This window comes from Anabrus simplex, chromosome 13 (assembly GCF_040414725.1).
Source record: "Anabrus simplex isolate iqAnaSimp1 chromosome 13, ASM4041472v1, whole genome shotgun sequence".
In the NCBI taxonomy this organism is placed as follows: Eukaryota; Metazoa; Arthropoda; class Insecta; order Orthoptera; family Tettigoniidae; genus Anabrus; species Anabrus simplex.
This window is the reverse complement of record NC_090277.1, coordinates 100,479,004-100,588,250: the sequence shown is the minus strand read 5'-3', so window position 1 is coordinate 100,588,250 and position 109,247 is coordinate 100,479,004. Positions and strand designations below refer to the sequence as shown.

The 109,247-nt window shown below is 38.9% G+C and overlaps 2 protein-coding genes across 2 annotated transcripts; both read left to right on the top strand.

Moving 5' to 3' along the window:
* Positions 1-1,891: 1,891 nt before the first annotated feature.
* Positions 1,892-10,659, top strand: LOC137502887 (transcriptional regulator ATRX homolog). Its single transcript, XM_068230070.1, has 3 exons — positions 1,892-2,018; positions 5,493-5,959; positions 10,558-10,659. The coding sequence occupies exons 1-3, from the start codon at positions 1,892-1,894 to the stop codon at positions 10,657-10,659; spliced, it is 696 nt and encodes a 231-aa protein (XP_068086171.1).
* Positions 10,660-39,290: 28,631 nt separating this feature from the next.
* Positions 39,291-108,594, top strand: LOC137502886 (origin recognition complex subunit 1-like). The gene is made up of 12 exons (XM_068230069.1): positions 39,291-39,347; positions 40,356-40,472; positions 42,253-42,366; positions 53,334-55,871; positions 65,505-65,701; positions 71,740-71,848; positions 87,627-87,803; positions 89,735-89,884; positions 94,034-94,149; positions 97,639-97,800; positions 97,888-98,012; positions 107,930-108,594. The coding sequence occupies exons 1-12, from the start codon at positions 39,291-39,293 to the stop codon at positions 108,091-108,093; spliced, it is 4,026 nt and encodes a 1,341-aa protein (XP_068086170.1). The 3' UTR covers positions 108,094-108,594.
* The last annotated feature ends 653 nt before the right edge of the window (positions 108,595-109,247 follow it).

The following is a 109,247-nucleotide window of genomic DNA, read 5'->3' as shown; positions in this document are numbered from 1 at the left end:
ATAAATGATCACAAAGCTTTTTTGTTGTAGTTGAAAACATACAAAATAAAAATAAAGGCAATAGAAAGGAAGGAACCCCCCTGTGTGTGGGGACACAGACAAAGAATGCACCCACGGTATCCCCTGCCTGTCTTAAGAGGCAACTAAAAGGGGCAACCAGGATGATCGAATTAGAACCATGATACTACTTGTAATTAGTAGCACCACACGGGGAACACCATGGGTCGCTTTCGCTTGCTCGTAGTACCAATATGTTAGGTAGAAAATAGGTTTGTGATTAGTAGCAACAGAATGCGCTGTCGGCTTGTATAGTACCTGTGATTAGTACCACTATATGAGCAGCACCATGGGTGAGCGACACCATGGTTCAGCCTTTTCTATGATTAGTACCCACTATATGAGGAACACCACGGGATAGTACGAGTCCCTGTGGTTAGTACACTTATGTGATGTACACCATAGATTTGCGTTGCCTATGAATGGCGCCGCAATGTGTGAAACACCATGTGAGTAGTACCATAATGTGTGGAATACTGCCGAGTCTACGCTGCTTTTGATTAGTACCGCAACATGACAAATACCATGGTTCTACTTTCCTAGCGATAAGTGCTTTTATGAGGGGTCGATGACTTGGATTTTGGACCCCTTTAGACTAACAAGCATCATCAATTCAGTATTATGCTTTGGAAGCAGCCCCTTGGTCAGTAATACTAGTGTTTTAATATAGTTTCTGGGAAGGTCGGCATTGCAGGTCAGATCCACTGATTGTTTTAAGTTCGTAATCATTGTTCATCATCGTCTTTTTTAATTCTGGGCAGTGGATTGATTTTGGAATTATTTTTAACTTCTAATATTTTAAGTTGGATCTGTTGATTATTTTAAATTCATATTCATCCATTCATTCTTCATCATCACGTTTTGTATTCTGGTCAATGGCTGAATTTAGGACTTTAAATTATCATTACATTTCGTCTCATTTTGTATCATTAGGGGCCAATACCTAGATGTCAGGCCTTTTTAAGCAATAAGCATAATCATCATCATAAATTTAATTTTGGTTCGTGGTGTATGTACAGTATGTATAATCGCAGCTTAGTACATAAAAAGTCCACCTTTCCACCACAATAACAATATTTTGATTATTTATTCTACATTAAGTTATACATATGGGACATGTTTTGTCCTGTTTTACGGCATCCTCAGCCATGTTTTTTTGTTATAGATTACAGTTGACACAGAGAACAAGGATCTGTAAAACACTACATAATCAACAACATTTACAGTAAATTAAAATGTCTTGTCCATGGCAAGAAGAGTAGTAAAAATTTCAATAGGTCTTGTGAATCTTATCTTTTAATTATGTATGACACACACTGAGTGGCCAAAAGTCACAGGAACACGTGTCCCATTAGAAAATGTGGCGTGTACAACCCTGAGCATTGCGGCTAGCTGTGGTATAGCTGAGCAGTCTGTCATAGACACCAGTGTCATGAAGATGGCAACACGTCACGAGTTAACCGACTTTGAACGTGGGATGATCATCGGTGCTCGGCGCATGGGTCATAGCATTGTGTGATTACCTACAAATTTGGGTTTCCGAGTTCAACAGTGTCAACGGTGGATCTTCAATATCATAATATCAATACCACCTGTGTAAACGGCCACTAACGAATGGACATCACGCCACCTCTGGGCTCTTGATGGGCTACTGTGAGTCAGATCACCGCCCAGTTAAATGTTGGGAGTCAGGAACCCATTTCTACCAGGACTGTAAGAAGGCAACTGCACCGCATAGGCTTCACCAGCCGATGACCAACTCGGTGTTCCATTCCTGACACCTTGACACAGAGCTCAGCAATGTGCCTGGGCCTGCGAACATCGGCAGTGTACCATGGAATATTGGCGGCATGTAGTATGTGCAGATGAATCCCGTTTCCAGTTGTATCGAGCTGATGGGCGCGTGAGAGTGTGGCGTATGCCTCATGAAGCTGTGGATCCACCAGGCGAGTGGCCATGCGGTTAGGAGTGCGCAGCTGTGAGCTTGCATCCGGGAGACCTAGTGGATTCGAACCCGACTGTCGGCAGCCCTGAAGATGGTTTTCCATGATTTCCGATTTTGACACCAAGCAAATACTGGGACTGTACCTCAATTAAGGCCATGGCTGCGTCCTTCCCACTCCTAGGCTTCCCATCGACGTCATATGACCTATCTGTGTCGGTGCAACGTAAAGCCAATTGAAAAAAAAAAAGTAAATTTCCTGCGTGTCAACGAGGTTATGTTCAGCCGGGGGATGGCTCGGTTCTGGTCTGGGCGGCGTTCTCATGGTTGCAATTAGGCCCCACTGTCCGGCTGGGAGCACTGACAGGTGCACATTATGTGGACATTCTTTCAGACCATCTGCTTCCCTTTCTGGGCCTAGAGTACCCTGTTGGAGAAGCCATGTTTCAACAGGACAATGTGCCATGTCACCGCTCTGTGGTAGTACGGGGGGAGGGGGTTGGAGCAGCACTCCAGTGAAGTTACAGATCCCTCCAGAACAATTCCAACACCTTGTAGAGTTGATGCCCCGCCGTATTGCTGCTGTTTTGAGGGCTCGCGGAAGAGCAATTCGTTATAAACATCACATTCAGGGTCTTCCCATAACTTTTGGCCACTCAGTGTATATTGTTTGTTAAAACTCATTATTTATACAATGTCACACTTGTGCTCTTGCTTTAAAAGCCTTCCACAGTCTTAGTATATTAAAAATCTTCATTTGACCAGAATTGTTACATTCACAAGTCCTATTGGAATTTTTACTCCTGTACTCGCCGTGTCATGGGCAAGACATTTTGATTATGTAGTGTTTTATAGATCCTTGTTCTCTGTGTCAATTTTAATCTATAACAAGGAAGCGCAGCTGAGGATGTCCTAAAACAGGACGAAACATGTCCCATATTAATGTATAACTTAATGTTGAATAAATAATCAAAAGATTATTATTGTGGAAAGGTGGACTTTTTATTTACTAAGTTGCAATTATACATAAAGCAACTTGTAATAACAGAAAAAAAAAGTATGAGAGTCTTAATTAATATATACCATTAAAGTACAGTTTCTGATTTCGTCAGTTGATAATAATAGTTTCAGACCCATGGTCATTTACCAAAAGATTGTTTTCGTCTCTTGTATCATCCATAGAAGTTGAAGTATGACTTTATTTTGCTCTTGTTTGTTCCTTTCTGTTATCTGTGGAATATATATTCAGTGATGAATTTTGAAATTGAAGGGAATAAATAAATAAAGTTCCTTGAGTAACAGAATACTTGAAATCTATGCTTACTTAACCCGTTGTGAGGTACGCTTAACTCTGTAGCGCTAGTGGTCGCATGTTGGTCGTTTCGCCGCCCTCAGTCCTTGTGTTCAAATTGTAGGCTACATCTTATACCGTACATGTTTAATAGAGCCTTGTAAGTAATAAATAGGGTTGAAAAGTGAATTACAAACTGTTTTAAACAGTCACGACTCTTTCTTTCTCTTAGGATTGATATCGCCCCCTACTCCTTTACGTGTAGTCAATTAGAACATGTTGATGATGAAACAACTGTGTGGTAAATTTGCCCAGATTGTCGTATTATCCTTTCGTAAAATGAAAGTCCCATCGTTATCTGATAAATTACTGCTAACGTTGGCTTCCTCATCAGAAAATTCATTCTCGGTGTCCATGTTATGATCACATTCTTGCAAAATGTCTTCTTCCCCCACAACATATCCACTAATTTCGTCTTTATCGAGGATCACTCATTAAGGTTTCAAAAAATCAAAGTCTACCAATTAGAAAGAAAATGTACGATGTATAACTCGGAATTGCGGAATGAAAATTCCTACAAAAATCTCGCCTTCATTAAAAGGCACACCATGGTCTAAACAACCAATTGCGTTTATAACACTTAATTCAAGAACAAAGCAACAGATATAAATAAGATCAAGCATAACGTATACTTAGACAAAGGAGCAGAAGCTACAGTGGGAAACAACACTATAAGAGACTAACCAGTGTTATCATTGGGCGAAGGGAAAAATGCAACTGACTGAGGGTTAAATAGTCCGCTTTCACATAAAGGTGTTCTCCGTTGGCTAATATGAATTGGAGTGTTCCCTGCTGGTCAAGGTTATGCATAGATCTCCCATGACCTATCCTCAACCTGCACAAAACTACGGGAGTTGTGTCACAGTCTTACAGAACAAGTAGATAAGGAGGGCAATAGGTGATGAAGGCAATATACCTTTTTTTTTTTTTTTTTTTTTTTTTTTTTTTACAATTGACTTTACGTCATACCGACACAGATAGTTTTTTTTCTTTTAATGTTAATAAAAAAAAACACGGACCTGTTCTTTTGAAATACTGCACACAGGGAAGGAGGGCGGGTTGAGAAGAACTTGTGCGCTACGGACCTGGCTGGTTTGAATGTAAGGGGAAACTAACTGGGGGAGGTATGGACGCTCGTCGATACTGATGAAATGAAATGAAAATCCACAGCCTGTTTCCAGTCATTCGACCGGGTCAGCAATGGAATGAATGAAGCCCTATCTAGCGGCGAGGATAGGAATTGCGCCGGCTGCCGAAGCCTGTCGCACTCCTCTGGGGAAATGATAAATGAATGACAGATGAAATGAAATGATACTGAAGAGTGTTGCTGGAATGGAATATGACAGGGAAGACCGGAGTACCCGGAGAAAAACCTGTCCCGCCTCCACTTTGTCCAGCACAAATCTCACATGGACTGACTGGAATTTGAAGCACAAAACCCAGTGGTGAGAAGCCGGCGCGCTGCTATCTTAGCCACGCAGGCTCTCGTTGATACTGATATTGTACACTACTTATTAAGTTACTTCCTTCTCTTCTTCCATATGTACCTTTGTGTTAATTTAAATAGTGCATTCTCCTTGTTCAGTGTCTTGTTTAAATTTAATTTGTTTGTTTCCTTCTGTACTAAATAAATACATAATTTTTCCATAATATCCATAAGCTTACATTTCTGCACTGTATGTAATACCCTCATATTTTTCTCCACGTTTGTAAATTTATGATCATGCTCCTGCATGTCAATACGGACCGTTATAAGATCAACCCACAATGGTTAAGTTAATAAACACAGATAGATCTTACGGTGATGATGGGGCAGGAAAGGGTTAGGAGCGAGAAGAAAGCATCTGTGGCCTTAATGAAGATACAGCCCCAGCATTTGCCTGGTGTGAAAATGGTAAACCACGGAAAACCATCTTCAGGGCTGTCGACAGTGGGGTTCGAACCCACTATCTCCCAAATGTAAGCTCACTGCTGCAAGGCCAGCTCGCTCGGTAGACAATAACTCATTTTGTCACATTTTGTGCATAGATCCCTCTGCCACTGTGTGCCTGAATTACACCCATAATCTCTGCATTTATTATGATCAACATTCTAGCATTTGTTTATTTATTGGTATTTTTTGTTTGTTTTTTGTTTTTCTAGAGAAATGTGCTCGGTATAAAATGGAACTGATTGAGAGCAGCAACAATTCCCGTAAAATGGTGGTGAAGAAAATCCCTATCATTTTTCCGTCTTCGCCTCAAAGCAGTCCGAAACGAGATAGGTTGACAAGGAAGTCTCAAATTCAGAAGTTCATTGTCGATTTACCTGTTGAGAAGGAGCAATCAAACCTTAGTAAGGATACAGAAGTGGTAAAATCAGTAGAGAAACCAAAGAGGAAAAGTTTGGATTTGAAGTTAAAAACTAATGATATCTCAGACATGTTGAATGTTGATGATGGGGATGATGATATTGATACCATTGAATTGTCAGATGAGGAAGATGCTGGTGAACAAAGGGAAAGCAAATCTAAGAAGAAATCTGAGGAAAAAAGTAGAAAGACACCAATGAAGGATAAAGCTGCTGTGGAGGAAAAGGACAAAGGAAAATCACGAGAAGTTACAGCAAAGGTAATCATTTGTTTTAAATACTTTACACTGGTAAAACAGTAAATCAGTATGTTGATTATATTGGCAAAATTTTTCAGGTTGTACATTGTTTTGGGTGTAATCATTTGTTTAGATTTAGTGTATATCTGTGTTCTATTAAAGTAAACCTATATGTATGAAATTAAGATTTTAATGGATTTAGTGACAGAAATGTTTGTCAATTTCTTTCTGCATTTCGTTACTCTTGTTTTGAGTTTAAATGACGTCTGTCAAAATGTTTTAAGAAATTCACCTTCAATTGTGAATTGAAATGTGTAAAGAAAAATAAGTGAAGTATCACTCATCGGGGATAGCTGTGCAGGTTGGGAGGCAGGATATACAAAACTAGATTCTTCTTCTACTTTTTCTTTTTCATAGCGTTTTCGCGCTGAGGTAGGGTCCGCGGTTTTAATCTTGGCTCGCCAATTTTGCACAATCTTAGGCATCATCTGGTCTTAAGTTCAGAGTCTTCATACGAGCATTTACTGTGTCACGCCAGCGCTGCTTTGGACGTCCACTTGGTCGTTGCCCATTAATTTCAAAGCAGTGGGTGAAATCGGCAACTGTTCCAAGTGTAGCACACAGGACATGACAGTACCATTTGTGATGCTTTTTCCGTTCTTTCTCGGGGATTGCTGCAATGCCCATTTGCTAGCGGACGGTGTAGTTTTTGACACGATACAGGAGTGTGATGCCCATCGACCAACGGAGCAGACACATTTCCATGGTGTGTAATTGGCGCTCTGGAGCTTTGTCAGCTGGTTGACATTCAACATAATGCAACAGGACGTACTATCATGGAGTATATTTTGGACTTCAGATGTAGTGGCATCCTTCTGTTGCAGAGTACGTCTATGACTTCCGTCCATCTCATTTTTTGTTGAAAAATACATAAACATAGTATTTATATGAACAATAAAAATTGAATATATGCTGCATTGCCATTAATGATCTGTCAAAATAGGTACTGGCTTAACTGGAGCTGTTATGGTGTTAGTATGACCCTTCGCTGCCATAACTTTCCACTAAGTTTTGGTAGATATTTGCTGGTATTCTCTTCCAGTCTTCCTGTGATATAGCGAACAGTTCTGTAGCTGTTTTGGGGTGTTAGATCTGGCTGTCAACTGATGCTGTAACTCTTCCTAGACTTCCTCTGTTGGGTTTAGATCAAGCTTTGGGCAGAAACTGGTAGACCAAGACCAAACCACAAAAAGCAGGCCCATACCATAATGCCTGCTCTGCCAATCAATCAGTCATTACTGATCTTCATTTAGGGTAGTCGCCCAGGTGGCAGATTCCCTGTCTGGTATTTACCTTGTCTTTTCTTAAATAATTTCAAATAGTTTGGAAATTTGTCGATCATTTCTCTTCATAAATGATTGCAATCCCTAACTCCTCTTCCTGAAAATGAAAACCTACAACCTGTTTTCCAGTCATTGACCGGGTCAGGAATGGAATGAATGAAGCAGATATAGGCTATTAGTACGATGGGGTCGCCACTCCCAAAGTGATTTATTAATGACTGATACATGCTATGAAATGAGAATGGAGAGTGTTGCTGGAATGAAAGATGACAGGGAAAACCGGAGTACCCGGAGAAAAACCTGTCCCGCCTCTGCTTTGTCCAGCACAAATCTCACATGGAGTGACCGGGATTTGAACCACGGTATCCAGCGGTGAGAGGCCGACGCGCTGCCGTCTGAGCCATAACTCCTCTTCCTATAAATGAATATTTGCCCAATTTGTTCTCCTGAATTCCAACTTTGTATTGTGGTCTTTCCTATTTTTAAAAATGTGTCTCAAACTTATTCGCCTACTAACGTCATTCCATGCCATCTCTCCACCGACATACTGCTTATTTGAGCAGCTCCTTTCTCCCAAGTCTTCCCAATCTAAACTCTGCAACATTTTTGTAACACTGCTCTTTTGTCAGAAATCAACCAAAACAAATCAAGCTGCTTTTCTTTGCAGGTTTTCCAGTTATCAAATCAAGTAATCCTGATGTGTATTCCATACTCTAGAATCATACTCTAATTTTGGTCTACCAGAGACTTAATTGCCCTCTCCTTTACATCTGTACTACAACCCCTAAATACTCTCATAACCATGTGAAGAGATCTGTACCCTTTATTTAAAATTCCATTTATGTGATTACCCCAAAGAAATTTTCCCTTATATTAACTCCTAGGTTCTTATAGTGATCCCCATGAGGAATTTGCACCTCATCAACACAGTAATTAAAACTGGGAGGACTTTCCTCTTTTGCAAAACTCGCAACCTGAATTTTCACCCCGTTTTTCATCATACCATTGGCTGCTGTCCACCTCCCAACATTGTCAAGGTCTTTTTATAGTTTCTCACACAATCTTGTAACTTATTTATTACTCTATACCAGAGGTGCTCACTCTGGGCATTCCTGCCCGCAGGCACCCTGCACTGTAAGTGGACGGGCTGACAGGCTGTGAGCGTATCTTATTCAACCACAGTGACGTTGTGGCTACGTCACAGGCCGTGCAGGTGGAGCAAAGTTCTCCCGGTGACTCTCGACCACTGCAGTGTTACCCGAGTTTGAAACACAGGCAGAAAATAATGAAAGAAAGAGGGCAGAAATCCACGACACTTTCAATTTATGTTGTAAGAAATAAGTTATTTATGTCCATTGCAATTTATGCATTTTGACGGGAAACAATGAAGAGTTAGGCCTACAACTTCAAATATTTTTATAATTTATGTAATGAATTACAATTTTCTGCTTTAGAAACAGTTCTAATATAATACAGAGTTAAGGTAGATAAGTTATGGCTTGTGGTGGTTTGTGTTAATTATCTGATAATCTCACCAACAATCCAATCATGCTTACCTGAAATAAAATTAGTGAGGTTACTTATTTGAAGGCATACTGTACATATATCTGGTAGATATATTTACTTTGTTGTTGTACTTTTATTTTGGATAGTAAATATCAATGTCATCAGTCGTGGTGAAACTGCCTCTCGCCATTTAGAGGCTAGCTATTATCAGCAGGCACCTGTTAAATCTTAAATGCTATTTTCAGAAATTCAGTGACCAGAGAAAGTCACACAGCGCTACGACACTGCAAAATCATTGTTTCATTATGTAGTTATATTACTTTTTGCTTAATGAATAACAGGAATTTTATATTTAAAAACTGGAAATACTGTCATTCTCATCCAAGGAATTATAAATCGTAGCTTGTACTCTTAAACCCCGTACCTTTGTAGATTGTAACACAAACATTATAAAGTGTCAGTTTTCTTTGAATGAATAAATATAAGAAAATAAAACAGGCTGTTTATATCAAGTGTACTATGAATCAAACCAGAATATCTTGAGAAGGTCAGGGGTTTTTTTTTTTTTGGTTGCGATTATAGAGTTTTATTTTAAATAATGTACCCCAATCAACACTTCGCTGAGTAGTGTAGGAGAGATTTGTAATCACAATCTAATGTCAATGCTGCCCACATTTACGTCACGCCAGCACGCCCGCACTGGGCTAGCCCCAACGGGCGAGCAGCTGAGCACCTCTGGTCTATACAACATAACATTATCTGCAAAAGGCGTTATCTGTGATTCCAGTTCTTTACTCATATCATTTGTATACAGGGTATCCCAGCAGAAAGGTCCATATTCACGGATATGACAGCAACGATCATTTGAAGCAAGAAATTTTGTACGGACATATGTCCTGTTCCGAATGGTTTCTGAGATGGAACACATTTTTTGGGCTAGTGGCACGCATGAATGTGTCTTACACACTCAGTCTCTTTTGATGTATTCACAAAGATGCACACAAAATGCTGTCATTTGCGTACACTAATTTTATTTACAATATTTACACGTTACACACCAATAAACCACCATTTTTAACAACTGCCTATCATAAAGAATCAGAAGACTAAGACTGCCATAAGAAAGCAAAACCAAACCCCATGGCAGTACAGCCCTTGAAGGGCCTTAGCCTACCAAGCGACCGCTGCTCAGCCCGAAGGCTTGCAGATTACGAGGTGCCCTGTGGTCAGCACGACGAATCCTCTCAGCCGTTATTCTTGGCTTTCGAGACCGGGGCCGCTATCTCACCGTCAGATAGCTCCTAAATTCTAATCACATAGGCTGAGTGGACCTCGAACCAGCCCTCAGGTCCAGGTAAAAATCCCTGACCTGGCCGGGAATCAAACCCGGGTCCTCCGGGTAATAGGCAGGCACGCTAATGAAGGAAGCAACCACGATCCTAATTTAATTACAGCTCCAGGTGTTCGCTTGATGTGAAAATGTGAAACCATGGAACACTGCCTTCAGGACTACTGACAGTGGCGCTTGAACCCACCATACCCTGAATGCAGGCTCACTGCATGCCTCTCACTGCATAGTCAGTTCACTCGGTGGATTTCTCACGAATAAAATAGAAACAAGGGAAAAATTCGGAAAAGAAGTGGGAATAATAAGAGAAAGAAACATGTTTGACCATGAGATTTTTTTGTTTTATCAAGTTGGTGGGAAAAATCCTCCTTTGGATAATTGAATTTGAGATTCACTCTGTAATATTTATTTTCACTTTTTAGCTAGATGCTTGGCTTGCAAGAATTGCAACTATGCCTTTGGAAAAAGTGGATAACAAACCTTCAAGACGCTGGGAAAACTCTGCTAAGGTTTGTAATGAATGATTGTGTGTATTGAGTGCTAGATAAACATTTATATTATACCTTTTACAACTGCTCGTCAATCCGAATGAATAACTGCTTGCAAAGAGCATGAAACTGATATTTTCTTTTACTTTCTCAATTTATGTGAAATAATATAGTGCTTTTCAGTGGAACAGCTGAGTAAAATAAGCTAGTTTATTTCGCTTTTGTAAATTGCACTGTTCCTCTTCTTGTTTTTAGTGTAAGTTGAAGTTTTAAGTTTTTATGGATTTTCAAACTTGAATATGCGAGAATAAATATTTCTTAGTTGATTTGTTGTGATCTGTCAAGAAAGCATGCCATTGTATACTGATGTATTACAGTAGAGTTTCGATAATCCGAGGTAATTAGAGGTGGGAGGCACCTCGGATTTGGAATAACTCTAGACTACACGGAGCAACACAGGGAAAATCGTGTAACGTGAAAAAATTGGCAACAATTGAAGCTAAGATCTTGTACTGTCATTTCTTACAGTGTTACTGCATTATATAAGGTTACATTTCGAAAAAGTCCTTAATTGACTTATGTTTCTGAGTGTTGCATCGTTTCAGTGCAGCAATACCATGGCATTTGGCACATATCTACTAAAACTTCTTCCTTGCTATCTTCTGTTGGTTTGTTCACCATTTCAATAATTGATATGTCTGTAAATCATACTGTTCATCACCCTTCATCCATTCCGTAACTTTGATTTCACTGGCATCTTTATATTCGGGTATCTGTGAGATCGCCCTGTGGGTGGGGGTGGTAGGATAACACTCACGGTATACCCTGCCTGTCGTAAGAGATGACTAAAAGAGGCCCCAAGGGCTCTGAACTTGTGAGCGTGGGTTGTCGACTATGGGGCCCTTAGCTGAGTCCTGGCATTGCTTCCACTTACTTGTGCCAGGCTCCTCACTTTCATCTAACCTATCTGACCTCCCTTGGTCTTTTCTGGCCCGGATGGTATTAGAGCACATGGAGTCTTTCACTTTCATGCCCTTCGTGGCCCTGGTCCTTCTTTGGCTGATACCTTCATTTTTCAAAGTGTCGGATCCCTTCCATTTTTCTCTCTGATGAGTGTTATATAGATGGTTGCCTAGTTGTATTTCCTCTTAAAACAATAATCACCACTGCCTCTATCTGTGATATTAGATCTGAAAACTTTGGTATGTTATCATCATAGCTGTCATCAGAGTTACTGTCAGCAGACTCATGATTCTGCTAAACTAATACACTACATCTTTCATGGTTATCTGTTTAAGGAAGTTTGTGATGTTTTCCTTGAGTTCTGTAGCATCCAGGAGTGAACGTAGCACATTTTACGTCCCACTAATTAACTTTTGATCGTTTTCGGAGACACCAAGGTGCCAGAATTTTGTCCCACTGGAATTCTTCTCCGTGCCAGTGAATCTACCAACATGAGGCTGACGTATTTGAGCACCTTCAAATGTAACTGGACTGATCCAGGATCAAACTTGCCAACTCAGCCCGGCACAACTCAGAAAGGATTTATTTTAGACATTCCAAAATGCCCTGATCGATAGGTGTATCAAACTTGTTACCTTAGGGGTCAAAAATAAAGCAAATCCATCACATACCAGTTCCTGTTCATCTGGATGTGACCCTGCGTTGTCTAGCAATAAAACTGCTGTAATTGGTAGACCCTTCTTTCTCAAAAATGTTTTAGTATCAGGCACGACTACAAACACGCGCATGATCTCAGTAGAGTGGAGACACAATACAATGACATGGCAGGAACAAACAGGGAATAAAATGCTGTAAAAAAAAAAATTGCGAAAAGAAAAATTAAAATAACGCTCAGATTTAATGGAGCCTCTACTGTAACACTCCTCTTGCTGCTGCGTACTGTTTGTAACTCTCGGTCACACATTGAATGTAATTGCAGATCTTCTGCTCCTAGATTTCCAGTTTCCAGACTTCTGGATTGGGTTGTGAATCAAGGACCTCCACACTTTTCTCTCTCTCTCCACCACTCCCTTCCTTCCTCCAATATTTTTTCCACTTTTACTCTTCTCTTCTCTATACTCTCCTTCACCGTATCAGTCCACCTTCCCCGTTGTCTTCTTCTTATTAAAATGTGTCCAAACCAAGATGTTTTCATTAACTTTGTTAATAAACAATGTTCATGAACATTTTCAGATGTTAACAAACAAAATAGCTTGTTCATTAACTTTTCAAGTATGTCGATAAACAAAATATCTTTAACTTTTGTGAATGAAACTTTTCATTAACTTTTAATGTTTTTGTTAACATTTCGCTTCTCATATGCACAAGCACACAATTAGAGAATGCAAATTTGTAGCGTGGAATACGATGATTTCTTATTTCTTCTAAAAATTGACTATCAAATCACAAGCTAAAGTTCTAATGTATAGTACACAAGAACCTTGTTTATCCGGATTAAGTGGGACTGGAACTTATCCGGATTATCGATAATCCAGAAAACTTAAAAAACAAATACAGTACATGTTATATCATATATTAACATAAGTTGTACAGTAATGCCATTTTTCAATTGTACAAAAAATATAAGAACACTTTTCTTACATTTCTGACTCTGTTTTATGCTCTAAAATTTTGTGTGAGTTTTTCTGTTTTACATTTGTATAGTGTTCGGCGCAGCACGATTACAAAGACGTTTTTACTAACATCATTTCTACTGTTGTGGTTTCAGTCTGGGATTCTAAATAGACCATCAGTTTGTCCAGTTGCCCCTCCATGAGTCATGTTTCTTCTGATGGAACGCCGGTTTCATTTTCGAATTCACCATCACTCTCGTCATTACCTGCCGAGGAACAAGAAGCAATAATTTATTCATCTGTAATTATGCCGTAGCCTCAATCACAGTCATTTTTCAACCAGTCATTTACGTTGTTCACATCTACGTTCGAGCATCCGGGAATGCGTGCAAATGTTTAAAGGAAATCAGAAGAGTCCACGGTTTCCTATTCTCAATTCCAGGCGAATGCCGGGACGTTACCTTTGGTAGACTGTGGCCGAATTACTTCCAATTCTCGTCCTTAACTATCCTTGACGAAAAAGACATTCAAGAAGAGTCGACCCCGTAAAAGAAATAGTGTACAAGTAAAAAATAAATGTTTATTATTTTCGATTCAGATAAACCGGAGATCCGGATTAATGCGGGCCGGATAAACAAGGTTCTTGTATATCTTTAATACTATATGATATTCTTTTAGCTGTGTTCTAATATAGTTTGATTTCCAGCTTTGCTCCTCATTGAATAACCTAACCTTCCATAATCAGTTGTATATCATCAAAATAATACTATTCTCACTAGGTTAAATGAAGACTTTTTTTCTTTCGTACCTTTACCAATTCCTTGAGACTGTTATATAAAGCTTCAAACACCTGAGGCACAATAACTGAAATAGCTTGTTTTGATGCTCTAGACAAATAGGTATATAAGTAAAATGTCACCAGTTGCTAGGAATCTTAAAGTTACACCTATAAAAAAAAAAATAGCCTGTAATTAATGGAGCTGGCTTTCTGATATGTGTATAGTTTCTTGCAATTTCCGGCCCAATTACTGTCAACTAGAACTGAAAGTAATGTGGAGGCATTCTCAAGAAAATTTTGAAAGCCTGCTGCATCATAAATTCTGACTAAAGTGTTATCTCCAAACTTAATTGTAAACACCTTTCCAGTATTTTTTATTTGCTAGACTTTGCGTCTGTTCTTCTTCCTGACCCTACACATCGTAACATCAGAAACAGATTTTCTGGTGTGGACATAATGTTGAAGAAGTTTGTTAACAAAAGTTTACAACTATGTTGAGAAATGTTTTCCTGTAAATACTCGCTTAGGAACTCTGTCTTCCATTCTCATCATGTGTGTGTACCATTTCAGTTTATTGGTCTCTATCAAAGATGTGTCCGTGTTGGTGTCTGTGCCGAGTGCACATAAATTAGGAGGAACATGGGGACGTTCACTTCACACTGAATTAAACAATAGATCATTACATCTGATGGAAAGGCCACTTATTCAAGTTGTGAATGTCCCTTTCAAGCTGTATATAAACTGTTACTCATATACTGTATACTATTCAACAAGGCATAATTTGTAGATCAAATGAGTCCACTATTCAGACGATGAATATCAGCTCCAAGATCGATTCAAGAATACTTGTTATTATAAGGACATTGCCATAGTCCAACACCAGTCACAACAGTTTTAATGGGTCATTTTAGTTTCACTTTTAACTGTGTAGTCTGACATTTCATCATTGTTTTAGATTTTACTTAAGGCGTACCAGTTTGTAATTTTTTATTGGTGGTTATATATATATGCATGTGTTTCCATGGCTGAAGATGACCTAATGTATCACTTCTCGGTGGCCACTATACATTTCTGCGTCGTCCAATAACGCGATCCGGAAGCATTGTTGAGCCATTCTCATGAAAACAATGCAAAATGGGGAGGTGCCCCATCGTGCATAAAGTGCACATTGTCCACTCTGTCCCAGGTTGAAACAATGGGATAAACAAAAGTTTGTAGCATGTGCACATACCTTTCTGCATTCATTGTTTTGCGAAGAATGTAAGGACTGATAAGAGTATCATCATGAATACCACACCACACAGTTAATAAAGGACGTGACTGTAATTTTTAAGTTGTAGCTGCAGGATTGTTGTTACCAGGGGTCCTATAATGGCAGTTATGGCAATTTATAAGCCCACCCACATGAAAAATGGCTTTGTTGGACCACAGAACGTTACTGAGGATATCTGGTTCTTCTTCCATCCATTGTAATGTGGATTCAGCAAACTCCATCCTAACATCTCAGTCTTCCGGTGACAATGCTTGGACAGAATGTGGTTTCCATGGTCTCCAGTTAAGCTTCATTATCCGTTGGACTGAACCATACGATAAACCTGATTCCCCCTGATATTGTCTCAGTGACTTGTTGGGACTTTGGAGGCCCAGCACCATTTTGGTGAGTAACTGCACCCGTACGCAACAAATTTGCATGCAGTCTCTTTATTGTCTTCATGTCCAGAGTCGCGTGTCTCCTCCTCTCCCGTCTTCACCCTCTTTGCACCATTACAGGTGACTGCCATACTTCCATCCCAGCTGCAATCCGAGCACGGTCAGCAGTGTTCAGTTTGCGTGCCATCTTCACTTAATTCGCGGTTAGAACTGCAACAAATAACAGTTATGTAACAATTACATAATGACACATAATGGCAAACAATACAGCATAATATTACAGTAGAGTTAATGATATTACATCGTTTGTGATAAAATAGCTGTAAAATTAAAATAGGGACATAATAGTGGATCACTTGTTAAGATACTGTATTAATCTAATGGTATTGAATAGGTGGACCTTTCTCTACCCTTTGATAGTGATCAGGGCTCCATGGCTAAATGGTTAGCGTGCTGGCCTTTGGTTACAGGGGTCCCGGGTTCGATTCCCGGCAGGGTCGGGAATTTTAACCTTAATTGGTTAATTTCGCCGGGGGCTGGGTGTGTGTGTTGTCTCCATTATCATTTCATCCTCATCATGACGCGCAGGTCGCCTACGGGGCGTCAAATCAAAAGACCTGCATCTGGCGAGCCAAACTTGTCCTCGGACACTCCCGGCACTAAAGCCATACGCCATTTCATTTCAGTGGTCAATATAGACCATAATGAAATTCATAACTTATGGTCTCTTATCTTGTTCAGTTTTGGGAATGTGGTTCTCTCTGTCTCTGATTTCTACATTTCTGATCTTCTCTCTTTGTGTTTATCCAAGTATTCCTCTAATGAACTTCGCCTTGGCTGCTTGAATTGTGCTTTCATCACATGTTTTTTTTTTTTTTTTTTCATGTGACCGCTGCATATGTCAGAATTGGCGTGTAATATGCAGAGTAAAGAATTTTCTTGCATTTCTCTGGCTGGGACTTCCTGGTTCCACACTATGCCTCTCACACAATGGTAAAACCTGTTGGCTTGCTGGATTCTCTTTCCAATCTTTCTGTTTATTTTTCCATTTTCTGCGATTATACTCCCCAATAATATTTCAAGCTTTTCACAACCTGTAATGGTCTTCTATTCACTTCAGTATTACCTGTCAACACTACTGACATACTCTTCGCCACACCTGTTTTCATTCCATATTCCTCTATCTTCACCAGGCTGAGTAGCTCTGACGGTAGAGCGCTGGCCTTTTGAGCTCAACTTGGCTGGCTCAATTTGGTGGTATTTGAAGGTGCTGAAATACGTCAGCCTCGTTGACAGTAGATTTACTGGCACGTAAAAGAATTTCTGTGGGTCAGAATTACGGAACCGTGATGTCTTCAAAAACTGTAAAAGTAGTTAGTGGGATGTAAAAACTAGTATCATTATTATCCTCTATCTTCTGATTCCATACTGTAACTTGTTCTTGTACTTTCTTTTCATCTTTCCATCATATTATGATGTTATCTGCAAAGAGTATGAACCTTGTCTCTTTGTTTCTCATTGTTTGCTTTACATTTTTTTTATTACATCCACGACTATGATGAAGAGTAGAGGGATAAGACAGTTCCTTGTCGAAGTCGTGTTGCTACATTGAACCATTTTGTTTGTCCAATTTTGGTCTTCAAACTACTTACATGGCTTTACTATTGTCGTATGTTGAGAAATTGCATGGATACTGAGTAAGAGATTTGTGGGGGTGAGCATTGCTGCTACGCGTGCGTCTCTCTCAAGTCTCAAGGCCTGACAATAAACATCTCTTCCGTTCGCGGTGTCTCTTGCAAACTGAGGTGCTCTCGTGAACTTTCAAAGTGGTAGTGGAGTTGTGCTTTATTTAGGGTCAAAAATGTCATTTTTTAGGGTCCGTATTGAATCGAGATTTACATTAAAAAATAATAGGTATAGAGATCCACCTATTCAATACTAAAAATCTTGATAATTATTAAATCATCACATATCTTTATTTATTCACATATTTGGGACCGGTTCGGCAATAAGGTATGCCATCATCGGCTTAGGAAAGTATAACAAAGACATTAAATAAGCTACATTAACATAGGTTCTTACAAATGATACACACAAGTAATTTTAAAGTGTTTGTTTGCGAACTGAAACATTTGCGAATGTTACAAGATCTGACGTAAGACAATTTGCATAGAGAGGTGTACATCAAATATTTAAACAGTTAAAAAATACCAAAACTAGAATGATTTTTCACTATGTAGTAACAATATAGGTTGTTAATTGCTATACAGTCATTATAATATATACAGGATTTAGTTTGTCTTATTGACAGCTTCATTAATTTTAAAATATTTATAATTATTGTAAAAAGGATCGATGGGCTAATTACAACAACCAGTTTTTATGTAAAAGAAGTTCCTCGTAAAATATTCGCAATTAATTTTTCAGAGCATTCAACTTGGACTTGACAAGTTATAATGTTTAAATACAATATATCTTATATAGATAAAATATACTTGATTGGGTGTGTATCACAAGTTGTTATATGAATGAAAGTTCAATGAGTAAAATAAGTAAGTCCATTATATGCTTTGTTTTCGTGTCCATAAATATATATCACACTGATGAATGTAAATTAATATAAGGAACAGACGAGGTTCTTGAAAGAAGTGGTATTTCACGTGGATCTTCTAAAGTTCTGGAACGATCTCGAACCAGAAACGGAACCTGGCAGGTGCTGAATGAAATGCTTCCATACGTTCATTAAGCTACGAGAGGTACCTAATATTTTTGAATGTAAATTGTGCTTTTGTTATACATTTACTGTAAGTACTGCAGAATGATCAGTGCAATGATTCGTTGTCTGTCACGACTGATGTTTGTAGTTGAGAGAGTTGAATCTGTTACTTGTGCCATACCTACCAGCTGCCACGACTTCATGTCAGATGCAGATAGTAATCATTTGTACATCTATACTTCTGCTCTGCCTACCTCCTTTTTTTTTTTTTTTTTTTTTTTAACCAGTGGATCATAGACCAGTTGCATATGCCTTCTCATTATCTATAAATGTCACCACTAAATTTTCCCTGAACTCATTGGGCCCAGGCCACGAAACCGTTCCGTGCTTCCTCTCGGAGGCAAGTCTGTGCAGGTTAGTATCCCAGAAGTCTACGCGTGTATGGGGCCCTTATTGTCTTTGTTTTTCACTCTGTCTTTACTATCATACTTCTTAGGTATTTCATTTCACTGGCTTGAATTCTACTCTCCTCCATACTTGTGAATGTCCTGGCCTGAGCTGCATAAGTCGGTATGGGTCCCCATCTTTTCTCTGCATCATGACCCTTAATGCTAATACTAGGTCAAAAGTAATCTATGTTGTTCTTCGTCCATTATATTTTCTACTTTCATCCTCAGTCTTCCCTTTAATGTCCTCTTAAAAATCTTTGCTACATGTGAAATGAGGGTGGTACCCCCATAGTTGTTGTTATTGCTTAATACTGGATAACAGATACGTAATTAAATTAAAGTGCAAAAATCTTGAAGTATTTATTTCTATAGGTGTAACCAAAATACAAAAATTCTAATTAGGACATCATTTTCTACAGTCTAATCAAAGATGAGAACACACAATAGGATAAGCACAATGACCGATCAACATTGGAAGAGAGAATTGACAAGGACAGACACTAAAAGACCAAACCAAACCCCATGGCAGTTATGCCCTTGTAATGGCTTTGGCCTGCCCAGCGACCGCTGCTCAGCCCGAAGGCCTGCAGATTATGAGGAGCCGTGTGGTCAGCACGACACATTCTCTCAGTCATTATTCTGGGCTTTCGAGCCCCAATGCAGTTTTAATCCAACAAATATGCAATGGGTTAACTCCCATCTTTTCTCCATCATCATCATTCTTTCCCCTTATCCATCTCATGCCAGGTCAGGGCATTTATGGCACTTCTCCACCTTCCTCTCTCCTTCCACCATTCCTCTTCCATCATTTTGTCCCAGTCCAGGTTTCTTCTCCTCGTTGTTTCTTTCTTAATCTGTTTATCCTCCAGGGTTGGTTTTCCCCTCAGACTCAGCGAGAGATCCCACCTCTACCGCCTCAAGGGCAGTGTCCTGGAGCGTGAGACATTGGGTCGGGGGATGGTAATATTGGAAGGGATAGGGAAGGAAGGGGCCGTGGCCTTAAGTTAGGTACCATCCCAGCATTTTCCTGGAGGAGAAGTGGGGAAACCTAGGAAAACCACTTCCAGGATGGGTGAGGTGGGAATCGAACCCACCTCTACTGAGTTGACCTCCCGAGGCTGAGTGGACCTCGTTCCAGCCCTCGTACCACTTTTCAAATTTCTTGGCAGAGCCGGGAATCGAACCTGGGCCTCCGGGGGTGGCAGCTAATCACACTAACCACTACATCACAGAGGCGGATTTCTTCTTCTTGCACTGCTCCTTATTGAATCAATCTACCTTTCTTCTAGGTCTCCCTCTTGCTCTCTTTCTCTCGAATTTCATCTTCTTCATCTGTTTTGTTATTCTTTTCTCGTCCATTCTCTTTACATATCCAGACCATCTTCGTTTATTCCTATCAGTTCACTCATTTTTAAGTTTTCTGTTCTGACTTCCTTTCTAAAGGACCTGGCGAGTTGGCCATGCAGTTAGGGGTGCACAGCTGTGAGCTCGCATCCGGGAGATAGTGAGTTCGAACCCCACTGTCGGCAGCCCTGAATATGGTTTTCCGTGGTTTCCCATTTTCACACCAGGCAAATGCTGGGGCTGTACCTTAATTAAGGCCACGGCTGCTTCCTTCCAATTCCTAGGCTTTTCCTATCCCATCGTCGCCATAAGACCTATCTGTGATGGTGCGATGTAAAGCAACTTGTAAAAAAAAAAAAAAAAAAAAAAAAAACAATTAATAATGTATTAGATTAATGTTAACACTGATGCTTTCACGGCCCATACTTGTAGACATGCTATGGGCTTTTGGGTTTATACTATGTCAAGAAAACTCTTTATGTTTTGTAGAGAACTTTGATCTGTGTCTTTAGAAGAAAATCTTGATTGTTCCCGAGGAAGTCTTCTACAATAATGATGGTTTGAATTTAAGAATTTTTACCATTGGAGAATTGTAGTGGTAAGCTCGTTCGTCACCAGGTTGCTCGCTGTATGCTGGCAGAATTGATTATTTTCACCATTTTGGTCCGTATTGACTTATATACAAATTTCCATAAAACAATTTTCCGCCTTGTCAATACTTCTTTTCTTCTTCTTAAGACGCCATCTCCCTGTGAAGGTTGGTGATACAATTGATTATGATTACTCATGAAACAGCAACTCAGAAGATTTCAATAGAAGTTCGTCCATACTATCAGTGTAGGTTGTTAAGCGAGGAATTTCTTCATCTCCCCACAGATCGTTGTCCTTCGATTTTCCCCCTGATGATGAGCTGAAGTTCATATCATTCACCTCCCATGATGTTTGTGATATACCTCAGCTTCTGCTCCTTGATAGTTATTAGGCGCTCTTTTGTTTTTTCTTGTTTGACAAATTGATGATTTTTCATTCGTCTTCCTTTCTATCCAGGATATTCAAAGCATTCTTCTATAAAGAACATTTCAGAAGCTTCAGTCCGCCTTTCCAGCAAAGAGTTGAGTGTCCAGCTTTCAAAACATACAGAAGGACAGGGAAAACGTAGCATCCAACATCCAAATTTGGAGTTGAAAGGTGTGATCTCTACTGGTGAATAGGCCTCTCATACTGTTGAACAAATGTTTGGCTTGCCTGATCCTGGATAAGAATTGTTGTGATCACAATGCTCATTCATTGTAGTCCCAAGATTAGACGTTTTCGAAGATATAATCAGCTTTGTCTTGTCAATATTCATGAACAGACCAAATGCTGCACTAATCCTTACAATGTTATTATTAATAATAATTTGAAGATCTGAAGGTTACTGCCTAACACAACCGTATCATCAGCAAAGCAGATGTTATTAATAACATTGCCATTGATCCTGATGCCTAGGTTAACATCCTCGACAACTTCTCTAAACACGCCCTCAGAGTAGATATTGAAAAGGAAAGGGTACAGGACACAGTCTGTCGCATGTCTCTCTCTGTATAGGTACGTCTACTGTTGTGTGGTAATTATTTCTTAATTGTCTGTTATCATCATCATCATCATCAATGTCCCACTCCAGTCGTCCAGGTGTGGTTAACAAGCCTCGTCCACTCCTTTCTGTCCTTCCACTTTTCCTGCTCCATTACTTCCGCCACATCCAATCCAGCTTCTCTAATGTCCTTCCATATCTGATCCATCCACCTTCTTCTCGGTCTTCCAACTGGTCTCTTTCCCTTAACTTCTCTTTCCAATTTCCTTCTTGCCACCTGTTCCTACAGTTCTATATTTGGGTCTTCTCTGATTTTAATATTTTGAATTCTATCTCGTCTTTTTAACCAATGTTCTAAAGTATTTCATTTCTACTGCTTGTATCTTACTATCTTGTCTCTTATTAGTTACCGGCGTTTCTAGTTCGTATGTTACAGTTGGTGTGGAATACTGTTTATATAATGTTAATTTTGTTCTCTTGGGTACTTTGTCATTCCATAAAAGCTCTCTGATTTGGTGATAAAATGTTGTACCTTTACTTAGTCTTTAAAGATAAAAAATTCATAATGTTCCAATTTAATTTACTTAGTCTGTTATTAATTTCAGAATTGATTTCATTTCTTCCATTAACAGTGCTACCCACATATGTAAAATGTTCTACATTCTCTGTCTATGTTCACTTGACTCCTCTTTTTCTCTTTTTCACATTGCATGACAACAGTTTTCTTTTTACTAATTACCATTCCAAACTCCTTTAGACCGAGCTCGATAGCTGCAGTTGCTTAAGTGCGGCCAGTATCCAGTATTCGGAAGATAGTAGGTTCGAACCCCACTGTCGGCAGCCCTGAAAATGGTTTTCTGTGGTTTCCCATTTTCACACCAGGCAAATGCTGGGGCTGTACCTTAATTAAGGCCACAGCTGCTACCTTCCCAGTCCTAGCCCTTTCCTCTCCCATCATCGCCATAAGACCTATCTGTGTCGGTGCGACGTAAAGCAACTAGCAAAAAAAAAAAAAAAAAAAAAAAAAAAAAAAACTACTACAGATTTTCATTCCAAATGTCCAGTCTCCTTTGTACTTCCTTTTCTCCCTTTTCCCAGATCACCACACCATCTGCAAATAACAAAGCATTCACTTCATAACTACTGTACTCTGTTTTACACGTTTTATGATTTCATCCATCAATATAATAAACAATAATGGCGACAGTGCACTTCATTTCTTGAGACCTTTTTTTGTATAAAATGTTTCAGAGTCACCACTCCCCAGTTGTACACTGCTTTTACTCTCATGATAAAACATTTTTATCTTGTTAATTAATGATTTTGGTACATTCCCTTTCAGTAGGCATTTCCATACATGTTTTCTCTCAACTGTATCATAAGCTTTTTCCAAATCCAAAAGTATGAATATGATTGCCTTGTCCCTTTCCAGATGTTTTTCCATTATCATTCGTACTGTAAATATCAAGTCTATTGTTGATCTATTCGATCTAAAACCATATAGTTCTTCCTCTAACTGTGTTTCTATTATATCCCTCAGTCTTTTGTCTATGACTTTCTCCATTATTTTTAGCCCATGTGATAGTAGGGTTATACCTCTATACTTTTCACATTTCTTCCTATTTCCTTTTTTGAACAATGGTACAATGCTTCCTTGTTGCCAGTCTTCAGGTATCCTTTCATCCTTCCATATAGCATTGAGGGCTTGGTATAGCCACTGTAGTCCAATGCTTCCTGCTGCAGTAATCATACCAGCATTATATTATTGAAATATGGATATAATTCATGTACTGAGAAATGGGTTGTTTTTCCAGAAGGAAGCTTGGGTGGCTCACATAGAATCTAATAGCGACAGTGAGTTGTCTTCCACGTCCATAAAGATGAAAATAACCAGGAAAGCTGAGGTAACACTGTGTTGTTGTTGACTGGATTTGGGCTTGAGTGGTATAGAAGTCAGATATGTGATTTAGATCTGTTAAAATTAGTCATTGTTTTCCAACCTTGCTTTACCTGTTTCAATCTCCTGGGTTGCATGTCTGTACACGTCGATTATGTAGACAAGGCAGAAAGTTTCCTCATTATTCTACTACGAAATAAAAGTGTGCATAGCTTGGTGATTTCACAGTCCAAAATGATAAATCGTGATCAGGAACCGGATTTTGATGACCTGTTAAATGCCAGAAAATGACTTAAACGGTGTCAAGAATAATTGGTGAGAAGAGACCAAAAAATTAAGGAACACATATATTTATCCAAAATAGTCAATATGTGTATTGTATACATTACCTTTTACTTATAATGGAGTGGATACAATTAACAAGTGTCATTCCAAGCAAACCAACTGAGCTACCATACATTGTCATTAGTATGACAAGATGCAATCTCTGCAATCCGCTGATATTCTGGATACCACGTGTTCGGCATGATCCAAAGTGTTGCTGAATGGTAAATTTTTATTCACAGAAGGGTATCTGACCATCTATAGGTTGAAAAGCACTGTTAAAAGAAAATGCTTTTCTTCTACCTACCACTACAACACAGAAGATAAACAAATTCCTACTTATAGCAGGGAGATGGAAAGTGATATTGAACTCCATTGTGAACATGTTAATTTTGATGATGATGATGATGATGATGATGATGATGATGATGTTAGTTGTTTAAAGGGACCTAACAGCTAGGTCATCGGTCTCTGATGGTACGAGACGAACGAAACAAAAATTAAAACTCCAAAATGTATCCACTGATCAGAATCTAAAATGAATGATGATTTAAAAATGATCGTGAAACAAAAACAATCAGTGCATCCAATTAATTACTGGGATGATACTCATTATCTAAAGGGGTCACAAATCCAGGTCACCGGCCCCTCACAGGTAACGTAGACTCATGGTGTTTCTCGCATGGTGGTACTAATCATAGGCAATGTAGATCCATGGCATATCACACATTACGTCAGTGCCCACAGGCAACACAGACCCATTCTGAACAAAGTGGAATCGACTGGTGGAATGCACACGATGACCATTATCACAAACAATGCCCAGACCCGTAGCGTTTCTCATATAATGGTACTGCTCCTATGTAACGTAGAGCCTTGGTTTTCCTCACAAGGTGGTACTAATCACAAGTAGTCTCATGGTTCTAATGTCATCATCCCTTGGTTGCCCCTTACGACAGGCAGGGGATACCAGTGATGTATTCTACATCTGCATCCCCCACCCACTGAATATGCATTCATTTATAGTTAAATCAGTAGGGTTTTTAGTTTGAGAACTTGCTTGGAAAGTAATGTAGGTTGAATTTCTGTAGATTTTGAAGCAGTAAAAGTAACAATTTACCTTAATTCTCAATATATTCTTTCTTTAGTACAGTAGAGTCTCGCTCATCTGACCTTCGCTTATCCGACATTCCGTGTTATCCGACACTGGTAGACTTAATTTGAACTTTTGGTGGAGACTAAATTCAGGCACACCCGCTGTGGAGGGTGCGACCATGGGACAAGCACTGGCCTGACCGCTGGCGGTAGGACAGATTTTTTCTCAAGGATAGGTGCAGTGAGTCTTCAGTCATTGTTCATTGTAGTATTGATTGGGTGCGGATGTTATAATGTTCATATCCTCTGTGAGTATAGCGAGTAAATGGAAGAAAGTGATTGTTTCTATGGAAGACAAGTTGAGTGCATTAAAGAGACTGGACAAAGGGGAAATTCTTTAAAATGTGGCTTCAGATTATGGATGTTAGATGTGTTACAGTGGGAGACTGGAAAAAACAGAGGGAAGAAATTTAAAAGTGGTGCTCTACCAGAGCAGAGAAAAAATGAAAAATGTGAGTACGAAAAAGTAAGTGAAGCACTATTTCTTTGGTTATCTCAACACCGGGAAAAGGACCTGCCAACATCTGGCCCCATTCTACAGGCAAGGGCTGCGTATTTCCAGTAGGAGTTTAAAGAACGGGACCCTAATTTTCCTGCCAGTGCTGGGTGGCTTGATCGGTGGAAAAAGCGGTACGGCATTAGGCAACTTAATATCTGTGGAGAAAAGTTTCCTTTCGTAAGAAATCTGGAATGTTTTCGTTCAATACTGCATGTACTGTACAATTGAATTGCTAATTCAATACCGGAAAACATGTCATTGTTTTAGTACTAGAGTGTCCGACTCGTTGGCTGAATGGTCAGCGTACTGGCCTTCGGTTCAGAGGGTCCCGGGTTCGATTCCCGGCCGGGTCGGGGATTTTAACCTTCATTGGTTAATTCCAATGGCCCGGGGGCTGGGTGTTTGTGATGTCCCCAACATCCCTGCAACTCACACACCACACATAACACTATCCTCCACCACAATAACACGCAGTTACCTACACATGGCAGATGCCGCCCACCCTTATCGGAGGGTCTGCCTTACAAGGGCTGCACTCGGCTAGAAATAGCCACACGAAATTATTATTATAGTACTAGAGTACAGCCTTCCTGTTTGTTTCCATTCATTTTCAAAGTTATTCCGTATTATCCGACATTTTCGGTGATCCGACGTACTCCAGGTCCCGTTTAGGTCGGATAATCGAGACTCTACTGTAGTTTAGTGAACTGCCTTAATACAAAATAATATTTGTCTTTTTACTATGTTAGAATTTGTGAAATTTTTATCCACTTACTGATGTTTTTTCAAATCAGAATTTATCACACTTGTAAAAGCTCTTACATTTTTACTCTGATGTCCTGCTGTAGCAGTTACCTATACTGCTAGAGAAGTTGTCTTGCGAGTCTATAGTTATTAGTAGAGTCACCAGATGTCGGAGCCAGTAAGGGTTCAAGTGACCTTTTCCCCCTGCGGGTGGGGGCGGTAGAATAACATCCACAGTATCCCGTGCCTGTCGTAAGAGGCTATAAGAAGGGCTCTGAACTTTCGAGCGTGGGTTGGCGACACCGGGGCCCTTAGCTGAATCCTGGCATTGCTTCCACTTGTGCCAGGCTTCTCACTTTCATCTATCCTATCCAACCTCCCTTGGTCAACTCTTCTTCTTTTCTGACCCCAACGCTATTAGGTTTCCTAGGGCTAGGAAGTCTTTCATTTTCATGCCTTTCTTGGCCCTTTCTTTGGCCGATACCTTCATTTTTTTGAAGTGTTAGATCCTTCCATTTTTTCTCTCCGATTAGTGTTATATAGAGGATGGTTGCCTAATTGTACTTCCTCTTAAAACAGTACTCACCGGGCGAGTTGGCCGTGCGTGAAGAGGCGCGTTGCTGTGAGCTTGCATCCGGCAGAACGTGGGTTCGAGCCCCACTGCCGGCAGCCCTGAAGATGGTTTTCCGTGGTTTCCCATTTTCACACCAGGCAAATGCTGGGGCTGTACCTTAATTAAGGCCACGGCCGCTTCCTTCCAACTCCTAGGCCTATCCCATCGTCGCCATAAGACCTATCTGTGTCGGTGCGATGTAAACCAAAAAAAAAACCAGTAATCACCACCTTCTTCACTGCCAACGTATTAGCACTTCGGTACGTAACTTCAGCGCATTGTGGTACCATAGATATTTAATTATGCATGAGAAACTGTACACTGCGGATGAACTTCTTGTCATAATCTATTAACTTAATTTTCTGTATGGGTAAGATCAATGATCACAAGTATAAAGATTGGAACTGGACTGGACTGGACTGCACGCTCCCGACAATCACACTAACGACAGGCCAGGACAGGAAGTAAATAATCTGACACAGTCCAACAGATCGCAGTTATGAAGAAGGGAACATTCTCACTTTAGATAATGGTACATCAAACCCAGACAATTTGCCCCTGAGCAAACTACTACTACTACTACTACTACTACTACTACTACTACTACTACTACTACTACTACTACTACTTCTTCTTCTCCTTCTCCTTCTTCTTCTTCTTCTTCTTCTTTTATGACCACATAGGATCACTTTAGTCAGTCCATCATTCAGGTCTCTTTGAAGGGATTGTTCGTGCTTTGCGGTCCTCCCAGTCCGTCTTCAGATGCTCCGATCTTCGTGCCCTTTCCTCAGTTGAAAATGTGCGTCTTGTTGGTTTGTTTTGTGTAAGGGTAAAGCGGAGGTTTGTATTCTTGAGTTTTGTATTCAATTTTATCTTATTTGTGGTGTCTTCTGTTGTAAGGCCTATATCCTTCAGATCCTCTCTTACTTCTCTGATCCATTTACATCCTGTTGTGGTATTTTTTGAGACGAGATTGTGTTGTACTAGTTGTTTCAGAAGTCTCGAATCCTGCATCCTCATGATATGTCCAAAGAATCCCAGTCTCCTCTTACGCATAGTGTCTGTAATGGGTTCTAGCTCTTTGTACATGACTTTGTTAGGTATTAACTGCCACTGTCCATCTTTCTGGTATTTTTTGTTGATGCAGGTTCTTCCAATCCTCCTTTCAATTTTCTGAAGTCTGTCAGTCTTTGATTGTTTATTCAGGTAAAAGTGTGTTTCTGCTGCATATGTAGCTTCCGGTTTTATAACTGTATTGTAGTGTTTTATTTTTGTATTTATTGATAGACATTTCTTTTTGTAGATATCCCATGTTAATTTTTGTGCTTTAGCTAATCTATTTGTTCTTATTTGGATTGAGATTTTTTCATTTAGGTTATGTGTTATTACTTCTCCAAGATATTTAAATTGAGTTACTATTTTGATTTTATTACCATTTATGGTGATTTCTTTTAGCTGTGTTGGTTTTTGCGGCATAATTTCTGTTTTTTCAAATGATATTTTCAATTTATTTCCTCAAAACATGCGACTTGCACCTGTTTCATTGTACAAGTACATAGAGACATATAAATCAATACTGAATCTTCCTATTGATGCATTGTATTGTTTTAATATTATATGTTATTTTTAATAAGATCAAGGTTTTTCAGCAGCTGAAGATGACCCATACATAGGGTCAAAACCGGTACTGCAATGTAAGAATGTTTTAAGTACCTCATAATAAATAATAGTATTGATTAGGTGGAAAGTTCCAATCTTTATACTTGTGATCATTGAAGCTCTTGTCCTCATATCGGGTAATGATTTTGAAGAAAATGAACTGAAGATGGGAAAGATTTAACCCTGCCAATGCTCTGTCCTAAACCATGGATAACCGGGCGAGTTGTCTATGCAGTTAGGGGCACGCGGCTGTGAGTTTTCGTCCGGGGGATGGTGGGTTCAAATCCCACTGTCGGCAGCCTTGAAGATGGTTTTCCTTGGTTTTACATTTTCACACCAGGCAAATGCTGGGACTGTACCTTATTTAAGGGCAGGCCGCTTCCTTCCAACTCTTAGGCCTTTCCTATCCCATTGTCGCCAAGACCTATCTGTGTCGGTGCAACGTAAAGCCACTAGCAAAAAAATGTATATAAAAGAAGGCTGGGAAGCTCTGCATGGATGGATATGACTAACACATGTGGAAATATATTTGAGGCAACTATATACAGGGAGGTCGGAAACAATGTGAACCGGTTATGTGATTGTTAGAGGCTTGGTCTTACCAATACTTAACTGGAAAAAAAATTGATATCTTGTCCTTTCGTCATTTACTCAGCTGCTGAAGTTAGCCAATCAGATCGCTTCACGGGTGAATTCAAGTGGGCGTTGCAAGGCAGTGTTGCTAAATTTGCACATGGCTTAAGACCAGCTTGAGAGCTCCAATCGAAGGAAAAACTTCACCTAGGGAGGAATTTGAACCCGGAGCTCCGAGCTGTGCATCTTAGCTAGTACGCTACGGTGACAGCGGCTGAAACCCACACTGTGTTTGATGCTGATTTCTCAACATCAGTAGCTGCTGAAACCCACGCTGTGTTTGTGTTTGATGCTGATTTCTCAACATCAGTAGCTGTTGAAACCCACGCTGTGTTTGTGTTTGATGCTGATTTTGCGGCATCAGTAGCTGTTGAAACCCACACTGTGTTTGATGCTGATTTTGCAGCATCGGTAGCTGTTGAAACCAGTGCTGTGTTTGATGCTGATTTTGCAGCATCAGTAGCTGTTGAAACCCACACTGTGTTTGTGTTTGATGCTGATTTTGCAGCATCGGTAGCTGCTGGGCGGTTTGTCATTTACGGAAGTGTTCGTTAAGTAGCCATGTGGCATACTACAATGGACTTGGGATTCACAATGTAATGTAAGCCTTATTCTATCAGTGCTCTCAAGCTGTTCTTTAGCTATGAGCACATTTAGCAACACTGCCTCACAAAGTCCCGAAAAAATCTGATTGGGTAATGGTGCAAGATCTCAGTTTTTTCAAATTCATCATCATCATCATCATCATCATCATCATCATCATGAATTCCTTCCAGCAAGCCAGGTAGGATTATTAAGGTCCTAGTATGCTTCTTTTCTCTCTAGGGCATCCCTTGTTTCTCCTCTCTTCTGTATGTCTTCTCTTATCCGATTTAACCACCTTTTTCTAGGGCTTCCAATTGGTCTTCGTCCCAGATGATCTTTTCAAAATACTTCCTCTGTGTTCAAGTCACCTGCATCCTCTTGACATGTCCTAGCCACTTCAACCTTGCAGTATTCAGCTTTTCTTCCATGGTTAGGTTGACCTCAGAAGGAGAAAAGGAACCCAAAATTCAATGACAGTTGTGTGTTTCTCTTCATCTTCTCATCTTCCTATATATTTGTCAGTTATTTGTTTCATACCATTTGAACTATTCCTCATTGTGAAGAACATGGAACTTTTCAAGTCCTTTCAATTAAAATGTTTTATGTTTTAGGCTCGTGGATCAAGTTTTCAATCACCTGTTGCTGGTACTCCAAGAAAAACTGCCTCTTCTGCCACCAAATCAGTCAAAAGGAAGTTGTACAGGATTGACGAGGTAACTAGAAATTGTTCATGGTTAAATGATTTATGATTTTACTTTTAATATGTTTTGTCATTATTGGAACAGCCTTCTCTCACAATGCTGTTTTAGACTGAACAAAAAGAAGACCAAATACTTTGAAAACATCCCAAGCAACGTCTCCATCCAAGTTGATGGAGAGACCTTAACAAAGACCATAAGCTTCAGTTATTTAGAATTCGCATACAGACTGATAATGGGACAGGTGATGAAGTGCAAAGTAGGATAAAGGCAGCATGGATGAGATGGAGGGAAGTTACAAGCTTACTCTGTGACAGAAGGATGCCTCATCGAGTGGGGTTCGACATTAAAATATTAGACTTGAGCTCTGATGTCGAGTCCCACACGGCATGACAATAGCTAGTACTTTCAGCGCTCCTGTATCGACTGTCCTGTGTTCCAGTATTATAGATCTATCTAACGGTCTCCGAAAGAACACCTTTCTCTATTTATTATAGTTTGCATGAATGACTTTGTAACTTCTGTTATTCTTGAATGTTTGACAGTTTACTCATGATAAAATTGAATGTAATCATGCCTTCTGCTTCATCTTCACTCAAGAAAATGGATATTTTAGAACAGTTAGTGGACAGTATTGATCCTTTCAACATCTGGAAACAATTTAGCCTCAGTTATGACAGGGCGAAAATGTGTTGAACAATAAGAGAAACCTAATTTAATTATTGGCTACCCATCAAAGATGGAAGGTGTTGGTCGCTCGGACAACTACACATCAAACTATGCTTTTGTAGTAATAAACTTGAAATGGTGATGGAAATTGTACTTCTGGCTATTGGAAGTGGCAGTATTTTACAGCTTTTTGCTCTGTAACGATTACTGCACCGTGAAGTGCATGGACATTAAATCACACAAAACCTTGCAGAAACAAGTGATCAATGGGTTGGTTGGTAAAGTACACAACGAATTTCAAAGCGAGAAAGACCATCTACTTCTGACGTTGAAGAACATTTGAATGGTAAACTGCACATCATAATCATCCTACCTGGAAAACAACATAAAGACTGCTGCCGGTTCAAACAATAATGTGGTAGAAAGCAAACAGTTTACTACTGTAAACCCGGTCTCCACCCAGAAAACGGTTTTGAAAAGTAGCACACATTGAAAAACTACTGGGATTAATGTATTTTGTGTTGTAACTGCAAGTATATAACATGTCACATAATTATATTTTGCGTTAGATAGTTCTGCAGTGTTCACTTTCTCCAGCTGTTCATAGTGCAGACGTAACTTCGGAATTGAACCAGGATGCATATCCTAATGGTAATGGAGTTCAAAAGATTACTGTATTGACCAGGGTGGACTGATTACATTATTTTCTGTACTGTAAAGTCAATACAGGACAAATATGAGATACTTAAGTTGCAAAGCAAATGGGTATCGCACCCATCACTGAGAAGGCACGGTAAAAGCATCTCCAATGGTATGGTCACGTCCTGCGTGCTGCATCTGGAACAGTTGCCAATTTCACCTCACTCCTCTGAAATTAATGGCTAACGTCCATGAAGATGTCCAAAGCAGCGCTGGCATGACACTGTAAATGCTGATATGTAGATTCTGAACTTGAGACCACACAGTGCCACGATTGTGCAAAATGACGAGCCAAGAACAAAACTGCAGACTGTGCACCAGACAGAAAACTCTGTGAAGAAAAAAGAAGTTTTATCATTATTCCCTGTATGCAGTTCTGTGGAATAAATCTTTTTGCAAAAGACTGTAATATGATGAAGGTAAGTGGTTGATAGAGTTGTCCTTGTCGGTCACTATGAAAATCTTGAATATTTCTGGACCTACTCCATGAAATGAAATGGCGTACGGCTTTTAGTGCCGGGATGTGTAGGAGTTTGGCTCGCCAGGTGCAAGTCTTTTTATTTGACGCCTGTAAACGACCTGCACATCGTGATCAGGATGAAATGATGATGAAGACGTTGCATACACCCAGCCCCTGTGCCAGCAGAATTAATCAGTGATGGTTAAAATTCCAAAACCTGCCGGGAATCGAACCTGAGATACCTGTGATCAAAGGTCAGCACGCTAAGCATTTAGCCATGGAGCCAGACACCTACTCCATATGCTGATGGTAGCCTACGATTCTAAAAGTCCAAACTTACTGATATGCTCATGCCAAAAAGACTTAACAGGAACAGCTCAGACAGTATGAGTACCGGTATGTGGAAACAATGGCAGTCATGGCTGTGGACGTCCTATATTATTATGTCCATGTAGGGAGCGGATATTCAGATTGGTTTGTAACTTCTATGGGTGTGCAACAAGGCAGTGCATTGTTGCCACTGCTATTCATCTCTGTAATGAATAAAATCATGAAGAGGGTGAAACAACAGTATGTCAGTACTGCTTTCACAGACGAAGTGGTGATATAGGGTAGAACAGAGGATGAAGTACAGCAGAAACTAGATGCCTGGAACAATCAGTTTAAGGAGTTTGGCCTAAAATGTTGCCCTATGAAGATGGTAGCCATGAAGGTTTGCACGCAATGAAGTATTAATATTATGGTGGATGGAAAGGAGGTAGCGGAAGTTGACCGGTTCCAATACCTTGGCAGCATTGTAACTCGAGATGGCCATTGTTCAGATGAAACCACCAAAAGGATTCAGAAAGGAGCTCATTTTTACCATCAAGTCAGGAACTTCCTCTGCGACAGCCAAATTCCTTTCATATCTGAGAAAACAACATACAGTCTGGAAACTTGAGCCATCAGCTGCAGAAAACGAGATGAGATAAGATCCGGAAGAAAAGGTCCATGAAGATATCCAAGTCAAACTAGTGATGGGATAATCAAATACTTTTAATAATCGAGTAACCTCCATCCAATTATTTAGATAATCGAATAATATAATCAAATGAGTTTCAAGTATCATTCAGTTGTATCGCATACAATATTTGGATGCGTCTTGAATCAGTTAAGTGTGTCGGATGGATAATCGATTGAAACAAATCAATCAGTACTGATCTGCATTTAGCTCAGTCGCCCAGGTGGCAGATTCCCTATCTGTTGTTTTCCTAGCTTTTTCCTAAATGATTTCAAAGAAATTGGAAATTTATTGAACATCTCCCTTGGTAAGTTATTCCAATTCCTAACTCCCCTTCCCATAAATGAATATTTGCCCCAGTTTGTCCTCTTGAATTCCAACTTTATCTTCATATTGTGATCTTTCCTACTTTTATAAACGCCACTCAAAGTTATTCGTCTACTAATGTCATTCCACGCCATCTCTCCGCTGACAGCTCGGAACATACCACTTAGTAGAGCAGCTCTTCTTCTTTCTCTCAGTTCTTACCATTCCAAACTCTGCAACATTTTTGTAACTGTACTCTTTTGTCGGAAATCACCCAGAACAAATCGAGCTGCTTTTCTTTGGACTTTTTCTGGTTCTTGAATCAGGTAATCCTGGTGAGGGTCCCATACACTGGAACCATACTCTAGTTGGGGTCTTACCAGAGACTTATCTGCCCTCTCCTTTACATCCTTACTACAACCCCTAAACACCCTCATAACCATGTGCAGAGATCTGTACCCTTTATTTACAATCCCATTTATGTGATTACCCCAATGAAGATCTTTCCCTATATTAACACCTAGATACGTACAATGATCCCCAAAAGGAATTTTCACCCCATCAACGCAGTAATTAAAACTGAGAGGACTTTTCCTATTTGTGAAACTCACAACCTGACTTTTAACCCCGTTTATCAACATACCATTGCCTGCTGTCCATTTCACAATATTTTCGAGGTCACATAACATCATCTGCAAAAAGCCTTACCTCTGATTCCACTCCTTTACTCATATCATTTATATATATAAGAAAACATAAAGGTCCGATAATACTTTCTTGAGGAATTCCCCTATTAATTATTACAGGGTCAGATAAAGCTTCACCTACTCAAATTCTCTGAGATCTATTTTCTAGGAATATAGCAACCCATTCAGTCACTCTTTTGTCTAGTCCAATTGCACTCATTTTTGCCAGTAGTCTCCCATGATCCACCGTAATAGATGAACTCTTATAAAAAACAGAAATGCACCTTTTCTCAAACGTATGTCCAAATGTTGAAACTAAATGAGTGAATTAACTGTCTTAATAACATGACTTTTTACTTGATTATTTCAAAACCATTCATTATCCAATTGTCACATTCATTTGAATATTAGTTCCCAATAAATAATCAAAAAATAATCGAATGAAAAATTTCACTATTCGATTGCCTCATTGATTAGAATGGAGTTACGAATGAACAATCGAAAAAATAATCAGATGGAAAAAATATTCACTATTCGAGTGCCTCATCCATTTGAATGAATAATTGAAAAATAATCAAATGGAAATATAATTGAATAAAATGAAATAATCGAGTAAGCGATTATTTTGTATTTGATTATCCCATCACTAAGTAAAACCCCTCAACGAAATTCTAGCAACATCAAGATTGAGATGGTTCTTTAGTTTGTCGTGCTTTTTACAACATCTACTCGTCAAAAATGAACATTACCATTCTTGTTCTATCCTTGACAGATGGAGGCTAGAGTTGAAAGTTTTGGGCCAATGTGTTTCTTTTGTGTGTTCTCTATCCACATGTTCTTACATGGTTAGTCCTTGCTGTCCATCTGTTTCCTATATACAGGGTGGTTGGAAACAACAGGAACCGGATATGTAAGTGTTCGAGGGTTGGTCATACTGGTAAATAATTTTAAAAAAAAAGTAATTCGGTATCTCATGCTGTTGTCATTCTATTAGCTGCTGAAGTTAGCCAGTCAGGTGGGGAATTCAATGGCTGGCTTCAACAGCTGATAAAATTACAATGGCACAAGATGTCAAATTTTTAAAAAAATACATATTTATCAGCATGACCATCCTTCTGATAACACTCATATACCCAGTTCACTTTGTTTCCAACCACCCCGTACATATATTGCCCCTGTCAGCTTTCTTACCTGAGAATTTGTGTGCATTTTAGGTTACTGACGGAAAGGTATTAGACATTGAATCACCAGTTGCAGAGACTCCTCAGAAGGAAATTTCTACGGGTAATTCTGTCACCAAATCAGCCAGAAGAAAATTGTACACCATAGAACAGGTAAATAAAATTCTTACGTTAGGAATGTGTATGATGTTTCCTTGCTATTTGAATATATTTTTGCCCTCCATTCCATTAGACTAAGAGTTATATTGGGTATCATTCGAAGCTTGCTACTAGTCTGTTTGGCTGGTTCCTTTGATTACATTTCATAACTCTGTTGGGAAAGTTTGAGAACTATCATCCTCCTCCTCCAGTGGAAATAACTTGCTAGCTAATTTTTCTTATAACCATTTCTCACATTTTATTTCTCTCCTACATGACCATAAGACATGCAAGTAATTTTAATGTAAGAAAATCCATCTTTTCCATACATACAAAACTGTTGCTTTTTTATACAACATTTTTTTTATTATTATGAAGGTACCGGTTTTGACATGTTTTCAGTGTCATCATCAGCCTTTTGTAAAACCAAGCAACAGAATAAATTCACATATAGCAACAATATACACACACTAGGTAAACTCATAACGACACACATTTTAGTTTTGAGGAAATTATGTGTTAAGTTGTGTATTATACATTGCTTAAGAAAATCTATATCTGTGTCCAGTTTTCCGACCTTGATTCTAAGTCCCATGTAATAGTGGGCCTTTGATTTTGCCTGGTAAGCTGTGTCATCTAAGGTTAAAAATTTCATGCTAGTCGACTTGATACCTTCACGTCTCTACATGCATAGATTGTTTTCTTTTAGCAGCATGTAAGTTATTACAAACATTCTGTCATCTGTTGAGTATATTCAGAAGCTGGGGAAGGTCAGAGAATTAAAAAGTATCAAGCAGAGAATAGTATTCTTCCATCATCAAAGGAAGTCTATACTCTCTGGCTTGTAGTAATCAAATATGGCTGCATGCAATAACACTACGAAGGACGAAAATCACATACAGTCTTCCAGTACATTGATGAAAGTGTTAGTCGCTGAGCAACCTGCTAAGTACAGAAGGTATTGCAGGTTAGGGTAAACCTTCACTTGCAACTATTGGAGTGATCATTTGATGATTTGATTTTATGATTACTCAAAGTTGGCTGAACTTAGAAACCGAACAGTGTCTCATGTTTCACTGGCAGGTAATTCCACAGAGAATAAAACAAAAATGAAGCAAATCGGTCCAGTAGAACGGACAGACGGATTTGCCTGAGCTGTTTTTAGTAAACTCTTTTAATATGTTGATATGTTGCTTTAATAATGTAGACACGGGGGACATAATATGAACAACGTGAAATAATTCATACAAGAATTAAGTCATAAGAGGCAGTACTGCTGCCATCCTTGCATTCAGATTTATAACAATACCAGACGATTTGGCCGTGCGGGTAAAGGCGCGCGCGGCTATGAGCTTGCATCCGGGAGATAGTGGATGTGAATCCCATTGTCGGCAGCCCTGAAGATGGTTTTCCGTGGTTTCCCATTTTCCCGCCAGGCAAATCCTGGGGCTGTACCTTAAATAAGGCCACGGCCGCTTCCTTCCAACTCCTAGGCCTTTCCTATCGCTTCGTCGCCATAAGACCTATGTGTGTCGGTGCAGAGTAAAGCCCCTAGCAAAAAAAATTATTCATAACACTATATAATTGAAACATTTACCAATAAGGTATACGCTATGCGAGAAGGGATTATAGGATTACAACTAAAGAAAGAAAATGTGTATCAAACCAACAAAACAAGAAGAGTGCAGAAATTAATACACCTTCAGGTTTATAGTCTTCTTTCTAATATCGAAAACATTTCTTAGCAGGCAAAGTAGCGGTCCCCATACTACGAAAAATGTAAAATTAAACAGTTTCCTCAATTGTGCCGAAAGTAAAAGGGCTAAAGGGCCCAAAAAGGTTTCAAATTGTGAGTCTTGGATAGCTCTATCAAACTTTTAAAAAAAATTACACAATTTCATAAGTCACTTCCGGCCTAAATGCAGGTCTCGAAAAACAGCCTAAAATCACTTGTTTCTTTACTCGTTTTCTTATTTATTCAAATCCTTAGCCAAATTAACTTATTTATATCATTCTTTCTGTAATGTGTTCCTTGATTCAATACCTTCAGGCATTTTTGACTTTTTTTTTTAATGTCCACACTGAATGTAGTTAATAAGAGCTTAAGTAAAATTCTGCATTTACTCACATTAGCGTTTGTAGTGGTTGAAAAAGGCAAACTGCTAATCTAATCGACCAGATAATGATGATTAAGAAAAGGATTGTAATTTTTAGGAATAAATAATGTATTCTCATATGTTATTATATTTTAATTACCTAAAATTTGTAGCTTATATCCCTAGGATGTTTTCAACATTGAAGTGCTTGCCTGAAGGGCTGTAACTGTGGATTTTTATATTGTTATTTTGCCTTTTTATTTTATGTTTGTTTCCTTTCATAAATCATGTTACTGTGTTATGTTGTACTTCTGGATTACTTGATAAGAAAGCTAATACAAATGTTCTGGACGCGATAAATAAATAAATTAATGCCATTTATCTCCTAACCTTCTTATGAACTTCTAGACACCAGAGGAGAAAAGGATGCTTCTGTTTCACCATCTGCCAAGCAGAGAAGGCTGTCCAGTTCACGTTAAATCTCACCATAACCAGTTGGATACCTCGTCACCCAGGGGCAGTCCTAGAGTTAAACAGTGCAACCTGGCAAAAATTGCAAAAACATGCATTGAAGATAAACTCGTGAATGAGGTAAAAAAAAAAATGTAGTTGTCTTTCTTGGTGGAACCTCGGTGTTGAATAATCCAGAAAAATAGAAAAATGATAGGGTCTAAGGAAGAAGCCTGATGTGTTCACAGACACACACAAAATGCTGTCACTTGCATACACAGATTTTATTTACAATTATTTACAAATTACACATTAAGCATACACATAACCTAACCAACTGCCGTTGCAAACAAAACACTACTACAAAAACATCACAAGACTACGACTGCCATCTTGAACAGTTGACTGCTGACTGCTACTAGCATGTCGGCATAAACACAAATACCTTTTCTCCTAAATTCTAGAGTGCCTATACATAGTTACAATTGTAAGGAAGGTTCTAAATAGTTCTCATCGTACCTAGTGTTATTCTGGATATTACAGTGTGTTGCACAATGTTACTGTGGATTATGCATCATATATACAGGTAATAATAAATTATATACTATTAATTACAGGTTCTTACATTAACTAAACTTATATATATATATATATATATATATATATATATATATAGCACATGTTTCATGACATAACCTCACAAGTTATATGATCATCCATACTGAACTACGTAAATAATAATAATAATAATAATAATAATAATAATAATAATAATAAATGGATATAAATAGTTCATAGCCATACCTCACAAGTAATAATAATAATTCAAGCTCGATACTTATATTATTTACCCATGGGTTAAAGAATATTGTTTTCAAGTTATATCAGAGTATTACACTTGTGTCAAGCTATCCCTTTTGAGGTCGGGAAAGCACACTGTAGTTAACATGTACAGTATTGGGTTGTATGTGGTATGTACTCGCACACATTTGTTTACTTAAACAATTTTAAATATCTGGTTCTGCCTTGTCAATACTATGAACAGGTCTTTATTATGTTACTAATGGCTGATAGGGGCCGATGACCTAGATGTCAAGCATCATCATCACTAATGGTCATACATGGTTCAAGAACTTACGTGTTTTGGTTTGTAAGGCAGGTTAAAGGTGATGCTGTACTTGACAAGTATTGGCGCTTGGAATATGTTTTCATGATACATATAGTACGGTTAGGTTAGGTGATGCTGTTTTACACTTGCGAGCACTCGTCGACATTCTAAGGCAACGTTGGAGTCGATTAGTAATAACCATCGACTGCTGTTCTCTAAAAGAAAGTTCTAAATGAAAGACGATAGCAAGTTTTCATAATAAATGCGTAAATGACGTGGCTGATAGCAGTTGTTAACTCGTTGGAAATAAAGGGTGAAGTAAACGATCGTTTAATTTTAATGTTATATACTGGAATTAAGTAAGAATGTGATAAATCTCAACATAAAATAGGAGAGTACATCACTGATTTCAGAGGATAGTTTATATTTTCTCCCGTCTAGTTAAATTTTGGAAAGGCTATTCCCATGTAAATTTGTAGCGAGGAGGTTATAATTTCTCTATGTGCACTTGAAATATGTTTTCATGATTCATAGACAGTTAGGATAGGTGATGCTGTTTGAAGAAGAAAACTGAAACGTTTGCCACAGATACCCCTGGAGTGATACTATAATTTTTTCAGAATGAAATTAAATGTAAACCTTCATGTAGTAACAGATTTCGAAAAATGACAAATGAGTAAGCCGTAGTGTGAATATCGTCCGCGAAAATGCAAATTTTGAACAAACTGATTGCCGTTTCATACCAAGTTTAATGTATATGGAGTTTTTCCTAACTTTTAAGAAATATTGTATATAACGACAATCCGCTATAGCAAGCACATTTTTCACCGTTAAGAATTATCGTTATAACAGACTTGGACTGTATTTAAGAAAAGACTAGGTAAACACCAGATAGGGTATCTGCCACCTGGGCGACTGCCCTTAATGCAGGTCGGTGGTGATTGAAACATGGTTGCAAATAATTTGGATATTTTTACCATAACCCCTTACCCCATTCCTTTTTAAAAATTACTTTTTCATTTATTTTTTTAATATTTTCATTTTAGGTTCATGAAGAAGACAGTGAGGATGATTCATCAGTTGTTCTTTCCTCTAGAAAACAGACCACAAGCAATAACGATATCACGAAATCGGCTAAGAGGAAGTTGTACAATATAGATCAGGTAAGTACAATAACAAGATTTAAACAACTTTACATTACCGTGGAACCTTTATTAGTCAAAATTGGCTTGCTGCTGCACAATATAATTCTGTGAATGATTAATACATGTGTTGCATTATAAAGTTAGAAGCTGTTATTTTGCTATATATCATTTGTGCCTTTCACATACATTGATTGCGCAGTGAAGGACAGTGAACAAGAGCACCCTTTCGACTGCAAAGAGCATATTTCCATTGGTAGAAGTGTCAGTTGTTACAGATCAATTGAACAGAAATAAACATGATTGGAAAAACACTATAAATGATGAAAAGACTTGTCTTAAGCCTGCAGACAAGCATTGAAGCAAGAGAGAATATTGTGGTGCGCCATTCACAATGACTCCCATACTTTTTGTCATTATTAGAACGTTTGTGGTTGGTCGAGTTTCTCTTCTGAGTTAGCAGAGAAAATCTTTAAATTTTCTGTGTAGGTTGTCTCTCACAGTTATGAACTTGGATTTCCCACCTAATCAATACTTGATTTATTTCTGATGTATTTAATACACTAGCATGTAGCCGCGGCTTTGCCCGTGTTTATTAATTCAACTGTTTTTTTTATAATAAAAAGACTATTTTTTCCTTATAGAGCTTCCGGTTGAACTATACTAATGTCCTTCCAAATGGGGCTAAAATATATAGTGTGTTTGCCTTTCCAACTCTTGAACAAACTACATACAGTTTACAATGGGAGAAGCAGCTTTTTTGAAGATGGAGTCCTATAACTTTAAGAGATTGTTCTTGTGCCTTGTTGATGTTCATAGCGAAACTGAAACAAACGCTGCAGACATCTAAACTTGCCTTTGTAGTTTCGTCTTGTCTTCCGTGATTTCTGTAATCGATCTAAAGTTGCTCCTGCTGTTTCATCATTTTTCTATAGCTCCTCTGATAATTCTGTTTTCTGGTGTCCTGAGTAGATGTCCGTAGAATGAGATTCATGTTTTCCTAATTGTGCTCATTACTGGTTCCATTTCCTTGTAGACTGTTTCATTAGAATGTAGTCTCCACTGTCCATTTTCTTGGTAGTTTTTGATTTTGCATGTTCTGATTATTCTTCTTTTAGTCTTGAGTATTCTATAATTTCTGCAGTGTTAGTTGTTTTGAAAATGGTTCACTTGCACGTTATTTCTGGTTGTGTTATTATCTATTATTACCGAGCAAGTTAGCCTTATGGTTTGGGTCATGTAGCTATGAGCTTACAATCGGGAGAGGGCAGGTTCGAATCACACTGTCGGCAGCCCTCGAGATGGTTTTGTGTGGTTTCTTGTTTTCACACCAGGTAAATGCTTGGGCTGTACCTTAATTGAGGCTACGGGTGCTTCCTTCCCAGTCCTAGCCCTTTCTTTTCCCACTCCAACATCATAAGACCTATCTGTGACAGTAACATAAATAGCAAAGAAAAAAAGAATAATATTATCAATAATGTTGTTATTATTTAAACTTTCCGTGTGTTTGTCTTGTGTTTGTTTTAACTGTTCGTTTTTTGTTTGTTTTTGTTCTACATTATTCAGTTTCTGTTTGTTTGTTTGTTTGTTTGTTTGTTTGTTTGTTTGTTTGTTTGTTCGTTTGTTTGCTTGTAACCTTCTTACTTTCCGTTAACTACAACGTCCTTATTCCGTGGACTTCTTCCCTCTCCCTTTAGATATGTGACTAAGCTCTGCACCAAGTCACTTAACTCCCAGTGTTGTGTAAAGACGTATTTGTTTGGTTCTAGCATAAGGTTGTGTGGTTTGTGGTGTTTTCCAGGTCGAGGACGGTAAATATGGGCAGAAAAAGAAACCTGTGGTTGTAGTGGAAGATTGTATGTCTAAAGTAAGAACTAGACAGAGTTCTGTAGTGAAATCTTCTAATGTGAATAAGGTTTGTACCAGTGTCAGATGGCTTATGGTGTGTCTGGGTTTAGTCTAGTGTGGTGATGGCCTATAGTATCTCCCTGCTTAGCTTGCTACAGTAGAACACCTTTTTAACCTTAAATTCTTGTTTTTAACAAACATATAGCATAGTCGCCATAAGCTTAATGTGAAATATCCCATCTCAACCAGCCAGACAAGTTGGAAATAGCTGAGCACACCCTATCAGCGGGTCATGATGTTCAAGCTCTTACCCACACTAAACACTACAGGTCTAGGATTATACGGGAAGCTGTGGAACAAAATGAATAAATCAACAACAGTTGTTTCACCTAATCGATACAATATATTTTGCCTTAAGTAAATTTGTAAATCAGTAGTACATGTTTTGTTTCATCTTTAAACATTACACTACTCTCTCATGTCCTGAAAATATTGGAAAAAATAATAGAGACCAGAATCAGAGATATTGTTGAACCAATTTTGGAAGTAGAGCAGTATGGTTTCAGACCTGGAAGGTCAACTACAGACCTTATATTTGCAATTAGGATGCTAATGGAAAAATACTGGGAGAAGAACAAGACTATTTCTAATATTTTTGGACACTGAGAAAGCATACGACAGTGTACCAAGGGAAAGAATTTGGCAACGCATGAAAGAACTTCACATGCGAGACAGTCTCATAGACAAAGTGAAAATGTTGTATAGTGGGAACAGAAGCTGTATTCAAGTAGGATGTGGTTTGTTGGACTGGTTTGAAACAAAGAGAGGAGTGCAGCAGGGCAGCTCATTGTCACCACTTCTATTTATTATTGTAATGGATGTAGTAATGAAATCTATTAAAAGGAAAGAACATGGAGATATCAAAGCCTTCACATTTGCAGATGATGTTGCGATCTGGAGTGACCGAGAATTGGAATTGGGAGACAGAATGCAAAGCTGGAATGAGGAGTTTAAGAAATATGGTTTAAACATCAGCAAGACCAAGACGGTGGTGATGAAAGTGTATGGGGAAGGAGCAGAACCAATAGTCGTGTTAAATGAAGCCCAACTGGACAGCGTTCCAGTTTTCAAATACTTGGGTAGCGTTCTATCAAATGACAACCTAGCAAAACATGAGGTGAACAGTCGAATCAATAAGGCAACACAATTTTACTACCAGGTAAGACACCTGCTGTGGGATGAGCAAATACCCATGAAAACAAAAATGACATTGTACAAGTCCTATTCTACACCAATTCTTACATACAGTCTCGAAACCACAACACTGACCAGTAGTGATAATTCCAAACTTCAGGCAGCTGAAATGAAATTCCTACGCACTATGATCCAGAAAACCAGGAAAGACAAGTTTAGGAATGAGAAAATTAGAGAAGTAGGAATAGATGATTCTCTCCTCAATAAGATTCAGATATCAAGACTGAAGTGGTTTGATCACATGAAGAGGATGGCAGTAAACAGAACTGCAAGGAAGGAATTTGACAGAAAAGTAGAAGGAAGACGACCCATGGGAAGGCCACGAGTGAAATGGATAGATTTAGTTAAGAACGATGTACTGTTGAGAGGTCATGATTGGGACAAGTTGGTGGAGGAAGAATGGTACAAGGACAGGATGAGATGGAGGAGGCTCGTATACTACACCCGGGAAACTGGAGATGGTTTAGGATGATGATGATGATGATGATGATGATGATGATGATGATTTAAACATCATCAGCTACAAATATGTTTAAGTGACAGTCTTAAAAGGGTATAAATGTATGGTCTTCATATTGTCCCCACTATGGCAAACTTGCAAAAGTGACAATCTTGGGATCCTGTAGTTCTGAAATTTTGGTCCAGATTTTATTATTTGTGTCATGTCTACCCTCTGACAAAGTCTCACATCTGCGTATCATTTTGTATGGCTTATACATAAAACCAATCATTAAATATACAAATTGATTTGACATGAGTTATCACAACTTCTTTCAGCTCACCTTATTTTTTGACAATTTGTACATTCATTAGTTTGCTAGAGGAGGGGATGATATATGGTCTTAAAACATTCTGTAGTACTTAAACCATTAAATATATGATGACCAGGGGAGAGGGAAAGGGTGGGGGGTGTAAGGAGGGGGTGATTATATCTATCCACGGATTTAAAAAGTTTTGCTCCTTAAAAACTAAGGTAACAACATGTCCGAATGTCCATTAAAACAGTTTTAGAATGATCATGTAACCTCAGGTTGTTAAAAACTAAGACATATAAAGTGTTCTCTTGTGTCACGTCACCATATCTTTTTTATAAGTTGTTGATCTTCTCAAATGTGATGAGACTTGTATATATCATGTGGATTTAAAACTTCATTGAACAGTTATAGTGAGAGTTTACGTAATTGATTGTACTGGTACATTGTACATGATCTTCGTACACTGTTGTCATCAAACAGATGGACTCTCTCCTCGTCAATCCCAGTTGTTCTCAGCTCTTGAGATCTGGTTCTGCATTGTCATCGCCACCACCACCACCACCACCAATGATCTGTATTTAGGGGTCATCCAAGTGGCAGATTCCTTATCAATTGTTTACCTAGGCTTTTCTTAAATAATTTAAAAGAAGTTGGAAATTTGAACTTCCTTGGTAAATTTATTTCAATCCCTAACTCTTCCTATGAACAAATATTCGCCCTAGTCTGTTTCCTTGTCTTCACGATCACCAGGTTACTATCCTTCTATATTATATTGCTTGCTTTGTCACATATTTGTTGCTTCCCATTTTTTATAACTAACCAGCTAATTAGCTAACAAAGCAACCAACTAGCTACCTAACTAACCAACTTACTGACAACCAACTAGCTAGCTAACTAACCAACTTACTAACTAACAAACCAACTAGCTAACTTACTAACCAACCAGCTAGCTAACTAATTGACCAACTAGCTAGCTAATGAACCATCTAGTTAGCTACCTAGCCAGCTTACTAACCAACCAACTAGCTGGCTAACTAATGAACCAACTAGCTAATCAACCAACTAACTAATCATCTAACGGACAACTTGCTAACCAACTAACTAGCAAACAAGTGATTAACTAACTAGCCAACTAACTAACTATTTCTCTGTCAAATACATTAACTTTTCCTAGGGTCTCACAAGCATTCCATGCTGAATCATCATGGTTGTTAAAGTCACTGAGTGGCATTGTCAGTGGTTTCTCACCAATGGGAAAATCTGCAGGATGCACATTTTGAACACGTGCTGTACCGACGCAGTTGTGCAGTTAGATACGTGTTGCCATCATTCCCTTGCATGCTCTAATGACTTATCTTACTGTTCAGAGAATGTATGTAATTTAATTACTAATTGTTTTACCGCATACTGTACTACATTTAAATTAATAAATTTCATTGTTTGTCCGTATTGAACCAAGATTACAACTTTTATTATAATTTGGATCCACCTTATTGATAATAATAATAATAATGAATAAGGTGGATCCAAATTATAATAAAAGTTGTACTGTACTACATACCAAAGAGAAGTTAAGTACAGAATAAAAACAGCCTATCAGACACCAGTAGAATGTGAACCCCAAGCCTTTCAATTTTGTGCCCGATGCTCTACCATTTGAGCTACGATGGCCTTGGACGGATCTGCCACTGCTGCCAGCTTGTAGCCCACACTGAACCAGTTCAAATAAACGTTTACTTTTACGAGTGCATTGTTATTATAAGAAAATAGTGCTATTAAAACAATGTGTGCATTCTGACAGTTCGCAGCACGTGGCGCCAAACAAAGGAGTGGGAGCGCTGTGTTGCCACATGATCCGGCAGGAGTTACTACATCACAATTAATATCTCTCGTTCTGCGCTAGGCTCTGCGGAAAATAATATCCATTAACGGCAATCATGAAAGCGTTAGAAAAACATTAAATACCGTTGCTATTATTCCAAGGTGGCTCAGCAGTAATTTTATCAGCTCAAATATCGTAAGACAAACTCCTCATTCCCCTTCCTTTGATCAGTCTATCTCCGGAATATTGATTTTAATTTTAGGTAGATTTCAGTATCAGAATAGCAATTTGACAGGCCTGCTCAACATTCTGGGTTCAGATCTCCTTTTATTTCTTTTCTTTTTCTTTCCCTATTCTAATTACTGTAGCTTGAGAAATTTTAAAGCTGCTGCTGTTCTTTCTACAACTTTGTTAACTTCTATCAGAGGGCCTCCATTTTCCCTTTCAGCATCAAAATATTCCCGTAAGGCACATACCATATCGCGAGCTTGACCACGAGTAGCGAAGCCATGCCTCCCCATTACCCTTGCCTTTTTTCAAGGTGAATGAATTCTAGGTCGCCCTCGTTGTTGTTTAGCGGCGCTCTGAACGGGTTGCAACATTTTGAGTTCTGTAAATGAGATGGTGTTAAAATGACACTATACTACACAATACTATATAAAATTTACACTACACTAGAATTCCAGCCTCGATAACGATACACTTATTAACACGAACACAAAAGCACTATAATATTTAGCTGATTTCAAAAACACAATATAGCCTTCAGATAATGATATCACTCAAAGTAGACATTGTTATATAGCCCAGCCACATGTGCTAAGGTATACTATATTGGCAATGTGGAACTCGGACCGACCGCCTCTAGAAGCTATCTTACAGCGGGGTAGGAAAAGGGAGAGTGCATGTCGAGTTGGGATTGGCGGAAACGGGATGCGTGTACTGGTTGTCATAGTAACTGCCACCTCCTACTACCACGCTGAGAACTGTCAGAACACGCACATTGTTTTAATAGCACTATAGTCAGTACACAAATGTGTCTTAAAAAATAATGCCAAGAAATATCAAACAATAGGTACATGTTTTGCCCGTTTGGGCCTTCTTCAGCCTTTTTTTTAAAAAGGTATTTCTAGATTAATTTTTCATGAGGACTCAGTTTTAGTGTTGTGTACTTGATTGTTTTGTTAACTTTATATTTTATTTTTAAGGCAAACTTAGGACCATCCATGGCTTAGGAGGCAGCATGCCGGCTTCTCACCGCTGTGATTTATGCTGGACAAAGCAAAGGCGGGACAGGTTTTTCTCTGGGTACTCGGGCTTTCTCTGTCATCTTTCATTATGGGAGCACTCTCAAATATCATTTCATTTCATCTGTCAGTCATTAATCACTGCCCCAGAGAAGTGCGACAGGCTTCGGCAACTGGCACAATTCCTATCCTCGGCATTAGATGGAGGCCTCATTTATTCCATTCCTGACCCGGTCGAATGACTGGAAAGAGACTGTGGATATTATTATTTTATTTTAAGATACTCTAGCCACAAAGGAGGTGGCAAATAGAGTGCAGAAGAGCTCTCACTTTTACCGGCAAGTTCGAACACTCCTCTGGGATCCCGAAGTACCAACAAAATCAAAGCTGGTGATGTTCAATCAGTACTTCATACCAGTCTTAATCTATGGTATTGAAACCTCCACCTTCACTAAGAAAGACTCGTCACCAGGCGAGTTGGCCGTGCGCGTAGAGGCGCGCGGCTGTGAGCTTGCATCCGGGAGATAGTAGGTTCGAATCCCACTATCGGCAGCCCTGAAAATGGTTTTCCGTGGTTTCCCATTTTCACACCAGGCAAATGCTGGGGCTGTACCTTAATTAAGGCCACGGCCGCTTCCTTCCAACTCCTAGGCCTTTCCTATCCCATCGTCGCCGTAAGACCTATCTGTGTCGGCGCGACGTAAAGCCCCTAGCAAAAAAAAAAAAAAAAGACTCGTCAAGGTATGCAGGCATCCGAGATGAAGTTCCTTAGGTCCACAATTCAAAAAATCAAACTGGACAAGTGAAGGAATGATGTGGTTAGGAAGGAAGCTGGGATTGTTACATCATTGTTAGATTGGGTCAGCATGTCCAGACTGAGATTGTTTGGACATGTAATGAGGATGGAGCCTACAAGGACAGCATATGTTAACTTGGAGCGACTTGGGAAGACCAAGAACCTACTGCATATACATCATAAGATGGATATTGCAGATCGGGGAAGGACACTGGAGGACGTCATTAACAACAGAACTTATCTCAATAAGACAGAATGGAAGAGGCTCACCAACAGTACCCAGGAAACTGGAACTGTAAGATGACATTTTTATGGACAGCCAAGCGGCCATTAAGGCATTAGAGGCAATCCGGATAATATCCAGAATTGTCTGGTATTGCCACTCACTTCTCCCTTTCCTGAAGCTCTCAAAGTACAACATTGTCAAAATAATGTGGGTAACAGGGCATGCAGGTATAGAAGGAAATGAAAAGGCAGATAAACTGGCCAGGAAAGGAGCACAAACACTCGACCCAGAACCTGTATGCAGGATTTGCTATGGACAAGCCCGATACTACACAGGAAAATGAGTACAAAAGAAACAAATGGAGAACTCGAAAAATACTCCAGGATGCAGGCTTGCAAAGGAACTGATAAAAGGACCAAACAAGAAACATACTAAAGAACTGTTGAAACTCTAGTAGGATTGTCGACAGGACACTGCCATCTGAAAAAACACCTACATCGAATTGGAGTAATAAGAGACAACTTATGTAGGAAATGCAATGAAGCAGAGGAATCAGCTGAACACATACTTTTCGAATGTGAGGCGCTGGGTACAATCAGACTCTCCACTCTTGGACTACCAGGTGAAGAGAGAGAAAAAATCCAAGAAGACCCAATAAGAACAACCTGCAGCTTTTTGAAGGGAGCAGGTATGTCTAGGTAGGAATGAAGGAAAAACATGGTAGCAAAAGATCTTAGAGGTTGACGCTAATTAGGATCTAATATTTAGAGGCTCCATGAAGAAGAAGAAGAAGAAGATGATGATGATCTATGTAACAATTGTATCCTAAATGTAAGGATTGTAGAATATTGGATTTGTGGTTTTTAATAACTTGATAATTTTTATATACAGTACAGATGGTTGATGGGAGGTGTTGCCTCTGATTAGTACCACTATATGAGCGACACCATGGGTCTGTGTTGCTTGCGATTAGTACCGACTATATGAGCGACACCATGAGTCTGTGTTGCCTGTGATTAGTACACCTATGTGATGAACACCATGGCTGTGTGTTCCCTATGAGTGGTGCTGTAATGTGAGAAACGAGCATTACCTGTGCATAGTACCACAATGTGTGGAACACTGTGAGCCTACGTTACTTTTGATTAATACCCCTACATTAGAAATACTGTGGTTCTTACTTTCCTAGTGATAAGTACCATTATGAGGGGCCGTTGTTCTGAATTTTGGACTCCTTTAGGCAGCAAGTATAATCAATTCAGGATTGTGCTTTGAAAGCAGCCCCTTGGTCAGTACATACTATTGTTTTAAGATAGTTTCTGGGAAGGTGGGAGATTGTGGGTCGAATCCAATGTTTGTTTTAAGTTAATAATCATTGTTCATTGTCTCTTTTTTTTTTTTTAATTCTAGTCAGTGGATTAATTTTGGAATTATTTTTAACTTTCAGTATTGTGACCTGGATCTGCTGATTATTTTAAATACATATTCATCCATTCATTCTTCTTCATCACATTTTGAATTCTGGTCAGAGGATGAATTTTGGACTTTTAAATTGTCATTACATTTCATCTCATTAGCGGCCAATCACCTAGATGTTAGGCCCCTTTAAACAACAAGCATGATCAGCATCATGATCATCATAGATAGGTCTGTCGTGATCCTAAGGATTCGGCAGGCTGGGGACTTGGGTTCAGATTTTCGGGAGCTTAATCTTAAAAATAACAAGAACACCTTTACATGCACACACTCTTCCCTTCACCTATATTGATTAGATAAGCACACGCTATATATTTACAAATTGTACAATTGAGGAACTTAAAATTCTTTGTACAGATACACTTATACCTCTTGGTCAGACAGTCTCTCTCAATGTCCTTGACTGTCCAGTTCAATTGCACTCTATAATACAATAAGTTGTTCCATTCAAACTTGGTAGTTACTTAGCTTTTGACTGAAGATTTCTTCAATCGCCTGTGTCGTCTTCTCTCTTGACTTCTTCTCTGCGCCCACGATACCGTAGTCTGCGATGTTTAGTTCAAGTTGATGTGCTCGGGGATTCGAAGACAACACCCTCGAACTCTATCGTCGATCAGAAAATTCTATCTCCCTACAATTCTGATTACTAGGTTATGTTTACTGATAGGACAGGGTCGAATTGACAGACGGCCTTCCTGACAAACAGTTCGATGTTCATGTCGTTGCAGCTAGCAATCTGCTAACTATGCTGTTTACAGCGCTTCCCTCACAGTCTCGCGTAAACATTTACGATTTCTAGACCATTTTGCCTAGCCGCATTTAACTGGTTCTGCGGCTCACTGCTTCGTACATAACCTAAAAATTCTGTACTACTCTGGCTCACAGCCACACACACACATTACTTAAACTGAAGCTGGACAGTTTCCCTCCCTTGGTGGCGTACAGCCACACACATGTTGTTCACACGGAAGTCGGACAGATTCTCTCTGTACGCCATACACACACATGTTGCTTTCATAGCAGCTAGCCAGGTTCTCCCGATCTGTCGAAGTTTCCCTATATTTCCTGTTCGAAGCTTCTCGAAGCTTTTCCCCTCTACTTCTGTAAAAGCAAGACGTTTTTAAATCTAATTGGTTCACGAGTCCGTCTCCCTAACTGATAGGGGAGTGTCATAGAATTCACTCAACAATTTTTTTTTTTACAGCGTCAACAATCTACATGAAATTTGCTTCTATTCACTTCTAGAAACACTTACAGAACTTTCTGTTGCGTTTTCTGTTTTACTCTGACACCGTGTAGCTGACTATTGCACAACATTACACATACTGACTTGTGTTGCACTAGCTTGCTTCAAGTAAAACTTGTATGAAGTCTTATGCTTTTAACACCTATAACTCTCTCCCACTTAATAAAATTACCACTCAACATTTGAAAGACTAATTTTTTGCCACTGTTACATGATCATAAAAATTCTAGATCAATATTCAATATCATCTCGGAGATCGCGGATTCGAGACTCACTCGAGTCCATTCGCTCGGCACTGAGACATGAAAGGGGGTTTGTTGCGACGCGCGCCCGTGACATGTCTTACGGCAATGATGGGATAGGAAGGGACTAGGAGTGGAAGGAAGCGGCCTAGCCTCAAGGAGTTTTATACAGAAGAAAGATGTTAATGTGTGTTTACTATATTGAACAGACATTTTAACATATCAGGACATGTATTTTATCACACATTGAATTCAAGCGCATAATTATGTAACCTTTTACAATGTATCATTGATCCATAGCTGAAGATGGTACAGTGGACCAAAACATGTCCTCCATGAACAATTTTTATTGAGTGTTTCAATTTTTAATTGTAACATATTTTAGTATTGACTTGGTGAACTAATAAATAATAAGAATTATAACAGAAAGTAAGAAGGGAGTTCAGTATATAATGCAACACTTTTTTTCTAAAAGTAGGTTGGTTTTATTGAGGATTCTAATACGCCATGTTATTCTCCAATCCTTTTGCTACAGTACCCTATTTTTCAACATAATCTCTGTTCTATGCTACGGCCTTGCGCCACCATAATTCGAGGGCCTGTATCGCTGTATGGTACCACTCGACAGGTCGATGTCGGAGCCAACGCCGTGTTGCATCGATAACTTCCCCGTCATCTATGGAGTGCTTCCTGCGGAGTGCATCCTTCGTTGGACTAAACAGATGCAAGTCAGAAGGTGCGAGATCCGGGCTGTAGGGTAGATGAGGAAGAACAGTCCAAATTGGACGGGATTGTTCAACCTTGTTGTGATGATGAAACACGCCTCGCCCAACAACTCACTGTGCTTTTGTCCACTGCTAAGTCTCCGTAGACATTCTGCAAGCGCCTGTGAATATCTGTGATGCCCTGGTTTTCCGCCAAAAGGAACTCAATAACTGCTCTCTGTTTGGTATGCACCTCCATTACAGATGCCCTTTTGAAGGCTAGTTATAGCGGCGCCACCTATCGGAAATTGATGAAACTCTACGAGACAAAGCGGGAATGTTCAAAGATATCCCAAACAAAATTCCAATTTTTAAAAACCGAAATTGGGTGAGAAATGAAATGTGTTGCATTATATGTTGAACGGCCCTCACATATCAGCGTTAACCCTTTGCGGTCACAGGGTTTATTTATTTCTTGCTACAGGATTTTCATCCCTGTTATAGCAGCATTCTTTATGATATGAAGTGAAATTACAAATAATCATTACTTAATGTTACCAAGACTAATTTAATTAAATCTAATCCTATCTCTCCTGTTATAATGGGATTGTGCTTACAAGTCCTTGTTCAAATATAGTTCAATACATATTGAGCATACAGTGGTTTTGTTATCTGTCAGTGCTAGCCATGAATTCTTTTTAAAATACTGTCATGTTTGTACTGAAATCGAGAGCACTATTTTCCCTAGATGCACTGTTAATAGATACTGCATAGTCTGTAAAGTGATGAATTTTGATGGCTTTTTAATTTGAATATGTTAAATGAAATCTCAAATTTGGCCATGGCACATGGAAATTCAGGAGGGAAAGGAACTCTAGGATTATCAATTTGCAAATTTATTTTATAAATGAACTTGAGTGCATCTTTCTGCCTTCGATCCTCTAATTTCTCCATTTCTAAATTTAACAAAGCTCGTTGCATGAAACCATTCATGGATATTGAGATGTTCTTTCAAAATGTAAATATTTCAAGTATTTCTTCTGCACCCTGTCAAGTTGATATACATGCATTTTGCACCTAGGGCTTCACATCTCGCTCGCATATTCCAGTTTTGACCTGACCGAGGTGATGTACAACTTAATACACGTTTTTGTTCTTTAATGGCTTCTCATTTCTTATTACAACATATCTGAACATTGCGTTGTTTTCTACTGCTCTTATCTATTGGTGAATTGTAGAATTAAAAACTTGTGTCTTGTATTTCAGATTAAACCAAGTTCTACAAGAGGAGGATCCACTCCTTCTAAACGAAGCTCAAAGAAGACTGTAATGTCAGAGAGCGATTCTGATGACGAGAGCGAATCTGACGACGAGAGCGATAGCTATACGTTGTGGACCCCTGATGGTGACACTGCTGTCCGTCGCTCAGAACGTAAGAGAAAATTCGTGAAGGTCAGCACTTACGATGGCGAGACTTCCTCAGATGCTTCTGACAGTGTAAAATCTTCTAGCCGGTCACGCCGCAGGCAGAAGCGCAAATCCACCTCCAGCGATGAGGAAAAACTGCAAAGGACTCCAAGTTCACAACATTCATCGTCAAATGTTACTGTGAAGGACAAGAAACAAGGTTCTGGTCATCAAGGACGACTTCTGCCGGTTAATGAGAGCATTCAAGGAAGTGGTAGCGAGGTTTCGGCAGCGTTCAGGAGGGTAACCTTGGCTCGACACTCACCACATGAAAAGAAAAAAATCAGATATAACGAGGACGACAGTGAAAATGACTCTGATCCAAGTGAGAGTTCCAAATCTCTTCAGCATAAATCTAGAGTTGAATCCTGTGGTGATGAAGGCCAATCTTTAAATTTACAGAAATCTCCAAAGTTTTACAGAGGTAAAGAGGATAGTGACAGTAGAAAAGGGTGTGTAAATGAAGTGTTGGCAACTTTAAGGAAGAATATTGCAGAGAAACTGGAAAGTCCAACTCGGCACTTATCCCGCATAAAGGAAACGCTCAAACACACTCCATCCTCGAGGAGAAACACATCAGAAAATTCTGACTCTACCATTCGGCGCTCAGCTCGTAAACACAAACGCATCAACTATAATCTTGGCAAAGACGAGAATGATTCTGATTCTGATGATACCACTACGTCACAAGATAACCAAAAACGTGGACATGAATTCTCCTCAAGTGATGGAGGTGATGAAATGGCAGCTATTTCAAAGAAGTCTTCAAGACCTAACAGCAAAGATCTCATAGGAAGGGAGAAATCCCCTAGAAATAAAGAAAGTAATAAGAAATTGAAAACTAAAGTATCAACACCTTCTAGAGCAACCACATCGAATTATAGCAGTCCTTCTAGATTGTCACGTCGTGGCAGAATCAAGATCGGTGAAAGTGATTCCAGTGATAGTGAAGACAATGCTAAGAATTTAAGAAGTCCACATGACCAGAATTTCGACTCTACCGTTAGGCGCTCAGCTCGTGAAAACAAATCTATGAACCATAATATTGATAAAGGTGAGAATGTTTCTGATTCTGATGACACCACTACATCAGACAATAACAAAAAACGTGGCCATGAATTCTCTTCAAGTGATGGAGGTGATGAAATGGCAGCTATTTCAAAGAAGGCATCTACAAGACCTAACACCAAAAATCTCATAGGAAGTGAGAAATCCCTTAAAAATAAAGAAAGTGATAAGAAATCAAAAAGTGGAGTATCAACACCTTCCAAAGCAACCACATCGAATTACGACATTCCTCCTGGATCCTCACGTCATGGCAAAAAAACGGTCAAGATCAGCAAAAGCGATTCCAGTGATAGTGAAGACAATACTAAGAATTTAAAAAGTCCAAATTCTAAGTTGAGATTAAATAATGATTCAGCCGATAACAACACAAGTCCTGCTCGTCAGTCAACTCGTAAACGCAAACCAAATAAACGTTACGTTGATGATGATAAAGAAGGAGGAAGTAATTCTTTCTCCGTGGTATCGTCCAAAAGTTTTCGAGTACCAAGTGCTAAAGGCAATGAGAATGAAGAATTAAGAGGTTTGAGGAAGATAGTCGGGGAGAAGCTTTTGAGTCTCATCCAGGGCTCAACTTGTCGAAAAAGTAATGCTGATACTGAGGGCACTAAATCACCTGGAAATCACAAGCGTAAACCTGCAGTCTCATCTAGCGATGATGAGGAGAGAGCTGGATCTCGAATTTCACAATCAAAACTTCAAGGGACTCCTAGTTCAAAGAGAGAATTGTCAGAACCGAGCCATAATGCCAGTCCAAGAGAGAAAGCTCTGAGAAACAAAGAAAACTGTGAAACAACAACATATTCTAGGACACCATCAAAAAATTATCAAAGTCCCGTTAGGCACTCAACTCGTGAAAGAAAACCAGTGAATATCAATGAAAGTGATCCCAATGATAACGAAAATAATACCAGAGTGTCTCAGACCAAAACACAGAAAACTCCGGATGTTAAGCAGGGGTTGAATAATGATGCTGTCAGTGGCATAACTCCTAGTAGCCGATCGACCCGTAAACGCAAACCGCCTAAGAAATACAGCGATGACGATGAAGAAGGTAATAATTCCTCTTCTGTCGTCTCCCCTAGACGTGGTCAGACGCCACAAACAAAACGGTTGCAAGCTGATGTTTATGCCTCTCCTGCTAGACGGTCGAGTCAAAAACAGACCCCTGCAAAGCAGACTAGTGATGATTCGGATGCCGATGTGTTAGTTTCGAAAACAGAATCTCCAAGAACTCCTAGGGCAGGTCATTTAACTCCATTGAATCGTAAGGTAAGTTGTATTCTATTTGATCAGTTGATTACCTTTATTAGCTTCAGACTAGATGTCTTCTTCTTCTTCTTCTTCTTCTTCTTGAATTGGTTCCTCGGACCATGCAAAATCAACCTTTTTTTTCAGCATTCTTCTTGCCCGGTAGTCTTTCATTCTTAACAAGGTTGCAAGTTCCATTCCTCCGACCATTTACTTTGTGGAAGTTCCTGTTCTTCCACAAATCTCTGTATTTGGACTATAATTCTGATTTCATTCCATCTAGTAGGTTTGGTGCTCCTGGTTCAAAAAGGTGTTGCTCCATTAGTTTGTTCCATTCTTTCTAAATGCCCTGTAAATTGGATTCATCACAGTCGTGTCATATGTGTGATTTTGGAAATATGTGTGTATATTTGACAATTAAGTTTAGGGTAATGAATTTCATTTTTAACTCTTGGTCCGAGCATTTTTCTCATAATTTTTCATTCCTTAATCTTTAATTGTTTCTGTAGTCCTTTTTGTTGCAGATTGAGGGTTTCTGAAGAATACAGGGCCTCTCATGTAAACTAAGACGAAACGCACAGTGTTTGTACTCTGCACTCCGGCAAATCTGCCTCAGGTGAACTTAGGTCGCTTGTGACCGCCCTGCTTTAATTGTGTATACCATCTTATACGAAATCTTACCTTATAAAAGATGCTGGAAGTGTCGTCCTTCCTGGGTTATACAGGCATTGTATGATGCGAGTGAGTTCTACCACTGTAATGTTTCTGATTTCATTCGTAATGTTTTCTTTCAGTTCCTCCAATGTGTGAGGATTTGTTTGATACACTTTTTCTTTCAGTTTACTCCACAAGTAAAAATCACACACTGTTAGATCTGGAGAACGAGGGGGAAATAGACCAGCACTGATCACTCTGTCTGCAAACACTTCCGAGATTGTAAGAAGGGAATCTTCTGCTGTATGAGCAGGGGATGAACCCTGTTGAAACCACCCAAGCGATTTTTCTTCTTCCGTTAACTGATGGAACAGCGGCATCAAATTGCCATTTTGGTACCTCCCTGCGTGTACTGGCGTCTCGAAAAGAATATGCCCCATTATTCATCTTGCACCAACAGAACGCCAAACACCAATCTGCCTATCATAATGAGGGACTTCATAAACTCGATTAGGATTTTCTGCACACCAGTAGCGAGAGTTATGACTGTTCACACGACCATTAAGACGAAAACAGGAATTTTACATACGAAAATACTGTGTTGCAATGATAACTGTCTCACCGTGTTAACAGCTGAGATTCAGAGTGGCGAATGCATGCGCCTCCCATACTACAGCTGCCGTAGCCCAGAGTACAAACACAATGCGTTCCGTCTGGATTTATAAGAGAGACCCTGTATAGTGCCCCTGGTTTAATCTCTGTTCTGTAATGTTGAAACACCTTATACTATTAAAAACATTGATTTTCTTACCATTACGTGACATTGTAGTTGTACTCACATTTATCTGCAAATGTGATTGATTTTTGCTGATAAATCATTCTTGTTCAATACATAATTATGAAATTCTGTGCCTTCAAAATATTTTCAAAAATTGTATTTCAAACATTTCCTCTGATTTAAGGTTTAAATAATTGTATCGGCCCGTTGGGCAGACATTAAAGAAAACCACCTCTCTTCATTAGCATTATGCCCTACTCTGAAATCTTACAGAATTCAGAAAACTGCTTAGACATAGATCATGATTCTTTCGATTCATCGGAACTAGTACGATAAAAATTTCATGATGATCCGTTGTTACAATTGGTAAGTAAAATGGGTCCACCTATTCAATACAAGACTAATGACAAATATATAACTATATTATCTCATTAATTAGCTGCATTATCATCACAGTATTAACACACGGGCCTTCACATGCTTTATTGGTGAAAAATATCTCTGATTCCCTCCATGGGAATTTAGAATTTTCCATTCGGAATTGCTAGGCGGGCAATTATTCCATTGTGGAGTTTTATCTCCCGTATGCAGTTATCAGACTGTGCCTCTATATAGATTTCTGATAAGCTCACCTGCATACACCCAGCGTCAATGGGTAGGGTCTGACACATCGCACTCTGACGAGTCTAGTGTCAGACCTAAGACGAAACGCTGGTTAATAGAGCAAACGCCTGAAAAGCCTTACAGACTAGTACCTATCAGACCACTACTCATCTCTGTAATAATAATTATAGATGTCCTCTTCAATCATTTACAAGTGATCAAGGTTATTTTTCAAGATCAAGCAAGTCAAGATTGAATGTTCTTCTTCTTTTCTTCATGGGGCCTCTAGATACCACCTGCTCCCTTCATAAAGCTGCAGGTTGTTCTTATTGGGTCTTCTTGGATTTTTCCTCTCTCTTCACCTGGTAGTCCTAGAGTGGAGAGTCTGATTCTACCCAGCGCCTCACATTCGAAAAGTATGTGTTCAGCTGATTCCTCTGCTTCATTGCATTTCCTACATATGTTGTCTCTTATTACTCCAATTCAATGTAGGTGTTTTTTCAGATGGCAGTGTCCTGTCAACAGTCCTACTACCCATCTTATATTTTCTCTGCTGAGTTTCAACAGTTCTTTAGTATGCTTCTTGTTTGGTCCTTTTATCAGTTCCTTTGCAAGCCTGCATCCTGGAGTATTTTTCCAGTTTTCCATTTGTTTCTTTTGTACTCATTTTCCTATCTAGTCTCGGGCTTGTCCATAGGAAATCCTGCATACAGGTTCTGTGCCTACAAAATGTATTTCTGCCCCTTTCCTGGCCAGTTTATCTGCCTTTTCATTTCCTTCTATACCTGCATGCCCTGGTACCCATATTATTTTGACAATGTTTTACTTTGAGAGCTTCAGGAGAAGTGAGTGGCAATACCAGACAATTCTGGATATTATCCGGACTGCCTCTAATGCCTTAATGGCCGCTTGGCTGTCCGTAAAAATGAAAATGTTCCTATTCTTATAGTCCATTTTCAGATTTTCTTCAAGACATGTTTCAGCTTGAAAAACTGTAGTGTGTTTGCCCAGGCTCATCTGGATTTATCTCTCAGGTCTTCCCCCATTGATCCCTCCTCGTGTGCCATCCACAGTCTTTGAGCCATCAGTACACCACACTATATCTTCTTTTTCAGTATTCCATTTGTTGATATCCCAGTCTTCTTTTTTATTATCTGGGTCTCAAACAGTTTTTCAAAGTTGTACTTTGGTATCATATGATTAGAAGAGGTTGAACGTTACGTTCACATTCGTATTATTGTAATTTTGTGGTATAATGGTTTGTGACGTGTGGATTTCTTTTGTAGCTGTCTTTGTGTATTCCAGTGTTTTATTTACGCCAATTTTTGAAATCTTTATGGCTGAAGGAGGCCCGAGTCGCCACAACTAGTCCCATGTGCTAATAATATGATGATAATGTAACTGATTACAATCTTCAAAAAGGTGATCGCAGTATCTGTGGAAACTACCGTGGTATATCCCTGCTCTCCATAGCTGGTAAAATATTTGCTAGGGTCTTACTGAATCGACTTCACATTGTTTCTGAGAGGTTAGTACCGGAATTTCAGTATGGGGTTCGTGCCTCTCATGGTACAATTGACATGATCTACTGCGCAAGACAACTCCAGGAGAAGTGCAGAGAACAAATGACCACCCCCCACCCATGGCACTTAACGCCCTCGAAAGGGCCTTGGCCTGTCCAGCGACCGCTGCTCAGCCCGAAGGCCTGTAGATTACGAGGGGTCGTGTGGTGAGTACGACGCATCCTCTCAGCCGTTATTCTGGGCTTTCGAGACTGGAGCTGCCATCTCATCATCAGATAGCTCCTCAATTCTAATCATGTAGGCTGAGTGGACCTCGAACCAGCCCTCAGGTCGAGAGAAAAATCCCTGACCTGGCTGGGAATCGAACGTCCGGGCGAGTGGCAGGCTCACTATCCCTACACCATGGGGCCAGCGAACAAATGACACCTCTGTTCTTAGTGTTCTGTGACCTTGAAAAGGCCTTTGATACGGTTCCTCTAAACGCTTTGTGCATGGTTTTGAGGCGCTTTGAATGCCCCGAGCATTTTGTTGGTCTGATCCAAGCTCTCCATGATGGTATGGTTGGTCAGGTACTGTATCAGAATGATATCTCAGAAGAATTTTCAAGCACAAATGGAGTCAAGCAAAGATGTGTACTTGCAGCTACACTTTTTGCCCTGTACCTGGCAGCTATGCTTTATGAGACAAGGCCTGCAAACAACATAGGTGTGGAAATGAAATATCGGTATGATGAGGGGCATATCAACCAGGTCAGACTTCAGTCCAAAAGATTAACCTATTCCACCCAGGTCACAGAATTGCAATATGCAGATGACAATGCTTCTGCAGTCCACACACCAGAAGAGCTTCAACAATCTGTCATCTGCTTCAACAGAGCTTATGAATGTTTTGGCCTGACTGTCAACATTCAGAAGACCAAAGTGCTTACTCAGCTTGCTCCTGGAACCCCTCCCAAGATTTTGATATCACCACATCTGGCACAGCTCTGAAAAGGATGGAGCCCTTCTCGTACCTTGGGAGTATTCTCTCCAATGCACTGTACCTCTGAGAAAGATGTGGAAAACAGAATACAAGCTGCCCATGTGGCCTTTGGACGTCTCTCACATCATGTATTCCAGAACAAAGATCTAAGTATCCGCATGAAAATAATTGGTGTACCAAGCTGTTTTTATTTCTACTTTACTATACAGGTGTGAAACCTGGACTCTATATCGCCGGGACATCAAGAAACTTGAATGCTTTCATCAACAAAAACTTAGATCCCTCATGAACATCAAATGGGATGACTATATAACCAATATAGCAGTTCTCGAGAAAACAAAGCTGAACAGTATCGAAGCCACCATCGTTGGTCATCAGCTTAGATGGGCACGCCATATCCATCGTATAAGTGACAGCAGACTCCCTCGGCAATTCCTGTATGGGGAACTCAGCATTGGCAAGATGACTCGTGGTGCTCCTCTGAAGCGGCATATAGACCAACTTAAGCAGACCATGAGAAGTGCAGATATAAACCAAAATACTTGGCATATTCATGCATTGGATCGCCCTCGTTAGCGTGCTACCATTTCAGGTGCAGTTGTACAATTGGAGCAGAAACATCGCAGACAGGAAGATATGAAACCCCCTCCCCCTAAGAAGTTACGTCAAACACTGCCACGTCCCCCACCTTTCATCGGATGCAACATGTGTGGCCGCATGTTTTATGCAAGAGTTGATGTGATAAGCCATCAATGCCACCTTCACCGTGTGGACTAAGGATTACGGAACTGCAGGCGAGAAACGAAAACTCGGATTCGAGTATCAGTCACCGCCGCCGAATGTAACTAATTATCGAGAAAATATAGTTACGTGTCATTAGCTTTGTATTGAATAGGTGCACCATTTTACTTACCAAGTGTCGTTGGAACTCTTTATCTGCCTGTTGGTAGAAATGCCCTCCTGCATGCTGTAAGATGATGATGATGATGATGATGCTTGTTGTTTTAAGGGGCCTAACATCGAAGGTCATCGGCCCCATGCTCTAAGAGGAGAACAACCAAAAAATATGTAGTTGCTCTCTCGTCTTGTAAACCCAAAAACATTTCGATGATTCTCTACTTTGTCATGTAGCAAAGAAGTTTACATATATTTCTTTTTCAGTAGAATCTCTTACAGTAAAGATAACTTTCTTGTGAGAAGATCAGGTTCTTGTAATATTCTTTTTTTCTTCATAGGGCCTCTAAATATTAGTTCCTAATTAGTGTTGACCTCTAAGATCTTTTGCTACCTTTTTTTTCCCTTCATTCCCACCTAGATATACCTGCTCCCTTCACAAAGCTGCAGGTTGTTCTTACTGGGTCTTCTTGGATTTTTCCTCTCTCTTCACCTGGTAGTCCTAGAGTGGAGAGTCTGATTCTACCCAGCGCCTCACATTCGAAAAGTATGTGTTCAGCTGATTCCTCTGCTTCATTGCATTTCCTACATATATTGTCTCTCGTTACTCCAATTCTGTGTAGGTGTTTTTTCAGACGGCAGTGTCCTGTCAACAGTCCTACTACCCATCTTATATTTTCTCTGCTGAGTTTCAATAGTTCTTTAGTATGCTTCTTGTTTGGTCCTTTTATCAGTTCCTTTGCAAGCCTGCATCCTGGAGTATTTTTCCAGTTTTCCATTTGTTTCTTTTGTACACATTTTCCTGTGTAGTGTCGGGCTTGTCCATAGGAAATCCTGCATACGTGTTCTGGGCGTACAAAATGTGTTTGTGACCCTTTCCTGGCCAGTTTATCTGCCTTTCCATTTCCTTCTATACCTGCATGCCTTGGTACCCATATTATTTTGACAATGTTGCACTTTGAGAGCTTCAGGAGAAGTGAGTGGCAGTACCAGACAATTCTGGATATTATCCGGACTGCTTCTAGTGCCTTAATGGCCACTTGGCTGTCTGTAAAAATGAAAATGTTCTTATTCCTATAGTTCACCTTCAGATTTTATTCAAGACATATTGTGATAGCTATCACTTCCACTTGAAAGACTGTAGTGTGTCTGCCCAGGCTCATCTGGATTTATCCCTCAGGTCTTCCCCCATTGATCCCTCCTCCTGTGCCATCCACAGTCTTTGAGCATTCAGTCCACCACACTATATCTTCTTTTTCAGTATTCCATTTATTGATATCCCAGTCTTCTTTTTTTATTATCTGGGTATCAAACGGTTTTTCAAAGTTGTACTTTGGTATCATTTGATCAGAAGGCATGTGTAGAACTTCCTCTGTTATTACTCTGTTAATTTTACAGTGTCCTAGATTGGGTCTTTTTGCATTCCAGCACTCTGATTGTGCCATTATGAACTCATTCTAGCCTGTCCTTTTATGAAATTGCATAGTGATGGGAGGTGTAGTAAAATATTCAAGGCTTCAGTCGGCATAATTCTCATAGCCCCAGTTATGGCTATTCATGCCATTCTCTGTAGGCTATCCAATCTACTGTTGACTTTTCCTTGACTTACTTTCTGCCATCATATGATTGTAGCATAGGTAGAGGCAAGATTTTTTCGCATTAATTTTTGAACGATTTCGTGAGAAGGATACTAATTTTCGTGTTATTTCGCGAAATAGATATTGCCCTTTCGCTTTTTTTCTGCTTTAATGAAATTCTAAAATTAATCATTAAAGGTTTCATTATTGTGGTTCTGAATTATTTATATGAATGGTAAATGTAAAAATTACTAGTAAGAATCCAATATTATTTCACTTTATTTCTGATTATGATTACATAACACTTACATTACAGTATCATTGGGCCATCCTACCCATTCCTTACTTTGTGAAAAGATAACATAGCACTTGTTACAATGGAGCTCTTTTTCATCGTCTCCGGTCATTGACAATCAAATTGTACTTCGAAAAAATCACTCTGCATCAACGGATGACAACAGGGAACCCAAATAGACTTTAAAACAGAATTTGCAAATTTCAGGTGCATTAATTTTAATGCTGGCAGTGACTGAATTATTTCAACTTGTTGACCAGGATTTTCTTCAATTTGTTTTCACAGAATGTCTTCAAACCAAGGTACCCAGCAATAATATCAGACTGCTTCAACATTTTAAAGCCAGGCAATTTTTGTACTTTTTCACTCAGTGACGAAACATTTGTATAGTTTGATTGAATTACATTAGTTGGATGAAACAAATCATTCAAAAGATCGTTGATTGTAGAGGTTTAATTGATAGACTGTACATACCTGGTACATACTTTTGAAGCCATTTCTGGACTGCAAGGTCGTCTACCTTCTCCAGCAGGATGTTGGCTTTGAGTAACATCCCTGTTGTTTCGTGAATAAATTCTATTTTTTCACTCTTAGCTTTCTTCACTGTTGGAGTGCTAAATTTACGTTCTGAATGTTCCTTATTTTTAAAACAATGTTTTGAGACAGTATCTTTTTTCTCCTACTCGATACGAACATTACAAAATTTACACATTAAAATATTGCTTTCCGAAACGTATAAACCTTCACTCACAAACTGTTTAGTTCTGCTGTGCACCGTAACACTTGTCGAGTGACCCATCTTTGCTACTGTCTGTGATCACTTTCTTCATTTTACCTGACCACGAAGTCAAAATACACCAGTCAATTGTGCTGCTTGTAGACGTCTTTAGGGATTCCAGGATTGCACAATGCCGTGAGGAGACAGGCTGGGGTGGGATCACCAGCCACCACAAGAGCAACATTCCAAACATTTCATTTGGCAAGAAGCCTGGGGCCAGCCCCTTTTCTTTGATGCTATGTCTTACAGAGATTTACCAGAACATTAATGATAACATATTTCTTTCCTGATGATGAATCTTTGTTCGCTCTTCCTTTTCTTTTCATACATAATCTTGGAACAAAATGTCAAGTTCGTTATTCACTACAGATTTCGCTGTAATATCACGCTTATCATAAAAAATTGAATTTCGCTTTAAAATGGCCTTATCGCTTTAATTTGCTTTAATTCGTGAACATAATATCCATATTTTCTTAACCAGAAACATATGATTTGTAAAGATATTGCAAAAGTGCTTCAAAATATTTTTTGTTGCGTTTATCGTTAATGCGAAAAAATCATGCCTCTAAGCATAGGCCATTAATGGTCTAATGATCATTTTGTATATCCACATTACCATTGATGGTCTTAGGCCCAATGTCTTCCCAACGGCTCTTTTACATGCGTACAGCAAGTTCTTTGCCCGGGTTATGTTCCTTTCCATATGTGGATTCCGGGTTAGCTTTTTATCTAACACCACCTAGGTGCAGTGCCTGTTCTTCCATATATATATCTTGCCCAAAGTTCTTGTAATATTAATACACTCATGTTCATAAAAACCAGAACACCTTAAAAGACTAGAGATAGGAAGTTCATATTCACAGGGCATGTGAATTAGTATGTTCTGAAGAAATGATTAGCATTTGAACCGTGCTGGCCCTCAGGTTCAAGGTTCGCTTTCTGCACGACACCCCAGAAGCCATATTTCAGCAGGACAATGCACGACTACATGTTTCTGCACGAACACGTGCCTTCTTGTTGTCATAGGACGTCACACTGTTGTTCTGGCCCACCTGATCACCGGACTTGTCGCCAATTGAAAATGTGTGGTGTGGGATATGGTGAAAAGACAGGTGCGGTGCTGTGATCAAATGCCAACCACCAAAGATGAACTGTGGAACTAGGTGAGTGCAGCATGGATGGCTATACCCCAGAACACCATTCGCGCCTTATACGCGTCGATGCCATCACGCATGGAACAAGTTATCAGTGCCCATGGAGGTCCCAGTGCCTACTAGGCAACAGGACACATGCTGAACCTAGGTGACTGAAATGGTAATCGTTTCTGCAGAACAAATTAATGAACATGTCCTGTGAATATGAACTTCCTATCTCTAGTCTTTCAAGCTGTTCTGTTTTTTATGAACATGAGTGTAGTTATTTTGCTACATCTTAGCGATAACAGAATGGCATTAATAACTGTATTGGGCTCTGTAAGCAGTGTGTTAATTATATGGCGAATATGCTGAAATATTCATTTTGTCATCTGGTTCATTAAATTAAGACTGTGTAATTCCGGATACCCCACATAGTCCTTAGCTCGACGAGGCTTGCTGACTCCAACTATGCCTGCACGGGATCGCACGGTGTCTACCCCCAACACACCCCAGGAAGAGGCTATGTCTCGGTTGCATGTATCTGCCGTGCCTAAAACTCTACCTTGTCGCGAGAAGGAGTTTGCGGATATTTTCCGCTTCATTGAAGGCAAGATTCTGGATAAAGCTGGTGGGTATGTACTTTCATTAACTTATCTTCTTTTGTACTGAAGTATAAGCATCTCATTTAATTTGGGTCACGAAGATGCAAGCTTGCATTCTGGAGATAGTAAGTTTGAACCCCACTGTCAGCAGCTCTGAAAACAGTTTTCCATTTTCACACCACAATACCTTTTCTTCAAAATGTTGGCTAGTGGTCAGGGAACTTTTAGCCTGGCAATAATAATGTTCAGTCAGCTAAATTTCCTGTATCAGATCTTGTTTACATGAAATCAATACAAGTAAAGTTCCACCTGTTTGATGCTATATATTTTCTTTAAGAAAATTAATTATTTGTAGAATATGTTTCATTTCATAGGAACATCTTCAGCTACATAACATTGCTTAGGTGAAATTACATAGAATTATCTTCTTAAAAAAACAGCTTAAAATAGTACCTTTGTTATGCTTAAAACAAAACTAATTTAAAGAGATAAAAACCATTAAAATACGTGGGGAGGGTTGAATGAGGCGATGAAGTGGAAAAGGAAGATGGATCTACTTATGTTTGCTGTTACCACAAAGACACTCACACGAATTGCTGTCACTTGTATACAGTTTTATTTACACATTACACACGCATGAATAAACCACCATTTTGAACACTTGACTGCTACGAAGAAGGAGAAGAAGAAGGAGGAGGAGACCGCAACACTTACATGTCAACCAACTACCAACGCAACAAATTCACGTACTCGATTAACAACTTGCACACATAACTCTCACTAAAACAACAACTCTCAACCCTCAAGACTGCCTCTTTATATACATTGCCTGGCCAGGCTTCTAGAAGAATATGGCACAATATGTTTTCTTGCAATTTCGAGAGTCTCCAATGAATAGATTTTTCTGGAATTCTCTAGTGCCAAAGATACATTGTTCTGGACTACTACCATTTGTTGCACAACATTGCATTGGATTTATACACGATATATACAGATTAGGTAGCAGGTAGGGACCCTCTTCGGAGGCAGCCCTACCCAGGGAGTGGCGCCCCTGCCTATGTGAGTCCCAGAGCACACTGACCCGGTGTGTAACATCTGGTATGGGTCCCAGTTCAGGGTTACGAGTGAAAACCTCAACTGCATCTACGGCGGAGAAGGTGAACTTCGGTACGGCGGAGATGGCAGAAGGGGCATACCTGTAGCGTCTGTACTCCAGAGGAGCGGCTACGAAAGGCGTCTGTCTCCATGTTAGGAGCGGCCTAATTTTGAACCTGGCAGTAGGTATAAAATGCCTTTGGGTGTGGCGAGCCCATCGTAACAATAGCATATATGGACAAAGCAGATATGGTGCCTCGGAAAAGGTTAGAGCGTCCCCTGCTGAAAGCGACGCGCAGCTCTTCAGGTGCTGGGGTAACTGTGAAAAATGGGCAACCAGCACCAAACTACATCAAAATTGCAACAGTAAATGTACTGACACTGACGGGGAAAGACAGAAGAACTGGCTGACTTCATGATAGAAAAGGATATAGCCATACTTGGACTGTGCGAGACCAAGAAGAGGGGTACAGGGGAGATCCCTCTGAGAGAAGGATACAGGCTGTATTGCAGCAGAGGACCTGAAGCAAAAAATGGAGTGGCCATCATACTTAGAAGAGAAATCCAAGAATATGTGGAATATACAAAGTACGTCAGCGATAGGATGATGATGAGACTCCAGTTTGAAAATGGCATGAAAGATCTATTTCAGTTGTATGCCCCACAAACTGGTTGCATAGATGAACATCTAGAGGACGTATTAGAGGAAGTGGAGAGACAGATAGAAGATAAGGAAGTACTATTGATGGGAGATCTAAATGCACAAGTTGGAATGGAAAGACAAGGAAAGGAAGATGTTGTAGGGCCCTTTGGATATGGAAATGTAAATCCAGAAGGCGAGTTGTTGGTGGATTTTTGCTTGAGGAATCAAACGATTGTTGGAAACACGTGGTTTAGGAAGAAGAACAGTCAGAAGATTACAAGGTATGGCTGGGGAGACAGACGAACAAAGACCATGATTGATTATATAATCATAGAGAAAGAACACCGGAAGAACCTTGTAGATGTAACAGCCATGCCTGAAGAAGCCTTTGGTGGAGATCATAGAAGTGTGATAGAAAAATTGAAAGTTGGAAAGATTGAAAAACCCCAATTAAGAAGAGAGAAAAGAATTAAAATATGGAAGTTGAAGGAGAAAAGCATACAAGAAGAATTTCAAGGGACATAATACCCTTGGTACCCAGGACAGAGGTGGGGAATGTTGAAGAGGAATGGAAAAGATTTAAGGAAGCACTGGTTGGATGTGCAGAAAAGGTGTGTGGTAGAATATCAGGAAATGTGAAAGACAAAGAAACACACTGGTGGAATGATAGGGTAAAGATTAAAGTGAAGGAAAAGAAAATGGCATGGAAAGCATGGAAAACATCTAAGACTGAAGAAAGTAGAAGAAAATATGTGGAGGCAAAGAATTTGGCCAAGAAAGTAGTGGAGGAAGAAAAGAGGAAAAGCTGGGCCTTATTCACACACAAATTGAGAGATGATACGCAGGGCAGCAAGAAATTACTGTATGGTATCTTAAGAAACAAAAAGAGAGATCAAGTAAACACCAGATTGGTGAAGGAAGAAGGTGGCATAATTTTAACAAAGCCAGAAGAAATAAGAAATAGATGGAGAGAGTATTTTCAGAAGCTGCTGAACATAAGAACGGATGACAGTCATTCAATGGACAACCAGGAAAAGCAATTAGTTGATGAAGAAATGGATAAAGAAATTACAATGAATGAAATTGAAATGGCAGTAAGAAAGATGAAGAATGGAAAAACTGCTGGGATAGATGAAATTTCAGTGGAGATGATAAAGGCAGCTGGAGCTGTAGACCTGCAGTGGACATATCGGGTTCTCAGGAATGTCTGGGAGAATAAGGAGGTCCCTGAGGATTGCCAAAAAGGAATAATCATCCCAATTTTCAAGAAAGGTGATAAGAAAGTTTTGAAGAACTACAGGGGAATTGCTCTAATATCCCATGTTGCTAAGATAATGGAAAGGATACTGGAAAGTAGAATAAGGTTGAGGGTTGAGAATCAGATACAGGAAAATCAGTTTGGTTTCAGAAGTGGAAGGTCAACAATAGAGCCCATTTTCATTATGAGACAACTAATGGAAAAGCATTGGGAGTACGGGAATGATATGGTGATGACATTCATTGACATTGAAAAGGCATATGACAGTGTTCCCAGGACGAAAGTTTGGGATAGTCTGGTGCAAAAAGGAATTGGACAGGGATTAATAAGTATGATCATGGTATTGTATAAGGAATGTTGTAGTTGCGTGCAAACACAAGTTGGCAGGACAAGTTGGTTCAAAATAACTAGTGGGCTGAGACAGCGAAGTGTTCTATCACCAGTCCTGTTTACAATAGTAATGGATGACGTCATGAGAACAGCAAAAGCAGCATATGGAGGAAGAGAAATGAACATGATGTTATTTGCAGATTATATTGTGATTTGGGGAGAAGACGACAGGAAGGTTCAAGAACAGTTGAATGTGGTGAATGGAAAGATCGAAGAATGTGGATTGAAAATAAGTGTAGAAAAGAGTAAAACTCTTGTTATGACTAGAGGGGAGAAAGAAGGGAAAGGTCAGATCAGACTTGCAGACAAGCCCCTGGAAGTAATGGAAACGTTTAAATACCCGGGGGGTGAATTAATGGAGAATGCTCGACTGGATGCTGAGATTAGTAAAAGGATTCAAGCTGGAAGTTGTTTCTATCATAGTGTAAGAAACATGTTGTGGGACAAAGGTGTGCCAACGGAAGCAAAGGATACTATGTACAAGATGTATTACGTACCCATAACAGCTTACGGAGCAGAAACTTGGACAATGACAATGACAAAGAAGGATGAGAGTCGAATACAGGCAGCCGAAATGAAGTTCTTGAGGAGTATGATACAGAAGAGTAGAAGAGACAAAATAAGGAATGAGAAAATCCGGGAAGAAATTAGAGTGGAAAAAATGAATGATAGAATAGAGAAGAGCCGACTAAGATGGTTTGGGCACATAAAGCGAATGAGCGACGAAAGAATGCCAAAAAAAGGTGATGGAAATGCAAATCCAAGGAAGGAGAGGCCGTGGACGACCACGATTGAGATGGAAGGATACCATCCAACGCAACATTATAGAAAGAAACCTGGACTGGGACACAGTGTTGGAGGAGGAGTGGTGGAAAGACCGAAGAAAGTGGAGAGGAACCATATTTGCCCCTACCCGGCTACAACTGGATAAAGGGAAATGATGATGATGATGATGATGATGATGATGATATACAGATAATAATAAATTATATACAGTACTATTAATTATATATTCTTACATTAAATAAACTCATTTTAATATACATACAGAAGATGTTTCATGATATAACCTCACAAATAATACGATGACGATTTATTTCAAATAAAGTCCGTACATCACTACATAAATAATAATAGTAATAGACATAAACAACTTCATAGCCACACCTCACAAGTCATAATAATAAAAATAGTCGAGCTCGATATTTCCATCATTTACCCATGTGTTAGAGAGTTGTTTCTAAGTTATACTAGTCTATTACATTTGCATCATGTTCTAACCCAATTTAAAACAATTTCCTGTTCACTTAAATAGATGTTATATTTTTAAGTACACTAGAGTCTCGTTAATCCGAACTGAAATATTCAATTTTTAAAAAATATCCTCTATTGAAATGAAAAAACATAGAATGAAGATTTAGGCCCTACTTGCATTTTATTAGTCATATTTTATTAGAATAACTTAATTTAAACATAATTACACATCATAAACCATCAATCACTGGTCGTTTATCTTTACAAAATCTGTTAGTTTCTTTTGCCGTAGTAATTGGAACCTACTCGAAGATGCAGTGTTAAACCAGCGTCTCATGTACATCACATCAGTGGACGTACCGTACGGTAAGTTCTAAGGCGGGCGCGGCATCCGAATGCGACACTAGTTGTTCATTGTGGTCTTCTTCGTCGTCACTGTGGCCTTCTGACCCCAACTTGGCAGGTTAAATCCTGGCTTAGTCCGGTGGTATTTGAAGGTGCTCAGATACGTCAGCCTCGCGTAAGTAGATTCACTAGCACGTAAAAGAACTCCTGCGGGAGAAAATCCCGGCACCTAGCCATCTCCGAATTCCTTAAAAGTAGTTAGCGGGATGTAAAAACAATAATAGTACTATTAGAAAATATTTTCCGGTTATTCCAAAAACTTCTTCATCCGAACAGACTCCGGTCCCAACTAGTTCGGATTAACAAGATACTACTGTATATAGCACTTTTGTTCATATCTAGTGTGTATGTTTTTCTTAGTTCATTTTTAAAAATGTTTGAAAAGGACTTTTTTTGTCAGTTTTTCATCTTGAAACTATTCTCTTCAGCTGCTCTTCTTTTCCGAACGAAGTATTGTCATTTTTTACTGGGTGAAATTGGGTCCCTTGAATTTTTTTTAATTAAGGGATCACTCTGCATATATAAGAAAGAAAAAAAAAAGCTGCAGTCCAGAAAGGAGCGAGGCAAGGCTGCAGTGTGCACACACTCCATTTTAGTGGTTATATAGAACATGCCGGAAAGGAAATCAACAAGGAATTTGGGAAAGGAATCGCAATCTAAGCAGAGGAAATCAAAACTCTTAGATCTGCCAATGATATTTTGTCTGAGTCCGCAGAAGATCTGCTGAATGGTGTGCACAGAGTCTTGGAGAAGGAGTACAACAACATATTCCTTGTAATAACACTGTTACACAGTCACCAGAATTCAATTTGGTAAAATATTTTAAAGTCATTTTAAAATTTATTTTATAGTATTTTCCCATAAATATAAGGGTATTTTATTGATCATTTTCACTGATTTTTTTTTAGGTTATCACATCTGCCCCCTAGTGATAAATAAGAACCTACTAAAAGGTCTCAAGTGGTGAGAGCATTGCCTAAGTTTTTCTAAAATTAACAAAGTTTGTACATTATCGTGTTGCAGTTGTATGTACATCAGTGGGACTCCAGGCACAGGAAAAACTGCCACTGTACGGGAAGTCATGGAAAGTCTGCGCCAGGCTGTATTACGCAAGGATCTGCCAGACTTCCAGGTGTGTTATCAGGCCTATGATGGTGTGTAGATTTACTCTCTTGATGTAGTTCTGTGGTTTATTTGTGACCATCCCTTAGTCTAACAACTTATAACTTGTAGCCAGTCTTTGCAGTTGTTTCTGCTTCTGCTCGCAGCTCATGCCCAAACCATCCTAGTCTATAGTCCTCTCCGTGTAAGGACGTACCCTAAGGGTGCAACCTTACCCTTTCTCCCCTGTAATATTAAGGTATCGATTTATAGTTACTTTTCTTGCTGTTGGGTCTTTTTCAGTGTCGGTAACCATACAGTTTAGGGACCCTACTTGCCGATACGACGTCTTACATTTACCGTTAATCTGGCACGTTGGCAACGTTCAATCACTGTTCTAGCGTGAATTGCGTGTTGCCACCGCATTGCCGTTAAAGTCACTAGCGATACATTTGCGAGAATATTTAAAGCATATTTTCTTTTTCTGTGTGATTGTAAATCTATTTGGCTAATACCAGGTAAGTAAAATTGTGGCATGTTCGGATAATGCATTTAATAACATAGTTTGTGTGAAGTGATGAAAGTGTTCAAATACGCCAGTCTCATGTCTAGATCTACCGCTACATGAAATACGAGTAACTCTTGCGGGACAAAATTTTGGCAGTAGAACTTACAACATTATTATTTTCAAATCCGCAGTGAACTTGAAAGCTGACCTAATTTCCGTTTACGGAGCTTGGCACATTAGTATACCTATATGTTTCCTGATAAGCTTGAAGATATAACCAGCCTGCAGGCTGAAAATATGCCCAATAATCTCTCTCCTTACTGGTTACCGGTACCGTATTGAAGAGAGAAGGAAATGTTCGCGCAAAAGAAAGGTAAGTCATTGGATGTCTGGAACTTTTGAAAATCACACTGCAAAGACTTATTAAATAAATTGCATCCTTTAACACGCCCCTCTTTTCAAGAATATGGTTAAAGTTCGCCTACTGTATATCAAAATAAAGACAGATATATGTGACATTAATTTGAGTGTGCAAGTGTGTTTATTTCCTTAATTGAGCTCATTGAGCGTGAAAATCGACTTAATTATGAATATCTTGATTTATTTTATCTTAACTTCTATCATTTACTAGGGTAGGGAAACATTCATTATCGGTGTTTACATTGAGGTTAGTTTGTTATGGTTATGTCTGGTGATTTTAATATGTAACCAGGCAGGTTGGCAGCAGTGATCAGCCATTACAAAAAAGAGAAAAGAAGAGCATCGGGCGGCGATATTTACTTTCTGGGGTATTACCGTACGTGGCGATTACTTTAGTCTCGTTCATTTCTTCGTGGATCAACACAATACCAAATAGTTTGTTTATATCTAGATTGAAAACACAATCCAGTCTAGACATGCCAACTGATAATCTCAGCATCTTTTTTTTTTAAATATATAAATATGTCTTATGGCTGGGCTTCATCTAAAAATTTGTGTCATGTAATTGTAAATCCACAGCCTGTTTCCAGTCATTCGACTGGGTCAGGAATGAATTGAATGAAGCCCCCATCTAGCAGCGAGGATAGGAATTGTGCCGACTGCCAAGCCTGTCGCACTCCTCTGGGGCAATGGTTAATGTATGACAGATGAAATGAAATGATATTGGAGAGTGTTGCTGGAATGAAATATGACAGGAAAAACCGGAGTACCCGGAGAAAAACCTGTCCCGCCTCTGCTTTGTCCAGCACAAATCTCACGTGGAGTGACCAGGATTTGAACCACAAAACCCAGCGGTGAGAGGTCGGCACGCTCCCGCCTGAATCACGGAGGCTCTGTCGTGTAATTAGTGATACAAAATATGTGATGCAATGTAACCTAACAACTATGTAGGTTGTGATGTGAAGTATTGATGGATTGCCTGTCGTATTAGCCACCCTACTCATAACCTAACGCTTGTAAATCCTTCAGTAATTATGTTTTAATTATCCTTTATTAAATGCTACGACTGTACCCTGTAAGTATGTTCTGTGCATTTGTATAACCTCAAGTACATATTGTGAATGCGTCTAACCTCAAAATCTGTGTTGTCGAAACCTGTAGAAAACTCTGCGATATTCATATATTGGGTATAATCCACTATCAATTTTGATACATATGGAGGTTTACGGAAACTTTAATGATTATTATCTAGATACATGTAGAAACATCAAGAATTTTGTAGATTTTGTCACTATGGTTTGTGTATATGTAATTGAATATTCTAGTTTGGTCTACTCCAATCGAGAGGCTGGTCGATCAATTGTTCCTTGTATGTTCGGATGTATTCTACTTAGAGTGTTGCAAGAACATTTCCAGAAGTCTGTATTTCTAGGCTGTTTCTGGAACAGTATAATATCAAGCTAACAGGCTAAGAGAAGAGACAGTGTAGTAAGAGAGTGTAGAGTGTGGGTTAGAGTGAGTGTTATAGTGAGCTGAGAATTTGGTTGATATCTGAACTTGTCTGAATCAACTTGAGTGAGAGGGTAGTCATTCTTGCCTTACGATGGTAAAGTGAATGATACATGTGTGGACTTGTTGATATCTGTACTTTACAGAATCGACTGTGTGATGGTGAAGTGAACGATCATTTTGAGGACTTGTTGATACAGTAAAATCTCGATTATCCGTCCCTCGATTAACTGTTCTGCGGATTATCCGTCGCCAAAAAAAATCTTGATTTTTTAAAAAGCAATGTACAGTTGCTCCAAAACTGAATGAGTGTACTCTTGATATCAAGTAATAATAATAATAATAATAATAATAATAATAATAATAATAATAATAATAATAATAATAATAATAATAATAATAATAATAATAATAGTAATAATAATAATAATAATAATAATAATAATAATAATAATGTTATTGGTTTTACATCCCACTAACCAGTTTTCGGAGACACTGAGGTACCAAAATTTTGTCTTGCAGGAGTTCTTTTATGTGCCAGTAAATTTACCGATATGAGGCTGACATATTTGAGCACCTTCAAATACCACTGGACTGAGCTAGGATCGAACCTGCCAAGTTTGCAGTCACAAGGCCATCGTCTCAACCGTCTGAGCCACTCAGCCCGGCTCTTGACGTCAAGGTATCTTGATACAGTATTCTGTTTTGGAGTGACTGTACAATGATTCTCCGACTCCTGAATCCACGTTCGTAATGTACAGTAACTACTGTACATACACGCGCATAGATTGGCAATCGGCATTGGAGGCATGACTTCATACATATTTTTACTACATAATTTTATGTTGTGTAAAATTATTTAACTTTTAACTGTTATGAAAGAAAAGGGATTTTATTCAAATTCAAAGGTCACAAACTTTATTATCCATTCCATTGTTGACGAATAATGTACTATAATCTGCCCTCTCCCAGCCCACGGAGTGTAGAGTACGGTATGCTGGTCATTTCTACTTCAGAATGATACCTACAACTTATTTGGTAGCGTGTAACATCTCCGAGTACCGTACGTAGATCTTTCATATCGTTCTCTGTCAAGGTTAGATATTTTCACCACAGGCTACTGCATCGTAAATATTTCACAATGCACAGGAATCGGAAACCAGCCTAGCGGTAGATAGGTAGGCTACATTCTGTACTGTCATGCAAAGTAAGGAAATGTGAGAGTGACTGATAAAGTTGAACATTTATTTTCCGTTCTAACAGCTGAGAAATGTAGAGTCGAAATCTGCAGTAAATTTTTTTGTAGTTTTAACCATACAAAATAAAGTTAATGTAATTGAACAGTTAAAAAAAGGTGAACCAGTTTCAAATTTAGCATCATTTCCGATCATTTATGTCTTGTACATTTTTAAGTAATAATAATAATAACTTAAATGTTTCCACCTTTTCAATACAATATATTCACAAAATTACAAAATTATACGGTACTAGTTTCGACCCATCTAGGGGTCATCATCAGCCGTATTGGAGCAAAGATCATTTGTGGCGAAATCCTAAGACAATATTATTTTAAAGAATAACAAGTGAAATGAGATGTTATGGTAATAGTTAATAATACAAGGAATATACATAATAAGAGGTTTTTAACAAAGAATAAAGTATAAATGGGGTGTTGTAAAAATTATAATCATGGAAATCAGTAAGTTCTTGTATTGAAATGAAATATGGCTTAGGAAGAGGGCTTAAGGTGGGGCTGAAAGGTGTGGGAGAAAGTGTAATTGTCTTGGAAAAGTACCTTTGATTAAATTTAGGATTGAGTTTAGGTTGGCTGCATTATTGTTTCTGAGGAAAGTGATAAATAGATCGAAGAGTATGTTGGGTTTCTCTGAGATTTCATTGAGATTGTGACTGGCATTAAAGTATTGGTCTAGGTGTATGTAGTAATTTTCCATTATGTTCAGTAAAGGGCCCTTGTTTGCTAATACGAGGATGTCCATGTCTTGTTCAATATTGGTGAAATTATGGTTATAATCTTGCATGTGTTGGCCGATGGCTGAAAACTTGTTGTATTTTATTGCGTTAGTGTGCTCGTGGTATCTGATAATGAAGTTTCTCCCGGTTTGCCCGATGTAGGTTTTTTTACAGGTGGTACATTTGATCCTATAAACTCCTGATTTTAAAAAACTGCTGGTCTTGTTGATGTGTGAAGTATTGTATAAAACATTCATGTTCTTATTGTTGGTTTTGAAGGCTATTTTAACGCCTTGTTTCTTAAAGATGTTGGTTAACTTGTAGATATCATTGTTGAACGTGAAGGTGGAAAATGTTAGAGGTTTGGTTATTTCTTTTTTGAGGGTAGTTTTTGGGCGATGTTTGTGTTTATTGATTATCCTTTCTATAAAATGATTGCTGAAGCCGTTGAATTTTGCGATTCCGCGGATTGTGTTGAGTTCGTTTTTTAGATCTTTATTGGACATAGGTATGCTGAAGGCTCGGTGAACTAGGCTGTTGTATGTGGCTCGTTTGTGGGACTGGGGGTGCACTGAATCTTGGCGAATGGTGGAGGCTGTTTGAGTGGGTTTTCTGAAAATTTTATAACTGAAAGAATCTGAGTTTCTAGTGATGGTTAAATCTAGAAAGTTGATTTTTTGATTTGATTCGGATTCTAGTGTGAATTTGATATGAGGATCAATATTGTTGAGTCTTAAGAGGGTGGTGGGTGCGTTAATTGATTTCTCATTCATGATTACAAAGACATCGTCGACATATCTGGCCCAAAAGAGAATGTTTTCAAATTCGTTGTCAATTTTGGTGTATTCGAGGAAGTCCAGGTATATTTCTGCTAAGATACCTGAGGCCGGTGACCCCATTGCCAAACCATTTTGTTGATATATGACATTGTCAAAAGTGAAGAAGTTATTGTCGATGATAAGTTTTAATATTGTGATAAAGTCTTGTATCTCTAGTTTGCTTAAGTGGCTGTTTTTGTTTAAATTGTTTATAATTATCGGAATTAATTTTGATACTTGTATGCTTGGGTACATGTTTACAATATCGAAAGAGTGGATGGAGTGATCCGGTTGCAAATTGAACTTGTTTAGTTTTTCTACTAGCTCAGATGTGTTTTTAATAGACTTTTTGGATAAGAATTGATAATTTTTTCTTAAGAAACATTGGATGAATTGTGATGTTCTGTATAAGGGGCTCGGTCTATAGTTGATAATTGGCCGGATGGGAATTCCGGTTTTGTGAATTTTGGGAAGAGCTTTAGCAGTGGGGAGTCCTGGGTTCATATGTATGAGTTTGGATTTTTCCTGTTCAGTAAATAAAAATGAAGTGTTTTTAAGAGTTTGTTTAAGTAGTTTTTGAATTTTTTGGGTGGGGTCTTTTTTGATTATGGAAAATGAGCTGTCTGTGAAAAAGTTTTTTGTTTTTTCAATATATACTTTTTTTATCCATGATAACTGTTGCATTGCCTTTGTCAGCTTTGGTTATGATGAGTTCGTTGTCTTTAATTTTCTTCTTGAGGGCGTATATGCGCTTTTGTTCAGCAATTTTTTCTTTATTATTGAGGTTATTTGCGGGGTTGGTTAAATTGTGGAGGATATCAGTCAGTTTCCTTTTAACATCAGTTCTAACCTCATTTTGCGTGTCTTCCGGTATTTTGCTGATGGCTAGCTCTGATTCTGTGATCATAGTAGCGGCTATGTTGAGGCTATTCAAGTTTGGCCAGTTGTGTTTCGGTCCTTTGGATAAAGTTAAGTGTTCACTTTCACTTAAGGGCGTGTTAGATAGATTTACAACAGCTGGATGAAACTGCGTACGAACGAACGTGTTACTATTGGAGTTTCTAGTTTGTTGGTTATGTAGTTGGCAATTTTTTAGCCTGTTGAGTTTATTCTCCAAATTTGACTGTTTTTTGGCTAGTTCGTAGAATAATTTGTTCTCTACTTCTTGATAGAATAGTGTCCATTGTGCGTTTGAAAGTAGTTTAGTCGCTGCGAGGTGAGTGTCGTATAATTTCTGATTCAAAAAATATTTCTTCCTATACAAGAATTTAATTTCGTCTCTTAACCATATTTTGTTTGTTTTGTTTTGAGTTTTGATGGTTTGAGGTGAAGTCCGATGTTTCTTTTTATTGCTTCTTAGAAAATTAGGTGTCAAGTTAAGTGATATACATTGCTTTAGGAAATCGATGTCTTTGCGTAATTTGGCTATCTTTAATTTTAGGCCTAGATATTGAAAGGCTTTCTGTTTTGCCTGGTAAGCTACATCATTGATGGTTATGAATTTCATGTTTTTGGTCCGTATTGAACAATATATAAGTAATAATAATAATAATAACTTAAATGTTTCCACCTTTTCAATACAATATATTCACAAAATTACAAAATTATACGGTACTAGTTTCGACCCATCTAGGGGTCATCATCAGCCGTATTGGAGCAAAGATCATTTGTGGCGAAATCCTAAGACAGTATTATTTTAAAGAATAACAAGTGAAATGAGATGTTATGGTAATAGTTAATAATACAAGGAATATACATAATAAGAGGTTTTTAACAAAGAATAAAGTATAAATGGGGTGTTGTAAAAATTAAAACATGAAATTCATAACCATCAATGATGTAGCTTACCAGGCAAAACAGAAAGCCTTTCAATATCTAGGCCTAAAATTAAAGATAGCCAAATTACGCAAAGACATCGATTTCCTAAAGCAATGTGTATCACTTAACTTGACACCTAATTTTCTAAGAAGCAATAAAAAGAAACATCGGACTTCACCTCAAACCATCAAAACTCAAAACAAAACAAACAAAATATGGTTAAGAGACGAAATTAAATTCTTGTATAGGAAGAAATATTTTTTGAATCAGAAATTATACGACACTCACCTCGCAGCGACTAAACTACTTTCAAACGCACAATGGACACTATTCTATCAAGAAGTAGAGAACAAATTATTCTACGAACTAGCCAAAAAACAGTCAAATTTGGAGAATAAACTCAACAGGCTAAAAAACTGCCAACTACATAACCAACAAACTAGAAACTCCAATAGTAACACGTTCGTTCGTACGCAGTTTCATCCAGCTGTTGTAAATCTATCTAACACGCCCTTAAGTGAAAGTGAACACTTAACTTTATCCAAAGGACCGAAACACAACTGGCCAAACTTGAATAGCCTCAACATAGCCGCTACTATGATCACAGAATCAGAGCTAGCCATCAGCAAAATACCGGAAGACACGCAAAATGAGGTTAGAACCGATGTTAAAAGGAAACTGACTGATATCCTCCACAATTTAACCAACCCCGCAAATAACCTCAATAATAAAGAAAAAATTGCTGAACAAAAGCGCATATACGCCCTCAAGAAGAAAATTAAAGACAACGAACTCATCATAACCAAAGCTGACAAAGGCAATGCAACAGTTATCATGGATAAAAAAAGTATATATTGAAAAAACAAAAAACTTTTTCACAGACAGCTCATTTTCCATAATCAAAAAAGACCCCACCCAAAAAATTCAAAAACTACTTAAACAAACTCTTAAAAACACTTCATTTTTATTTACTGAACAGGAAAAATCCAAACTCATACATATGAACCCAGGACTCCCCACTGCTAAAGCTCTTCCCAAAATTCACAAAACCGGAATTCCCATCCGGCCAATTATCAACTATAGACCGAGCCCCTTATACAGAACAACACAATTCATCCAATGTTTCTTAAGAAAAAATTATCAATTCTTATCCAAAAAGTCTATTAAAAACACATCTGAGCTAGTAGAAAAACTAAACAAGTTCAATTTGCAACCGGATCACTCCATCCACTCTTTCGATATTGTAAACATGTACCCAAGCATACAAGTATCAAAATTAATTCCGATAATTATAAACAATTTAAACAAAAACAGCCACTTAAGCAAACTAGAGATACAAGACTTTATCACAATATTAAAACTTATCATCGACAATAACTTCTTCACTTTTGACAATGTCATATATCAACAAAATGGTTTGGCAACGGGGTCACCGGCCTCAGGTATCTTAGCAGAAATATACCTGGACTTCCTCGAATACACCAAAATTGACAACGAATTTGAAAACATTCTCTTTTGGGCCAGATATGTCGACGATGTCTTTGTAATCATGAATGAGAAATCAATTAACGCACCCACCACCCTCTTAAGACTCAACAATATTGATCCTCATATCAAATTCACACTAGAATCCGAATCAAATCAAAAAATCAACTTTCTAGATTTAACCATCACTAGAAACTCAGATTCTTTCAGTTATAAAATTTTCAGAAAACCCACTCAAACAGCCTCCACCATTCGCCAAGATTCAGTGCACCCCCAGTCCCACAAACGAGCCACATACAACAGCCTAGTTCACCGAGCCTTCAGCATACCTATGTCCAATAAAGATCTAAAAAACGAACTCAACACAATCCGCGGAATCGCAAAATTCAACGGCTTCAGCAATCATTTTATAGAAAGGATAATCAATAAACACAAACATCGCCCAAAAACTACCCTCAAAAAAGAAATAACCAAACCTCTAACATTTTCCACCTTCACGTTCAACAATGATATCTACAAGTTAACCAACATCTTTAAGAAACAAGGCGTTAAAATAGCCTTCAAAACCAACAATAAGAACATGAATGTTTTATACAATACTTCACACATCAACAAGACCAGCAGTTTTTTAAAATCAGGAGTTTATAGGATCAAATGTACCACCTGTAAAAAAACCTACATCGGGCAAACCGGGAGAAACTTCATTATCAGATACCACGAGCACACTAACGCAATAAAATACAACAAGTTTTCAGCCATCGGCCAACACATGCAAGATTATAACCATAATTTCACCAATATTGAACAAGACATGGACATCCTCGTATTAGCAAACAAGGGCCCTTTACTGAACATAATGGAAAATTACTACATACACCTAGACCAATACTTTAATGCCAGTCACAATCTCAATGAAATCTCAGAGAAACCCAACATACTCTTCGATCTATTTATCACTTTCCTCAGAAACAATAATGCAGCCAACCTAAACTCAATCCTAAATTTAATCAAAGGTACTTTTCCAAGACAATTACACTTTCTCCCACATCTTTCAGCCCCACCTTAAGCCCTCTTCCTAAGCCATATTTCATTTCAATACAAGAACTTACTGATTTCCATGATTATAATTTTTACAACACCCCATTTATACTTTATTCTTTGTTAAAAACCTCTTATTATGTATATTCCTTGTATTATTAACTATTACCATAACATCTCATTTCACTTGTTATTCTTTAAAATAATATTGTCTTAGGATTTCGCCACAAATGATCTTTGCTCCAATACGGCTGATGATGACCCCTAGATGGGTCGAAACTAGTACCGTATAATTTTGTAATTTTGTGAATATATTGTATTGAAAAGGTGGAAACATTTAAGTTATTATTATTATTACTTATATATTGTTCAATACGGACCAAAAACATGAAATTCATAACCATCAATTGTACATTTTTACCGTACCGGGTATGATATCAGAGATATTCATGAATTTGGATTTTTGTTGCTAAGTCCACATCAGTGCCAAATCACAAGAAAATGAATAGACAGAATTTACTGAAAATCGTTCATGTAAAGTCGGGGAATAAGGAATTACAGTCGACGCTACAAATAATTTCGTAAGACGCCCTAATATTACAGAGTCGAAAGAAAACTAAATGTGAAGGCCTACAATACAGAAAGCTCATAACATTGAATAACAAAAACGTTACTTTGACCATTGTTTGTTATGATGTTCTTTGTGTCTTCTGTTGCCAGTCATGTCCGATAGATGGTATTACTGCTGTATACCGAGTATTTTTTAAATTTGCTTTGTGTTGCACCGACACATGTATTATTGTGATGATGGGATAAGACAGGGCTAGGAGTGGAAAGGAAGCGGCCCTGGCGTTAATTACGGTAGAGCCCCAGCATTTGCATGGTGTGAAAATGGGAGACCACGGAAGACCATCTTCAGGGTTGTCGACAGTGGTTTTCGAACCCACTACCTCCCGAATGCAAACTCACTTTTGCGTGTCCCTAACCGCACGGCCAACCTGCCCGGTCGTACTGAGTATAACAGCCTGCATGAATATTGGTGGGAAGTAGCTGGGGAGTTATATAACTTACTTCTTAAGCATGCCATTCCTCTGGTTCATACATTTTCTGATACTACTGGTACGTAACAAACTGGTTCATCATAGCATTCGAGCTATTCAGTCCCTACCTTGAGGCACTGATTGGAATGAGCAGTGTGTATATTTAACGGAACAATGGCAGAGGAGTTTTCATGGCTGTCTCCGGCCTGATCCTTCCAGCTCTGGAAGTGGACTGTTAAATCGGCATCGTAGTACTGTTCGTTAAAAGTGAGAACGTGCAGTTTTTCATTTGAGCAAATATTTTACATGAAAGCATTGCTTTTAATCCCTACTTTCCTATGGCCTAAGATAACTAACTGTAGTTAGGAAAACCACAAAGACAGTCTTTCTTAGAATCCCGTAGCGAAGCACGGGTACATCAGCTAGTTAAGAATAAAAGAGAATGAGGAAATAACACATCACTCACCATTAATGGCTGGCAGAGGAAGGAAGTTATGGACTACTCCACTGATCTCAGAGTCACTTTCTTGCCACTTGTCTTTCCCGATCTACAATGAGACATGCTAAACACGCACAAACTAAGTACACTAACCAATACACGGGCGTAAATAAAATGACAGCTATTATTAGACTGAACAATTAAACCTGTATGGTACTAACTTGTGCTATGCTAAACTAAACAACACTATATTGTACTGTAATAGAGAGATAGACTAATATGGAAAAAAACAATTAATGAAGAAAAATGCAAAAGATCGCGAAACGTACCGAATACCATACAAGCTGAGCCAGATAGGTTAACCACGTGGTGAATGTAAATATTAGCGCAGTCAACTAGGTTTCGAGATCACACTCTGTCGATATATGGCAGCTTGGGATTGGTTGGATGTCTTATGTTTCAGCGCGTAACCACCAGACAGAGCAAAAATCGGCCAAAGCATCAATTTAGAAATAAAGCAGTGCAGAGTATAGAATGATCATTACTACTGTCATAATTAACCCTCACCCGCCCATGTTCTAAAGCATATTTTCCCCCAGAATTAAAGGACTTCTTTTCAGCCATCATTCTAAAAATGCAGACATTTATGAAAAAAAGTATATATTGTACAAAAACTAATGAACATAGAAATATTAATATTTATTTATTTATTTGTTTGTTTATTTATTTATTTATTTATTTATTTATTTTATTTATTTATTTATTTATTTATTTATTTATTTATCTGTCGGTCGGTTGGTCGGTCGGTCGGTCGGTCGGTCGGTCGGTTAAACACTTATGCCAAATCGTTCACAAGTCTCATCAATTTAACTGAATAAGTAACATAATTCAAAGAATCAACAGTGAGATTGATCAAACGATAGTTAAGTTCATTACAAGTCAGTCCTAAATTTTAAATACCTAATACCATACAATCGTACAAAATTTCAAGCATGATGAGGGGTGGAGGCGGGATGGCAATGAGGGGACCGAGAGACATGACTGACGCGAAAAGAGTTCTAATAGGAGTAACGGCAGGCACATGAAGATAAAATTTGCTTGAAGAGTGGAGTAGTTCAAAATACGGTAAAGCGTGTAAGTCCAAGCTTGCGTTAAAAATCAATAGCCAAAAACACAAATGGATCTTAGTGCCGTGTAATTGTGTGACTCTCCCAACTCCGTCATTACTTAGAAATATGAATGCACCATGCTTTTACATGACTTGATCCCTATGTCTCACCTGAAGCCAAAACAGCAGCAGTCGAAGGGACTAGAAAATCAGCTCTGTCCAGTGCGATGTGCTCTCACATCCAGTGGGGAACAGCCTCTCGTTCAACCTGCCCCGCTGGGCGAGGTGAGGCGTATTCATATGATCAACAGTTCATTGTAGAATGTGTGAGACATTAGAGCGACGTCAGGTGAGTGGGAGAGTCAGCTGATCGTTCCAAATGGCAGTCAGTCTGTGGAAAACAAGTCCGACGGATGGTAGTGTAATGTGAATGGCTGGTACACAAGGTAAGTTGGGGCACAACAGCACCTTATCACCTAAAACATTTTCACGTTAAAGCGCGGACATGTATGTTTACAATATGTCATTGCCTTCTGTATTTAGTGTTCTAAGGTTTTAAAAGAAGAAAACTAATATCTTTCGTCTCTAGGAAGTGCACATGCTAGTAACAGCAAGTTATATTTGTCTATCTGCCAATAAATGGCTCATAAATGCGACTAGAAGTACAAGTACGCTTTACTACACTGTGGACGGGAGGCCCTCGGCTTTTGTGCTACACATTACTTTGCAATGGACGGCTAAATAAAGAACAGTTAAACACAGTTAAAATATTTTATAACAGAAATTAAATTCCACCCCAGTGAGACATACATACATACAACAACAACAATAATTAGTAATAATAATAATAATAATAACAGCAGCAGCTAGTGATAGTAATGTAATAGCATGATTAGAAATGCACAATTTACTCGTATCCTGCTGTACCTCTTCGCTCTTCTAAATGACCCTGTGGTTGATATTCCTCTGACGTCATCCGGTAAACGGTTCCATTCTCAAGCAGCAAACACAGAAAATGAGTTATTATATGCGGGGCAGTTTGATGGTGCGGAATGACGAGCGGGTTTGATGTATGAGCCCTTGTATCTCTGTTATGAACATTTGAGAAATACTGGAAACGTGAAGAAAGGCAAGATGGAGAAGATGTAGTAAGAACTCGGTGGAGGAGAGAGAAAGAATGATGGTTATGACAAACATGGAGTCGCGATCACTCTAGTTTTAGGAAAGATGATGTCTTGTGGGTCATATTTTCTTAAATTGCATATATATCTCACACATGCATTTTGAGCGCATTTTAACCTTAGGGACAATTGTGGCCTCACATCATTGTGAGGATCCTGTGGAACATTTAGAATTTGACCGTAACCCAAAAAAAAAAAAAAAAAAAAAAAAAACAAACTTCATTACAAAAGATTATACCACCAGTTAACAACGAAGTGAAAACAGCAATTAATGCACTTAAAAACTACAAAGCAGCAGGAGAGAATCAAATAGTAGCAGAAATATGGAAGAATGTTAATGATCAGACTATTCAAAACCTACATAAATACATCATTGATATTTGGAACACGGAGAAGCTTCCCGAGGAATGTAATACAGCGATAATCCACCCGCTGCATAAGAAAGGTGATCGCTCCGATCCAAATAATTATCGGGGGATATCCTTGCTTGATATTACATACAAGATTTTATCCAAGATTATATACACATGAATCCAAGAACAACTCGACCAAGAACTTGGAGAATATCAGGGAGGATTTCGACCAGGTAGAAGCTGTCCAGATTAAATCATTAGTTTAAAATGGATAATGAAGCACCAAAGAGTTCGAAGTAAGGGTCTAGTCATCACGTTTGTAGATTTTTAAAAAGCATACGACAGTGTTCATCGTGAATCATTATTAAAAAGCCTTAAAGAATTTGGAATACACCAAAAACTTGTTAACCTCATTAGTATGACTTTTAAAAATACGAAAGCAAAAGTTAAATTTAGAGGTGAATTATCAGAATCATTCAGTATAAGAACTGGACTTCGACAAGGAGACGGACTCCCACCATTGTTATTTAATTGTGCATTGGAGAAGGTTATGTGTGAATGGAACAAGAAATGCCAACCAACTATCAAGATCAGTAGAAGTATTAAACTCAACTGCCTTGCTTTTGCAGACGATTTAGCATTACTTGCAAATACAATAGAAGAGGCTAAATTTCAAATTGAACAACTAGAAATTATAGCCAAAAAAATGGGATTACAAATTTCATTTGAAAAAACAGAAATGATGCCAACTTTTAAAGTTGATTTACCAGTTATTCAACTGAACAGTAATAAAGAGATTTAAATTGTTCAGAAATTCAAATATCTTGGGGAAATAACAACATGGAACACAAATGAAAAAGAAGCAATAGAACACAGAACAACTAAATTTAAACAAGCACAAAGACTTACCTGGCCAACCTATAAAATAAAAAAAAATCTCTTTCGATAAACGCTAAGCTGAAACACTATAATTCCATAGTTAAACCAGAGGCAACGTATGCTAGTGAAACTTTATTCAAATTAAATGTAAAATCTACAACAGACAAATTACAGAAAACTGACAGAAGAATTCATAGAACAATTATTAATAAAAAACACCAAGTTGATGGACAGTGGAGATTGTTGCCTAACAACATTGTCTATCGTGAATGTGAATCAATAATATCTACAATGTGTAAAAGAAGAATTTCCTTTTTCTGTCACATATCGAGATTACCAGACACCAGGATATTGAAACAACTATTTGATTACTTTTTGAAAAATAAAATCAATAATAATTGGTTCAAAGAAGTTCAGGATGATTTGGAAGAATTGGGTATAACTCGGCAACAAATGAAAGATAGAAAAGAGAAGATGATTTTGAAGAACAAAAGCATAGGTCTCAAACTAAAAACAGTACACTATATCGGACACACAAAGGGGTTCCAGGTCGGAGAGGATGAGAAAGTTCTGGGAGAAGAAAAAGAAGAAATTAACTCAAATGTATTGATTTAAGTGCTCCAATGTGGGCGTAAAATATGTAAATAATAAATAAATAATAAAGAATGTAAAGCTGAGATAACTTTTTGGTAGATATGTAAGGTATGTCCAGACCAAGTCATGCGTTCGTCCATGATGACGCCAAGATTCTTCACTTGTGATACAAAGGAATTGAAATATTCTGAAGGATTACTCTGGACAGCATATATTTACTTATAATTGTCATTCGATTTTGATGGCCAAGAAGGATTAATTGTGACTTTGTAGGCTTCATTTTCAGGCCGAGTGTAGCAGACTAGTCACTGACAGTCTGTAAGTCAATGTTTAGTAAGTCTGTATTTTCCTGAAGGTCTCGTGTAGAGTTATAGGTCGTCAGTGTACATATGGTATTTGCTATGTCTTAAATTCGATGATATGATATAGGAATAGTTTTGGGAAAAAATGAAGGGTAAAAAGACAAGGAATGGATTGACTGTCTTCCTGGATGCCCAAGACACTCTGTGGAAAACTTAATCCATCCACAGTGTTATCAGTCCAGTCCCAACCATCCTTACATTCACATGGCTTATTTTAAAAATGAATGTTCAGAATAGCAAGCTCACAGAATGATTAGCTCATTATTGATGTTGATTCATTATGCAGTTTATCGAGATGAATGCCATGGGACTGACAGAACCACGACAGGCCTACGTCTTCATCCTGAAGGCCCTGACTGGCGAGAAGGCGACGGCTGAGCAGGCTCAGCGGACGCTGGAGAAGATGTTCACTCGTTCTGCAAAACGGAAAGCCAACAAGTCCATTGTCCTCATGGTTGATGAGGTAAGTGAAGGAACACACACCTGTTATATTTTCAGTAATAGGAGTGTTAGGACTTACTGGAGTTGTGGATGATCTACTGACGTTCTTCTACTCTCTCTCTCTCTCTCTCTCTCTCTCTCTCTCTCTCTCTCTCTCTCTCTCTCTCTCACACACACACACACATCTGATTTGACACTTGTTTGTTGCCATTGGTGCTTTCACAGCCCGTGCTTATAGGCTTTTGGGCTTATGCCGTGTCAAGAAAATAAGGTGAAATTCTTTACGTTTCGCAGAGAACTGTGCTCTGCGTCATCAGAAGAAAATCTCGACTGCCCACAAGAAAGGCTTCTTAACCAATGAGCTTTTGAATTTAGACGTTATAATAGAAGTGGAAATGGTACGTTCATTTGTCACCAGATGGCTCCCCGGGTGCGGTACAGCGCTAGCGTTCGAAGCGGAAGCTGACTGAACCATTAGAATCAGTCTAAGAGGATCACATAACATGTGTATGTCACATTGACACAAGTCTGGAATGAAACATCTGACGATGAGGAACATACGAATTTGGAAAACACTGAGACGAAATAACAATAAAGAAGGAACAGGGAAGGGAACTACCTACGTAAAGCCTTAATGGCTGGCAACCAAGTGGATTTCTACGTATTTCCCCTAAATGCAGATCAGTATTGATTGAACTTCTCGGTTCCACACTAAATTCCTTACATTCTGGTAGAACGTACCCTTATGCTGATCTCCTTATCCAACATTGCATCTTGCATTATTTCACTTTCCTAATATTTGAAGTATTCAACAACCTCGAGGTTTTGCTCCCTGATACTAACAATTCCTTTTCTTTCTCCTCTGTTTTGCTCTTGTCCACGCTGATTTTCATACCGTATTTCTCAATATTGTCATTTTCTTTTCCTATACTTATTGTACAATCCCATTGGGATCATTTTCTCCTTTTGTGTTTGTCCTGTTTTCTATTCTTTCACAACCTGTATTTATCTTATGTTTCTTCCTTTTTTTCTGTACTTGTATGCCATATGTCTTTTTCTCATCCCATACTTATCCCGCATAAAGAAGGAAGATCAGTCAAGACAACACAGCTGTGAGTTCGCATCCAAGACATAGTGGGTTCGAACCCCACTGTTGGCAGCCCCGAAGATGGCTTTCTGTGGTTTCCCATTTTCACACCAGGCAAATGCTGGGGCTGTACCTTAATTAAGGCCATGGCCGCTTCTTTCCCATTCCTAGGCCTTTCCTGTCCTATAGTTGCGATAAGAACTATCTATATCAGTGCGACGTAATGCAAAAAAAAAAAAGTCAAGACCGCCCCTCATTAAGTGTTGATGCCTGCCCTCCTGGTGAAGCCGGCAAGCAGAAACGAGCTCTTTGGGAGCTGAAAAGAGACTGATGTAGAAGAACTGGGGTTGATGAGGAAGGAGACCAATTGTTTGAAGACGTGGAGATTGTCCTTGTCCTGTCTTTTTTGCTCTTTCCTCCCACTCTGACCTGTCACTGTGCTTTTCCTATAACAGTCTTAATTTTTATGCAATGTTAGCAAACATAGCTCTGAATCAGGTTAGACAATGTTACCACTGAAAAATATTGTTTTCATGAACATTGTCTCAGTTGTGTATATTGGTTTCAAAGCAGAAATAATTTTTAAAAAGTGGAGAACTGTCAATCTTGGCAAGTAATAAGCAGAGGAACAAAATAACATCCAGAAAGAATGGAAAATTCTGGGGGGAAATGGAGCATCGGGCAGCCCTAGTCAGAACAAATCCGTCATAAGAATGCAGTGGCTTAAGAACTTCTGCGCACTGTTTTTGAAAGGGGATACTGCAATAGTGTAGCTGTAAGAACAGTGAAATGTGCCGTGTCTCAAATTATGATTCAACAGATGTAGGAGTTTTTTCATGATTATATTTTGATTTGCTTTTCTACAGTTGGACATCCTGTGGACAAAAAGAGAGGATGTTGTGTACAACTTGCTGGACTGGCCTACAAAGGTGGGCTCACGGTTGATTGTTCTCACCATTGCCAACACCATGGACATGCCGGAGAGAATGCTGAAGGGGCGTGTCACAAGTCGTTTGGTGAGTACTGTTATCCTCATTTAACCCGGGAAAGGAAGACAAAATAATCTTGACCAAAAATATGGCTTCCGATTGAGATAGCTAAATAAAATTAGCTCTCAATCGGAAACCATATTTTTGGTCATACTAGCCCGGTAGGGCATATATAGTAAGTGGAGATGTAATTCTCCCCTAATATGTCGGCACTGTGTGATGCTCATCGCAGGATAGCTTGTAGTGGGCCAGTGTCTTGGGAAGGTGCAGTATCCAGCTGATGAGCCCATGCCGCACTGGGGCGAAACACGGGTAATTTTTGACAATTCAGTTTCCTGAATTTTATAAAATAATCTTGTTCAGAAATACATCAAAGTTTCTCAGAAAGTTTTCCCTCCCAATCCACAGAGATTTAGCAGCGAGAGGAGGTGGTGGTGGTGGTGGTGATTATTGTTTTAAGAGAAAGTATAACTAGGCAACCATTCTCTGTTAATACTACTCAGAGTGGGGGAAAATGGAATGGGTCCAACACTTCAAAACAAAGAAGGCACTATTCAAAGAAAGACAAGGACCCCGGAGACGTGAAAATGAATTACTCCCTAGGATTCGCAAACCTAATACCGTTGAGGTTGGAAAAGAACAAGAGTTGACCAAAGAAGGTCAGAGAGGATAGAGGAAAGTGATGAGCCTGGCATAAGTAAGTGGAAGCAATGCCAGGACTCAGCTAAGGGCTCAGTGGTTGCCAACCTGGGGCCACTTTTAGTCGCAGTAGGGATGGGATAATGTGGGTGTATTCTTCCCCCCCCACCCACAGGAGGTTTAGTGGTGAGACTCCAGCACCTAAAGTCACAGTCACTGTAGGTGAAAACAGCCCAACAACTTATCTCCAGTGGCTACAATAGAATGGATGAGTGGCATTCGGTTCAGAGGGCTCTGGGTTCATCTTGGCCGAGTTAGGGTTATTATTCCTCTAGCTGAAGAACTGAACAAAAAAATAACTTAAAATGTGGCTTAGACTTAATGTCAGTCTCTACAAATAAAACAAACCAGACACAAGCAAACACAGATCAGTATCAGGTCTGCCATCCCTTGCACTTTGTGATCAATGAAAGTTGATTGGGCACAGAAGCAGTGATAGTCTGGAAGAACCCCTCCATACCACATTGGAGACACAATGTTTGAACGTGCTACCCTCCAAAAATTGAAGGATTTTTAACCCGCTACTGCATGAAGTATTTTCCATTTGCATTTGGTGACAAAACTTTCAAGCTTTAAATTCGACTAGCGTTCAGTGTCTTAGATTTACCAACAATTCTTACTGGGGCTAATACTTCGACACTCGTATGTGATGTGGTTGCCATAATGAAGTACATATATAATATTTTGCGGTTTCACACTAAGTTTTTAACATTCAAAGACCGATCATTACTACCTACTGGCTATGGGTACATATTATAATCATTATAAAATATCAAAGCCATCTTGTTAACAGTGCTGATGGTAGTACTTATTATTATAATTAATCATATACGGTCGTATCAGCACACTAAATTTTATCCCAAAACCGGTTCTCAGACTCTAAGGTCAATCATCAGTGTTATCAATTTAACACCTTTAAAAATGTAAAAAACAAAACCAGTTGAGTATGCATCCAGCAGGAAAGCTTGGATGACAAGTAACATTTTTGAGAAGTGGCTGTTAAAATTAGATGAAAAGTGTTGCAAAGAAAAACTGAATATTACTCCCTTCATTGGCAACTGCACTGCTCACAACAGCATTCCGCCTTTGGAAAACGTGAAGGTGATTTATTTCCCATTTAATACAATATCTCTTGTTTAGCCTATGGAACAGGGTATCATAAAAATTCTGAAACACTTATACAGGCAATTGTTGTTGAGAATATTCTCACAGAGGACTGTAACGCTCTTAAAATTTAATTTGACATTCTCCATACCTCAAGAATGTATGAGCAAGCATGGGATCAGGTGACAGCTGAAACAATCACAAACTGTTTCAAGAAAGCTGGTTTCTTGATAGAAGCGCCGACGAGACTGTGGATAAAGCCATGCCTTTGGTTGACGGTTGGGAGGAAATCGTGTCTGTTCCTATCACATACGAAGAACTTGTCAATGTTAATGAAGGTGTCGCTATGTGTGGCGAACTCACTGACGCGGACATAATCACTGAGGCAATCGGCAACTCCCACCAAGCTGCAGACAGCGCGTCTGGAGATGAGGACATAGATTCTTTAGAGGACTAGGAAGGACTGATCCCGAGTGCAGCTGAACCATCCAATTACATCCATCAACTCAGGTTATTTTTTGAAAATCAGAACAATGTGAGTGATTCTATTTTTCAGTCACTATATCATATAGATTCATACATCTTGGGCGAGAGAATTAAATCGATAAAGCAAGCTATGATCTCTGACTCTTTTAACAAAGAGCAAATGCGATTTCTAATGGCGTTAAGACTAACAAGTACGGTGTTTTCAGTACCTACCTAATATCTAAAGACTAAATACTGTACTGCGTCTATAAACAGATAAAGTAGATTATAAAATATATATTTATATGCCAATAATATCTAAGATGAAGTTTCTTTTGTAAAATCTATTGTTGGAGTTGTTTTTGTAACTTTTTTGTTTAATTCGAATTTGTGGTTAATTCAAATTTTTTAATGGTTTCTTGAGGTTTGAATTATTGAAGTTCCACTGTACACGATTCATCAATATCATATTTTCTGCGGCGGCGTGATTTCCGATAGTTTCAGCTTCTGTTAAAACTGTAAGCAAATCACAGTAAATAACCGCAAAGGCTTGCTTGAATTCATCGCTTCTTGCCACTGATGCTTCTTCACTCAGAACACAAAGTATTAATCAACTGCCACACCGTGTGGTTCCGGTAACGGGGAAGTGAGCGACGGAGAGAGATTTCAGCTTTTGCCAAGTTGCATGGTATGAAATCGCTGTTGCCATGTTGACAGGTCTTTGGAACAATGTATTATGAGACCACGATATAAAAATTTAAGGAACAATGCATTTTAAGAACATCAACATAGCAAAACATCAGGGAAAAACGTTCTTGGATGCAAACTATACGCGTCGTTTACACTTGCGTATTATCGTAGGAATGTCCAACATCTGGGCAATTTACACACATTTTATGTGTGGATTAGCATCCGCTTTCTCAATAAACTTTAATTTTTCATTATTTGTAAACTGTCTGACTTTCTTCTTCTCCATAACCGAATGTCCTGCAAACCACTGTGCGTCTGTACAGTAGGCCTAATTCATAAAATATTGTTATATTTGCCTTTATTTGTAGTGGCGGTTAGGACTCATCATCCTCTCTTACACTACACCACACTTCATAAACAGTGTACATCTGAGAATAATATTCAGAATCTTATCTTAAAACTACCATTACAAACTAGAAACAAAATAACGTAAGCACTATAAATATTCTTAGTCGTATCTTAAAACTGTCGTTACAAATTAGAAGTTGAATGATACAAAATAACGTAAGCACAGTACACAAGTATGAAGGATGAGTTCTCCACCTAATCAATAATTTATTTTACACAGTGTCAATATTATTTACATAAAAAGACACTACCAGTTTCAACCTGTAAATAGGTTATCTTCAGCTGTTGAAGAACCTGCTTAATAATGACTGTACAGAATAAATACTACTAAAATTAAAATTAAACATTAGGCATTTCATGTCAATCTCTGTGACTTTGCAAAATTCAAAGAATGGTCTATTTGAAGGTGGCTGGTTCAGAAGAGAATTTATAGTCTGTGATATTGTCTGCATTTCTGGTTTAATTTTTATTTCAGCAAAATGAGCATTTAATCTCTCCAGAGAGATGTCTGGATTGCATGGCTGGGGCAAAGCTTTCCCAATTCCAATGGAACGAAGTTGTTTCCAAGTTGTTAAACAATTCACTTCTCTCTCTCTCTCTCTAGTCATCAACCGTGAGGCATCACGTGTTGTTAAAAAAAAGTGCAGGCAGTATTCAAGGTTATATGGTAATTCTTGTTTTATTTCTCTACTTTTGTACATTGTCCTGCTTACATTTTTTTCAACCCAGTTATAACAAAAAGCGGTGTGTATAAATTTTGCTTTATTATAATAATTCTTAGGACACTAACATTTCTATTGCTTGTTTCAGGGTTTAACTCGTCTCACATTCCAGCCGTACACTTTCAGACAGCTCGAGCAGATAGTGCAGTCTCGTTTGGAAGGCATACAGGCATTTGATGCTGATGCTGTGCAGCTTGTTGCTAGGTATGGGGAATTTAGATCAGTATTATACACCTTTTATGTTATAACTGTTCATTTCAGTCTGTCGAGACTAAATTTGAAAAAATGAATGTATAATCCATCTGAAAAAGGAAACATATGGTAACATAATTATATAATTATACATAGTACTGCCATAAGTTCTGTCAATACTTTCACTGCATATAACTACTAAATAAGACTACGCAAACCCATTAAAATACATATATTCTGAAAAACGGCGAACATATTCTTACTTGAAATTATCACCATGTACGGCAACACAGCAGCAAAGACATTGAGGCCATTTATCTATAGCTGCACTAATCGTATCCAGTGACTTGATTGATTTTTTTTAACATCTCAATATTGCAGTGCCATTTTTGACATGTTGTGGCCTCAAGTTTCTGCCACAGAGAATAATCCAATGGATTGAGGTCCAGACTTCTACTAGGCCAGACACCAGCAGCGACAAACCGATACTGGCCCTTTAATTTTTCAGTTCGTAAATGCCATGTGTATCTTTTATATGCACGAACACGTGAATCATTCTTCAAAATATGTGATGTAGTTCATAGAGATATCTTCATTTCACTAGGCAAAATTGTTTGTTTACGCAAGGGATTGCGTTGAATCAGTTGCACCTATTTGTTTAAACCATGCTATTCTCTGAAACACACATCATTCATTGATACTGAGAGGTTTCAGCATAGAAAAAATTTCCTTAGCTCGTTTTCCACAGTGAATAATGCCAAAACAGCAATACAATTCTCATACGCTCCCCAATCCATCTTTCACTGCTACCTGCTGTTGGCACACTGCAAACCAGTTACTGGCAGAGTCATGAAGGTGACCTTGTGGGTGACGACATACAGCTTTGCCACACTTTTTTATCCACAATTACCATACTACTGCGCATTTAGAAATGTCCTGACAGAACTTGCTGCAGTACTGTGTGTATAAAAAAGAACAACTTAAATGGTAGGCGTTTAAAGGTATTAAATTTATAAAAATTCAAATTGTTATACAGCTTACCAACTACAGATGCTATTTCAATATAATTTTCCACGTTTAACTTGCATTCATTACCACTGATGAAATACCATGTTTCCAAGACAACCCTGAATGCAAGACGATCCCCATTTGTTCCTTCAAAAAAATTAAATCCGGCTTAAAATGTGCTTTGTGAAATCATAATTATATTTATAACAAATTTCAAATTTAATTTGAGAAATAAAATTAACACACACAAGTATACTGCCTTTGAAAGTTCAGGGAATTCCTGTTTGTGAGCCCGCATTCATATCGCACCTTATGTTATGGCCATTCCGACCTTGCGTTTTTTGCGCACGTCCCTCACAGTTTCATGTTTGACTTCTTTAAAGTGTCCTTGTTGTGGGCCACTGAATGAGTTTCTTCTACAAGTATGCTTGTTTAGACTACCTTTGTCTTCAGGCCAATGCCAAACATTGGCTTTAGTTATGCCACATTTTCGTGCTGTTTCACAATATTATTCTTTATTTCCGTGTGTTTAAGAACCATTGATTTAAAATTTGCATCATAATATCGAAGAGAACCCGTTGAAAATTTGACAACAATATTTGTTCCACAGGTCCCTACAATATGACGATCCATCACAAAAGTATTCCTGTTGTCTACAAAACTTACTAAACAGCAGGTACAACAGGCTGCTGCTTGCCGGTTTCAGTCGGCTTCAGTGCCTAGCGAGGTACTGTATAATAAAGAAGCGGACGTTAAAGGTCAGCGAGTTTTGTGTGCTGTTTTTTTTTTTTTTTTTGTTTTTTTTTTTTTTTTTTTTGCTAGGGGCTTTACGTCGCACCGACACAGATAGGTCTTATGGCGACGATGGGATGGGAAAGGCCTAGGAGTTGGAAGGAAGCGGCCGTGGCCTTAATTAAGGTACAGCCCCAGCATTTGCCTGGTGTGAAAATGAAACCACTTCCTTCCAACTCCTAGGCCTTTCCTTTCACACTAGGCAAATGCTGGGGCTGTACCTTAATTAAGGCCATCGTCACCTTAAGACCTATCTGTGTCGGTGCGACGTAAAGCCCCTAGCAAAAAAAAAAATTAAGGTACAGCCCCAGCATTTGCCTGGTGTGAAAAGGGGAAACCTACTATCTCCCGGATGAAAGCGCACAGCCCGGTTTTGTGTGCTGTGATATGGCCATTCTGTCCTTGCATTTTTCACACAAATACCTCATAATTTCATCTTCAACTTCTGTAAATCGTCCTTTGTGGGCATTTTTTTTTAACTATCTTTGGCTTCACACTAACGCTGAACATATTTTCTTGTGGATGTACAATCATTCTTCATTTCCGCCTGTTTAATAACCATTAACTTAAAATTGGCATCATAATATCAACGAGAACCCATTGAAAATTTGCTGGCAATACCTGTTCCGTGGGTCTCTGCAATATGATGATCCATCGCAAAAGTATTTCTGCTTACTATAAAACTGTTATTGTTATTCACACCTGGTACAGTAGACGCATTATAATTCCGTCACTGAGTAACCGTGGCCTTTCAAAGAATTCTCAGGGTCGCATCCTGTTATTACAATTCAAATGATATTTCCTACACAGCTGCGGCTCAGAAATCATTATGGTCAACCTTGCAATTAGCTCGAGAGTAGGCCTAATGTTCTGATGCCATTTTGTGGATTTGAGAAATGTTTTTGTAGTGGCTTGTAGAATGTCATTCTGTCTTCACTATTTTCTGACAACCAGCGGCGTTACACAGAGGCACTGTACAATCGACCGCCGCGGCTAGCGATGTATAATAAGGACACAGATGTTGAAGGTCTAGTTTCATGCACGCTCCTGGGGTGAAGGGAAGCAGCGTGGTTACCGTGCTAGGTGCCAGTGGTGTTCATTACTGTTACGTCGCAAATGCAAGAAGACCCGTGATTTTTCACATTAAATTCTGAGCGAAAACATTGTTTTGGATTTGCAGAAATACGGTAATTACAACATATTAGAATATGGTGTACTGAATAAGGAGGATACTCTCATTTTTTCACCTTTGTAAAGTAAATACGGTAATATGGAGATAATTAAGAAAGAAAGCAATTCCCTGTAAAATGAGATTTACACTTCAAATACTACCAGTTCAGTGAATACTTCCATGATTATTTTTTCTGAAATGATGAAAAGACTTGCGTCAGCAACATACTCTAGAATTAAAACTTTATTCTGCCTCTTCCAGTCCTCGATCTCCTTGTCACCGCCCTTGTTTCACTCCTGTCTTTACTTATTTTATGCCCCAGTCTTTCATAACATCACTAACTGAATTTGTGCTGTGTGTTCTCTCTCACCCCATATCACAATATTATCAGCAAATAACCAAGCTGTTGTATTCGGTGATACCATCTTACTGTGCACTTTTTTTTCTGTACTGCATTCTGTCATACTTTGCATTAGTTACAAATAAAAAATGAGAAGTGGGCGTAACATTGGTTACAATTCTTTTTCCAGAAAAGTGGCATCTGTGTCCGGAGATGCGAGGCGGGCCCTCGACATCTGCCGCCGCGCCACGGAGCTTGCGGAGCTAGACGGACCTGACGTTCTCGTGTCCATATCCCACGTTGATGTGGCTGTCAGGGAAATGCTTTCCTCATCCAAGCTGCAGGCACTTCGGTAAGAATTGCATACACTTACTATTATTTCATCCACGACATGAGGTACGAGATACAAAATTTATTGATCTGATTTGATGTTGTACAGGGCTTGCAGCGAGGTAGAACTGTTGTTCCTAAAAGCAGTAATGACAGAAGTGGAGCGCACGGGAATAGAGGAGACTCGCTTCTTCAAGGTGTACAAGATGCTGGGTGCTTTGTGTGTACTGGACGGTATGTTTCACTTGTTCTTATTTTAAAATGTACACTTCACTGAAAGTTTGCATTCTAGCATATATACAAAAATTATCTTTTCCAAGTCTGAAATGATGTAAGTTGGAAAGAAACATAGGGTTGAATCTTATGACAGATATACAAAACTGCAACATGTAGATCTATTCAAGTACTTATTAATGGAAAGAAACACACAAATACACAGAAAGATAGCAACATCAAAAGGAACACCTTTTGTTCGTCCAGTGTTCCTAATCTTTTATTATGACATGTATTCTATTTATAAGAACATTCAACTTAAGGGGTCAATACATGATATGTCTGAAAAACTTTAAGAATTAAGACATTAATTAAATGGTAGAACTGGAAAAATTCCAAAGAAAAGCAGCTTGATTTGTTCTCGATGATTTCCGACAAAAGAGTAGCGTTACAAAAATGTTGCAAAGTTTGGGATGGGAAGACTTGGGAGAAAGGAGATGAGCTACTCGACTAAGTGATATGAAAATGAAAACCTCCAACCTGTTTTCCAGTCTTTGACCGGGTCAGGGATGTAATGAATGAACCATATATAAGCTATTATTACAATGGGGTCGCCACTCCCAAAGTGATATATGAATGACTGATAGATGTTATGAAATGATAATGTAGAATGTTGCTGGAATGAAAGATGACAGGGGAAACCGAAGTACCCAGAGAAAATCCTGTCCCGCCTCTGCTTTGTCCAACACAAATCTCACATGGTGTGACCGATTTTTGAACCATGGTATCCAGCTGTGAGAGGCCGAAGCGCTGCTGTCTGAGCCACGGAGGCTTGCCGACTAAGTGGTATGCAATACCCATATAGTGGTCCATTATTGAACATTCCCTATGGGAATCAACATTTTTATCATCAGTGGTATGTTCTGAGCTGTCAGTGGAGAGATGCCATGGAATGACATTAGTAGACAAATAAGTTTAAGTGGTGTCTTTAAAAGTAGAAAGATCACAATATGAAGGTAACGTTGGAATTCAATAGGACAAATTGGGGCAAATATTTGTTTATAGGAAGGGGAGTTAGGGATTGGAGTAACTTACCAAGGGAAATGTTCAATAAATTTCCAATTTCTTTGAAATATTTTAAGAAAAGGCTAGGAAAACAATAGAAAGGGAATCTGCCACCTGGGCAACTGCCCTAAATGCAGACCAGTAGTAATTGATTGACTGTCTTTTTCAAGTATAATCTGTTAATACAGGTTGTTATACAGAATTACTTTTGACAGAATGAAGAGCCCCACAGTCGAAAGTGAAGAAGAATGGCTTTTATTACAACAAAAATGAAAATAAATTACGTTCCATAAATTATGAACAGAAGGGTGCAGATCTTTCCCGTCTACCATAAATCAAAGTTTCAGGTTCAACTGAAATGACAAATTCTGCTGTCTGCCTCAGTAGTTGGCTAGGGAGGCCAGCTGCAGTGGTGGTGGTGGTAGTGGTGGTTGTTTTTAACTCTTTCACTGTCTTAGTCAGACTGTCCGACTTGTTGGCTGAATGGTCAGCGTACTGGCCTTCGGTTCAGAGGGTCCCGGGTTCGATTCCCGGCCGGGTCGGGGATTTTAATCGCTTCTGATTAATTCTTCTGGCTCGGGGACTGGGTGTATATGTCCGTCCCAACACTCTCCTCATCATATTCAGACAACACACTACACTACCAACCACCACAGAAACACGCAATAGTGCTTACATCCCTCCATAGAGGGTTGGCGTCAGGAAGGGCATCCGGCCGTAAAAACAGGGCCAAATCCACATGTGCGACGCAGTTCGCACCCGCGACCCCACAGGTGTGGGAAAAAGCGGCAGGAAAAGAAGAAGAAAAGAAGACTGTCTTAGTCAGACTGCCTTGCTTTCCCCATAGTATTCTAAAAACTACCAGGCAAGTTAGACCGCTGTGCCGGCTTCAAACATTAATTACCAGTACACGACTTAAAAATCTCGAAACTTTACATTCATTTTTACAGGGGAAACTTCATCAATTTAGTCTGAAAACTTCTTTCAGTTCAGCAACTTTGATCAGCCACTCTTCAAAAAATCTAATACCCGTAAAAATGAAATGAAGTGGCGTATGGCTTTTAGTGCCGGGAATGTCCGAGGACATGTTCGGCTCGCCAGATGTAGGTTTTTCGATTTGACACCCTAGGCGACTTGCACGTCATGATGAGGATGAAATGGTGATGAAGACGACATATACACCCAGCCCCCGTGCCAGAGAAATTAACCAATGGTGGTTAAATTTCCCAACCCTGCCGGGAATCGAACCTGAGACCCCTGTGACTGAAGGCCAGTGCGCTAACCATTTAGCCACGGAGCCAGACATCTAATACCCGTAACATCAAGCCAAACAACAGTCGACCACAAATAGTTTTTAATTATATAATCTAATAAAATAAAGCACATTAGATACAAAAGCGCCCAACATGATGGTGAAAATCCCTTTTTTTTTTTTAATCTTCCATTGTAATTTGGTCACCGGTATACTGTTCGTAGTCGGTTTATGGAAATCTTGTACGCATAAATTAAGCCTGCATTGACTCGAGAATATGGTTTCGAATTTAAGTATCGATTCTAAAGTTCACGAATGCATTATATGCAATTCCGCCCATCACTAATTACAGTCAAATTAGAGAGAGAACAAATATCATTAACATTTCTGAAATTACGGTTATTCGCGACCTTGAGTTCATCTGGAAAGCGCGCTTGCTGTACAAGTTGATATGAATGCAAAATGATACAAAGTATTGAAATGTAACATGCTCAAATAAAATGATTGCGGTTTTATAACATTTTAACACAAAAACGTGAAATTCCCTGTCTTATATTAGGACCAAAACAGTAATAGGCAATCCCGAAACCTTCCATGGCTTTATGTATGTAAAGTGCAACATCTGGCCTGGTCTCGATAACATAATTGTGTACGATAATATTAAAATACTAAATTTGTGTTACTTAAGAAGGAGCAGTTTCGATTCCTGCCTGAAAGCCCAGTGCCCTGAGGGAAGTGCCAAAAGCTTGTTCGGCGATACAATAAAAAAAAATGTTAAAAAATAAACATCTAACCCTGGACATAATGTAGACGGTTTTAAAAGTACTAACATTTGAACGAAACTCGTTCCGTCTTCAATTAGAGCTGCAGAAATGCGCTCTGTCTCCTTCCGATTGTTGTGGACACTCTCTACTTTATGATTTCTGAGGATTCTCTACACAATACCACCAGAATGCGATGCTAAGATGGCCCCTTATGCAAGTTCACCACCGATCGCTTTTTCAGTACTGTACTTCCTCAAATTACCACAATGACAGGACCTTAACACCAAGATTCGTAAGTATGCCGTAGCCATCCTTTCGTGAGATACAGTTTCTTGAAAAACGCGTGATCGAGGATTTAGCGTTGATGGGACTGAAATTTCTGGATGGTTGATGCGGGAAATCGTTTCTTTGAGAAACGGATAATGCAAGATTTTTACGTGATTTACCGTATTTACGCGAATAATCCCCGCACATTTTTTAAAAAAATTTGAGGCACGAAATTGGGGTGCGGGTTTTATTTGCGTCAACGTTGCCAACATGCTCCTAGCTCACCTAGCTTTCGATGCTGAGTGTACAGTTATGCTTTGTCCAACCATAGATGGAAGAAAACTGTCTCCATATGTCATATTTAAACAGAAAACAATTCAGACTTTTAATTCTAAACTGACGACATTTTTTTTAAATAGTACCATATTTTACAGGGTATTTTAAATTCAAAATTTCTCCACATCACGGTAGAACGCGTCTTCCGGAACGTGCAGGGGTAGCTTTCTGCACTTTCACTCACTTCGATTGGCATTTCTGAATTAGAAGATGGCTGTTAATCACATAATTGGAAGTCCGATTTCTGTATTACAAAGACTTTGAATTAACAAGGTTTTACTGTATCGCAAAACTAACATCAGATTTTGCCGGTGTGTCTATTTCAAGTGTTTACATTGCACGAAAAGAATTATCCACCATCGGTCGTGTTACTGTCCAGTAACGTGTGAAAAGTGTTTTAGGCCCGTATTCACCAACGTCGGTAACTTTTGCTGTTATCTTAGATTTTCAAAACTCGGATATGTCATTATTTCGGATAACGCTCACTTCTGTCTTCACCACAGAATTTATTATCACGGTTTATCAAAACTAAGTTTTTGTTTCAATCTCAGTTTGAACCACATTTTTTCATACTGACATACTGAAAACAAATGACTATGTGCTGCCGCCACTATCGAATTGTAAACAAGTTTTTGATTCCATTCAGGGTTTGCAAATAATTTGCATAAATTATGTCCGCTATTGAGCAGAAACTGAGAAAGAAGCCTAATATGACTTTCCAAGAGCGTGAATTGTTATTGAACTTGGTGGCAGAAAGCATTAACAAAGGGAATAAGAAAAACCAATTATAGCCTACACATTGTACGTCACTCAAAAAATAAGTCAGTATTCCTTCATTCTTCGTTAAAAGTCACCCAGTCGTATACCGTACAAGATATTAGCTGTAATCGAGAATTCATTTTAGGCCTACCTATGTGTTGGGAATTCCAGGTTATGTTCAGAAGCTTTAGATAACCTAAAATGTGTCTGAAATTTAGAGTCGCCGTAGTCCTGGAAATATGTCGCACGTTCTTTTATCCATCTAGGACGTTTATTAATTGCATAATCTTGATCATATTACTCGTCGATGTGATTTTATCTTTCAGCGAGATATTCCAGCCGCCTACGGGCGTTAGACGTGGAGTGTGACGAAGTTGTAAGTAATTTAGGAGATGATTCTAGTGATGCAAGAGACAATGAACCTTCCCATCTACAGGGAATCGAGCCTATTGCAAGTTCAGATTAATGAAATACCTGTGACGTAAGTAGACCTACTTGCTCATTTTCATAGAAAATATATTTCATAGCAGTGATATTTGCGTAAAAACCACGTGGACCTTGCGGAGTGATACAAAATATTTGTTTATGCCTAAGTTACTCTTCCGATGAAAGGAATTTTAGTTCATTTCATTTTTTTCAAAATGAGCCTTTCTAAAATGAGGGTGCGGGCATTATTCTACGGCGGGGGATTATTCGGGTAAATACGGTAATCAGGATGCTAGCAGGACCACTTAATTTGGATTAATAATATGGTAAAACGTACTTTCTGGGAACATATAATCGAGGTTCTACTGTATAAATTAGAAGTGTACTGTTACTCAGGGAATGCACATTCCATTGTTTTATTTTGTACTGCATATCCAAATTCCTTCATTGAATATATATTTTATTTTAAATTTCTTTTCCACTAATTTGTTTAGAGAGGATGATTACCTAGTTGTACTTCGTGTTAAAATAAAAATCACCACCACCACCACTCAGGCAGACAGCGAAGGAGTTAAGAGGAAATATAACCGGGGAATCAGCCTCTCTTAATACTGATCATAGAGAAAAATGGAAGAGATCCGACACTTCTAAAAATGAAGGTATCAGCCAAATAAAGACAAGGGCCACGAAGGGTGTGAGAATGAAAGACACCCTAACCATCGCAACCTAATTGCATCGAGGTCGGAAAAGAACAGGAGTTGACCAAGGGAAGTAGGATAGGATAGGTGAAAGTGAGGAGCCTGGCACAAGTAAGTGGAAGCAGTGAGGCCAACTGCCCTCTCAACTACTTCTGTTGGCCGAGACTTCACAATGTTTTATTGCTCTCGGTGTGTCGCTTGATATCAATGCTTATGCTTCTCAAGATGCATGTCTGTCTGCAAGCCATCCAGAAGTGTTCAGGCTTCTCAAAACTTGTACTTGTTTCCCATCCCTAGGGAGATTAGCACAAACTCTTCACGTTCTTTAGAAACCATAACAGAATATGCACGCAAAGGGCTGGTTGGCCATCAACTACAACAAGTCTTGCTTGTTGTTATAAGGGGCCTAACATCGAAGGTCATCGGCCTTACAACAAGTCTCTCCACTCTACGAGCTACATATTTCTCTAGTCGTAGTGGAATTTGTTACTGTTCTCCATGTCTCACCATCGTCATCAATATAAAAGGCTAAAGTTTCATATGTTGATGCATATTTCTTCCAGGTTGATTTTAACAGTTTTTATGTCAGTCAAAATCTTTGGCTGAGTGGATTTTGAAACAAGTCTTCAGGTGGTGAGTTTCTCGGAGAACCTACTGGAAAAAATTTTGAACTCCTTGACTGTTAAAGATATTGAGTTGGGGCCTTCTCCATTCGGTTCCCTAATCCAGAAAATTAGATACTTTGATGCCAAAATGTAAATTCTGTAAACTCTACTGTATGTGCAGATCCCCTTTTGAACTTTGTCTAGTCCATTTCTCCAATTTTGAAGTAATTGATAATGGCTGACTTCAAGAAAGCTACTGCTGTCAGTTGACAGTAGAACTGAGCATTATGAAGTGATGTAATATCAAGATGTTTTAAAGTAACATCACGTGATTGCAATGTTCGGTGAGATATTAGGACATTATCGTCAGTGTCCGCATTTAAGGTCGGCAGCCCAGCTGGAATTACTATGTTTTCTGACAGGGGCATTCAAATCCCAGTAGATGCAGCAGCATAAATGTCACCCTTTAAAGTAAACAACATACGTAGGCAAGGCAAGAAGTATCTGCAATTTTGCTCTGATTGTCGTTAGGTTGGCTCTATGGCGTTGTGTCCTCACCACCCGCTAGATGGCACCGTTGTCTTCATCTGCGGTAGGTTTCAGCATTATCAGATCAGATGGTCACACCACACTCTGTTTGCACCAAGGAAGAACAGCAGAACCATGGCTAAAGTCCATATGGTTTGCCACGTCATCAGCAGTTGCTCGTGTGTTGTTCAATATTGACAACAGTTACAGCCAGTGTTGCCAACTTATATTTTCAAGATCCGCTAAATGCTACTAAAATTCCACCAAGAAATCCGATCTCAAATAATGAGCAATAATAATAATAATAATGAAATGGCGTATGGCTTTTAGTGCCGGGAGTGTCCGAGGGCAAGTTCGGCTCGCCAAATGCAGGTCTTTTGATTAGACTCCCATGGCGACCTGCGCGCCGTGATGAGGATTAAATGATGATGAAGACGACACATACACCCAGCCTCCGTGCCAGCGAAATTGACCAATTAAGGTTAAAATTCCCGACCCTGCCGGGAATCGAACCCAGGGTTCCTGTGACCAAAGGCCAGCACGCTAACCATTTAACCATGGAGCCGGATATAATAATAGTAAAAGTAAATATCTACACTCACCTGAGTTTCACTGGGACTGGTGAGAGGAATATTCTTAAAAAGTCAATTAGTCGTCCTCATTCACGTCGAAGAGTTCAAAGGCGGACTCGTCTGTTTCTGTGCTAGTGCTAGGACGTGGGTCGCCCGTGCTGCCCCCCTGCCTGTGAGGCGGCGAGCTAAAACTTGTAGGCGTTTTAGTACATGCTGCAAACTAGGTGAATCCTCTACCTCAAGGCCCACACACAGAACAGGCCAGTTCATTAGCTGGTCTTCCGTCATAGCATAAATATAAATAGTTTCATTATCTGTCGTCATTCGTCAACTAAGAGATAAGTACCCTCTTCCCACACATTACAAATTTATTATACCATGATCTCATAACATCAAATCCAAATAACATGCTTTCCTCATGTGACTGCTAGCTCCTGACAAGAAATACAGATTAGCTCGGAGAGAGACTGGCGTAGAAATTTTTTTTAAACCACACAATGGATAAAACGCTAAATTCCGTTATGATAAATCTAGAATTCCGCCAAAAAATCCGCTGTCCGCTAAATGATATATTTCTCCGCCGACAGTCTTCTAATTCCGCCAAATTTAGCGGAAAATCCGCTAAGTTGGCAACACTGGTTACGGCTGCAGATGGATGCCCGGATCTTTCCTCATCCTTCACGTTAGTGCGACCCCTTTTGAACTGTTCAATCCACTGATAAACACTTTGCTGTGGCAAAACATTGTCCCCGTATTGTCCTGAAAGTCTTCGATGAATTTCCACTCCTGGTACACCCTCAGACCACAAAAAATGGATTACGGAACGCTGTTCTTCCTTGGTGCAAACAGACAGTAGTGCGGCCATCTTTACGTCGCAACAGTGCAAGCTGTAGTGATCCAATAACGCTAAAACCTACCACAAAAGTAGACAACGATACCATCTAGTGGCTAGTGAGCACACAACGCCATAGAGGCAACCTAAAGACAATTAGAGCAAAATTGCAGATACTTATTGACTTGCCCTTGTAGAAGTCAAAAAATAAAGATATGAATATAATTCTGTTTGCATTTTGTTTCTAAATGATCAATGCATATATGTTTGTAGTCAACTTAATTTTGAATCTAAATATTGCCCAAGTTTCCTAAACCATTTCAGTGCCGTTGCCTGCCTTACTAATGGGCACAGACAAAAGTCCCTAACCGGGCGAATTGGCCGTGAGGTTAGGGGTGCGCAGCTGCGAGCTTGCATCTGAGAGATAGTGGCCCTCTGTCAGCAGCCCTGAAGATGGTTTTCCATGGTTTCCCATTTCCACACCAGGCAAATACTGGAGCTCTACCTTAATTAAGGTCACGGTCGCTCCCTTCCTATTCCTAGGCCCTTCCTATCCCATCGTCGTCATAAGACCTATCTTTGGCGGTGCGACTTAAAGCCAATTTTAAAAAAAAGCTTCCTAGGAAATAATAGTCAATTTCAGGTAAACAAACAAACCCATATAAATTAGAGCACCTACATACACTCATATATGGTTAGCATAATGTTTTGACAGGTTTTATCAACAGTGCCAGTTTTTCTTGGTAAATATTCGGCATGAATATTTGTCTGCTTTACTGCAAGTGCATAAAATTCCCATTCCACAAATAATTGAAATAATTAAATTTTCAACTCCTGGAAGATAAATAGTGGTTTGAACCGGCATTGTTTTCCCATATTTCCAGTTCATAAGAAAGATTATTGTGATATTACTAGTAACATTTCTCTGTAGCCCTGACCGTTGGTCTTCATACAATATTTGTTCACGTTTTTCATGATTTTCAGAACCATTATCACTACTACATTCATCAGAATATTATTCTGAACCCTCTACTAGAAAGTTTACTATCTCCACTAATTTTGAACATACTCCAGTTTTGCAATCTTTTCAAATGTTGCTCCATGAAAAGTAGACGACAGATGACATGATGGGAACTCTTAACATAAATAATCTCTCTCTCTCTCTCTCTTTTCTTTTACAAGTTGCTTTACGTCGCACCGACACAGATAGGTCTTACGGCAACAATCATAAATAATCTCTAACCGGAATTACTGTTTTTTCTGACAGGGGCATTTAAATCCCAATAGATGCAGCAGCATAAATGTCACCCTTTAAAGGAAACAACATTGGTCTTCCTGTGAAATACACTCAGGACAGACTGTCAACAAGGGGCTGAGTCCTTGCCGAGTCATTGGAATGCAACGTGGTTTCACAAGACCCTGCAATATTTCTGCCAATGCACTTCTAATGACCGCATATGTGACGAGCGCTTTGGAGGGTTAGGAACAGCATAGGGTTAAGCTCTCCTTAGGGGAGGATGTGAATTGCATGCGTTTCCGTTTAAGAAACTAAGAAACAACAAAACACCTTAAAAGTTATATAAATACTTCAGAGTTGGAAAAATGGAATACAAAAGGTATGACAGAGAATCCATCGCTGTTTCCACACTAGGAAAACCTACAACCTCTTACACACTTTTTGTTTTCAGTTTAAGATTTTTGTCCCATGTTGAGTTAATCCTTTCTCTATCTTCGCAGCACCTCTTGTTTGAACTATTTTGCTCCTGATTTTGGTAGTACTAAAAATCTGTTTCCCGTATTGTATATTACCTAACTAGCGTTTGTGTATCAACAGGTCTTGAAGTACCAAATGTCTCGCTAGCTATGAAGGCTTGCAATTCTCTTGGCAGTATGAGGCTGTTGCTCACGGAACATTCGCGCTCCGACATACAACAGAGGCTACTGCTCAACGTCAATCCCGAGGATGTCCGCTACACACTCAAGGAGATGGGAGGTTGAACTGTGCTGTGAAGATGGGCTACCACTGTGCTATTGTGCAACACAAACGGGTTTAGTTGGTTTCATGTGATGAAACGTATTGTATTAACTTTTAGCACAGATTTTACAAAGTCTTGACACGTAATCATTGAGTACAATATTGTTATACATTGCAATTCCATGTATAGTTTTTCTTATGCTGTGTTGAACTGATCATGTTTATCTTGTATTTCTTTACTGTTGATAGTGTGAATTGCTCTTATCAAGAGCTATATTATGTACAAAAGCTGTATTATGTCATTTCATTTTCACGAGTAGTCATAATTCTGAAAACTGCACATCATTATCATCAATGTCCCACTCCAGTCAGCTGGGTGTGGTTAACATGCCTCCTCCACTCCTTTCTGTCCTTCCACTTTTCCTGCTCCATTACTTACACCACATCCAATCCAGCTTCTCTAATGTCCTTCCAGATCTGATCCATCCACCTTCTTCTAGGTGTTCCAACTGATCTCTTTTCCTTAACTTCTCTTTCCAATTCCCTTCTTGCTACTCGTTTCTTTCCCATTCTTTTTACATGTTCGAACCATCTCAGTCTTGCTTTCTGTATGTTCTATACTAACGGTTCTATATTTAGCTCTTCTCTGATTTTAATATTTTGAATTCGATCTCTTCTTGTCTTTTTAACCAATGTTCTTAAAAATGTCATTTCTACTGCTTGGATCTTACTATCTTGTCTCTTATAAGTTATCAGTGTTCTAGTCCGTATGTTTGGCATGAAATACTGTTTATATAATGTTAATTTCGTTCTCTTGGGTACTTTGTCATCCCATAAAAGCTCGCTAACTTGATGATAAAATGCTGTGCCTTTACTTAGTCTGTTATTAAATTCAGGATAGATTTCATTACTTCCATTAATAATGCTTCACAGATATGTAAACTGTTCTACATTCTCTAACCGTTCTCCGTCTATTTTCACTTGGCTTCTCTTTTTCTGTTTTCCACAGTGCATGACTACAGTTTTCTTTTTACTGATTACCATTCCCAACTCCTTGAGATTTTCATTCCAAATGTCCAGTCTCCTTTGTAATTCCTTTTCTCCCTTTCCCCAAATCACCACATCATCTGCAAATACCAAAGCATTCACTTCATCACCGTACAGACACGTGTCATTT

Bases quoted from the DNA above. Each gene is read 5' to 3' on its own strand.
- LOC137502887 (XM_068230070.1), top strand. From the start codon at position 1,892: ATGGAATATTGGCGGCATGTAGTATGTGCAGATGAATCCCGTTTCCAG. The intron at 2,019-5,492 runs GTTAGGAGTGCG...TTGTTTTTCTAG, and splicing joins ACCAGGCGAGTGGCCATGCG to AGAAATGTGCTCGGTATAAA. The intron at 5,960-10,557 runs GTAATCATTTGT...TTCACTTTTTAG, and splicing joins CACGAGAAGTTACAGCAAAG to CTAGATGCTTGGCTTGCAAG.
- LOC137502886 (XM_068230069.1), top strand. From the start codon at position 39,291: ATGTCAAGCATCATCATCACTAATGGTCATACATGGTTCAAGAACTTA. The intron at 71,849-87,626 runs GTGTGTTATCAG...TTCATTATGCAG, and splicing joins AGGATCTGCCAGACTTCCAG to TTTATCGAGATGAATGCCAT. The intron at 87,804-89,734 runs GTAAGTGAAGGA...GCTTTTCTACAG, and splicing joins TTGTCCTCATGGTTGATGAG to TTGGACATCCTGTGGACAAA.